The 132,004-nt window shown below is 33.7% G+C and overlaps 19 protein-coding genes and 2 long non-coding RNA genes across 28 annotated transcripts; 5 read left to right on the forward strand and 16 right to left on the reverse strand.

Moving 5' to 3' along the window:
- Positions 1-729: 729 nt before the first annotated feature.
- On the reverse strand, positions 730-2,883 carry LOC108217833 (cytochrome P450 81Q32). Its single transcript, XM_017390724.2, has 2 exons — positions 1,900-2,883; positions 730-1,502 (listed from the first exon to the last, which is right to left on the reverse strand). Exons 1-2 carry the CDS (start codon positions 2,785-2,787, stop codon positions 891-893), a joined length of 1,500 nt encoding a protein of 499 aa, XP_017246213.1. The 5' UTR covers positions 2,788-2,883; the 3' UTR covers positions 730-890.
- Positions 2,884-4,875: 1,992 nt separating this feature from the next.
- On the reverse strand, positions 4,876-6,567 carry LOC108217923 (homeobox-leucine zipper protein ATHB-6). The gene is made up of 3 exons (XM_017390833.2): positions 6,375-6,567; positions 5,900-6,279; positions 4,876-5,575 (listed from the first exon to the last, which is right to left on the reverse strand). Exons 1-3 carry the CDS (start codon positions 6,406-6,408, stop codon positions 5,159-5,161), a joined length of 831 nt encoding a protein of 276 aa, XP_017246322.1. The 5' UTR covers positions 6,409-6,567; the 3' UTR covers positions 4,876-5,158.
- A 3,439-nt stretch (positions 6,568-10,006) lies between these two features.
- LOC108215784 (uncharacterized) lies at positions 10,007-20,900 on the reverse strand. The gene is made up of 16 exons (XM_017388355.2): positions 20,773-20,900; positions 20,605-20,680; positions 19,429-19,522; positions 18,850-19,028; positions 18,560-18,610; positions 15,787-15,843; positions 14,628-14,748; positions 14,249-14,315; positions 14,127-14,168; positions 13,457-13,562; positions 13,244-13,354; positions 12,625-12,696; positions 12,442-12,543; positions 12,309-12,355; positions 12,135-12,162; positions 10,007-10,642 (listed from the first exon to the last, which is right to left on the reverse strand). The coding sequence occupies exons 2-16, from the start codon at positions 20,620-20,622 to the stop codon at positions 10,505-10,507; spliced, it is 1,233 nt and encodes a 410-aa protein (XP_017243844.1). The 5' UTR covers positions 20,623-20,680; positions 20,773-20,900; the 3' UTR covers positions 10,007-10,504.
- A 5,719-nt stretch (positions 20,901-26,619) lies between these two features.
- On the forward strand, positions 26,620-27,000 carry LOC108216182 (classical arabinogalactan protein 5). Its single transcript, XM_017388874.2, has one exon. The coding sequence runs from the start codon at positions 26,620-26,622 to the stop codon at positions 26,998-27,000; it is 381 nt and encodes a 126-aa protein (XP_017244363.1).
- A 2,887-nt stretch (positions 27,001-29,887) lies between these two features.
- LOC108215912 (28 kDa ribonucleoprotein, chloroplastic) lies at positions 29,888-32,349 on the reverse strand. The gene is made up of 4 exons (XM_017388539.2): positions 31,851-32,349; positions 30,745-30,843; positions 30,356-30,646; positions 29,888-30,206 (listed from the first exon to the last, which is right to left on the reverse strand). Exons 1-4 carry the CDS (start codon positions 32,208-32,210, stop codon positions 30,060-30,062), a joined length of 897 nt encoding a protein of 298 aa, XP_017244028.1. The 5' UTR covers positions 32,211-32,349; the 3' UTR covers positions 29,888-30,059.
- A 392-nt stretch (positions 32,350-32,741) lies between these two features.
- Positions 32,742-33,913, reverse strand: LOC108218073 (uncharacterized). The gene is made up of 3 exons (XM_017390996.2): positions 33,597-33,913; positions 33,098-33,297; positions 32,742-32,907 (listed from the first exon to the last, which is right to left on the reverse strand). The coding sequence occupies exons 1-3, from the start codon at positions 33,709-33,711 to the stop codon at positions 32,827-32,829; spliced, it is 396 nt and encodes a 131-aa protein (XP_017246485.1). The 5' UTR covers positions 33,712-33,913; the 3' UTR covers positions 32,742-32,826.
- A 1,172-nt stretch (positions 33,914-35,085) lies between these two features.
- On the reverse strand, positions 35,086-37,145 carry LOC108217899 (uncharacterized). 2 transcript variants are annotated; one of them, XM_017390803.2, is made up of 4 exons: positions 36,854-37,145; positions 36,601-36,776; positions 35,734-35,933; positions 35,086-35,274 (listed from the first exon to the last, which is right to left on the reverse strand). In XM_017390803.2, the coding sequence occupies exons 1-4, from the start codon at positions 37,039-37,041 to the stop codon at positions 35,185-35,187; spliced, it is 654 nt and encodes a 217-aa protein (XP_017246292.1). In that variant the 5' UTR covers positions 37,042-37,145; the 3' UTR covers positions 35,086-35,184. The 2 variants fall into 2 exon arrangements, with proteins under 2 accessions (XP_017246292.1, XP_017246293.1); XM_017390804.2 differs by having other exon boundaries at positions 36,613-36,776; positions 36,854-37,144.
- An 806-nt stretch (positions 37,146-37,951) lies between these two features.
- On the reverse strand, positions 37,952-39,855 carry LOC108216827 (uncharacterized). Its single transcript, XM_017389671.2, has 4 exons — positions 39,543-39,855; positions 39,256-39,422; positions 38,650-38,849; positions 37,952-38,256 (listed from the first exon to the last, which is right to left on the reverse strand). Exons 1-4 carry the CDS (start codon positions 39,728-39,730, stop codon positions 38,167-38,169), a joined length of 645 nt encoding a protein of 214 aa, XP_017245160.1. The 5' UTR covers positions 39,731-39,855; the 3' UTR covers positions 37,952-38,166.
- A 4,518-nt stretch (positions 39,856-44,373) lies between these two features.
- LOC108217760 (RING-H2 finger protein ATL54) lies at positions 44,374-45,749 on the forward strand. Its single transcript, XM_017390646.2, has one exon. It carries the CDS (start codon positions 44,516-44,518, stop codon positions 45,515-45,517), a length of 1,002 nt encoding a protein of 333 aa, XP_017246135.1. The 5' UTR covers positions 44,374-44,515; the 3' UTR covers positions 45,518-45,749.
- Positions 45,750-51,226: 5,477 nt separating this feature from the next.
- LOC108216411 (transcription factor bHLH94) lies at positions 51,227-57,735 on the reverse strand. The gene is given in 7 exon segments (XM_017389165.2): positions 51,227-51,361; positions 51,477-51,622; positions 51,625-51,956; positions 52,291-52,349; positions 55,590-55,667; positions 55,767-56,201; positions 57,023-57,735. Coding segments are annotated over 7 exon segments (1,593 nt in total). The 5' UTR covers positions 57,476-57,735; the 3' UTR covers positions 51,227-51,271.
- An 8,069-nt stretch (positions 57,736-65,804) lies between these two features.
- On the reverse strand, positions 65,805-66,935 carry LOC108217790 (zinc-finger homeodomain protein 1-like). The gene has a single exon (XM_017390681.2). It carries the CDS (start codon positions 66,828-66,830, stop codon positions 66,096-66,098), a length of 735 nt encoding a protein of 244 aa, XP_017246170.1. The 5' UTR covers positions 66,831-66,935; the 3' UTR covers positions 65,805-66,095.
- Positions 66,936-72,435: 5,500 nt separating this feature from the next.
- On the reverse strand, positions 72,436-78,736 carry LOC108218328 (uncharacterized). Of its 3 annotated transcripts, none has more exons than XR_001806354.2 (4): positions 78,632-78,736; positions 77,063-77,280; positions 73,367-73,543; positions 72,436-72,907 (listed from the first exon to the last, which is right to left on the reverse strand). It is a non-coding gene; the product is annotated as an uncharacterized LOC108218328 (long non-coding RNA). The 3 variants fall into 3 exon arrangements; XR_010291048.1 differs by having other exon boundaries at positions 72,436-73,021; XR_010291047.1 differs by lacking the exon at positions 72,436-72,907 and having other exon boundaries at positions 73,028-73,543.
- A 2,494-nt stretch (positions 78,737-81,230) lies between these two features.
- Positions 81,231-84,425, forward strand: LOC108218844 (transport inhibitor response 1-like protein). Its single transcript, XM_017391968.2, has 3 exons — positions 81,231-82,136; positions 82,357-82,855; positions 82,959-84,425. The coding sequence occupies exons 1-3, from the start codon at positions 81,568-81,570 to the stop codon at positions 83,724-83,726; spliced, it is 1,836 nt and encodes a 611-aa protein (XP_017247457.1). The 5' UTR covers positions 81,231-81,567; the 3' UTR covers positions 83,727-84,425.
- A 5,122-nt stretch (positions 84,426-89,547) lies between these two features.
- LOC108219493 (pyridoxine/pyridoxamine 5'-phosphate oxidase 1, chloroplastic) lies at positions 89,548-98,453 on the reverse strand. Of its 2 annotated transcripts, XM_017392969.2 has the most exons (14): positions 98,168-98,453; positions 97,410-97,613; positions 97,282-97,320; positions 96,612-96,779; positions 96,416-96,521; positions 95,275-95,429; positions 94,893-95,135; positions 94,506-94,594; positions 93,903-93,953; positions 93,705-93,795; positions 91,780-91,884; positions 91,631-91,701; positions 91,046-91,141; positions 89,548-89,974 (listed from the first exon to the last, which is right to left on the reverse strand). In XM_017392969.2, exons 1-14 carry the CDS (start codon positions 98,333-98,335, stop codon positions 89,908-89,910), a joined length of 1,653 nt encoding a protein of 550 aa, XP_017248458.1. In that variant the 5' UTR covers positions 98,336-98,453; the 3' UTR covers positions 89,548-89,907. The 2 variants fall into 2 exon arrangements, with proteins under 2 accessions (XP_017248458.1, XP_063947999.1); XM_064091929.1 differs by lacking the exons at positions 89,548-89,974; positions 91,046-91,141 and having other exon boundaries at positions 91,631-91,721; positions 98,168-98,419.
- A 2,993-nt stretch (positions 98,454-101,446) lies between these two features.
- Positions 101,447-104,176, reverse strand: LOC108216312 (uncharacterized). The gene is made up of 6 exons (XM_017389044.2): positions 103,838-104,176; positions 103,523-103,618; positions 103,364-103,405; positions 103,137-103,266; positions 101,916-102,017; positions 101,447-101,792 (listed from the first exon to the last, which is right to left on the reverse strand). Exons 1-6 carry the CDS (start codon positions 104,135-104,137, stop codon positions 101,689-101,691), a joined length of 774 nt encoding a protein of 257 aa, XP_017244533.1. The 5' UTR covers positions 104,138-104,176; the 3' UTR covers positions 101,447-101,688.
- A 2,375-nt stretch (positions 104,177-106,551) lies between these two features.
- On the reverse strand, positions 106,552-108,443 carry LOC108217683 (uncharacterized). The gene is made up of 7 exons (XM_017390561.2): positions 108,023-108,443; positions 107,689-107,814; positions 107,536-107,577; positions 107,316-107,445; positions 107,121-107,222; positions 106,901-107,005; positions 106,552-106,820 (listed from the first exon to the last, which is right to left on the reverse strand). The coding sequence occupies exons 1-6, from the start codon at positions 108,248-108,250 to the stop codon at positions 106,902-106,904; spliced, it is 732 nt and encodes a 243-aa protein (XP_017246050.1). The 5' UTR covers positions 108,251-108,443; the 3' UTR covers positions 106,552-106,820; position 106,901.
- Positions 108,444-108,548: 105 nt separating this feature from the next.
- Positions 108,549-110,852, reverse strand: LOC108217684 (uncharacterized). The gene is made up of 7 exons (XM_064091255.1): positions 110,708-110,852; positions 110,397-110,632; positions 109,958-110,056; positions 109,823-109,864; positions 109,599-109,728; positions 108,974-109,075; positions 108,549-108,730 (listed from the first exon to the last, which is right to left on the reverse strand). The coding sequence occupies exons 1-7, from the start codon at positions 110,721-110,723 to the stop codon at positions 108,627-108,629; spliced, it is 729 nt and encodes a 242-aa protein (XP_063947325.1). The 5' UTR covers positions 110,724-110,852; the 3' UTR covers positions 108,549-108,626.
- Positions 110,853-112,823: 1,971 nt separating this feature from the next.
- Positions 112,824-120,131, forward strand: LOC108217541 (phosphoribosylaminoimidazole-succinocarboxamide synthase, chloroplastic). Its single transcript, XM_064091944.1, has 12 exons — positions 112,824-113,208; positions 113,947-114,048; positions 114,126-114,255; positions 115,632-115,724; positions 115,825-115,913; positions 116,542-116,622; positions 118,813-118,902; positions 119,027-119,116; positions 119,312-119,362; positions 119,450-119,496; positions 119,630-119,687; positions 119,755-120,131. Exons 1-12 carry the CDS (start codon positions 112,894-112,896, stop codon positions 119,812-119,814), a joined length of 1,206 nt encoding a protein of 401 aa, XP_063948014.1. The 5' UTR covers positions 112,824-112,893; the 3' UTR covers positions 119,815-120,131.
- Positions 120,132-121,639: 1,508 nt separating this feature from the next.
- On the reverse strand, positions 121,640-124,057 carry LOC108218140 (uncharacterized). 4 transcript variants are annotated; one of them, XR_010291421.1, is made up of 6 exons: positions 123,758-124,057; positions 123,627-123,678; positions 123,469-123,531; positions 123,089-123,190; positions 122,661-122,729; positions 121,640-121,913 (listed from the first exon to the last, which is right to left on the reverse strand). It is a non-coding gene; the product is annotated as an uncharacterized LOC108218140 (long non-coding RNA). The 4 variants fall into 4 exon arrangements; XR_010291420.1 differs by having other exon boundaries at positions 123,089-123,222; XR_010291419.1 differs by having other exon boundaries at positions 123,469-123,678.
- Positions 124,058-126,193: 2,136 nt separating this feature from the next.
- LOC108217542 (leucine-rich repeat extensin-like protein 3) lies at positions 126,194-127,120 on the reverse strand. The gene has a single exon (XM_017390371.1). It carries the CDS (start codon positions 127,118-127,120, stop codon positions 126,194-126,196), a length of 927 nt encoding a protein of 308 aa, XP_017245860.1.
- A 2,428-nt stretch (positions 127,121-129,548) lies between these two features.
- On the forward strand, positions 129,549-131,707 carry LOC108219544 (protein FATTY ACID EXPORT 2, chloroplastic). Its single transcript, XM_017393042.2, has 2 exons — positions 129,549-129,676; positions 130,732-131,707. Exon 2 carries the CDS (start codon positions 130,744-130,746, stop codon positions 131,512-131,514), a length of 771 nt encoding a protein of 256 aa, XP_017248531.1. The 5' UTR covers positions 129,549-129,676; positions 130,732-130,743; the 3' UTR covers positions 131,515-131,707.
- The last annotated feature ends 297 nt before the right edge of the window (positions 131,708-132,004 follow it).

Below are 132,004 nucleotides of genomic sequence, written 5' to 3' on the forward strand. Positions count from 1 at the left end.
CCAGTCCACATAATTCACCCAAACAATGCTAATAACCAAGTGTTCTCCAAATATAAGATTTGGACGGCTGGCAAAAACAATGTCATTTTCTTCCTTTGTTTGTAGCTTCTGTGACCAAACAGAATTTTTTTAAGTTGATATAAATAACGATTGTTGACGGCTAAAACAAGAACAGATCTGTTATCGCATCTCTTTAAATCTTGCATGATAGTACTATCAAAGAGTCTGTTACTTTTCGACTTGTCTAAGACTTGGAGAGTGGTTGGCCCGAGATATAATACTACACACGTTTTAGGCCTCGTGCTTCAAATCATTAAACTCCGCTGAATACTGCAGTTAACATAAATCGAGTAATCATCTTGCTAAACAGATTTTTTTTCCTGGTCTCAACCTGAGCTACCAGACAAGAATCACAATAGAGTGTAATCTATTTTGCATCAATATGACAGTATCAAAGAGTGTGTTTCTCCTAGTCTTGGACTTTGTTCAAGACTTGGAGTGGTTGGCGCGAGACTATAATACTACACACGTTTTAGGCCTCGTGCTTCAGATTTTTAAACTCCACTCAATACTGCAGTTGAACATAGATCAAGTAATCATCTTGCTAAACAGATATTTTTTACGGTATCAATGTAACAGAGACGGTGTATTTTTACTAGCAAAATAACAAACTCGATGAGGTAATATTTTTTCTTGATCACAGTAAGACGAAAGTTTTAGTTACTTAGAGAACTTCAAAACGATGACGAATAGCCTAAGAATTATCAATACCAACAAGCACTGATAAGAAAGTAAAGTCTAGTTCATGGCCTAACGATAAAAGATACACATTCATATCAATATAGAGGATCAAGTTAGACTAAATCTGACTTGATCTGCTGCAAATCTCCTCAGAGTTCAGATAGAAGGCTCACCATGTTTGGTCGAGCTCCACACTTGGCCTTCAAGCTCACAGCTTTGGGACCAAAAAGGCCCTGGCCTTCAGTCATATCAACCATCTCTTCACCAATCCGGTCCCAGTTAAAGCACTGAATCATGGCCCCTAATGCCAATACAACGACCCGCGTAGCCAGCCCTTCTCCAGGACACTTCCTTCTCCCTGACCCGAATGGCATAAACCCAAACCCCACATTCGCCTCCTGGAACCTCTCAGGCCTAAACACCTCAGGGTCTCCCCAGATTTTCGGGTCATTTTGTACAGCCTTCACGTCAACCAGCAGCATAGTTCCACGAGGAACACGAAATCCCCCTACTGTACATTCCTCGGAGGACTCATGGGGTATCAGAAATCGCGCTACTGGATACATTCTCAGAGTCTCATTCATAATGTAACGCAAGTAAGGAAGCTCAGCCAAATGTGCTTCTGTAATTAGACCATCTTTTCCCACAACACTGTCGATTTCATTTTGAGCTTTGTGTAACACTTCTGGATTATTAACCAAAAGTGACATTGCCCATTCCAGTGAATCGACTGAAGTACTAACTCCTGCCTGTAAGAGCGTCTGCATAATTGTACACAGGTAAATAATCATCAGAGAAGACATCGAAAATTCTACAGAACTAACAAAATTCAGAAGAGATTTAGGAAAAAGGAACCAGACTTCATAGTTAATTTGGAACAATGAGTAACAGATACATCAAACCACATCAGAAGAAATACGAAAAAAATTATTCCACTGACAGTCTCAAAAGGGCCATAAGGGTAAGAACACTGGATTTCAGATTGTGCTCGTGCTGGTAAACATGTCAATTGTTCAAGAACTTACAAAAACGACAAATCAACCATTATATAAACCTACATCAATAATCAAAAATTAAGGCATTCTGGTTTGGGGTCACATTGAAGATAATTTAATCGCGTAAGACATCAAAACAACTGTACATAAACTTAGAACATACCTGCATCAGGCTTTTAATCACATCATCTTTGTAGTAATCCGGATTAGCCTCATTCAAATCCAACAAAATCTGAATCAAAGTTCTATTCTCCCCTTGACTCCCCGAATCACGACACTCATCAATCAAATTCTGCATAAACACATCCCTCCTCTTACTCAATTCAACAAACTGCTTCTCCAAATCCCTAAACCAAAACCACTTCAAAACCGTCACAAAATCCCCCATATCCGCGACACTTGCCAGCCTAGCAGTCTCCTTCATGATCTCCTGAAACCGCTTAGCCTCCTCCGTCTTCCCTGACTCCTCCCCATAATACCTCTTCCCCGCGATCATCCTAGTCAGCACATTAAACAAAAGCTCAAAAAAAACAGGCCTCATCTCCACCACCTCAACTCCACCCCTAGACAAACCATAAAACCTCCTCACCATAGACCTCACCTCCTCTACCCTGATCACCGCCAGCTTCTGCAGCCTATGAGGCGACAGAATCTCCTGCGCGCAGAGCTTACGTAAATTCCTCCAGTACTCCCCGTACCCCACCCAAACAATGCTGGTAAAATTGTTCCCCAAGTACTTCCCAAACAGAATATTAGGCCTGTTGGCAAAAACCACATCATTCTTCGTGAAACACTCCTCTGCAGCTGAAGCAGAGGACACGACGAGGACTCGTCGAGAGCCATAGATAAGATAAAAGACGGAACCGTACTTGGTGGAGAGCCTGGAGAGAGCCTTGTGCAGAGGCTTCTTCAGGAGCCAAAGGTGGCCAATTATTGGCAAGGCAGGGAAAGGGCTTGGTGGAAGATTGGTATAGAGCTGATTGTAAAGATACAGAGCAGCTGTTATGAATAACAGGGCAGGAAAACAGAGGAACAAGCTCACACTCTCCATTTTTGCAGATCGATTTTAACGAGAAAAATTGTTTACGATTGTGAAAGTAACGTTTGTAAACGGCAGAGAATTATTCTGATAGCTATTGTATTTTCTTGAAACTTTTATATTCTCTGTGGGAGAATAAAATATTCTCATAATTGTTATACCTCCTCTGTTTCTGTATACTTTGCTCGTTTGATATGTAGGGACTGTTCATAACATGAGACAAATTATTAATTTACGTCTAATTTATAACACTAAATATTAACACTCATGATTGATTTTGTTGGATTCGTAATCATGAGTATTTTAATACGGTAAAAATTTTATATTTAATGCTAGTACGAAATTAAAGATATTAACAATAAAAAATGTGTATTGTCAAACGGGATAAAAGTAAATAGGAAAAGTATTAACAGACTGAGGGAGGAAGTAGTGCTTTCTCAGCTGTTTTGTAAGAGAACAAAATATTTCCAATATCTATGACAGTTTTCTTTGTAACTTATTTCTAATATATGACAGTTTGTTTTTGTAACGTATTTATAATGACCTATAAGTTATGATAGGTTTTGTTCTATTGTGATTATTTAAAAACAAAGTACAAGAAAAAGATTTCATCTATTTTGTATGATTCAATTTTAGACATTGAATAGTGAAATTATATTATTGGTGCACATTATTTGTGCATTTTCTAGACATTATTAGTGCAGTTTTTGTACGTTATTTGTGCGTTTCTTGTCCATTTGTAGTGCAATGCTTGTGCATTCGAATTTTATAAATTTCAACACCTATTTATGCTAAAAGTGATTTTTATATTAATATAAATTGTAGTTATCTTACAAATCAAATCAACTGATTTACATCAAAAAAAATTGAATATAAAACTTATTTTATTACTAAATTACCAAAAAAATAAATTTGTGAGATAAAACAAAACTGAAATTATTTTAATTAACAACAAGAGTAGTGCTAGAAATTGAAAAACCTCTCAAAATTAGACTTGAAATGGTTTCTAATATGAGAAACGGAAACTATAGCATCATACGTTGATTTAAATGAGCTATTTTGTGCTGATTATATGGTAGGATGTTGGATACGTATTGTTATGAATTGGGACGGTTATGAATGAGAAAACAGTGCCACTATCTCAAAAGTTATTTCTAAACTTTTTTCTCAAATATCATTTGACAATTTTTGATTATTTTGCCCACATTAAGAGAAGTGTATTGGATTGAGATTTTAAAACATTTTTTTTTATTCATGAAATCTGAAGGGATTCAATTGGGATTGTTTGAAATCCATTAAAATATTGAGGTATTCAATTGAAATTTTAAATTATGCTACAAAATCTGTTCGTATTCAATTGGGATTTTAAATTATGTTTTAAAATTCGATGGTATTCGATTGGGATTGTTTAAAATCCTTTAAAATCTGATGATATTCATATACTGATAGATTTTTTTGTATTTTATAAAATGATGGATTTTGTGGCATTCTTCAGTGTATTTTAAATTTTTTGAAATCCCACCAAATTCAATGGGATTTTGAAGCATTGTGCTTAAATCATATCAACTTTGCGACATTTTATCGAGAATCCGCACAAAATCAAAATCACATACAATCTATTAAAATCCATAGACTAAAAACAATCCATTAAAATCCTAATCAAATACACAACATAAATGAGTGCAAATTGAGTGCAAATAGTCTAATTAAACATAAACTCATAAAAGGGGCCTTCAAATATTTCTAGCCCATTTATTAATATATACAGTATATAATCTGTGATTAAAAGTAGGACTCATTTCAAAACTTTCATGAACTTTACACCTTTTTATAGAAAATACATCATGTGCTTGTAATTATGTATCAAATTCTATATTTTTATTTTTGAAAAGGAAAATTCTATATTTTTATTTTTATTAATTTTTCTTGTACCAAAATTTGTTATTATGAAGAATGGGCCCAATTTTTTATGTAACACAAGCCCTGAAATGGTTAACACGGGCCTGATGAACGCACTCAATTAAAATCAATACCCATATCCATATGCAATAGGGCAGGGTGGGGTGCCCCTCATAATATTTTGCTACATAAACTTTTTGACTTCGACAGAAGTTTGAGCATCATAAACTGCATAGCTTAATATACAAGTTCATAGCTAAAAAATTTAAGTAGCTTGTGAAGATCAAGATCACATTTGACATATAAGAAACTACTCCGAAATGTTCAAATACACTCGCTGGGATCATATTTAAACAAGTTCACAGAGGGCTTTGTGTTCAAAAATTACCAAAAAGAAATGTTGAATTTGGTTTAGTCCTTCAGAAACATCATTTAGGCTAGGAGTCAAGTGCGTTATGCATTATGCATTAGGCAACAAATTGCATTACCAGCCGAAGGTGAGCACTGGATCGACTGAGTAGATGTTGCAGGATTCGTCTACACTACCAAAAGGAGACGCCTCTTCCATCTCCGTCCATTGCTGCTGGTGTGCGTTCCCCAGTACACTTTTTGAATGCATAAGCTCTTCATAAGGATTCATTTGAGACGGAAAACAGAAGTCCGGGCCTGGATTTGACAAGTCCTCATGAGGTGCTGGTAGCAACTGAAAGCCGCGAATAGGTTCTTGATTAAAAACACTGGAATCACTGTAAGGCGACACTTTAGGCTCTACTAAGTTGTTTGTACTGTTAGATGGTTCAGGCTCATTCCAGCTCCTTCTATGCCCCGTGCTTTCTGATTCATACAACGACGTTTTCTTGTCTACATTTTCATTGTCAAGCTTGGCTTTCAACTCTTTCAACTGCAACAGAATAAACGCAAAGAAGGATAAAAAATCATTATTCAGTAATATTGTTAATTTATCAATGTTTGAGGACATGCATTTATGTTAGAATACAATATGATTCTGGTAAGCTCTCCTCCTAACATCTTCAAGTTTTAGGAGGTTTTAGGAGAATTGGTCACTTAACATAAAATCGGAGCTTAGGCTCGTGAGAAACCTGAGTACTCTCAACCCAAAAATGGGCTTTCGAGTGAGAGGGAATGTTAGAATACAATATGATCCTGGTAAACCTTCCTCCTAACACCTTCAGGTTTTAGGGGAATGGTACACTTAACAAATTACCTCGCTTGTCAGACTGTGTTTGTTCTGCTCAAGCTGACCGTAATTCAGCCTGAGAGATTCATAATTGGCTTTAAGATTGTTGTAATCCGTCTCCAGCTGCTTTATTTTCCAACGAGCACGACGATTCTGGAACCACACTGCAACCTGTCGCGGCTGGAGGCCTAATTCATGAGCCAGTGCCACCTTCTTACAAGGATCGAGCTTGTTATCCACTTCAAAATTCTTCTCCAAGGCCTTCACTTGATTGTGGCTCAATCGCCTTTTCTTGTCCCCATTCTGCTCTACTTCATCGATGCTTATGCTGTCTTTATCCTCCAAACCATCCAGCATTGCCTGAAAATCTCTGCTGTGATGACAATTCTCCTCTTGCTGCTGCTTCTCTGAAACAAATCATACAAAATACATTCTTTTAAGCCCCAAAAAACTACGCCAGAACACGAAATTTCAACTATTTAGTTGCATAAATTGTGTTTACCTTGAGGTGGATACAGTGAACTGAAACGCTTCATGGCCGAAAATTCCGGAAATTTTACAACCTTAAGATGTATAAGACTACACACTTAAATAATTTTATGTTTTTTCTCCTAGGGAGAGAAGAAGTAGGAAGCTTCAAAGCTTATAGCTAAGCTGTTTAGTATTTATATGGGTTCTTGGAATCAATAAGGGGTGCCTAAAACAATACTGGTGCAACAATTAATAGTTGTCAAGGCAGCAAAAAAGGCCAAACAGAAAATATTTAACTTGTGTGCACCAGGCACAGGCGGTAAAGAAAACATTGAATCATGATTGGAGTAAATTGCATGGACCGTGCTTAAAAGCGATTCTCTTCCACCATTTTCAGCGTTTTTTTCCCGTCGGATGACAAAAATCATACAATAGATGATTATAATGCTCATCGATCACTCGTTATTTGTGACATAGAAAACACTCGAAAATAATTGTGTCGATCGACAGGATCCTGAACCCTATTCTTGTAATAAGATTTCATTTCGAGATATCAAATATAAGGATATACGTATTTCATATACATGTTAAATTTTTTATTTGATATCCGTCATATGATTCGAGTACGTGTGTTAGTAGTATATGTTAATCAAAGAAAAAGTGCGAGATGGTTTAATTTAAATTTTTTATGTATATGTCGAGACTTTCATGGTGTCATTTAATGAAAAGTAATCTGGTTTTACAATTTTCATGTCTAATGTATTTTTTTCATCGGATATGTTCAATTATCATTCATGTGTTCTGAACAAGCTGTCTCGTTAGATTACGTATTCGAACTTCGAGAAACGGACTGATAAACAAAAATCTCGAAAGGTGCGTGCATGAGTATTTAAAAACAAAACACAATACGAAACATATTCACTGTCACCGGGAAAGTGAAGGTGCTAGATGTGCAAGCTAAGTCCAGGTTGTATAACCAACTATCAAGGGGCGTAAGCGGTGGGTGATAGAGAAGAAACTATAATAAATCGAAAAAATAAAAGAAAAAAAAGGCTATTTTGGAGTTGTGCCAAAATAACTGAGACCTGCAAAACAAACTATAAGTCACATGGTGTGTTAATTTTATTCTTTTCATATTCAATTTTCCAACTTGGGAAGAGTGGCCCCCTCTGCTCTATTTCACATGGACTGTACGCCACTTTCTTCCTTTCATTTTGATTGCTTTATTTCTTTTTCCCTTTTCTTGTGAATTTACTTCCTTAAAAGATTAAAAATTATCGCTCGACGGATGTCGAATTTATTCGATTTATCTTAATAAATATTACTAATAAATAATAAATAAATAATATATTCATATAAGCCGTCTAGATTATTTTTTTTGGGTTATAGGTATAATCGTATCAATATATTATTTTTTGAAAAATCAAAAAAAAAAAAAAAATCTCATTTTCACAGTTGTAAACAAAAATTTACATGTAAACAAAGGTGGCAAGTGAGCTAGTGTTGCAGAAAAGGCCACGTTGCGGTTGTGTGAATGAGATCTTGCGGGCCCTATATTAGGTAAAAAGGACCAAACTTAAAACAAGGCCCATTACCCAATCTTCTCATGTTTGATTTGTACTACTACAATTGATATCATTCTTTATAGTCTGGATTCGGATTCATTTATTACAATACGTACCCAATTGGGCCGGTGGCCGTGTTTCCGTATTATCGACATTACTGCATTTCATAATTAAAACCAAACTGAAGATAAATTATCTATCCGAGGTCAATTCGAGAAGTTATTTGAACTGATACTCCCTCTTTTTCTGAATAAAGTTTAAATACTGTCACATTTGACTTTTTTACACGTATATTGAGGTGTAAAAAAATAGTATCTACGCTCAATAAAAATATTTAATTCTTATATCAAATAAAAGTTTAGATTCTAAACTTTTGTTTGATATAAATTTTATAAACAATAATCATGTTTAGATGTGATTTTTTTTGCACCTTAAAATACGTGTAAAAAAGTCAAAAGCAGTTAAAATGGGACGGAGGGAGTAACAACTTTTATTTAGAGGAAAAAAATTTAAAAATATATTATAAAATTATATTTTAAATGAGCTTGGAAAAACATGTCATAAATTAACGTAAAAAAAAAGAGTGACAGAGGGAGTATTAATTAGTACTCCATATGGTATAAATTTATTTATTTAAAAGAAATTGAATATTACACCCTCGGAATTCGAATTGATTTCTAAAAGCATTGGTCGCATATAGGCCTGTCAATGGAGCGAAAATCCGATCCGACCCGATCCGATCCGAGGTCATTTTAGCGGATATGGATTTGATAAAAAAATATCCGATCCGAAATTCGATCCGATTAAAAAAATCCGATTATAAATGGACCGGATATGGATTTAGGGTGATCCGATCCGTTTATAACCCGATCCGGTTAATATATATATATATATATTATATATTATATATATAAAGAAAGTGATTCTGAGTGACACTGTTCTTGTTTAATTGGATCAGTCTGGAGTTTGGACAAAATGATAAGGTACATGTTGCCTCTAGCTAGTTAGTTGTCTTGGATACTTGGTTTTGTTTTAGGACTCTGCTTGTCTGCTGTTATGATGCTGATATTTAGGTGTTTAAATACATAAAAGCACAAGCTTATTTTTATTTGAATTAACAGGTGTAACAAGGATATGGTACTGGTGTGGTTTCTCTTTGTGCTAAACATTGTGCTCTGCATCTAGTCCTGGAGTGGAAGCTTGCTAATCCTTTTAAATTTTATTTATGAACAATTTAATTTGTAATTTGTTTTGAGACTTGGGATGTAATGTTTGACTTTGTAATTTAAATTTTAACATTGTTAGTTACTTGTTTTATTTGCATTTTAGATAATGTTAAAGTCATTTAAAAAATATATATTAGTAAGTAAATGGATTGGATATCCGATCCGAGATCCGTGATCCGAACGGATATGGATATGGATCGGCCTAAAAAAAATCCGGTCCCGATCCGATCCGAATCCGAATCCGATAAAATAAATGGATATGGATATGGATTGAGGTCGATCCGATCCAAACCCGATCCATTGACAGGCCTAGTCGCATATGTAAGATAACTGTTTTTTATTTTTTTTTCCTGAATAAAAATAATAATTTTATTTTAATTCACAAAAAAATAAAAAATATAATAATTATAATCAATACACTTAAAAATATAAAATATGTGTTAAAAAGTCAAAGTTATTTATTTAATACAGAGGTGTATTTATTTTTTTTAATCACAGGATCTTGTATTAAAGCCTGAATAATATTTTTTTGGTACCCATACTATTAATCAAACATATATACAACAAGATAACATTTATTTACTTGCATATAATATAACAAGGTCAGCGAAGCAATCATTGCCAAATTGCCTTTTTGAACTTGATACATGAACACGTATTGATTGGGGGATGAAAAAAATATCACCTATTCACAAGGAGCAAATGGATTGCAACTTAAAAGCAAAAAATACTCGTGTTTCACGACTGCAAATTTAGTGCAAAAACACGAGGAACTATATTAATTACATTTTTCTGCAATGTGCGACCGAATAATCTCTACTTCAGCAAAAATAGTCTAAATAAAAAAAACATTTAAATATCGGAACAAAAGATTCACAAGAACAAACTGGAGCATTGGCATAAAATTGCTGTTGAATGACTGTTATATCTGAAATTGTGTCTTAGTGTACATTGTGAAAACTGCAGCCCCCAGCTGGAGTAACTGAGTGCAATACTAAAGTTTAACTACTTCCTTCAGACCCGTATCACTATCCTAGTTGAACGCAGGAATTATCCGGTCTATTCAATTCACAAGAATGCTCAGTTAACGCGTCTCAATCCTAGCTTACAGGGGTAAGCAGACCTAACAAACATACTATGTGTCTAATTGTCCTTGTAAGTTTGTCTTCCTTCTGTCTTTTGTAAACCAATTTCTTTCTCAGCACCCAAAGGCTATTTTACAATGCAAAACTTTTGTTAATGATATATTCGTCTATTCCTAATTCCCGTACAATTTAAACCTATTGCCTACTGATCAGCATATGGGCTACAAAATATATGCTGACAGCCAAGCTTTTTCAACACTGAAACATGTCTATAAATGTATAGTATCACGCTACCCATTTTGATTCGTATATTGTTTGATGCTCATCGTGTGACATTGGAAAAGGGGCACAACAAGAAGAAATATCAATTCCAGCAACTTCCATAGCATTGCAGACCCACTCTGGAACATCACCTTCCGGAAACTACATGGTAATACACATTATAATAGGTTTAACAAACTGACCCTCAAATAATGATATATATTGCCCATTATAGGATATTTTTATATAGAGATGTTGGAAAAGATGGCAAATATAGTATACGTATTAGATTTAATTATGAATTCTGAAATTTATCTCAAAGAATTTAATAATATTTTATTGTGGATGGAACTGTAAAGTCAGAATGATTATGGCTTTGATTTTTGAAAAGTAATTTGGAGTTGGAATCAGCGATTCTAAGCTCTGATAAAATTTGTCGATCAAGTGTAGACTCAACACTAAATTCTGGATTCAGCAACCCAGTAACAGAGCAAAAACTATCATTGCAGAATTCCCTTCTAAAATCTCATTCAGATTTGAATATGTGAATTATTATTATTCATGACACAATAGAGATTGTATTATTATTTGTGGCAGATCAGATTACACAAAGATAGGCATTGGAGGCAATTAGACAATAGAGGTGAGATTGTGTAAAGTAATTCAAGCAATTTTTTTAAAAAAATAAATTCTTCTATTAGCTTCTATTTTGTTAGTTTAATAAAAAAGATGGAGTAACTTTCAGTGGCACCTTATGTATGATTAATGCATGATATTCCCCGAAATTCCTAATGTATCAGGTTATATGCTCTTATCAGATTTTGCTAAAAATAAATAACACTACATAAGTGATTATATGTACTGTTTGAATCTAATATCTACAACGAAAGTCTAGACTTATATGGTTGTGCTTAAATTAACAATAAAGTGATGTTTTACATGAAAAGCTTGAAGTTAAGATGTCATGATTATGAGCCTATTATCTGGGCTCAAAGCCATTTTTTATTTTAAGCTGAAAAATGTATGTTTGTGTAATAAGTCAGAAGTCGGCTTAAAGTTAGAAATAAGCCGGAAACTGACTTAAATGTAGAAGTTAGTTTAAGGTACTTTTTTCAATGAATCAATTTTTTGATAAAAATTATCCTTAAGACATGAGTTACCCGTAAATCACTTTTATTTTTATTATTATATTTTTAGTAACTCAAAAGTCATTTATAAGTTAAAATTACCCAAACAGACATTTTAAACTCCAAGCTTATCACATAAGTCACATTAAGTCATAAGTCATAAGCTCAGGCAAACGGGCTCATATGTCTATTAACTGCATGCTTCCACAAAAATAGGCTCGACTAATCATGACAAGTCGTTCGTACTCACAAGAACTTATTGGAAATTATGGGTGTATCTTTTTTTTTTCTCTTGAGTATTAATTTATAATTTCAACAGGATAAGAATTTATCCCTCCCTTAATAATGGTAGTGGAGATACCTGACTAGGCACACCACAACCTTGTTATTAATTTATTACGAGCTAGACAGGTAATCATATGTAACTTATTTTATTGAAACAAATTAAGCCTTAGTCGGCAACTTACGTGACACAAAGTCGAATTTAAAATATGTGTAGAGAAGATAAATATTTGAAACACGCGTACCATTTTCTGCAGAAACTGGCATACAAACCTGCAAAGAAATAAATTATGATTCAGATAAACTTAAAACAAGTCAATTCAGTTTAATAACTTACATAATGAAGGCAAATTATCATTTGAAATATAAACTATACAAGAGGAGAAAAGTTGAAGCCGAATAAAGGAATTGCAACATACTGTGGGAACTGTCCTCGGACAATAGAAGAGTGTAGATCCCTGCTAAGCTGCGAGTTTGATATAATTAAATTTTAAATTAGATGGAAGAATAGAGCACCAAGGGTATTTTTATAAAACTTTCATAAGTTTCCACCTTTAACATGTAATATAAATTATGATACGACAGAAGCTGAGAGCCCATAGCATCTTTCGTGACAAGGCAATGAATATATGCCCTTGTGTAGTTTTTGCAGACCTGAAGAAAGATATATAGATATGCATCAGTGGTATGGCAGAAAATTAACAGTAGTCACCATATATCCTCTATAACACATACCATGCACTCGCATGTAGGATCAACAGGGCGGATATCGTCAGCCATGGCCTTGTGTTTAAGCTTCAGTACTCCCTGCAATGATTTAAAATGAGCATATATCATGTGGACAAGCATGCTGACTATACATAAAATCGTTATGTTTTATTTGGCTGTGCTGATGAAATTTGAAGGATTGGAATGAGATTTAAACTATTTTTTGACTAAATGTTCAAAGTTTTCATCATTTCCTCCATTCCATACCGCCTAAACTATATCTCAAACCCAACATTTTCAAAAGGAATGATCCATTGTCCCACATACCCAATTTTTTCCCCTATTATAGAAAATTTGCGCTCATTTTTTTCCAAGACTTCCCTCTTGCCTCCATTATTTCCTTTAAATATTGTTAATTGCATTCCCTTTCATCTCATCCTCTCCAACCAAACACAACATTAAATATTAGAAGATTGTGCCAGTTATGCCTAGAACAAGAAAGAACTAAACGTATCACGTCCGGAAATCCACCAAAGTAGTACAGGATGTACAGCTGACTGTGTCCACTACATGAGCATGTTAAATTAGCAAAAAAGTATATCTTCAGAATGTGTGTGTGTGTGTGTGTGTATACAGAAGCTCCTACCTCAGGTACCAAAGCTGTGCCGAATCGTGCAGTACGGGTGGGATACACACAATCATACATGTCAGCACCTAAAGCGCTGCAAACCACAATATCCAGTGGATAGCCAACACCCTGCCAGATATGCCGGAGCAGTATGTCATTATATAGGATTTTTAAAAGGCAGACTTCAGAAATTTAGAGGTCAATTTCAAAATCATAAGGTCACATCTGTACCATAACATATCTTGGCTTATCCTCGGGCAGGGAAGCAGTACACTGAGCTACAACTCGCCAAAATGAATCTTTGTCTTCACCGCCTGCAAGGCCACCAATAGCATAACTGTCACAAAAGTAGATTATGTTATAAGTTAATCCCTAATCAGCAAACCAACGAGTCGCTGAAATCTGATTGCTTAACATAATTAATTAGGGTAGGGTAGTCATGGGTTCAGTACGCGCAGAGACCCCTAGAAATAAAGATAAAGAAAAATAGATGATAGCAAGTCTTTGATAAAAGAAAAAATTATCAAACTTAAAAGGAAAAGTAAAGTGCATCTAAAATCTAATCAGTATCCATGAAAGGCAAAAACAACTAAAGAATATTAGGAAGTAAAGAAACAGCCAAATTCGTCTACAACAAACCCAATTATAATAGGATTTTAAAAATAGCTACCTTAGAATAATTAAAGGAAACGTCTAGCTGACATTACTAATTTGTTAGAGTTTAAGCTTACACCAGCATCCATACATCTAACAATAACATGTTCAAGATATAAACAATAAAACATATCAGATCTTTACTTCTTTGTTTTTCCAAAAAATGCTAGACCACTTATTCTTGAATCTTTCTACATACATAACAATGCTGCAATATATAAATTCAGTGGGAGGAGTATAAACACACCCAGGCAAATTGCGTTCCACCAAACCTTTGACACATAAATCCCTGAAAAGAAGGTAGCATAACATAATGGAGTTGATCATAAAAATGAGTGATATATAGAGAAAAATTGTACAGTCACTTGCCTCAGCCTTGGATCTAGTCCCCCTTGCACAATGCCAAATAAATTTTGTTCATCTGGTCTCTTGTGAGCTGCAATTTCAGATGCAGTACAAAGTCAAAATTTTAAAAATTACTAGTAAATGATCAAATTTAAGATGTATAAAATTGTTGTATCCTTGCTTTCACTGTATTTTAAAGTTCAGATACAGGTTAAAACATCACCAATGATAGGCAAATGTAACCTAGAAGAGTAGACTCCTAATGGCACAATATTCCTGAATATACAGAAAAAAGAAATCCAAAACTAAAACAACGCTCACCAAGGTTCTGTTTGTTCTCTATTTGGGGTATCTATGTCAGGTACAGATATATTTCCCTATTAAATATGTAGTGTGTATATACCTTTTATGCACCTGTCTATCCACCGCAGAGTACGGTACATAGCTTCTTCTATCCGTGGACCTTTCGTGGTGGTTTTTACTACATCATCAAGTGCCATAATTATATCTGCCCCGATTCTGTTCTGTGAAGGTTGATAGTGGAAGACAACAAATTGCAAAAGATATTAGAGACCACATAAATAATATAACAAGTCCATATTAACAAATGGATATATATTTCAAGAATACAAATATCAGCCCTAAACACTTTTTATTACTATAGACGAAAAGAAAAACCCTGTGGTAACAAGTGGTCGCATGATAGTAAATATTTATATTGGACATCAAGGTTATGCTCATAAGCTCCTAGTGATTCACTCTTTAACCCCAAGATGGGCTTTCAACAAATAAGTAACCTAAACCAATGGGTGAGATATACCTTAAGAGTGAAAGAACTATTGAGCTAATATTTTTTATGTCTAAATATATTCATTTTGATCTTTTAGTCTCTAATCCATATTCTTCATACTTCTTATACTGTAGTACAAGTTATATATGTCGATACACACACACACACACACACACACGTGTGTGTGTGTGTCTTGTAATATATTTATATTTCATTTCATAAACAATTTTAGTTGAAGAGGCACCACTAGTATAAGATTAACTTTCTAATCCGAAGTGTAAATCAAAAGCAACACTCATTTAATTCAAATATATAAAATTAGTCACTTATTTCAAAATTGACTCAAATTGGTTACAACTTTGAAAATTTGTATTAACTTAGTCTTAGTCATTAAAAAGTTAAAATTCCATATCAATTTAGTCACTGGGATATGGTTTACTTGATTAAAAATTTAAAGTTGGTGACTAAATTGAGTCATTTCTGAAATAAGTGACTAATTTGATATTTTGAACCAAATGGGTGATTGACTTTGATATTTATCCAGATCCGAAAATAAATTATTATTAACCAAAAAAGGCCTCTAGTATATAATTTTTACGTGAAAAAACCTTTTAACTCAAATTTGACTATTTGAGTGTTTTTGAAATAACTGTCAATACCAAAAGATCCTTTAGTTGCCTAATTATATAAAGATATTATCGATGTCATTATTAAGAAGATGTTTGTAAATGACAACAAAAGGCTGATCAATGATAAGGATGAATGAGCCTACTTGAATTTGTATAGATTCCTCTGGTGTTAGGAGCATTGGCTTGCCATCAACTGGTGACTGCAAAGAGAGAGAAAAGACGACTCTAAAAAACTTGAAAGGAGTCATGATCTCCATGCTTAAAGCATATGGATTGATAGCTCAGAATGAAGACAGGTTATATTTTAACATGAAAGTAAAGACTATAAATATACATTATAAGCAATATAAAAGAGCATTAATAAACGAACGGTTTTTCTATGGTGTGCCCATGGGCGCACAATAAACACCAACTCCTAGTTTGGTGCATTTTTATTGGTCATCTTATCATAAATATGGATGCCCCCCCCCCCTCCCCCGCGGCATTTACACCAATTCCACCAATTAAAATCCACCAAACTCATCAAATAGTGTTTATTGTGTGCCCTTGGGCACATACTAGAAAGACCCATAAACGAATGCAAACAACTGAATCCTGCATAAAAGATGAGTTCTCGGTGTTTCTATTACCCATTGAATACCATGCATACATGTCATCAAAAAATGAATATATGAACACGTGCACATACATACATAAGTATATGTAGGCCAAGATTCTAAAAGGAATCCTGGAGAACCACTTACTGAATATAAAAATCTATACTATAATATAATAAGGCAACATAGGTTTAATTTGTAGTCGTACAAAATTTTGGTTTGGTCATCTCCTTTATAACTACAAGTCGGTCATATGTAGACTTCTCTTGCTCTTATAATATTAAAGAGTTTTATGCCGTTCAAATTACAAACACTTGTGATGTAATACAAGATAAAAAACTCCACCATTATTCTTTTAAATATAATTTATATATTATTTATATACTATATATTATAATAAACCGATAGTGGTATAATTCGTAATCGTCCAAAAAATGTAATCAGTTGGTAAATATAATCAGGTTAAAATCTAATTCATTAATACTTAAATACTAATAAGATGATGTTAAAATTTAAATTATAATTAATAAATTACGAATTTTATAACCGCTCGTGCTTCGCACGGGTTAAAGGCTAGTAAGTATAAAAGATAACCTAATAATCTCGCATTCTTTAACTATTTCTTAAAACTGAATCGCCCATTCTTCGTAAATATAGATAATTTTAATGGATAACTAAGAATTGGTTTTAGAATCTCATTTAGAAATATTTAATCTTTTAGATAAATCTTATCTTAAAATTAATTAATCATTGAACCATTGCTAAAAAGTCAAACACTACAGACTAAAATATGAATATGTAGTAATTTTATAAAAAAATCAAATGGAATCTCTCTCTGAATCTAGATTACATGAGTGAAGTGCTTCTCTCCTATCCTTGACTCCTTTATATAGATATACTCATTTTGTCATAGTAGTCTTTTTTTAAAGATTTTTTCTCCCCGTGATACTTGTCCATATCTCCTTCCATTATAATGTTAATGATTATCCCTTAATTTTATTTTACATGCTTATTCCCAAGGACAAGTGTCAACTTTTTCCCACATATAAATTTCTTGTTAGTCAAATTTGTATTGGAATTAGTTATATACTCGTTGAATCAAGATAATTAACGTGGGTAGAGATGAAAATTATGTTTAATGTTAGAACCCCAAATATGCTTAATTCTTTTAAAAGTGACTACTAATTTGGGATCTAATATATTAATATATATATATATATGAACATTTGTTGGCAATAAGTAATTATATCAAAATATATGGGAAAGACATGGCTTGACATTAAGGTAGGAGAGTTTATATCTTGAATTCATAAAACCAGTTATCCAATCTACATAGACATCTATATTTAATCAGAAGTAGACATATCTAATATTTTTCAAAAGGGAAATGGGAGATTGATCCGGCAAAATCTCTCTTCAAAATTATCAAAAAGTCTTACTCCCTCTGTTTTGAAATATAAGTCGCTTGACTTTTTTGCACGCGTTTTTAAGTCCTTTGACCACATTCTAAAATTCATTATTTTTGAAAATTTTCTTTTTTGAATAAAAATATATGATTGATATTATTATTCAGAAAAACAAAATTTCAAAAACAATGATTTTAAACATGTGGTCAAAAGACTTAAAAATACGTGCAAAAAAGTCAAACGACCTATATTTCAAAACGGAGGGAGTATATACCAACCCAAATTCGATGAAAGGACGAGGACAATGGGGTTATGTTAGACGTTAACCAAAGGACAAAAGTATTGTTGACTTTGTTGGATTGATATCATCAGAAAACATTTCCTTGTATTGATGATTGTGCTTTAAATCAGCACTAATTCTAGTCGAGCTCTGTCGACTCGATGCAAATTTGATATCGAGATCGAGTTCAAACAAACATTTGGGCTTGATAAGCAATTCGAGTTTTCAACGAACTGTACTCATTTGGTGATATTATTGAAGTTACATGTAGATCAATAAAATATTTCTATGTAATATATGGATTGGACTTGATGACTATGGTTTGGCCTCTCTACGATGTTCATATAATTATCTTAAATATTTCGAGTGACCAAAATCAACTTAGTTAATACAAGAGTCAAGTTCGAACATAACTTCTATACTCGATAAATTTTTAGCTCGAGCCAATAAAAGTAACTCAAAGTTGATAACAAAAAGTTGACTTGATTAACTTCAGTCTAAAATTTTACATCCCCCCCCACCCCCACCCCTCAACCCCACATAAATAATGCTTCAATGTAGAGCACTATGTAACATTGAACACAAACAACTATACTTTATCTAAAGTCACTAAAAACCTAAAGTAAGAGAGAACCTGAAATGTTACACCCTCTTCAGTTATGTCAGCCAAATGCAACAATGAGACCTGAAAACGTCATATTAAACTCATGTTAGTTGCATTCAACATTCAGAGTATCCAAATTAATCACAATCAGATGTAACAAAATGGAATTCATACTACTAAATCAATAGTTCAAAACTGTGGGTGGCAGTGTTTCAACTACTTTGTAGCTTCTAAGTTAGCTAGCAGATACATAACAATAACCTAAGATCCAAACTGTCACTACTGTTCATCTTGGTATATATATGCAATAGGGGGATAACCATTTGAAAGCCACCAGAGTCTGTAAGCAATGCCCTTGGCCAATTCATAAATTTATGAAGTCCCCCCATTTCATCAATCAGCTCCGAAGTTGGACGCAGAGCCAAATGGTATGTATTACCCAATATTATTTGGCAGCCAATTTCCTCAAGTTCGTTGGTCGTCAGCCCTTTAATAGTTCCTGTAACTCCAAAATTGATTGTTAATTGCATGAGGAAATTAAAAATCTGCAAGCATCTGAACATAAATTTAAACTAGAGAAACGCATCAAACTAGATACAATAATTTTCTTGGACCAAGAGAGTAAATTCAACCTGTATCAAGATGAACCTGTACAAACTAGGAAAGTCGCATGGGAAATGTGCTGTTTTTGATACTTGATGCATTGCAGATAAATAGCAATGCGATTAAACAACTAGGAAATTTGATTTTTCTTACCCATGTTATGCAGAGTATAATTTTTAATTTGCAATGATAATATTTCAATGTAAATCTTTTGAGGACTAAATGCCTAGGAGTAGAATTTTATCTGCCAATTATTAATAAATTAAAGGTAAAACATTTTAATCCAGAATTCTTACCCTGGGTGCCAACAGGCATGAATAGAGGGGTATGGCAAACAAAGTGAGGAAGTATAAGCTGGGCTGCTCTGGCACGGTTAAATCTCCCCAGAATCTAAGCAAGGACGAAGAATAATAAACATATGACCCCGTGTCATTAATTTACAGATCAAGGCATGAATATGTTGAAAGATAAAATTAATTTAAAGACAAAAAAAGATCAAGTAACAAGTTTCATTACTAACATATAAGTACACCCAAAGTGACCAAACTATCAACCTTCAATAAAACAGTAATTACACAATGATGCATTAATGTATAGTCCTATCAAATACATGCAAGCCCAAGAGAACATTCCCTCGACTCCTAACTGGACCCGACTTGAGAACCATGTCCTATTGGGGTAAGGTATGGATTCCAAATCCTTCAATTGACTGTTATATCTATTCTTCGGTGAAAAGATGTAACCGAAGCACTGATAGGTGACTGGAGAAATATACTATTGTTAATAGTCTAGCTGTAGATATTAAAAATTAAGCTAATACTAGAATGCCATCAAACGTGTTTTCTTAACATTGAGAAACTATTATTAGGGACAACTATGGTACTGACGGGGGGAGTTGCATACTCTCAAAAGTCAATACTACTTCAATTCACACCGGAAATACCTCGTGAAGCTTACACTTTAAAGGACAAATCTAATACAGATCGTATCATACAATAAGCATATTCCTACAAGAGTAACATTGTTCAAAATTATTATTAATATGTCATGAATATCATCAATTTGTAAAGAATATAAAAAAAATCCAATTATTTTCCCTCCTGGTGTAGAATCTATCTCGTCAAAATCCAGCATAGAGCATAGGACAATTGTATGCATATATCCTATCTCATTAGTCCTTCGTTTTGTCAAATTAAATTTTTCATATGTTTTCCTGGTTGCCTCCTTATACATCTAATTCTAACACTACAATGTTAACAATGACATCTTCATAAACCACACAATTTCACCGACTTGATATCACTTCGCTATCTTCTCTCTATATCAATATGTAGCGAAGTATCTACGATTAAAATAAACATAATTCATAATGCTCTAACAACATAAAACAAGCACACGGCAACACAGCATTGAACCAAAACCAAATAATCCAGTCTCAAATCAATCAAACATGCGCACAATCGATATCGAACCTCGAATCGAAGAGCCATCGAATAATTCTACTGCCTCTGCTGTTCTGCAGCCGTGTAATTATATACAAATTCAAAACTACAAATAAAAAATTATACAGACAATGGATTAGAATTCAAGAGAGCTAAAAGAATATAAAATAAAAATGTGTATATGAGATAGATGCGTACCAGACAGCGTGGGATAAAACCCTAAAGTTTGACTAGGAGATAAAAGCGCGGCGGCAGAAGTTGAGTTTGGCTTCCTTTTATATGTGCGCGGCCGTTCTAACAGAACACGCATATCTGTTTGTCCGAATTTTAACCCCGCGTTTTTTGTTTTACTAAAAATAAAGATGAATTGTCTTGTTACTTTCATAATGTGTACGTTCCGTTTTTTTTTACTGATATCAAATTCAAATCTGTCTCAAATGGGTTTTATATTTTTCGTATTAGTTTTATATAATTAACAAGATGTAATTAATGTATATTTTTAAGAATATATTTTATGTACTGTTTTATAAAATATATATATTGAATTTTTTATACTTACATATAATTATGCATGAATTTGTAAATTTATATTCTAGATATGTATATTTTTCACGTAAAAATATAATAATTTATTTAAAAATATATTAATACCGTATATTTTCATGTATGGCACTGAATTTATCGTGTATTTCATTTTCGTGTATCATTTTGAATCAAATATTAAATTTCCGTATCGGTACATGTTAGATCTAATTAGGATTAAAGTGCTTGACTTTATTACAAGGAAGATAGATTATTTTTTTGAGATAATAGATGATTGTTATAAATGATATTACTCAAACATGTAATCTCACGAGTTCAAATAAATGTCCAGACTTTCATTTCACCCAACACCACACAAATGTTTATTTTATAATTCTAAAGATATAAATAATTATGTTATATTTTATTTTAATTTTAATCATAGTTCTTTAAATTAATTAATATAGCATAAAATTATAATTATGCAAAATTGTTACACTGTGTAAGGTGTTTTAGTGAAATGAGGATATTGATTTTCAAATATTCAAAGATGGTATATTATTATTTCATTAAATTATTATTAAAACATAATAATTTAAATTAATGTCTAGTGTGTGAAAATGAATTGTAAATTGAAAAGATCCCTTTGATCGTTATGTGTAATTTTTAACTAGGTCGAGCTGAGATTTTTCTATGATAAAATCTTTTATAATATGATATACTTTTAGCAAGTTAGTATATTATTAGTAGTGTGAACTCAAATATCTTTTATATATATCCCTAATATTATATTTTGTTTTTATTTGAAATTCATTAAGCATAAATTCAAATAAGTGAGAGTGAATATTATATTATAAAATCTAAGCTAAACTATGTAGAGGCTCATGTTAAAATGCAAGTTGAGCTATGTAGTGGCTCCTACAAGAGAACATAGAAGAGGCACGGACACCTTTAAGAGTTAATAAGAATCTACTAGAGCAGCAGTATATATCCTCATACTCTTTGTTTTTGTTTGAAAACCATTATTGAATATGCTCTTGTCAACTATTTTAACCAAAAGTTATTAAACTTAAATTTTAATGCAAATGGAGGGAGTACATAGTCTTTCCAATCCAAGAAAATTACTTACTTTCAAATTTTAATCCTGTATCCACTGTGCAACGTTTAACATTAAAAGCATATCTAAGAGACTCTCTATTTAGAGCATCTTCAAGAGTCTTCTAATTGGCTCCTAAATATGATATAAAAAAATTAGATTTTTATTGATTTAGTACAAAGTTAAGAGCATGAACTCCAATAATACTCTTTATATTTCTTCTCTATATCATATTTTATTCATGTTGGGCTCCACTAAAACAAATATCCAAATTCAAAAGTGGTGATAAATTGGAGGGAAAGAGTTTTTTATTGATAAAAATAAGTTAAGAAACAAGTTGTGGCTTCTAAAACAGAAGAGAAAGAATGGGTTCTTAACTTTTTGAAGAGCCTTAAGAGTTTTTTGGAACTCTGATTTATGCATGGCTCTTTATTTTTTCACTTAAGAGCTTGAATAGAGAGCCTCTTGAAGATGCTTTTATTAGGGTCTTAACTTGAGATTAGATAAGGATGAGGAAAAAAATTGCTCAAAGAGACTCTTAAATCACTAACAGCCTCTTCTCTCTCCTCAAAGTTAAGAACCACCACATAACTTTTAATTTAATTTTGCACAATAAAAAATTCTTTCACTCCGATTCAGCTCTACTTTTGTCTTTTTCCTCTATTTTTATTTCATAATGGAGGTCAATATGAATAAAATATGAAATAGAGAAGAAATATAGAAAGTATTTGTTTCAAAAAAAAAAAAATAGAAAGTATTGTTGGAGTTTACTCTGTTAAATTTGTATAAAATTGCTAAGAGTCACATTATTTATATTATATTTATGAGCCAACTAAGAGGTTTTTTAGAAATGTTCTAACCAATTACATTTTGGTCGGTTTCTAAGTTTTTAAGAGTTATTATTATTTGAACCTATACGTATTTCGATGAACTCAAAATTTGAAGGGAGGAAAGGCCAAAATTCTGAGCATCATAACAGAAACATGATCGAAGTTTCTTAGGTTCGTTGTCTACAAAAACCGTCAACCCATGTTCAAATTCAATTTGTGATGTTTTATTTACGGGTGTTTATTGCATTCTCGGGAGTACCAATAATCAGTTCCATGGAAGTACTCTTTCTTAATAATTTGGACAAGAAGCACATGTCTGTCCTATGATAGCACATGTCCCTCTGCTTTCTGATCAAAGGATGACTGGTCGGTGGGACTTTATAACGGTTGCCTTATCCTCATCACCCGAGTCATGTCTCATACAGTAGGTTTCTCGTCATGCTCCGTGGTCCATCCTGTTCATGTTATCTGTATTAGCATATGGACATATGTACTTAGGGCTGTACATTCAATCCGCTCAATCGCATCAACCGCAACAACCACCCGCAACCGATCCGTGTATTATGGATAACCTCACAATGTGGACGGTCGCGGATGGATTTTTTAATAACCATTAATTTGCGGTTTGGTTGCGGATTCATTTTTTTTAAAACCGCAAAAAACCAACCGCAACCGCCAACCGCACATTATATAAATTTAAATATATTTATTATATATGTTTATATATTTACATATAGATATTCACATAAATAAAAAAAGTTACTAAATTAATGAAATTTGGACTCTTTGAGCAAGGCCCAATATAAATTAGTCAATGTGTCCATGACTGTAATTTATTTCATGTTCAAATGGAAACTTATATCAGAGTGTATGATAGAACTTCTTTGTCTAACTATTTTAGCGGTTGAACCGCAACTCAAACCGCAACCAACCGCAATTACGTGGGTGGATTTGGTTGTTTTTTTTTAACCAACGGTTTGGTCGCGGTTTGAGATTTTAGAAAACCGCAAGTTGCGGTTTGGTTCGGTTATTACCCTCCAACCGAACCAATCCGAATCGCGTACAGGCCTATCTGTACTTCATTTTAACTAGTCTTCCTTTCCATACTCCACTCCGTTTCTCCCAAGAGTCGAGACACATCGACGGGCCGATTTACTAACCTTAAAAAAAGTTACTTAGGGTCCGTTTGGGGGTGTGGTTAGAAATTGCTGTGTGGTCAGAAAAAGTGCTGGTAAAAAAAGTGCTGTTGTAGAAATCAGATAACTGTTTGGTAATTTTTTTGATATTTGCTTATTTTGAGTTATAATATAAAAATAATAATTTTTTTGGTGAGGTTTGATATTGAAATTTGTAACAGCTTTCTGCAAAAGCTGAAAACAGCTTTTTCCAAAAGTATGGAAGGACCTGCTTTTCCTAAAAGCAGCTTTTCAGCTAAAAGCTGCTGTTCAGAAAAGCTGTTTTTAGATTTACCAAACAGTTTTTCACCTGCTTTTCAGCAAAAAGCCGCTGTTGCTGTCTGCAACAGCAACCCCAAACAGTACCGAGAAGTGGATTATAAATAATGAGTGGATATGATTTATATATTATTAAAGTGTTTGGATAATGTTAGGTTTTGATAATTTAAATTTATAAAATATTTTTATTTTTAGCAGTATATTTAATAAAATGATATTTATCAATATATATAATCTTTCACATATTTGACACGTAAAAAGAACATATTAAATATGGTAATCAAATAAATAAGAAGTCAGAAACTGGAATGAGAAACTACAACTTCAATTTCTTTTTTTATCTTTTCTTCGTTAAAAACTTATATAGAAGTCAAGGCACTTAGAGCATCTCCATCAGCTTCTCTATTTCATGTCCTAAGTCCAATTATAAGGAATGTGACATAAATTAGTGCTCCAGCAGTGTCTTAGAGGTGCCTTAAATCACTAGGATCCTCCTTTCATGCCTTATTAATAAGGCACCACTAGTCATGCCTTATTTGATTTCTTTAATAAAAAAATCATTTCTCTCTCTTGTTGTAACTTATTTTCTCTCTCTTCCTTCCATCTTTTATCAATCTCTTTCCAAATTTATTATTATAATAATAATAAGGAATGAATTATAAGGATCATTGTTGTTGGAGTTGAAATATAAAATCTTGTCCTAAATCACTAGGATTCAATATTTTATAATATTTATAAGGAAGATACTAAGACACTGCTGGAGATGCTCTTATTTGCCAAAACACTTAAAAAGCCAAGCCCTGATAAATAAACAATATAATTCATGAAAATATATGAAATACAACTTGTTCCTTCAATAGTTAATATTAGAAAATTGTATGTGCACTTTGAGACCCAAATATCTCGACCATGCATAGAGATAATTCGAGTATGAGATAATTTGGCCTTCGTATCAACAAAACGCGTGAATCTTTAAATTAAAAGCTTGCAACTGTTTAAAATTTTAATATATAATTTGAGGGCGGGTACTAAAAAGGTATTAATGTGGGTATATATAGAGTTCATTATATTTACAAGAATCAAATTAATAATAAGTTGTCAACTTAAATTTTTAACGAACTTTATCATTATTCATTTAATTTAAAACAACTCGTTGAGCAAAATTTGTTCATCGATTTTTTCCTAAGCATTTACTTAAAAATATATAGAAATAATATTATATATAACAACTTGAATAATACCATATGGTTTATAAAAATATAACTGATTATCATGATTAATCTCACTAAAACATTTTCGATGAAATTCTGACCATCACGCTGCTTCATTGCAATATTTAGAAAAAGAGATGCCGCGTATTTTTAGAAATAATGTTACGTAATTGTCGTTTTGTGAATTAAATCGCAACAAATTCAGTTAAATTTTACTCCCTCCGTCCCAATGAATAATATACATTGGGATTGGACACGGAGACCAAAAAAAATGTAAAAAATGAGTAAAGTTAGATGAAAAGTGGGTAAAGTGGTGAGACCTATTTATTTTTAATAATAGATTTGAGATAGTGGAGAAAAGTAGTGGATGTAATAGTGTTTTTATTATTATAGAATGAAGATAGTGGAAGAATGTAGTGGGTGTAATAGTGTTTTATATTGTAAAAAATTGCTATTTTGGGAATGTATAGAAATGATGGGACATCCGAAAAAGGAAATTGTATAGAATTGACCGGGACGGAGGGAGTATTATATTTCACATATCTGTAAGTGGATCAGCAATAGGAAAGAGGATTAATTATAGAATAATCCAGCTTAGAACGTGCCACTCATAACGGTAACCCCAGCTTCATCACCTTAATTTAAATAATCAACGGTCGATAAAATTCAACTCCCAACGGCAAGTAAAACCAGATGGACGGTCCAGATCAATCCTCCCCTGTTTATGAGTTGTCATTAATGATTAAAGACAGAGTGCAATTCCATCTCTCTTCTAAACCGCCTTACATTCTCCCTATATATACACTCTCTCCTCTCCTCTCTCAAATCTCACTCTCGATCTCTCTCGCAAACACATCTCTCTCGCAACACTATCTCTCTCTAGAACTTCTAAGTCATTTTGTTGTAGAGAGAGAAACTTAGCAAACTCAGCAATGGCTTCGAGATTTGTGTTTATTGCTGTTATGTTCGTTATCGCCGGATCTGCGATCGCTCAGGCTCCCGGAGCATCGCCGACGGCAACTCCAGTGAAACCGCCGGTCGCCGCACCTGCTCCAGTCGCAACTCCACCGACCGCAACTCCTCCGACTTCTTCGCCCACCGCCTCGCCGCCGACTGATACTCCTATATCATCTCCACCGGCGCCTCCTACTTCTGCTCCAGGTGCATCTCCCACCGGCGCTCCTACTCCGTCCTCGATCTCCGCTCCCGGCGCTTCTCCGGCAGGCACTCCTGACAACGCTGCCGGTTTGAACAGAGTTACCGTCGCCGGATCTAGCGTCGCATTGTTCGCCGCCGTCGCCTTGTTGATGTAGAGATCGGAGATTGAGTTTAAATTTTTTTTATTAAAGTGCTACACTTGTGTTATTGTGATTTATTATGTAGGATTTAATTTTCCATTTTTTTTGCTTTGATATTTGTTTGGATGTTAATCAGTACATGGTTTGATTGACTGTTTATTCATATATCCTCTTTACCATTATTATTAATAAAATTATTTCTTTCTTTATCATAGCTTCTGTTTTTCCCTAATTTAATTTGAATTTTTGACAAATCGCATTTGAAGCTGAAATTTAGCATATACTCGAAAAATCGAAATCAAAACCGAATCTGAATCCGACTTAAAAATTAATCTTTTTGTTAGGCTCATACGTCTTACCAACGAGTATCTGTTCTAATACTTATCGGGATGAGTCACGAGACAATTTATCAGGATGAGCCAGCGTCGAATATCAGGACAACATATTTGAATATCGGGATGAGTCACGGGACAATTTATAGGGATGAGCCAGCGTCGAATATCGGGACAACATATTTGAATAAAATATGGATGTAAATTTGTAATGGAGCAGTGGTTGTGAGTTGTGAGCTGGTTGGAAGCTTTTTGTGAAAGTGCATGTGCAGTGCAACTATGGAAGTGGGCTACAAAATGCATGTGATATTGATTAGAAATATTGCTTGTTTTAGTTTGATGGGGTGCCTTTGATTATACCTCTAACCATGTTGTTGATATTATATGAAAACAGCAATAATGTGAATCCACCAGAAAACAATTCTTCTACTTTCCAGGCTGTTCCAGGTCTGTGTGTCATGTTCTTATAGAGGCAAAACTTTTGATCATCATGAGAGACTTGACACAATAATTGGTGGCCAGTGAGAAGGTTGCAATTATTTGTACGAGTACCTGATTTGTTTTAATCGAACATATTCGGTATATCTCGGTTATGAATCTGAGTTTGGGAGAATAGGATATAGAAGTTCTGATTTTATTTTATTAAGTAGAGAAGTTGTTTTCGTAAAACTGAATTTAAAAACGGATAAGATATACTTTACTGAACTTGTAACCAGCTGAAGACCTTTAAGAGGGGTGTATTGGATTAGGATTTTAAAGCATTTTTTTTTGCATTCATGAAATCCGAGGGTATTCGATTGGGATTGTTTGAAATCCATTAAAATCTTGAGGTATTCAATTGGGATTTTAAATTATGCCACAAAATCCGGTGGTATTCAATTGGGATTTTAAATTATGCTTTAAAATCCGATGGTATTCAATTGAGATTGTTTAAAATCCATTAAAATCTGATGGTATTCAAATGCTGATGGATTTTTTTGCATTTCATAAAATGATGGATTTTGTGGCATTCTTCAGTGTATTTTAAGTTTTTTGAAATCCCACCAAAATCAATGGGATTCTGAAGCATTGTGCTTAAATCCTATAAACTCTGCGACATTTTATCAAGAATCCACATAAAATCAAAATCACACGCAATCCATTAAAATCCACAGACTAAAAACAATCCATTAAAATCCCAATCGAATACACCCCTAGGACTCTGCTGCCTGGTTTTGTTGAAGGTTGATTCTGAGTACGAGGAGCAATGAATTAAGACGGTGGTGTGGGAAGTGCACGATTCACTATCTTACAATCTGTGGTTGAAACCTGGTCCCAACGCTATTGGACCCATAATTCTGTTCAGTGTAAAATGATGTCTAGTTGCTAATATATGATGTCTAGACTCTAGTTGTAAGTTGAGAAGGTACGTAAGAGAAGTGATGGAGATACCACTCTTACCATGTCCGAAGTTATCAAAACAGGCCTTTGATACCTTAATCTAGCCTTACATAGCCGTTAATATCCAGGAGTCACGCGGCTTGTTTGGGTAAGTTTATTTTAATGCTGTTTAGTATGATAATTTGAAAGTTTAAAATGTTTGCTTGGTAATTTTAATTTATTAATAACTTTATAATAATAAACATAATTTAGAGATAATTAATGATTTAGGGGTATTTGTTTATAAAAAAAAGTTCAAACATATTAAATCATTCTAAAAATTATCTTAAATTAACTTCTGATTTTAACTGGTCTGTGACTTCAAGTCGGGTTTTGAATTATCACGCAAACATAGGTATGATCGGTGATAATTCACAGTAACATGGTGTTACTTCATTTGCAAGGCTATTTTATCAACTTGATTTACTCATAGTATAAAGTAGCAACTAGCAACATAATAATCATGCATCAAGATGTACTTAAGTTTTTCAGATTAAGTTGTACAGAATCAAATAAAGATCAAGAACCGTTTACTGAATCAAGAGAAGTGTCTTGGAACCTCTTCTCTCTTTCCTGTAAGGGGGGCAGTTCTGTCTTTTTATGTTGACTTAACCAGAGAGACCTTTGTGAAGATGATAACACTGTCTTGTCCTATAAAATGTGTAATCAAATATGCGAGATACTCAGGAGGACAATAGACTCGAGACAAAAGTGAAACGTAGATTCTGAAACTGGTTTACGGTCATCAACTTGCACAAAACCATATAATGCAATGTAGACAAGGACTGTTCTGCTCTCGGGTGATTGAGCTTTCAAGTTAATGTCACATTTCCAACTTATTAGATAAGAGAACGAGCTAATTACGAAACTTTAGGATTCAGCACAAGCAAATAATTCATATATGACATCTCAATGTATAAGAAAAGACTGTATACCCTCTTGAGCCATACTATGTCTGTAACATTGTGAACCCCCCTCCCAAAATTTTGACAAACATGGGGGTCTGTTAATGTTCATTATTTCAAATTTAGGGTGCAGATACTTATTCATAACCTTGTCAAAAAGGATAAGTTTTATATCAATTATGTTCCCTAACACGAAATATACTCTCATCCAAGGAAAGCTATATAGCTAAAATGTCAAGAACAACGTAAAGTAAAAGATGAAGTAGGCATATAAAGTTTCAACAAATATGTGTAAAGATTATATTAGTTTCCAACTTTCCAATAATAGACAAAATCTGGACATTCTTGGACATGATAAGTAAAAGTATTCAGCTCCATTTAGCAAAAAAGAAGTACTCAGCTTCCTATTCATACCGCTTTAGACTTCAGCAGATGTCTCTGTTTGCTCCTCATCCGAATTTAACTTGCTGCTCGAAGTACTTTCTTCTTGTTGCATACTCTCTTTTGTTCCTTGTCTCAGAAATTTTTTACTTGGCGCTATTCTAATCGGCCGTCCCATAAACAACTGCAAGATGTAAAACTTTAAGACCTTTTTGTACAGCAAATCTAATGACAAACAAGTAATCACCAGACAAGTCTTCCACATTAACTGGAGAACAATTAGTGGTATTTCCCAAATTATACATTATAGCAAATCATCACAAACAGTATTACCTTTCCTTGAAAAGTAGAGAGTGCTGCATCAGCCTCCTCTTTAGTATTGAAGGAAATAAATCCATAGCCCGCTGACCCTCTCGGATTTTCACGGAAAATAACTTCCGCAGAAACAACATTAGCATTCTGAGAATTGAAAAACTCCATAAGATCTTTGCCTCTAGCTTGGTATGGCAAATTAGCCACAAACAAGTTGTGTATTGGCACTTGCTTTGGTAGCACTCGAGGAGGTGGAACCTTCTTCTTTCGTGGCTTTGCCCATGCAAGCCTCAAAGATCTACCCTCATATTCCTGTCCCATACAATAATATAACAAATGTAAGCTACCTTCAGTTTCTACACACAAAAATATAAAATAAACTACCAGCTCAAAAGTTCCGAAATTCTTACAAAGGCTTCAAGATTAGTTATAGCTGCTACAGCTTCCTCATGTGACCCCATGGTAACAAAAGCTAAACCCCGGTTCCTTGTTTTGTTGTACATGGACAGCTTATCGAAAAACAAACAGTTACCCATTTCAAAAAACAAACAAGTATAATAAAAACGCAAAAATATTAATGAGAATCAACATAACTGAAAAGTAAAAAGTATAACCAAGTTCTTTGTAGATTATGCAAACAAAGGTTAGCATGAAAAAGACCCAATACAGTAAAAAGTATGAAGGCAAAAGCCGCAAAACTATTAATATAGATGAAATTACTAGAATTAAAATAACAGGCTATAAGAGCAACTTCAATGCTAAGTTCATAGCCATAGTCATTGCTGTATTATGACAAAAAGCAACTTTTGTTGCTAAAATAAAACTTCCACATAGTGCTTGATTCTTAAATAGGACCATCTAGCTAAAACATTCGTTTATTTATTTATTTTAATTTTTGGATTGGTGATGCGGAAAGGATAAAGCAAAGCTATAACCAGCTTACAAGAGCAGTTTCAATGCTAATTCCATAGCTAGTCATCGCAATATTATAACATTGTCAAACCAAGAAACGACTTTTGGCGCAAAATATTTCCACCCGGTGCTTAATTCTTAAATAGAATTCTAGCTAAAACTTACACTTTTTTCTTGAATTAATGATGACTGATGAGGAAAGAATAACCAAAGCTATAACTAGTAATACATCATAAATAACGAGCTAAATTTACGACATGATCGATCCAAAGTATAGCTATGATCCTACAACTTATTGCATTTGCATAAATGCTTAAATGTATAACTGGTTCTATTTCTATCCATTCATTCAATTAATTATTGCTACACATTGGAGCCACATTTATCATTTCTTGAATTTACTTACTGTAAGTAAAACACGAATATAGCTATGCAACGGACTTGCTCAAACCGAAACCATATGAAAATTGAGACAAGAATCGCCACCATACACACAAAAAAAATAATCAAACCTTTCTAAATTCTACATAATGAAACAATAAAAAAAACCAAATTATCAAAAAGGAAATAAACAAAAACCCAAGAACCACAATCAAGAACCAACCTCAACACCAACAACAGTCCCATACTTTTCGAAAAGGGGTCGAATATCATCAGCAGTACAATCCCACGGCACATTTTGCGCACACACTCTAGTTCTTGATTCTTCATCTTCTTCCTCCTCCTCCTCCTCAGCTTCAATTGCAACAGGGGTTTCCACAGCAGCTTGAGCTAGAAATAAAGGCGGAGCTTTCTGGGTTTTAAAGAGAGGCGCATTGGGTGTAATATAAGACAGGGAATTGAGTGAAAGAGATGAAGGTAAAGAAATGAAATTTGTGGTGTAAAACAAGATTTTGTGAGGGGGGAATTGAGAGATTGGTGAAAGTGAAGATGATTGTAGCATCTTTGATGAAAGTAAAGCCATTTTTTATGGTGAAAAGAAGGGATTTTTGGTTGAATTTGTTAGTTCATAGCAGAAGCTTTGCAGAGTGGGAGGGGATTTGAGGATTGGAGAGTTCGGAATTTGGATAAGGGGTTTAGGAATGTGAGTTTTTTATTTTCTTATTATATGGAGAAGTATTTAATTTTTTATCGTTAGGGGTTTGATGGAGGACAATACCGTCAGGAAAATACTTTTTTCTAATGAAAGTTTTTTTTTTTTAAACTATCATTAAAAAAAATATATTTTCCATGATAAATCTTTAATGATAGTTAACTTGTTTTATATATTAAATAAATATTTAATAATTTTGTTTTGCATGAATATATAATATATTATATAGATTTATGTTTAGAACTTGTTAATTTAGTGAGCAAAAATATGAAACTTTGACCATTATCTAATAAAGTATTTAAATTTAAGTACAACTTTCCTTGTAATTTCAGTTTTAACTCAAACGGTATCTTGTGAGTCAGTTCACAATAATTTGTGAAGTAATTTAAATTAAATAAAAAATAAAAAAACAAAATCAAACTCCAGATGACTATCAACAAAATTTTTACAAATACGCATATATTTACAAATGAGTTCAGAAATTTTGCTATATGTCTTTATCCTTTCTAGCAGACGCATTGCGTTGTTCTTCAATATAAGCCTGCAACTTATCTTCTTCTTCCTGAAACTGCAATATTAAAACATACAAACCAAATTATTTCAAGTCAAACGGCTAGATGATTTTTTTTTCCGATGACTATTTTTACTAAATTTAAAATAAGTCGTCACTGGTAACGTGCTTAATTAGCGATATTATTAGTCTATAAACTTGGTTTTGATAAGAAATAATTAAAGTAGTACAGTGGTTGGGTTCTGACCTTGTCAATGACATTGTCAAGCTGTTTGGCATCCTTGGCTATTACTTCAGCTACATGTTCAAACAAACCAAGTGCAGCCTTGAGTTTTCCATCCGGCAAGTCATCCATTATGTCTTCTGCAATCTTCTCCACCCTCTCTGCCGCTTCTTCCACCGCCTCCACGATATCTTCCACCCTCTGTACGGCCCCCTCAATCTTTTCTGTACATCATCCAATGACGAATTCATGATTATTTCATAGCAACCAACTAAATAAGGAATATATATGATTTCACTGAGTCAACAATGTTTTTTTGGTCAGATGGTATAGTTCTTGCTAGAGGTCGAAGGTACAAACCTTGTTAAAGACGAGATAGGTATGTGAGTGTGTTTAATTATAGCAAATTATGAGTGTCTTACAGAAATTAGTGATCAATTAAACAGACCATCATCATTAGAAATTAAGGGCATGTGAAATGACTTATTTAGATTGCAAGATGAACAAGAACTTATTTTCTTACTTGTCCATTTTGAGAAAGTCCCCCACTTGTTAGTCATCAAGGGTATAACAACTGTGACCACCACCCCCAGCAGCCAGCCTTTCCAAGAACCTAGAAGGCCTCCGGTGATCGACATTTCTCGATCGTATATTAATACACAGCTGTGGATTTCTGCAGTATTAATTCAGAAGTAGAAGCTCTGAACTTTAATCAAATGCCACAAATAAATAAATGTGCATGAAAGCATGAGGGCAATTTATATATGCACATTTAAGATATATAGTAGTTGGGAGAGCAGTTGCCAAATTGCGCGTAGTAAAAAATTGCAGAAGTTTCCTGGTCAATCATCGTCCTGAGAAGTTTTATATAGAGAAATGGCTTTGAGCTTTGGCTGCTATGAATTAAAAAACGTGCATGGAACTGCATTATATATAATACTAGTTGGCACAAGATCGATGTGGAAGGGAGTAAAATATTGCAGCTCTTGTACATTATTGCACGATAAATGAACATGCAGTTGGTTGTTATGTTACTGCAAGCTGTGATCACTCTGTTCTGGAACCTGGGATTGCTGAATTGTAGTTAAAGAGTTTGTGTTCGAATTTTTGGTTTGTTTATGGTGGATAATTGGAGTTTATAGATCCAATTTGGCGCATCTCTTCTCAAAGCTCGTTCTTCTTGTTCAAGTCAGCAATATCAGTTTATCATTCCTATTCTCATGTTCATGAGCTGGCTGCACTAGTCTTTACTTTTTTTCTTTCTAACAATTAAATTAACTTAATTATCTATTTCTGTTCTTATATAATTTTCAAGATGAATTATAGTCCAAACTAGAACGAGAGCACAATATATGTGAGTGTCGGATACAGGTGTCCAAATCTAAGAAAAGGAAAACTCCCTCCATCTCAATTTATTGAACCACCTTTTTTTATTTGTTTCAGATTCTCTTTCAAATGCGGTGGAACCAATTAAACATATTCCCTAATGTAATGCAATTATGCATGGGTCCTGGTTGTCAGGGACTGGTTATTTAACACACACTTCCAGGACCGTCAGATCTATATTTCAAGGGTCCAGATTAAAATTTCATTTTTTTAAGTATCCGCTATAATTTTCCTCGGAAAGGGAAAATCTCTATGCGCGGAAAATTATAGCGGATACTTAAAAAAAAAGGTTTTCAATCCCAACCTTTGAAATACAGATCTAATGACAATAAAGCTGTGTGTTTGATAAGACCTCTACGATAATCAGTTTTCATGGAACAAAATCGATTATGCATATAGCTAATAGTTGGGATGCTTTTGCTTTGTTGAGTGTTGATTGTTTCTTAACCTTGTGACTGAAATTAACCTCGGCCCAAGTTGATTGGCCCTAATTGTTTCAATATCTGGATGGGCCAGGCCCCATGAAATGATCGACTGTGTAGTAATATATACCATAGTCGTTGAGTTTTAATTAAAATTTCGATTGTATCATAAAAAATCCAAAACGACTTAATAATTCGGTTAGATGTAAATAATGAAATAAATAACTTTAATCAGATTAATACAATGAATTACAAATTTAATTTAAATAAATTACAATTACAGCTCAATATATTATAATTTAATTAATCTTCTTTGTCTTTGTCTTTCTCGGCGGTCCTGTTGCTCTGTTTTTCTTCAATATAAGCATGCACCTTGTCTTCTACTTCCTGAAACTGAAATTACAAAAGTTGGTCATATCAAAATAATCAATTAAAAATTAAATTAAATTTAAATGTTAGAATTAATATAAATAATATATGTACGCACGAAACACGTGTTCGCGAAATGCGATATAGTTTGTACGTATATCGTCAAAGATTAGATAGACGTTAAACTTTCCACCAAAACCACCAACTTTGATAACGTATTACATAACGTGCATATTGTAATTATACAATTGCGTTGAATTTAGATTCCTCAAGCAACTTGAATTTTCAAAATGATGAAAAAAAACAAATATTTTAATCGCGAGACCGAGTCGGATCGTGGAAAATTAAACAATTGTGTAGAAAATACTCGTTAATTTGATTGGTTAGTTCCTCACATGCTTGATTAATAAAGTAATTACAAGTAGATTAGAAAATAATTAATTAGTTAAGGTAGGTTGTTAATTAGTGTTAGGTGATCCTGACCTTATCAATGACATTGTCAATTTGCTTGGCGTCTTTGGCAACTTCTTCTGCTACATGCTCGATTCGACCCAGTGCAGTCTTGAATTTGCCTTCTGGCAAGTCCTCGATGATGTCTTCGGCGAATTTCTCCACCTTCTCCGCCGCGTCTTCCACCGCTTCCACGATGTCTTCCACCGTTTGTACTGCCGATTCTACTTGTTCTGTAAAAGTCTCATTTTAGAAAACTAAATAGAACATTATGTACTCACATCAGTGTGGTAAAAAGTGGAAATCAGACTTAATCGGTGAAGTCAGGGAACATGGATTAATCGCTGATTAATTGAATTGATCGGAGATTGATCGGATTAATCGGTGATTAATCGGAGATTTAATCAGTTCGACGAGCTACGAAACAAGGATTAATCGGTGATTAATCACTGACTTTTAGAACAGAAACTCACGTGCAAATGTTCAGAATTTCGAAATTATCATGTCTAAAATAATACTTCCTTTATCCCATATTTTTTATATGATTTTTTTAATATTGTTTGATACATATTTTAAGATTTTTTATAAATATAATTTATAATTTATTTATTTACTTCGTTTTTGAATAATAATTTAGATATTAAATTTTTTTCAGAAAAAAGTTAAAATAAAATATAAAACCATATTCTATAAAAGTTTTAAGGTCAAACCCTCCCTTCCTCCCCTACGTAAACAACCGGGGCAGCTGAGGGAATAGAACGTTTCGGCCCCTGCAAATGCATGTTGCATACACACAGGAAATAACTAGGGTTGCAAAAGATGAAGGAGAAGGAAATGCTGATGATTTTATTAGAAATTTTCACAAAATATTGCTCATTTAGAATAGGAAATGATTTAAACCTTCATTCTTACGTGTCCATTTCAACAAAGCTCCCCACTTGTTAGTCAACAATGGTATAAGAACTGTGACCACCATCCCCAGCAGCCAATTTTTCCAAGAGCCTGGGAGACCGCCGGGAAGACCGCCTGAAGAAACCGGAACTTCAGGTGGTATACTCGAGTAGACCGCGAAATTCCTAAATTTAATAACATGTTAATTCTTTTGTTACTGAAATTTAATTTAATCGTTTACCACTCTCCAAATCGTACGTACCTTTTGATCTTGCTCTCATGTTGCCATGTCGAAAACCGCAAACTCCTGTTTGCGGAGTATAAAGATTTATTCCCGTGTCCTCGTACTCGTGTCTCGAAAATAGGATTAAAGACGAGAGCCCGGTATCTCGGCAACGGCGTTATACTAGTGCAGGAAATCCCGCACACAATTGATCGTGCGATCGACATATCGAATTCTTCTAATACCTTGCGCAAAATGCAGAAAATGTTGCGTAGAGAGAGTTGTTTGGGACTTTGGTTGCTATTGAATACGAATAAAGAGAAGTGGATAAATGTAACGTATTTATAAGTATTTATAAAAAAACTAGTGTGCTACATGGTGGAGCAGTTGTTAATATGTACGGATTACGAAATAATCGAAGTTTCGTCGTCAATCATCGTTCTCCAAATTGACGGGTTATGTCCCGTTATATTCTTACACGCCTTTGGATTAGAAGATTCTTAGGTTGGATAACTTCGAAATAGTTTTCAAAAATAATCATCCAAGATTAAATAAGAAAAGAATATAAAAAATGATTGAAATCTTGGGCCTCATGGTTGAACAACATTTCTTGGACATCAAGAGTCTACCAGCCCATTTGAAAAATTACTTCACCGTCGTCCACAGACTCTGCACCAGCTCTTTTAACGTGTTGAAACTTGAAAGGTGTATTTTTATTTTATTTGGAACCATTATTTTATTTTTATAAGGGGTATGTTTAGGATTACTATTAAAATGTGACACTGAAAAAGTATCTATATAAAAATATATTATTTCAGAAATCAGATAACTGTTTAGTGATTTTTTTATATTTACATATATTGAATATATTTTTGATGGGTTTTGATAGTCATACGACAGCTTTTCGTAAAAATTGAAAATCAATTTTTTATAAAAAAATTAGGGATCTCTTTTTTCTAAAAATATTTTTTTAATTAAATTTATGTAATTGGCTTTGTATTCTCTTTGATGTAATGTAATTTTCCTCCACAAGGTCAATAAATTTTATTGTTTTCAAATAATAAAAAGAAATTATACCGTGAAGTATAATTTTCTACCATATCGCGTAGAAAGGACTTCCAAACGGAAATACTAAAATTAATATGAAAAATTGATTTGTTAACGAAAAAAATATAGCGAATTACAACAGGGAAATTATTCCTTAATCTCTTCGAAGTCGCTTTGCCGGTACACTTTCGCCTCATAAAAGACAGCAATTAGTCCCAAATTAAACACGACCAATTAATTTAATCGACTCACAAATGAATCATAATTTGATTTTAAATTCACCGCTCAATATTTATCTATTTGACTCAAGATTTCTTTTCTTGCTCTTTTTTAGCTGCCGATTTGTTCTGTTCTTCCTCAATATAAGCTTCCAACTTATCTTCCGCTTCCTGAACCTGCAACATTTAAAACAAAATTCGAATAATTATAACGCTTCATAATTCTCTCGACAGCAAATAAAACAAATAAATTTCATAAGAAATTAATAAGAAGCTCACCTACAATTTTAGTTGGGACAAATTTATTTACACATGTGTATGCCAAAAAAAAAATTAAATTTCCACCAAACCCATTATTTTCGAACGTGCTTGAATATGCTCATAATTGTGGAAACAGCTCATTAGATCTAATAAAAATTTAAAATATAACCACGCGGGCAGCGGGCCGGGTCAAGCAATTACAGTGGATAAAACAATGTTTAGGTGATCACATGCAGTGTTTAATAATGGGTTAATCATTGATTAGATTAGTTAAAAATGATTAAGATGGAGTAGCAGTTAGGTTTTGACCTTATCGATCATATCGTCAAGGCGATCCGCGTCCTGGGCTACTCTTTCTGCTACATTTTCAATCTTTTCAAGCGTTTCCTTGAGTTTCCCCTCCGGCAAGTCATCCGCTATGTTTTCGGTAAATTTGTCCACCTTCTCTGCGATCTCTTCCACCGCTTCCACCATGTCCTCCACCGTCTGCACCGCGGATTCGATTTTTTCTGCAGATCATTTCATTTAACATGATCAACGGTTAATTGTAATTGTTTAATAATATGAGTTTCCCTGATAGCACACTAACAACTATTTTTTTATCAGGTTGGGAATTTTTATTGGCAAAAATTATTGTGCAAGCAAAAGGTCATGGTTATCAATACAAATTCACCGCCAACTAAAAAGTGGTTATCAATTTATATTTCAGAAAATCTGTAATATAATCCGCGTATATTCCATAAAATTAATCCGTAATAATATATGATCTCAAAGTCTTTTTCTTTGCATTAGATCGACGTTGATCAAACACAATTTTCGGATATGATGTTATAAACATACATGCAGTTTGTGTATTAGGGATTCGAAATGCACTTTTATTTAGCTTAGTAAATAGAGTTGAATCTTCGTTCTTACTTGTCCATGTTAATATTGCTCCCCACTTGTTAGTCATCAAGGGTATGATAACAGTAACCACAATTCCCAGCAGCCAACTCTTCCAAGAGCCTGGAATTCCTCCGGGAAGACCACCGGAAGACGCAGAAGATTCCGGTGGAACACCATTTGAGCAGACGACAAAATTCCTACATTCACATACATCATTTAAGTAAAAAAAAAACACTACCAGATCGATATGTTAAAGCCCTGCTCGAGGGTTTAGCTTATCAGGATCGTATTGTATATTCTCGAAAAATTGCACGTACCTTTTAAGTTTTACATCATGTTGCCATACTGAGTACCGGATGTTCCGATTTGTTATGCACGAAGATTTATCGCCGTTTCTTCGTATCCATGTCTCCGAGATCGGATTAAATAAGAAAGTCTGGAAACCAGGCTCGGGGGAATATTTCTTGATCGAAAACTTGTGGACGATAGATTGTGCCGCAGACATATCTTGGCAGCAAGTTTCAGTGTGGTGATAAGCTGTGCAGTACACGGAGAAATATTAATATTTTCGAACTAAAAATGCTACGAGAACTAAGAAATGTTGATGAGAGCAATGTATGTGCATATAAAACTAGTTAGGCAAAGGAGTTGTTGAAAATTGAAATCTGGGTAGCTAGCAAGAAACATACAAGTTTCCTTGTCAATCACTTTCGTGGACAGTAATGTGTTGATATTCAATTATTTTTTCCCACGCTGTAGCGGTTTGAGTAGAGGATTCTTATGCTCAGATAATTTTTCGTTTTAAAATTGAGTATATAATAATCACATGTCCATATCCTTAATATTTTAAATTACAAAATAAAATATTGAAGTGGAAGATTAGATCACTGGTTTAGAGTAGGAATAGAAAAGTCATCAGACCAGTTGGTGTAGTTCTCACTTCTCAGACTACTCATGTGTTTGGGTTTTCAGAAATATGAATTTATTTTTGAAGAAAAAATATATCAAATCTTACTTTTTTTATGAAATAAGTCCTCCTATATATGTTTGGCAACCCCTCCTTAACATTTATATCCAAAAAGTTATATAAAAAAAATAAGGATTTATTTTTAAAAAATTAAAGTAGTTGCCAAACATATATACCCTATATATCCTTGATGAAAAAACTAGAAATGAATGACATTATTTAATAAATAATTTTCAAATCAAAACATAATAATAATAGCGAATTAAAAATTAGAAGAATAAATATTATATCTCGATTCCAAAAATCTGCGATCCACTGCAAATTGCTGACTAGTGACATATGATGATCAAGTAGAAAGCCCCTGATTTGTGCATTAATACTCCAACCCTAACTTCCATATCCAACCATCCTTTGCGTCCATCATCAATATGGGTCCGTTGTTGAGCTGGGCGATCAGGGCCATTACAGTTTGAGTCAACCCTGAACAATTTATCCGAATTTAACTCAATTCTTTCTTCTCCATCTTCTCTTCTTTCCTCGCCAAACACTAGTTCTTGCTTTTTTAAACCTACTCCCTCCGTCCCAGTCAATTGTATACAGTTTCTTTTTTTGGATGTCCCATCATTTGTATACATTCCCAAAATAGCAATTTTTTATAATACTATAAAACACTATTACACCCACTACCTTCTTCCACTATCTTCATTTTATAATAATAAAAACACTATTTCACCCACTACTTTCCTCCACTATCTCAAATCTATTACTAAAAATAAGTGGGACCCACCACTTCACCCACTTTTCATCTAACTTTACTCATTTCTTACACTTTTTCTTGGTCTCCGTGTCCAATCCCAATGTATATTATTCATTGGGACGGAGGGAGTAGTATTTTAATCCATTCAAATAAAAATTAGCGGATTCTCGACATGAAAATCACTGTTTTTATTTTTAATTTTTTTTATGAATTAAAATATTATATTATATCAATACTTTTATCCGCAACCAGAAATACTTGGAGATAACAATTTTATTTTTAGATATGTTTTAAAGCATTTTAAAACATATGTTAAAAAGTCAAAAGAAAGAATTGATACACATTTGTCGATTACTCCAACCCTCCTAAATACTCCCTCCGTCCCTTTTTACATGTCCATTTTGACTTTTGACCAGTCAAATTGACTATATTTTGACTGAATTTTACATGTATTAGATAATTGAGAAAAATAATAAAAATTATATCATTAGAAAGTATATTTAATCTACTTTAATATGCAATTTTCATATTTTAAAAATAATAAGTAGATAATTTGTAATGTTCAGTCAAAAATTGGTCAATTTGACTCCTCAAAAAGCAAAATGGACATGTAAAACAGGACGGAGGGAGTACAGTTTAAAGGTGTTTTGATGGCTTATTTTTGTAATTTTGTAATTTCGTTTTTAGAAATCAAAATTGCATACCCAAATTTTATTTTTTTAAAAATTAGAAAAATAATCTACATAACTTTACGATAAATATGTCAACGTGTTCAAAAACAACAAGCTGTCCAACTATCCATCTCAACCATGAAGGCGCCCTCCATCTTCTCCTTATGACTGACCGATATTCGAACAAATGCATCCTTTTCATTAATGAGGCAGGTATTCTCACATTTATTTCCATAAAAAGTCATGTATGAAAAACTTATTTTGTCGGTCGAAATATAGTGCATCAACTTCATAGATTTCCGGTAAATAAATATGCAACGCTAAACTAGATATGCAGCATTTAAGTAGCATGAACATTCAAGAAGTTCGAGAGTGCAACGCTAAACTTTTTCCAACAATAGATCAAGAATCTAGAATATAAATACAAGGCCCAAACGGTTCTAATTCCTCACCCACGGCCCGCTATAATCACGGGGAAATGTTACCAGAGCAAATTTTTAATATTCAGAGCAAATAAGTATGAAATGAAATTATCTTTCACATTGTTTTTTTTCTTTGTTGTTACCGTGTATGCACGGGTCAGTTTTATCTTTGTTCTGGATATAGTGTCGAGCACTAGATGCTTGTTTGACCTTTATTTATGTCTTATACAGTGCAGAATATTGAATTTAATTATCACATGACTAAATAATATGGTAAGGATTGGTTGGTTGGGGGAAGACAAATTAGATTAATGTATGAGTTTAATGTATTATATTTGATAAATGTTTGAATGAGTATTCAAATTATTTTAATAAATTTAAAAAATGATTTATTAATTTAAATTAATTAAAATTTTTGTAAAATTATTATTATTATTATATGTTTTTACATCATTAATTATTTTTATAATAAAAATTAATATATAATTATTTAAATAGAAATGAAAAAAAATAAAATTGATTTTCACACGTCTCTGTTATGCACAGCTCCCTCGATCTTAAAATCCCATAGACCAAGAGATATGAGTTTAAAATTTCACCTTCTACATGAAGCCCTACACGGGGGAGGGTGTATTTGCATATGTTGATCTTTATTTATGTCTTATATATAGTGCAGCATATTGAATTTAATTATCAGAGGTGTAGAAAGTATGGACAAAGATTTCGGAGCGGAGATGTTTTAGATATTTTTTTTACGAATTTTGGGACCAAACAATATGTAGGACAAAATTAAAATATAATAGAAATTAAAAAGTTAAAAACTATTAATTATCCACACTCAACGAATTTAGCAAATATAAACATATCCGGGTCAAAATTATTATTAATATTATTAATATTTTTAAGAGTTAAGTTCTATGGAGTACAAAAAAAATTGGAGTATTGGAGTACAAAGTTTGATAAAATGTAATCTAATCATCTAAATTTCAATTTTTTTTGTCCAATAATATTTCTAAATATTTGACAACCTGCACATTATGTTCTGCAACATAAACATCGTGATCAAATGGTAGAATAATTACTTTTATAAATCATTGGACTCTATGTTCTGCAATATAACTAATAAGCAGAACAATAATCTTAATACTTGTTAAAGTTGAAAGATGTTAATGATTAATTGACAATTATGTGCAAGACAACTTATAAATGATAGATTATATCAAAATTTGGATAATCAAGAATATTATATAGGATCAAACTAAAAAATTATGATTTGTACTCCAATACTCCAATGTTTTTATGTACTCCATAGAACTTAAATCAATATTATGTTAAAATGATAATCTTTTTATCATAATTTTCAATCTGTATCGATGAAAATTAATAACTATCAAAGAAAATAAAAAATCACTTTTTCAACTTGAAATTATCCGGTCAAATCCAAACAATCGAAATTTAAGAGGAAAAACTTATTCCCTCCGTCCCTTTTCAGTTTTACACTTTTAATTTTCAGCCGTCAAATTGAATATATTTTAATAAAAATATTCTTTTATTATTTTAGAAAATTAAAAATTATATATACCTTAGTATCTAATTTATTTAATAATTTTCAATAACAGAATATAATACGTACTCCCTCTGTCCCTCCCATTTCTTATCGAATGGGTTGGGCACGGAGGTTAAGAAATATGAATAAAATAGTTGAAAAGAGAAAGAAAAGTGGGTGAAGTGGTGGGACCCACTGATTTTTAATGTACAAAAGAGAGATAGTGGAGTAAAAGTAGTGTGAAAAAGAAAGAAAAGTTGAGAAGTGGTGGTACCTATTGACCATATTTGGTAAGTTTTGAAATGTAAAGAATTGTATGGGACACCCAAAAAGGAAAGTGTAAAGAAATGGAAGGGACGGAGAGAGTATAATTCAATCAAAATTTGATAAATATAATCCTATCCAACACAAAAATAGTCGAAAATAACTAAAAACAACTGAATCATGAATCTGATCGAATTTAGCTATCTCTGACCCTGCTCAGCTTTTTCTGCAGGGCGATGCAGCTCAGTTTTAAACCTTCATCAGCACAATTCTGTGTTGGTCTTCAACGTTTTAGTGACTCGGCATCAGTGTTCTCTCATCACTCTCATTAGGTGCAATTCCTTTTCACCAGTCCTTAGTTATAGTTGACAGATTGCGAAAGCAGAACTGCTTTCTACTTTGTCTACACGAACCATCAACAAAACAACTACACGTACGTCAATTTCCCCACCAACATCTGATAATCAAGTTTCACGTTTATTATTATAAACCAAACACCACAACAAAATTAAACAACAAACATTTTTTGCACAAATTTAATCTCGCAAACCAATCATGCAACCTCCAAGTCTACATTGGCATGTTTCTAGATCTTTAAGGTGTCGCAATTCCACCTCTTGAAATCAAAAAATTGCGAAAAATTAGAACTCTTTAGCCCCCCTAATGGCTCTAAAACACCGAAAACTATTCCCATCTTCGTCACCAAATAATACATTCGATGGTTGTGCTGATATATGTGATCCAACCATTCCCTACCCTGATTTTGATGTTCTTGAACCACTGTTGTCGCCGCCTCCCCCACAGGAGTTTTATTTCACTAGCCACAAGGCCAGCCAGCACGTATCGCCTTACGTGATTATCATAATTACCTTACTTGCTAGCTTGTTTTTGCTGATAGGGTACTACGTGATCTTCGTAAAATATTGTAGGGGATGTAGAAGGTTCAGAAGTACAACGAGACGATCATTGGATGGTAGTGCAGATGGAGGAGTGGAGTTTGTTGATGAGGTTCATGGCCCGATTCTTGATCATCCGATATGGTACATCACTACGGTTGGTCTGCAGGCTTCGGTTATTGATTCGATTAGTATTTTTAAGTACAAAAAATGTGATAATTTGATCGAAGGGACGGATTGTTCTGTTTGCTTGACTGAGTTTCGAGATGATGAGATGTTAAGATTGTTGCCGAAGTGTAACCATGCGTTTCATATACCTTGTATTGATACATGGTTAAGGTCGCACACAACTTGTCCGCTGTGTCGTGCTGGGATTGTGCCTAATAATGATGCCAATTTTTGCGCGGCTTTAGCTCAAAACGATCAGAACTCTAGTATTTCTGGCAGAATTGAAGAATTGAATTCGGAAAATGTAGCAGCTGGTAGTGAAGCAACGCGTTTTAATCAGGTCCGAAATGAGATTATTAGAAACAGGGAAGTTGTTGATGAAGTCGGCTCTGCAAATTCGAGCAATAATGTAAAAAGACTGAAGAGGTCGTTTTCAGTGGATTTAAATTCAATCGGAGATACTCTGGTGATGAGTTCTGATGAGAGATCATCATCTGCTGCAGAAACTCTTGCTGTGAAAATGAAGAGGTCAGTTTCTTGTAGTGGGAAATTTTTCTTGTCAAGGCATTTTCGGAGCCAGAGCGCTGTTCTTCCGTTGTAAATGTTCAAGAAAAATTAACTCCAGTACATTTCAGTATCGGTTCTTAGATTCTCTATTAGAAAGAGTGTAATTGACATAAACTAAAAACTGATTCTGAAATTTTTTTCAGACTGATGTCTCCGTGAGTGCAGAGGAATGTCTAAATTTTTCACATCAATTTCGGACTAATGTGAAAGATCATGTAAACCATCATTTCTGGTTAAATAATTGATGTCTAAAATTTTGATTTTAATTTATAGTGTTTCATTACGGGGCCTTGGGCAATTTTAAAAGAAGTGACTTATTGCTTAAACTAGAGAAGTGGAGAAGAATTGAGAAGTAAATAAGTTAATAAAGTGTTTGGAAAAGAAGCAGAAACTGTTTCTAAATTTCTTAGAAGTTACTTGTTTACACAAACAGGTCAAGAAAAGCAGAAGGTAGAAGCAGGTCCCTATATATTAAAATTAATTAATGTCTACGATCTTAATCTTGATATCACATGACTTTCCTGAGATAATTTTTTTAGAATAACTTTCATAAAATAGTTAATGGCTCGGCACGCATCTCTCGTAAAATATAATCTGAACCTTTTTCTTCTGAATAAAAATTACTATCTAAACTTTCATATAAAAAAAATTCAAAAAAAAAATTATGGAACTAAAAGCGTCTTAAATGTGTGTCGAGTAATATAAAAAAAATCCAAAGAAATGAGAGGGAAAAGGGAGTAACATGAAATAAATAATGAAAATTATATGATTAAAATATATATATATTTAAACTATTTTAATATTCAACTTTTAAATTTAGAAAATAACGAATAGATAATTTGTAATGTTCTGTTAAATATTTATCAATTTAACTTTTTGAATTGATAAATTTCAGAGGTGAAAAGAGTTGAATACGTATATGTAAGATATAGCCGTTGTACAAATTCATGATGTTAATCAAAATTTCCTATATTCTCGTTATAACGATTTCCACCGGCATTAATAAAGATTCCTACGGACATTGATAGAGTATTTCTCAAAACATTAACACCAGCTGTGCTTTATTTGTCCGCATAGAAATTATTGTGGCCTTCAATAAAAATAAAAAATGACAAAATATTAATTTCAATTCCTGGTCTCACCTCAAAATAATCCAAAATCATCCTCGGCTATAAATGATAATTAGGCCTACACTTTATAATAAAAGATTACTAGGTCCTAGTTCCATCGGTTAATGGTTTGTCCTCGGCTCCTTTTTTAACTTGATCTCTAAGAGTATCTCCAATGAGAGGTGTCAAGAGGGATGCCAATGGTATGTGGTATGACATGGACCGACACTCTCGTTGGCATCCTCATTGGAGATGTTGGAATGCTATTGGGGTGCCAAGTGAGTTGGCTTTGAGGTGCCAAAAGTTGGCAACTCATAAAGTAGGGTGTCAACTTCATTTGTGGTCCCAATAATACATAAAATATAGATTTGTAGTCCCAATAATACATAAAATATTATTTTTCCATTAATAAAGTTGGCATCTTGGAGTGCTAATCATTATGGTGTATTTTGAAAGAAAAATGCTAAAAATGATTTGAAAGAGTGTGAATATAAAAAATAATATTTTGAGTTATGTGTCAAAATTGACACCCCTTGAAGAGTGCCACATCATCTTTGAAACTTTCCGAGCTCTTCAGGAACATTGCCATCAGAACCCGACTTTTTGTAATCCTCTCGGCCACAAGGATTTTCTGTCCAGCACTCATGTTCAACTTTGAAATAACTTCACCAACTTTCTCTTCCCCAGAGCTTTGCAATTCATTCTCCGCCGACATAAACGCTCGGAACTCTTGAATGGCTATTTCAAGATTCTTGCTCGAATCTTGAATAGCCATTTAATGAGATTTTTTTATCTCCTCATTTTGCGACTTTCTTTCCTTTTCTAATTCTTTATTTCGACAATAAAGAATTAAGCCACCCGTTCCGAGAACTGGCCCGACCACCTAATCAACTTTTCATAAAATTCCCAGCTCATGGCCACGTAGTCGGCGACCACATAGCTGGTATTTTTAACTTTATGCAACAAAGGAAGTAGGGTGGGAGTAGAAGTGGGTGGTTGTTTTGGTACGGTGTGAAACATGGCATGAATTTTTGAACCTTTTCGAGCTCTGCATAAACATTACCATCAAATCCCGGCTTTTGGTTATCCTCTCGGCCACAAGAATTTTCTCTCCAGCACTCAAGTTCAGCTTTAAAATAGTTTCACCAACTTTCTATTCACGCTCAAAACTTTGCATTTCGTTCTCCGCCGATATAAATGCTCTGAACTCATGAATGACCATCTCAAGATTCTTGCTCGAATCTTGAATAGCCATCACATTTGCTCTTTTGATCTTTTCGTTTTGTGACTTTCGTTGCTTTTATAACTCTTTATTTCTTAAATAAAGAATTACGCATGCCGTTACCAGAACGAGTCCGACTATTTTCATCAATTTTTCATAGTATAGTAGAATATTATATTTGAGAAAAAACATAACACTACTAGTATTATAGATAATATTGTGAAACGGTAAAAAAAATGTTGGGCAACGGTAGGTAAATAAATGTGGTGATTAACAATCATTGATTCCAATTAAATCACATCAATGTTCATTCAACGAACTTAAAATATTAATTAATGTTAAAATATTAAAATATTAAAAAAAAAATCATTCAGTAATGGTAAAAGATCAATAAAAGTATGATGTATCAGTGCACAGACAGGCTTTTTCTTAGTTAACTTCTCCAAATACAAAATATCGAATGAATCAAGCTACTTGCTCTAGGTTTCAGCCGAAATAGTAAAAATATCAAACACTTCAAAAATTTCATTCACTAATACATTCTAATATACTAACCAACTAAAAAATCTAAAAATTAAGACAACCATTGATATCTCAACAAAAAAAAACATGAGAATTTGGAAAACAAACACAAAACTAATTAATTAACTCAGTAAAAACCCCAAGTCGACAAGTATATGAAAACCTACAATTACCAAAACTCAACACTGTTATCAGATGAATCAAGCTACTAGCTCCAAGTTTCAGCCAGAATATTAAAAATATCAAACATCCAACAATAAGCAAAAGCAAACATTCTCTGATTACTCCTTGGGTAGGTCATTGCTACAGACACCAACGTCCCTTTGCAATCTTCTTGACAAAAACTGGACCCCACCAATCTCACACCACACGCTTTCAAACTAACATAATAAGTAATAACACACATATTAGACATTAATCAGCTTTCAAAAAAATATATTACATTTTCTAAAACAAATTGATAAAAAAAAACTATACACACCTTTACCATCAATGATAGCTTTCACTACATCATCTTTGAAACTTTCCGAGCTCTTCAGGAACATTGTCATCAGAACCCGACTTTTTGTAATCCTCTCGGCCACAAGGATTTTCTGTCCAGCACTCACATTCAACTTTGAAATAACTTCACCAACTTTTTCTTCCCCAAAGCTTTGCAATTCATTCTCCGCCGACATAAACGCTCATAACTCTTGAATAGCTATTTCAAGATTCTTGCTCGAATCTTGAATAACCATTTCATGGGATTTTTTTATCTCCTCATTTTGCGACTTTCTTTCCTTTTCTAATTCTTTATTTCGGCAATAAAAAATTCCTAGCTCATGGCCATGTAGTCGGCGACCATAGAGCTGGTATTTTTAACTTTATGCAACAAAGGAGGTAGGGCGGGAGTGGAAGTATGTGGTTGTTTTGGTGCGGTGTGAAACAAGGCATGAATTTTTGAACCTTTTCGAGCTATGCATAAACATTACCATCAAAACCCAGCTTTTGGTTATCCTCTCGGCCACAAGAATTTTCTCTCCAACACTCAAATTCAGCTTTAAAATAGTTTCACCAACTTTCTATTCACGCTCAAAACTTTGCATTTCGTTCTCCGCCGATATAAATGCTTTGAACTCATGAATGGCTATCTCAAGATTCTTGCTCGAATCTTGAATAGCCATCTCATTCGCTCTCTTGATCTTTTCGTTTTGTAACTTTCGTTGCTCTTCTAACTCTTTATTTCTTGAATAAAGAATTATGCATGCCGTTAACACAACGGGTCCGACATTTTCATCAATTTTTCATAGTATAGTAGAATATTAGATTTGAGAAAAAACATAACAATACTAGTATTATAAATAATATTGTGCAACGGTAAAAAAATGTTAGGCAACGGTAAAAAAATATTGTGATTAACAATCATTGATTCCAATTAAATCACATCAGTGTTCATTCAACGAATTTAAAATCCAACATTACACCAATTAGGAAAGAGGTTTGTGACTTAAAAATAGTGGAGATCAATCACAAACTTAGCAATAAAGTTTAATTGGGGAATGCCTTATAAATAAATTAAAAAAAATGAGAGTTGAAGAAACCATGCAGAACCAAACTTAGTTAGCAATAGAGTTTAATTGGAGAATGCTTTATGAATAAATTAAAAAATAAGAGTTCAAGAACTGACCACGCCGGTTCCGATTTCTAAATTTCTTAATATCTAGTTCAAGATTCGTGGGTGAATCTTGAACTGCCATTCCCATTTCTAAATTTCTTAATAGCTAGTTCAAGATTCGGTAGAAGACCCCGACAGTTACGAACCAAAATAAAAAAGAGTGGAGAGGCTAGAGAGAAAAATAGGGTTTTGATTTAGATTAATTTTATTTGGTATTAAAATATCAGTTTAAATCATCGTGATTTATTGATTACACTATTTATACTTCATCGAACACAAGTCTCTAAATTGAACATGTGATTGATAAACTCCACAAATTTAATCGAAACTTAGGATTAGTTACATATTTATTTATTTATTGAAGAAATTACATATGTATTGTATCACAATATTCTCATGTATAGTAAGTAATCACGGCAAGAGAATTGCACTTTCAGGCCCTGTCCACTCTCATTGATATATTACGAACAGGAAATGCCGTGACAAAATTTTATATATAATTATTTGATTTTTAATAAAATATACGGTACCTAGATATTCTCGATGCTATATATCATTGAAAATATACCGAAAGTTTGAAATTTCATTTTTTTTTTCAAACTAAATTAGGTAAAAAAAATTGTTATTAAAAAAATCGGACTAAAATTTCATTTTTTCTTTCAGACTAATTAGCCGCCGTTAATACCATAAAAAATGCTGATCGTATCTACTCATTGAAAACACAAAATAATAATTAATTGAACATTAATTAAACGTGATGCATGTGCCCGTTCGTCTCAATCCTTATTTTTAGTCGAAAAATTGTCATTTTCTAGAAAAAAATTCATGTGAACAGCCTATTATCGCTCTTTCACTAACCACGTATCTTGATTCCAGACCATTTTACGCAGATTGATAAATTTGCACATATCCATTACAATACTAAATCAGACAAGGCAGAACTTGTTTCTGTTAGGCCGACTCGTCCGACCATTAACAAAATTATATATATGACGTGACTTTATTTATGCATACTCATGAAATGAGGCTTGGCAGTCGTAATATAGTTTTAAATATATGCGGTTTGTCCGGTTACACTTATCTAAACTTGTTTCATGTAAAATTGGCACTGAAAAACGTCGGAATTGTTATACTTCATTTCAGAATAATATATCTTTATCCATCGTACTTATGATATGCCTACCGAAAATTTCTGCAATATTACAGCATATATACATTTCGCCATCTACTAGTACCGGAAAACTGAACTAAATGAAAAAGAAATAGAAGCTTGAGTTATTATTAAACTTCGGCTTCTTCGATTTTTGCCAGCAGCTGGTTTACAGCATCAGCGATCTCATTTACTGTATTCATCTGGCAACCCTCTTCAATCTGTGCAAAATTATACTTTAATCTTGTTAATATATCAAACAAAACAGCAAAAAAAAACAAAAAACAAAAAAAACTTCGCTGTAAATTGACACAATTCGATAGAATTATTATTTACCTTGAGGCTTAAGGTGTAGAGAACCATTTGCTCAACCGTTGTGACATTAACATGCAGAATCGTGAGCCACATACTCTGGAGACCTGCAACAATTTTCACGAGCTGTTTCGGACGTTTCTTCGTTAGCATCTTGAGGTTGGCATGCTTTCCATCACCGTGACTTCTATCTCCCCGTAAGCCACCACCGCGGAGCCTCCCTCTGGCTCTGCCCCTGCTGGATCATTGTCAGACGAAGCCCTCGACTCATTTGATCTGCATGTCGGGTACTGCGGGAATGCAAAGAAATCCGCGAACAATCGAGGAGAACCTGCAGTGCAACAACTCTTCGAATCATCTGCCACAGCTGTTTTATGCTGTGCTTCAAGGGTTTGAAGCTGGTGCTCTAGTTGCTTCACATAGTTTATAGCTCCTCCAATTATTGATGCCTGGTCATTCTGCAGCACGTAGAATTTTGAGTGAATTATTTGGCAAAAATGCAGACTATTCATTCAGTACCTGATGTGACCAAACGTCTAAACTAAAAGGACGTTCGCTATCATGTCTGTTAGTAAATATTTGATGAATCGAAAGAAAGGTAGCTCAACAGGGGACAACTCTCATTAGTATAATACGAACAGGATCTGCCACTGATGATGGAGATATTTAATTGGAGAAAGAGAGAAATCTGAGAAGAGACTTACCAGCATTGCTGCCATGTTTAGAGAAAGGATTCTGGGAAGAGAGAAGGAGATGATGTTTAAAAGAGATGAAATATGATTACACTGAGAGATAGACTAGTATGTAGAAAACTGTTACACGAAAATATCCGTACTACGATCTTCCCCTTGTTTCTATAGCAAGAAATGTAGTAGTGGGAATGGACCACTCATGAGTCTGCAGAGTGACAGTAGAGAAACAATAGTTCAAAAATGGATATGTAAAGTCGTTGGTACAAAAATATTTTGCTTACTATTTTTATGTCCCCATTTTTAGCGTTTGAATTTTGTGTGATCAAAACTTCGACTTTGATTGATATTCTGATTAATTCTGAATCATATATTTGTAAGAACCGGTTTGTCCAGTCTTATTTATCTAAATAAGTTTTTAAGTTTGTCAAAAAAAAAATAAGTTTTTAAGAAAAATAATAAGTTATTTAAGAAAAAGTAGGTGTATATATACTTTTAAGAAATGAAGTGATTCTTTGTACTATTTTTAAGCCAGAAACCGGCTTTTAAGCCGTTGCCAAACACGCCCTTTATACTATTTTATATATATTTTTTAATCTCCGCGCGCAATCCAAATGTTAATAATTCGTTGAGACGGAGGAGGGAGTATGACACTATTATTAAAAATAATAATTAATTACTTGAGTTTTATTATAAAAAAATTGTGGTAATTTTTGTGTAGAATTCTTTTAAACTATTAATTAAATCTTTGTATCAAATCTTTTAATTGTTGCAGAATTTAATCAAATGTGCATCTATAAGTAAGTAAGGTGGATGAAAAACAATATAAATAAGAGTTTTATTGTTCAAATAATTTAACAGTACTATAATTTTTAATTTTAAAAAATATTTAATACTAAAATACAAATCCTGATCTATGATTAATAGAAGTACTTATTACGTGAGAAAGCAACATGAAAATAAAATAAAATCAAACTAACTTATAAGATAAGAAAAGTACGAGAAATAATAATCACAATAACAAATTACTGATTAAAAGCAACAAATTAGTGATTGAAAACATATCAGATTCTTAGGACGCAGTGAAGCATTCAAGCATCCCATAAGCCATAACTCATAAGGGTATGACCCGCCCCTCAAAGGATAATGGAGGTTATTATAGTTACTTGCAGGTTGTTTATATCGAAGGTTTTCAGGAGTGAAAAATATAATTCTAAATATGAGATTAATATATTTAAAAATGTGTCAGAAAACTAAATATCATTTGCTTCTTTGTTTTGAAATGTAGGTCGTTTGATATTTTTCCCCGCATTTTGAAGTTCTTTGATAGTATAGTTTAAAAAAAAAAATTAAAAAAATTTAATAAAAATATATGATTAATATTAGGGGTTTTCACATAAATATCTAAGTCTAAAATTATTTTTGCAAAAATACAACATCTTTTTTAAATATTTTGCTAAAATATCAAAATTTTGAAAATATCTGCAAAAATACTGTATGCAACCCGTTGCAACCACATGCTACCATACTTGCAACCCCGGTGGGTCCAATTAATTGAAATTGCATCTGATTGCAGACCGTATTTTTGCAAATATTTTCTAAAAAGTCAGTACTTACACAACTTTTTCAAAAGATAGTAAAATCGCAAAAAAACTTAGAACAAGTGGTATTTTTGATAAATTTCCTTAACATTATAATTTTAAAAAAAAAGTTTTAAAATTTTTAACTATATGAACAAAAGGCTTAAAAATGTGTGGAAAAAAATCGAACGACTTAAATTTCAATACGAAAGGAGTATATAAAAACAGAAAGAAAAATTACATATTATTTTTGAAACATAACCGACTAATATAGTTAACATCACCGAAAAATTATATTTTACTGATTTAACAAATTTTACGCTTAGAATTGACCAACCAATTTTAACCAAAACAACCACCGATATCATAAAGAGGGGTCATAAACTATCAAATAACCCAATCGAAGATACTCTAATATTCTAGTATCTCATGCCCAGATAGATGTTGTTCCGACTTAAATAGTGCAAGGGCTCATCATAATTTAAGCCGAATAATTATTGATCTACGTAATCATTCATCAGGCTCTCAAAATTTAATCCAAAGTCGAAACATATTTCAACGTGAATCGTGAAAACAAATTTTAGTATGATAAGTTATAATGAAATTAAGAATAACCATTTGCTTGAATGTAATCTCTTCTAGCCTCTGATCGCCACAAAATTTCTTGTACAACACAGTATTAAGCTTTGCACTTTTACATTCTTACTAGTTTTATACGTCGGTTTTTCTATGGTGTGCCTATGGGCACATGCTAAGCACGAAAAATTTTGTGCTTGGCTCCTATCTCATGATAATGGTGGACCTCCTGCAAATACACCAACCACACCAATCAAAATCTCTCAAATACAAAAATTTACGCGCTTAGCATGTGCCCATGAACACACACTAGCCAAACCGTTTATACATTGCAAATTTGCCAGCACTAGCAGAAACAGACCATGTTATTGTTACCAGCAGAACGTGTCTGTTTGGCTTAGTCGAAAAATTGTCACTTTCTGGGAAAATCTTATTGTGAACAGGCCATTATCGCACTTTCACAATGCACATATCTTGATTCCAGACGACTCTACAAGGATCGATAAATTATACACACATCGATAAATTATACACACATCCATTACAATACTAAATTAGACAAGGCAGAACTTGTTTCTATTAGGCCGACCCAGCCACCCATTAACAAAAATAGACGGATGATGTGACTTTATTTATGCATATTCATGAAATGTAATTTCGGCTTGATTAGTCGTAATTTATTATAAAATATATTCGATTTGTCCGGTTATATCAAGAATCGTCCGTCTAAAATATTAAGATATTATAAAAATATCACAAATCAATCATATATTATATTTCAACACTCCACTACATTTAAAATCTCATTTTTGAGATTCTTGGGTCGAAGAGTGGATTACGGGCGTCCATCTTTGAAGCAGTTAAGAATTTTGATACGTATGTTGAATCGATCCATCTAAAACCTTAACAATTCTGATACAATGTTGAAAATCAGTTTATTTAAAACTTTAACTTATTAGAAGAAGGCCCCAAATGAATTATATTTCAAAGGACTTGTGTCAATTTCAGCAGACTAAAGTTTTATTTCAATAGACTTCATCGAACTTGTTTCATTTAAAATTTGCACCGAAAAACGTCGGAATTATTATACGTCAAATTTTTAGGATAATATACCTTCATTCATAGTACTTCTGGTATTCCTATCGAAAATTTCTGCATTATTACAGCATATATAAAATTATACATTTCGCCAGCTACTAGTACGCGAAAACTGAACTAAATGAAAAAAAATAGAAGCTTGATGTAATGGACTTCAGGAAAAAGAAGATCCCGCCAAATTATTAAATTTCGGCTTCTTCGATTTTTGCCAGCAGCTGGTTTACAGCATCAGCAATCTCAGTTACCGTATTCATCTGGCAACCCTCTTCAATCTGTCAAAAAATTATACTTTAATCTTGTTAATATATCAAACAAACAAAAAAAAAAAACTTCGCTTTAAATTGATAAAATTCGATAGAATTATTATTTACCTTGAGGCTTAGGGTGTAGAGAACCATTTGCTCAACGGTTGTGACATTAACATGCAGAATCGTGAGCCACATACTCTGGAGACCTGCAACAATTTTCACGAGCTGTTTCGGACGTTTCTTCGTTAGCATCTTGAGGTTCGCATGGCTTTCCATCACCGTGACTTCTATCTCCCCGTAAGCCACCACCGCGGGGCCTCCCTCTGGCTCTGCCACTGCCGGATCATTGTCAGACGAAGCCCTCGGCTCATCTGAACTGCATGTTGGGTACTGCGGGAATGCAAAGAAATCCGCGAACAATCGAGGAGAACCTGCAGTGCAACAACTCTTCGAATCATCTGCCACAGTTGTTTTATGCTGTGCTTCAAGGGTTTGAAGCTGGTGCTCTAGTTGCTTCACATAGTTTATGGCTCCTCCAATTATTGATGCCTGGTCATTCTGCAGCACGTAGAATTCGGAGTGAATTATTTGGCAAAAATGCAGACTATTCATTCAGTACTTGATGTGACCGAATGTCTAAACTAAAAGGACGTTCGCTATCAATGTCGGTTAGTAAATATTTGATGAATCAAAAGAAAGGTAGCTCAACAGGGGACAACTCTCATTAGTATAATACGAACAGGCAATGCCGTGACAAAATTTTGTAAATATTCATTCGATTTTTAGCAGAATATATAGTACCTAGCTAATATTCTCGAGGCTAGCTATTCTATATACTATGAAAAAGAATATTTGTGCTAAAACATTTAAGCAAAACAATACACCATAAATCTGACCATTAAACGGGGACGATTATAGCTTGTTGTGACAAGATTAGAACAAATTCTACATTTGAGAAATAGAATCATCACCGTTAAATAGGGACTCAGGTTATCATGACGAGATATAGGCAAATTCTACATTTAAGAATTACGAAGATTTTAACTGAAATATATCGAAACCGGATCTTATTTGTAGACTAAAGATTATATATTCCCTTGCTCCACCATAAAGGTTAAGCACATAACCATATGAAAAGTGCATAATTTCAAAGTTTTGTACTACTAAGTAAGCTAGGAGAAAAGTAGAGTGAATTTCCCATTAACTTCTTTATAGCCTTAATTAGACGAAAGCAAAGAACAGCTAGCTCAACAAGCAAACATATCCGGATCTTATCTCCTTCCGCTTATCGGAGGTCGAGGGTTTCAATATCGTTCAGATGCGTGAGCGTGTTTAATTATAAAAAAACACGTAAATAAAGTAGGAAAAAGATTGTTTACCCTTTGGACGAAAGACGTAGGCATCAAAGACCTGATAACCGCAAGGTACTCATTCATCTGCTTGCGGCGATTTCGCTCCACCGCGATATGCGTCATTCTCTGGCTCTCCATGTCCTCCTTGTTCTTACAAATCTTCGCTCTCCGCCTTCTCTTCCGGTCAGTAGTACTAGTCACGGGCGGTTCGGCTCGGCCCGAGCTATTAGCCCCGTCGGGCGACAAATTATTGCGACTCCGCAACTGATCATTGTTGAAATCGTCAATCAATAGTGCCGAGGAAACACAAGATCGCTGTAAATTAATCTCGTACTGGAGATTAGTTGCCACATTTTTGTTCGAGATGAGCGAAAAATCATTGTTTTGTTCGAGTTGCGGTAGAATATAGTCACAGCCCCAGAAGTCCCTGGCAGTGTAACAAAATGAATCTTGCGGGTAGAGCACATTTTCTAGTGCCATTGAAAAGCTGAGTGTTTTTTACTTGAAAAAGTGTAAAGAGCTTTCTGGAGAATAAACAAGAATTACATTACATATTATAATGAAAAGGGGAGAGAGATAGATGGAAGATGAAAGGCAGGAGAATTGTTTAAGCCCGAGCAACCAAAAGATTGTTTTTATACTAATGACTCCATCCTCGAGCTATTTATCGGAGATCGAGAGTTCGAATATTTCGTATTATTGAGAGATATTCACGAATTCTTACTCTTATTATAATAGAGAGGCCGACCTCGAGAGAAGCCCTCAAACAAAAATCGCAAGCGGAGCTACAGAAAACGTACACGTGACAAACCGAGTGAGACCAGTCATCATGCTCTTTATGCAAATGCATTGCATTTCAGTACTTCACATCACTTCTTAGTTTTTTACCTTTTACAATCAAGTGTAATTTCATTTTTCACTTTTCAGTTCTTCAACTTGGACTCGATAAATAAGTATATGAAGGTACGGTAATACGAGGTATAATGTCGCATTTAGCTATTTATTTAAATTTGTCATTTGATTACACGAGACAACACAATATTTAATGTTAAATTTATGCTCGTTATAATTTCACAATTGCATATCCATAAATCGCAACTCGTTTTAGATTGCACCTCTTGCGGGGGGATGTAACTGGACCGTGAAAACAAAGATTTTAGTGTATGTAAGAAGCTGAATCTTAGCTGTTGTTATCAATCTCAGAAAACATTTACAAGTTTGCATGTGTGAAGAGGATGTTAAAGAACTTGAAATGGAGCCTTTTGATTTTAACATGATAGCCTTTTGATTCACCAAGAAGGTAAAAAGCTGGGGGTAGGGCCGGAAAGAAAGGTACTTCTCTCAGTTCCCTGGCTTGTTTATTTCGAGAAAAGACTTGATACGTATATAAATTTAACAATTAGTTTCAAAAAAATTTCTTTCAAGACAAAAATTTAAAATAAGTTATAGAATTTAAGTCATATACAATTTAAAATTTTTGCTAAATAATATAAAAAAATTATAAAAAAAAAGTGAAATCGGTGTTCAATAAAATTAGGTGGTGTTTGTTTCCAAGAATCAAATTTGGCTTCTGACCTCTGTTTTTCTTGAGCCGTTTGAGTAAAGAAGTAGAAGCACTTTTAAGAAGCTGGGAATGCTAGCTTCTCTCTCACAGTTCTGCTTCTTTTCCAAACAATTTATTAACTTATTAACTTCAGTTCTACTTCACTTACTATAAGCAAGAAGTCACTTCTTTTGAGCTAATCTTGGCCCCTTAGTGTCAGAGACATTGAGTCGAGGGCACTCTACACTAATTCACGAAAGTTAGTCACAATTATTGACAAAAAGACAATGAAACGCTAGTAGTGTACAGTGATGTGAGTCAGATTTGAATCTCGTGAGTGAGTCAGTCCTAGCTGCCTTCCAAAATGAAAAAAATATACTAGTCGGATCCCATCCCCTGGCACAGAAGAAGAGGTGAGTGAAAGATGCCCCCAAAAGTTGATTGCAGAGCCCCCTCAGGTTTTTGTGTCTTGCGGTCACGTCTGCTCAAAACCTCTGTCTCTGCGATCTGTGCCTCAATGTAAACGCAATCGAACCGTGGTAAATGAAGAAATGCAAGTTCAATGTTACGACTGTATTTGTGTTGTGGTACAACAAATAGATGTAATTGGAACCTTCTTCTAACATTTTAAGATTTTAGATGGACGAGAGAGAATGTTGAAGTATAGCATAAGATTCAACTAGGTCTTACCTCAGCAGGTGTGGTTTAGACAAACAAAATATTGTTCTAAAGAAATATAATACTAGTAAAAACTATGGTAATAAATTCAACTTCAATACCAATCAAACACAAGATCGTTCAGATTCTCGCCGACTTAAATTGAAAAAAAAAATTGCGAAGAGAATGTAAACAATATTAAAAAAAAGGAGTGTGAGGCGTTAATGGAAAAGGAATTGATGTCTTTTAGAGTATTTTTTGAGCGAAACAACCGTCAATTCACATTCTCTAATCAGATGAATGTTTATTTTATTTAGAACAACACGACCCGAAAAGAAGGCTATTGACATAAAATATCTTGTCGTCACTTATCATTCCCACCTTATTTAACAGTAAATGAATATTCTGGTTACAAATAATAATTTCCGATATCATATCAATTTGTTGTAATTAAAAAGCTATTTATTATCTATAAGTAAAATGTTGTTTTTAATTTATTAGTTGGATGAAATTCTTAATAATTCATAACATTTTTATATCTAAAATTTAATAATATAATAATAAATAGTATAAAATATTTTTTTAATTGATTATATATATATATATATATATATATATATATTGAAATATAAATTTCAAAAATTAAACCAGTCAATAAATGAGTCGAAGGTTTTAAATCTTAAATTCAAATACACGTTTATTATATAAAATGTACAAATAAGCTGATTCTAAAATATAATTTAAAAATCGAGAAAAAAAGAGTTTAATCAAACAAATCATATATCATTGTCTCAAATTACTTGTTAAGAAGTTTTTTTTTAAAAAAAGTAACGCACCTTCAATTTTGCTATAGTTTTAATTTAATATGTTCCAAAAGTAGTTACATCTTTCTTTCTTTTTTTTGATAAACCAGAATTTATATATATGTTTCAGAAATTAATTTAATCTTAATTAAAGGAATCAATTAACATTAATTTGTTTAATATATTGGAAGGAACTATGACAATCTAAATGCAGTTGATATGAACGATACAAAACAACGGATAATATTAGACATCTATATACTATATATGATTATATATGATGTCATAATCTAACATTTATGTAATTCTTATTAGTTTAAGCGTCATCAAAAAATATTTTATATTAATTAATCAAGATATTAAATAAAAATATGCATATTTTAATTATCATTAATCATATATTGATTTAGTTGATTTAATTCTAAACAGTATAGGAGTAGCCTGCATCACACTTGTTTAAGCTGGTACATTCAAAAAGTAAATATAAATAATTATATGCGAATTAGTGGTATTATTGGATTAATCGTATTATTATTGCAAGACTCGTTTATATTTGTATAAAGGAGTCTTGGTCTAAAACTCAAGTTTAGAGAATCCGGATAATTTTCAACCTTATTCTTAAATATTTTTTATTTTGTATATTACAAATAGATATATATGTAAAATATTACTACTCCTTCCGTCCCAACAGGATGTTTACGTTCACTGTTTGCACGCATTTTGAGACTCTCATAAAGTATAGTTTAATAACTTATTTTTAATTTATTTTTCTTCTGTATAAAAGTTTAAACGTCTAACTTTTTTTCAAGATTTTTTTAAAATAAAAAATATTATGGAACTATACTTTATAGTAGCCTAAAAATACGTGTCGAAAAGTAGCATAAAGAAATAAATAAAATTACCCGGACTGTATATAGGTGTCATTCTATTTCCATGGATTCATAAATTCTTTCATTATTAAAATAAAATGAAACGTGAATGGCTTTACTTTGCGTCGAGGTAAATCAACCTTCTTATTCCATGCAGCTGTAAACACTTCATTTATAATATAAAATTAACTGGAGCATTGAACATTAATCTATTCGGTCATCATCTAAACGTACCTAGGTTCGTATCGTACTTATATATTTTAATTAATTAATTAACCATGTGAGGAAACCTAGATAGATTGATAGTCAGGCACCTATTGTGTCCTTTGCAGTTTATATTCAGGCAACTAATCCAGATTTTAGTGTACTTAATTATAGATTAGCATGTGTTAAACCGGAAAACGCGCTTTAAATCACCTAATGTAACCTACACATGTGGGTGGCCAGCGGCTATGATACCGATGGAATATTATTAATTTAAATTATTATAATTTATAACAAGAGGTCAAATCAAATTATTAATCCAATCTACCCTGGAGGCTTTGTAGCATAACTGGATTCTTCTATTTGTTCAAGACGCCTTCAAAATATGTGAATTGGAATTTTTTGAGACAGCTTCTTGGTACGAGAATAAAGTATATTTTTGTGATTAATTTTTATATAATTAGTACTCCCTCCGTCCCAATGAATTATATACATTGGGATCGGACACGGAGACCAAGAAAAAAATGTAGGAAATGAGTAAAGTTAGATGGAAAGTGGGTAAAGTGGTGGGTACCACATATTTTTTAATAATCGATTTGAGATAGTGGAGTAAAGTAGTGGGTGTAATAGTGTTTTTATTATTATATAATGGAGATAGTGGGAGAATATAGTGGGTGTAGTAGTGTTTTATATTATACAAAATTGTTATTTTGAGAATGTATAGAAATGATAGGACATCCAAAAAAAGAAACTGTATAGAATTGATTGGGATGCAGGGAGGATTTTTTTTTTTTGACAACGGAGGGAGTATTTAATATCATTCTAATCAACCCTGCTCGGAACGCTCAACTGCTTTTTCATCAAAGAATTCTTCCAATAAGCCCGAGCCCGGTCTTTTCATGAAAGCATTTTTGAGAATATATTTTCTTTTTGAAGTGATATAAAATAGAAAACAATTTCTACAAGTTAATAATTTCTCTCTTTCTCATCGTACTAGTCACTTTGATTTCTTATACATATTTTACGACAATGAAATTACTTTTATAGTTCATTTTTGAATTTTTCTATTTGTTAAAATTTACGGTGTTATATAGAAAGTCAAAATAATTTGGGACGTATATAACAAACTAAAAGGGAAAACGAGAGTCCAACTAGTTAAGCCCAAATAAAAACTGGAACACGGTCAGCTAAATTACCCCCAATAACCTGTATATCTGTCCACTAAGCTCTAGCCCAAAAGACCGGAACCAGGCCGCCACTAGCAAATTCAAACTGGACCTTTCCTAAACTTGCATTAGCAAATCAGTTGGATCCTAAAGTATACTCCCTCCGCACCAGTCATTTCTGTACAGTTTCCTCCTTGGATGTTCCATCATTTCTATACATTCCTAAAATAGCAACTTTTAATAATTTAAAATACTATTACACCAACTACTTTCTTTTACTATATCTTTATTTTATAATAATATAAACACTATTACATCCACTATTTTCCTCCACTATCACAAATCTTTAATTAAATATAAGTGGGCCCCGCTATTTTACCCACTTTTCATCTAATTTTACTCATTTTATACATTTTTTCTTGGTCTCCGTGTCCACACCAAATGTATAGAACCTATTGGGACGGAGGGAGTATATATTTAAACATCAACGAAAAAAGTAGTATTACATATTTAGGGGGCGTTTGGATTAAGGTTGGGAATGGGAATCGGGAATGGGAATGAATGATATGGGAATGGGGTTAACGGGAATGGGAATGGTATGGTAACCCAAAGGGTGGGAAGGGTATGATTTAACCACCTAAAAGGATTGGAGTTCCCATTCCATAGCAACAAATAACTAATCCAAACACTTTTTATGGGATTAAGGTTCTGATTCCCTTTAACCGGACTCATTAACCATGAACCAAACACCCCGATAGTATATAAGTAATTTTTTTGACAAATATATATAAATTTAAATTTATTTCACCGAATACATAACCCTTAATTGCTTCTATTTGTTTTTCCATGTTTACAACAACGTTATATGTGCAACCCAAAACAACCATATTTGATATGGTTTGGCGCAAACACTTTGAGTACAGGTCAGTCAGGGGTGGCAATTTCGGGTAACGGGTCGTGTTCGTGTTAGCAATCGGGTCGATTTCGGGTCAAGCTAAAATCACTTAAAATTGAATAAAACTGAAAATTGAAGTTACTAGAAATGAAATTCTGATTTCGGGTCATTTCGGGTCCATTTCGGGTCGATCGGGTGATTTTCGGGTCACTTTCGGGTTTCTGTCTCAGTAAATCGGGTTTCGGGTTGGGTCGGGTTCGTGTCGGGTTTCGGGTCGTGTCTGAGATTGCCACCCCTAGGTCAGTGTGGGAATTTGCAAGCTTTTTTTTTCCTCCATGCTGACCTTTTATGTCAGTAAACAGGATTTCAGTATTCGTCACTAAACTGAGATCTCCTTTGAGCAAGTATATGTAGCGGCAAACTCAACTTAACCAAAATCTGGTATACTTGAGCAGGGATTTTAGTGCTTGGTGTGAAGTTTTCGAAAGAAAATTAGGCTTTAGATAAGGCTTCCTGGAGTAGTACGGATGAGCTCAACGAGTTATATGATACCGTGGTACTTGAGCTTGAGATCAAACATGTCATTTAAGAACCATAAGATCGAGGAGTGTTAAACAGCAATACAAAATGTGAGAGCAAGTGATCAGAGATCTTTATCAGGATTCTCTTCACTTAAATTATGCACTTCACTTAAATTAAGCTAATCGAATATTAAACGAACTCTGATTATATAATAAGCATTAATCGAATACCAGAACTGAAGACTTCCCATGTGCAGTATATGCATGCATCAGCTCCAAACTCAGAAGTGTTCTTCTCAGTCAATTCTTCATTTATATGCACACATGACTTAATTCTTATCCACATACAATGGACCAACTTTCGCAACAGCCCTTTCTGTCTTTCTGTCTCTCTTGTGTTTCTGTTACTATACAAATAGATTTATATTAAGCTAACGTGGCAATAATTATATATGGTTTACTCATCTAGTTGCCTGTATTATCTGCGCACAAGCACTCAGACAAAAAGGAAAACTGATTGAGGTACTGGGTGTATATAAACCCTTATTCTCATCATTTATGAATCTATGGAGTGACCGATATTAGAATATAATATGATCCTGATAAGCCCTCCTCCCAACACCTTAAGGTTTTGGGAGAATTGGTCATTTAACATGGTATTAGAGCTCAGACTCACGGAGACACCTTGAGATTCTGGGAGAATTGTTCACTTACAACGGAATCATACAAGTGCTAGCATGCACTTCATTTCCGACTGAACATCAAGAATCAATAAATATACAGCCGAAGCACTTTTCAACTTGTTACATTGACAAAATTCTGGTTCCGCCACTGAATAGAGAAAAGAAAAGGCACACACAGATCGGGTGACGGAGATGTGGGGAGCAAGAAGAGCAAGGTGGAAGACACTCAAGGAACATTAAAGAGCTGTGATGTTGGAGAGCCCACATGTTTCAACCAAACTATATGTGTTTTCTGATCTACTCATCCTCGCATATAAATAGACAGATGAGAAAACCGAGATTACCAAACATCGTCAAAACATCAATATTCCCTCCCAGCTTGCGGATGTGTGCTTATAAATATACACATAACATATTTGCAACACATTAGCAAGTATACCAGCCTTTCCCCAACATCCACAGTGAGCCACCCCACTGTCTCCCCCCTCCCTTCCATTCACTTCTGTTCTTCAATTATTTTGTATCTGTCACTAGTACATTTTCACATGACACTGTAATCTATAATCCCGCACTTCTTTCTGGCATGTACGGTGTGCATCTAACACCAAACCAAGTAGACCTCGGTGTATATAACCAGTGTTGTAAAAATCGGGAATGACATATTAAAGTCCAATTTAGCCCGGACTGGAACTCAGGAGTCAGGACATTCTTGGCACATAAATGTGTAATGAATGAAAAATGCACATGTATACACAGATAAATTAGTACTCATAGCACATATATTCAGAATCATGAATGCGTTGCATGCAAAGGGAAGCAGCAGCAAAAAATGATGAATAGAAATAAATGTAACCGAAAATTAAAAAAGGAGACATAAATATGTGCCATTTGTCTATTGCACATAGTGTACTATGTACATCACTGCAAAGTCTGCAATGCATGTATTACTATATCATAAAAGAAAATAATTTATAGAGCCAAATTATCAATGTAAAAGTCAAAGTGAATATATAATTTATGAGGGTGAAATCAGTAAATTTTCCGATTAATTGTAAACAATTAAATAACTAGGTAAAACATAGGTCTTGCTGGGAGATCGAAACCATGACCTCGGACAACAAGGGATAAGCACGGAAGCAAAGATTATGAAAGAAGAAGATGAAGATGAGGAGATAAGGATGAAAAGAGATAAGAAAGGCAGGTTGGTAGCAGCTGCAGCTTCTTAATTGCATGCGAAACACCGCCTAATGCTAACATTTCCCAACCATAACTGATGCTCCAGTTCTGGAGTGTTCTTTGACATTTACACTACACTACATTTCTGCTTTTAATCATGCATTTGTAAGTATATGTGGGCATAGTTGTATACATACACTGAATACAAGTACCGGAGAATTCCTGGTGTCCATTTTTTATATTATGCAAATGTCAGGGATCGAATCCTCCACAATGTTAAGAAAGTGAACTATTGGGAACTTAAATGACTAATCATAATCAATCATCTGCATAATCTTACACTAAATCGCATGTGTTTCAGCACCATGATACAACATTAAACCAAATCAAGTACATTTTAAGTTTGAAGAACAACCCTAAGGGTAATTAAATAATAATCCCTAAAATTTCGAAGAAACTAAAGTTCCACACTCCGTCGTGGTTCATCGAGATTTATTACATACGTAATTATTTATAACGGACGGCATCGTAGATTATAAAGACGGAGTGGAGAAAAGTAGCGGGGTAATAAATCGATAATAATTTAGGGCAACTTTTTACCGAGAGTGTGCTTGTTATTATGCATCCAGACCTTGAGAACATGGCGTTTAAGGCCAGTCTCGGCGCAGAAATTCTGCACCAGCGCCTCGTCGTGCTTCTGTATTCGCCACCCCAATCTCTCCGCCAGCTCCAGCATCCGCTCTTTCTGTTCCGCGGTGAATTTTGTCCTGAACCGCTTTCTCGAAGACGAGCCGCCTCCGCCTCCGCCACCGCCTCCACCGCCGCCGCCGCCGCTGCTGCTCGGATTCGACATGTCCTCGTCCATCTCCAGCTCTCTCGAGTTGGAGGGGAGCGCCAGGGGGCGCTGCTGACTCATCGGCGTCACGTGTAAGTACCCCGCCGGCCGGTAAGGGTTCAGCTGGTGGTGCGGCGGGATGGTTAATGTGGCTAATGCGGTGTCTCCGTCGCTCTCTTTACGGTGGAAGTTTCGGTGGCAGTGACAGGCGGCGCATTTCAGCGCGTCTAGGGTTCCTTCCTCTCCGGCGGCCATGAACTCGCCGCATCCGTCGACGGCGCTGCCGCCTATGCCGACGGCGTGGTTCTTGAGACACTCCTTGTATCTGAAGCCGCCGGGTTTTCGAGCTCCTGTCGAAGCGCCCACCATGGAAACGCCCTCTCCAGCGCCGCCAATTCTTGGGCGCATCATGGAGTCGTAATTTGCAGGAGGTAGTTGCATCCCCAGCTCCTCATCTTGATCTTCATGCTCCTCGAAATCCATGGGTTTTGAATTTTTTTTGAGTTGTCTGTTCTTGGTCTTGAACAATCCTGTAATATCCAGCTGCTATCTAGTGAGCAGATCCAACACCTCGGTCGGCTTTTATATATGTACAAGAAGGTCATGCTCCCTCCGTCCTCGTATTTTTAACGAGGGACACATATTTTAATATTTTTATAAAAAGTTAAATTTAAATTTATTTTTTAAATAAAAAATAATACTTAAATTTTATTTATATGATTGAACTTAAATCATGAAATAATATCTTATAATACTCTTGAAATATGTGTTAAGTACGTCCCCCGGAATGGCATACATGGGGACGTGGACGCGGCACGGACTTTAATGCTCCTGTAAAGTATAGTTGTGTAATTTTTTTTTAATTTTTTTTTCTGAATTAAAGTTTGGATGTTCTATTTTTATTCAGAAAAAGAAAATCTGAAAAATAAGTTATAGAACTATATTCTATAAGAGCATTGAAATGTGTGTCGAACAGTAAAAAGAAACGTACTCCCTCCGTCCCTTTTTACATGTCCACTTTGAAAAAAAAAATTTGTCCCAAATTACTTGTCCACTTCTCTTTTCAAAGCAACTTTTTGTGTGTTTTTTCAAAATGTAACAACTTCCAATGTTTGACTAGCATATATATATACACAATTCTATCTAGTTCATTACATTTATTAGGGATATGTATGAAAACAAGATATCCAACTAACATCTTCTTAAGATGCGTTATTTTTTCAAAAGGGACAAGTGAAAGGGGACGGAAGGAGTATACAATTAAATGAGACAGAGAGAGTAATATTTATAAAATTTTCAAAATACATGTCAAATAATAAAAGAAATTTGTCGTGAAGATCATAAAAAAAAATAGAGGGACGGAGGGAATGTCTCTCATGCTCGGTTATTATAGATTACCTCAATAATACAAATCGGCAAAATATAGTTTTGTTTTTCGAGGGAAGTTTACAAACATAGTGTTATTGTTCTCTATTCTAAAATAATTCTATCAAAAACAAATCAAATTCAATACAAACACATGTCGTCACATAGACGATTTAAAGTTTATTAAAAGGGTAAATACGTTCAGGAAATTGGAAAAAACCCACACTAAACTGAGTAGCATATAAAATTTCACTACATACTTGTGAAAATCGAACTCAAATAATTTTCATAAATATATGTGACCGCAAATTAATATAATGCTTGAGCAAAAGAAGTTAAGAAAAGGGTATGACAGAGGAGGGGGCTAATGGGGTAGATCAGAAAATAAGGGAGGGGACTGTGGACGTGAATTACCCTACTGTACTGCTAAATCTCATAACTTAACAACTCTCTCTTACCCTACCCATACGGCCCATGCCTCTTGTCAAGCCTTTCTTTTCTATTCTATTTACCGGCTCTTTCCGGTCATATCTGTTCCCTCCAATTAGACCATGATCATATTTTTGACTTTCTTTTCGGCCCTTTTCTTATTTCCTTTCAAGTGAAAATGTCATTTTGGTCCTAGGGGTTTGGACTTCTTGCGATATGCACCTCAAACTTGTGATTTTTGTAACTAGGATAATAATTAACTCAAGTTGAACCTCCTTCTATCCTCATTCTAATCCCGTTATAATACAGTTGGTGTATTTTTATTTAGGTTAAAAAAATTTAATTCCATACAATTATATTTTTTATCAACCCCAAAATTAATATTTTTAAAAGGTTTAACTGTAAATTTGACGTAATTAGAGTAAAAGCTTTTAATTTTTTGTGTGCGTATATTCAGACAAATGTGAAGATGAAAGAAGAAATGTAAATAAAACTTTTATATTTTACTCCAAAATATGTTGAAAGAAAGCTAATATCCATATTATTGTTATTATTATTATTATTAAGAACTCAGATATAAGAAATTAAAGACTCGCAGATATTTGTATTCATTAAAATTCAAATTCTTGTTTAAGTCTTTCTTGAAAAACGATTAGGGTTTGATAATTACAAAGATTGCAACGTATAATTTACTATGTAAATATGTCAAAGGATATTCACAGATTTACAAGAAGTCAATTCAATCCGAAACTTTCTGTTACAAAATCAAAATCGTTTTCCAATATATATGTTCGTTCTCGAGCCAACATATTCTTGCTTACCTTGAGAGTCGACGCCAAAAAACAAGACTAAATTATCACTACTCGTCAAAATAAATAATAAATAAATGCTCAATAAAGTCGAAATAAATCTGAAAAAAGGGTTTATTGAAAGTGAAATACACAACCCAAGCGAAGATACTGGCTATATCCGGGAACCTATGTTCCCTCTAGTTGGAGCATCGTAGTACAAATAGTAGTACTATTCTCGAAGCATTAAATAAAGAAGAGAATCAATAATTTTAAATTGGAATATTTGCTCGAGAGGGTAAAAGTAGCAAGACACTGAATTACTACTACTTTTCAGTAAGCATGAGAATGGAAATTTTGCTCGCCTTGCGTGTTTTGTCGATGTAATGACGCATGTACCTTTCTTATGAATCATAAGTATGATTTATTTACGTCGGTAAACAATTTAAGAAACAAGGGATTTTTAGTTGAATTCATAAATTGGTGGATGTGAAACACTGTGTTCGGAAACAAATTTAATTTGCTAAACAGTATCAGTGGCCATCTTAATGCTCTATAATTATCTGAGCTCGTGTTACATGACTTTAAGGTGAAATCTAAGTCCCCTCTTATAAGCCCGCCTGTAACCAGTGCGAAGCACGAGCCGTTGTATAGTTCGTAATTTATTATTCATAATTTAAATTTTAAAATTATTTTATTAGTATTTTTCTAATGATTTGAATTTAATTAGTATTTTTAACCTGTGCGAAGCACGGGCGGTTGTATAGTTCGTAATTTATTATTGATAATTTAAATTTAAAATTTAGTTTTTGCAATTTATTATCTATTTATGAATTTTTTTTATGTTATTAATATGTGATAATTTATTATTCACTTAATTTTAAATCAGATTTTTCATATTTCATATGTCTTCATGTGCATGAAAACATATATTTGTCGTGTAACACATTAAAGTTGTTACGTAAAAAGAGTTATGTGAAGAATCTTGTTAAAAAGAGATATACAAAATTATATATTTATAATTTTATTTTTAACATCATTATAATTTCTTTTATGAAATATTATATGATAATGTATTATCATGAGTATTTTTTATATTTGAAATTGTTTAACAATGTAGAGTAATACACATCCACGTATTGTAGACTTGTAGTTATAGAGGAAAAGTATCAAACCAAAAAATATAACTAAAAAGTTGATTACAAATTATACCATGTTGGCTTAGTATAATATAGATTACCGGTTGGACTTATTAAATAATTAATTATTAATTATTTAAAATTTGTAAAACTCATAAGACATTGTATCATGATGGGATTGATTAGTAAAAAAATAAATACTATTTTAATATTTTAAGCAAATAATATAATACTCTTTTATTTTGTTGCCTTTCTAATTCGTTAAAATTCCAACATAGATTGACGCAAACAGTTACGGTATAATATTAAAATAAATGCATATAAATATTTAATTTTTATTTCCTACCAGCAATATAATAGTTTTAGTTTTTAAGATATTATTTTTGAAGATATACATGAATGTAAAATCATAAAATTTTTATATATATTTTATTTAAAAGTTAATTATAATAGTGTCATTTTAAGATACAGTGATATTCGAGGCAGTGAGTGCTGGATTGATGAAATACCCTGTTATAATTGGTTGTTGACCATCTTTGGATGGCTCGTAACTCTTACTGTAGTAATCAATACCTTATATAAATGATGTATATTTTTTTTTAATTTTTGTCAGGGGTGTGAAAAAGCTTAAAACTTATACCAAAATGACACCTTAATTAATGATATAATTACGCCGTCATCAAAAAATTAACATACATTTATTGTCCTAAACATTTTAAAAGCAACTCACAAATTTAAACAAATTGATACTATTTTTTTTTTGAATAAACAAATTGATACTATTAAAATTGTGTTTAGTGTTTACCATAAACTTCAATTTCCAGAATAATGAGAAAAATGTCTAGTTTTTTTAAGCAATGGAGACGAGCAAGTCATCAAAAATTTTAACAAAATACTTCCTATATTGTCAAAAGGAAATGCTATATTCAGAGCTATTTTTTATATCCAAAGCAAATATAAAATAAAAAGACAAAATTGACCCATGCAAATACAATAATAGCAAAAAAAAACAATGTAAGGGTAATTTCATTTTTTCCTGCCTCTTCTGGATATAAAAAATCTGCTCTGGATATAACATTTTCCTTATCAAATCCTGAATAATTGATGGACAAAAAGTCTCTGAGATAATACACACACGATATCGAGTACACTACAGTGAACTTCTACGTCCATATTTTATGCTGCAGATGTATTTCTTACGCGAACAAGTGTGCTCCCCACCCCCTACAACTCTGTACCTCCTCTATTCAGCTCTCTTGATCAGAAAATTGTCATCCGGAAATGCAACATTTACCTTGGCTTGATCAGAAAATATTATAATTGTATTCAGGTAAAAGGATTTTATTAAATTATATTTCATAAAAATTTTAAAATTCGTGCCGAACTCTCGGTTCTCAATGAAAAGAATCTAGGAATGCAATTGGCATTGGGTAAGAGAAGACAACAAACGGGAACCTTGAACTGCTCAACACTCGTCAGTAATCTAATCACTCAAGAGTGAGAGCCTAGCAAATCCAGACCTGCTCCTGATTTCACCCATACTTAAGTTAAACAGTGAATGCCATAGCATGTAATTTAGCAGACTGAACGTTCTGTAATTAAAGAAAAGATTCTTCTCCAAAATTTCTGTCATCACTGTGACACTCACTCAGTCCTTCACTGTGTATGTAATGATGTTGACAAGACGAGAGAGAAAGGGGGAGAGAGAGAGAGAGAGATGAGCAAAAGTCTGACCCTCTCTCCCTCATTTTCATTTTCGTGCCAAGTTTTTTCGCAGCCTTTTCTTCTTTTTTGTTTCTTAATCACCATTCCTCTAATCAAACAAACCAATCAATCGCTACTAAAAGTATCATTCCTCCTCCTCTATCTATTCTTAGCCTCTCTTTTACCTGCAATTGTCTAGCAATATTATTACACTTCTTCGCTTGGGTCCCTCTCCTTTCTTGGCCCTACTGTTCTCTTGTCAGGCCTGTCAGAGCACCCCTTGATAATCATTTTTTTTTATTTAATAAAGCCATCACAGATTAATTTCAACGGAATTTAAACGAGATAATCTGATTCCATTCAGGCTCATACAGTAGCAAGATTACATGCAATATATTCCCTTCATCCTATTTATTTTTATACAATTGTTCAGCACACATTTTAATACTTCAGTAAAATATAATTCTGTAATTTATTTATAAAATTTTCTTTTTTTACAGAATTGTTTTAAAAAAATAAAATTAAACTTTACATAAACATTAAAATGTGTACCGCGTCCCCATCCCACAATATATACAATTGAGTAGGACGGATGGAATAGAAAAGATAATAGTACGAAGACGGGTTTACAGAACTCGATAAAATTAGTGACATTTTTCGGAATAATATGAAATAGACTTGCAATAAAACATATATAAAATGAAGATAGACTACGAAACTTGATATAAAGAAGCAACATGCTGCAGAATTTATTAAATTTGGAACGGAATGAAAAGAAAAGAAATGAGAAATTTCACTTTGAAATTCCAAAGAAATTGAAAAAAAAAAAAAAATGGTGTTTATGATGAGGGCTGGACAAGTTTGTCATGGGAAACCCTACCGAAGCTCCCCGACCAAGATTGGCAGAAGAGGACATAGAGATTTGGACGGCCCACACAAATATTGGTTTTAAAAGTTGACATGAACGTTATTAACAGGCAAGCTGGCCTGACACAGGTTTCAGAATCGACAATCAGTCTGGGCCCAACTCTCACTTGGAGCTCATCTTTTCACCTACTAACGAACCCACTATGCCCTGCCTCACCTCAATCTTATGCAACCCAGGTCTCCTTCACTTGCCAATGTTATTCACATTCTTCATGAAAAAAAATCATTTGAGCTATTAAAGATACACAAGTAAGCAGTTCAAAATTCGGTGAATTAAGAGCAAGTCCAATGCCCTGCCCATTATCCATTTTTTGCATGTCACCTAGTTAGTAGTTTTTTAATAAACCGGGTAGATTGCTCCAATGCAATGAACAAGTTATAAACTTGGCGGGAGTTGGCCAGACCAAGTGTCCTCCCCATTCGACCTACTCTAATAGGCTCGGGACGGACAAATTATTATTAATTCATCGATAATTGATTAGAACACACAACAATTTAACCAACGAGTGGTGTGAACCTAAACAGATTTATGAAGCAGAATAACAGCACAAAGATATGACATGACATGATATTCTATTCACAACAAACTTGTTTACGGGGCTTAATACAGCCCACCTTTTTAAGTGGTAAAGCTAGCATGCCAAAAAGACTGGCTTCTGCATATTACCTGGGATAGGCTGCAAAGCAACTTGCTAGCTTTGGAGGCACTGTCATGAATTCGAAATCCAGAAATTCCAAGATAAAATTCGTGATTCTCCATTGAGATCGCCTGGATGTATTTTTCGTGGTCACATTGCTTGCCAAAAACTTTTGCTGCTTTCAGCCGCTATACATTGATCCCCACCTAATTACCAAATTTCAACGCAAATCATTAGCATCAATAGCACAACTGAACTTGGTCATCCTATAAAGTGAATTCACACAGACAAGCTTTAATCAAATTAACGATCTAAGATTAATTTGAAACTTAAGGTCCTAAAAGCAAAAGCGTCTCTAATCACTGACCATTACTATCATGCACTTGTATTTGGTCTTTAATCTGTTATCCTCAGGATTAAGAAACCTAAAGGTCCTAAACAAACAACTGAACTTAGAGTCCATCAATTGCTCTCGTCGTTTCTTCTCTTACATGAGAAGAAGAAAGAGGAAAACATTATTGCTCGATAATCATTTCCAATTTTCCATATTTTCAAGAGAAGTGAATAATGAAAAGTTAACCAAAGTAAGTACATATGGATGTGTGGTTGTGTTAGAGGAGGGGATTTTCAAATAATAATCAACTAGAATTTAAATAACAAACATCACTGAATCAGTGAATCTTGGTACATTTTTGCTGTGAGAATTATATAACATTTAATATAAGAAGAAAACCTAATAGAAAACAAACTCCTAACAAGTTGTATCGCTATGATATATAAGAATAATCGACAAAAAATAAGATATAAGAATAATTACAAGATCTGCATTAGTAGAATAATACAAGAGGAACATCCAATCTATTGATTCTCTTGTCACCTTTTCAAGACAAGGAAAATGCTTGGTGCACATAATTGTGTACAAAATTTTGTACATAATGACATGTGTTGGGTTTTAATTGGAATGGTCCCCCTGTATTTACATCCACCACCCAATTAAAACCCACCACATTCATTGCCACATCATTATGTACAAAAATTCTGTACACAATTTTGTGCACCTAGCACTGGATAAATAGATTATAATATAGTGTTGCAATTTTGGTTATTCCACATTAATAATGGTATAATCGGTAAGACAACAATTTCTATCCATCAAAACATGATCAGAGTAAATAGCTTGTTATCATATATTTGAAGAATCGACCCAGGTTTCGCCTCTCAGCTTACTACCCTGTTTTACCTGAAGCTTAACCTCCAGCTTATAGAATTGCTTCAAGATTAATTTTTCTTGGTTCTAACACATGTTACGGCAAAAAAATTCATCTTATTTTTTGCCTATATCACTCTATAATGATATACAACTCATCTGAATTCAGGAATGAGATACATGCGCGCAATAAAATTAAGAACATATTGGTTTAGTGTATCGATACAGGCAAATAAAGTTATATATTCTCTTCCTCGTAATCACTTGTTCTTGAATATTTCATTGTCCAGACTATCAGATATTTTCTTCTTTTTTCTTCCCCACTCTCTGATTCATATGCAAGGACCACTATTGTCCTAACCGGGAGTCGTTAAAAAAATCTTGCCCAAGTGACTAGTACTATCACTTGAAAGAAAAATGAGAAGGCTACAGAATTCCGGTCATTAAGGTCCCTGATTTGTAGACCCCCTTCCCCTGGAAGAAGGCAACACTCCGTCTAAGCAAACCTAAATTAAAACCCTGGATGAAATACCTCCTGAGATACTTTTCTATTAGAGATTTATTATATCATGGATTCAGGAAGAAGGATATATAACCCTTAAACATAAAACAAGTTGAATTTTGAGAGTGTACTCTCCCTGTCAAAAACAGATACCGTCCCTGTCAAAAACAGACTTGGTTGTTCAAGATTTTAGATCCTGGAGCAAAGTTTATGCACAGAGGGAAGGCAATTCTTTCTACCAAATTCACTAGAAAGTCAAGGGAGGTCTAGAAAATAACTGGGCACTCCCTATGGAAAACCAGAATTACAGTGTGTAGTGGGAGGAACATTAGCAAAGAAATAAGTGTTCTTATGTGCATTAGGGGAGATCCCAGTGATTTTAAAGAACCAGAATCTTGGTTTTCTTTTGAAAAGCGAATATAAGGTGGTATTTAAAGCATTTTTAGCCTTCCAGTGGACATGAGACACAGGAGAAGAGGTCGAATGCTTCAACTGTGGAAATGACTTCCATAACCATTAACCAGAGCAGAAAGGTAAGCAGACGGGGTTCTTCTACCTTGACCCTCACTGGTCCTCACAGAAGCCTTTATGGATCCACTGGTTAACCCTTACTGGCCCTTATAGAAGCCTTTATGGATCCATTGGTCTTTATTGAGTACATGCAGGAGACTACTCAACCTTGAATCTATTTAATTAAAAAAGAATTAAAAACGACCTTTGATATTGAAAGAAAAAACAGTAGTTGAAGGCTCTATGGATGTCAAGCCTTATAAGTTATAGCACATCCAGGCTTTGTACAGTCGAGGTGGTAACTTCTACAAAGAGACTGGGGATATTGTTACCGACTAAACTTTGAGGAACAAAGGTCAACTCACAATTAAGACCATTCATAACCTTTTTTACTCCAACAATTCCTTTTTTTTAACATAACACTAATATGATACTGGCATGGAATGAGAACAAAGAAAAAAACACACCTGTTTGAAAATTATGAAAATGGCTGTTAAAATTGATAATTCTTGGCAGGCTAATTTATAAGGCTGTTAAAATTGAAAGGCATAAAGTTTGGCTTGTTGCCAAAGGGTTCCGTCAACAACTATCCACTTTTTGCTATATATCGATGACATTGTACTTACCGGGTACAATAATAAACTTCTTGAAAGACATTCATACACTCGGTCGAGATTTTGAAATCAAAGATCAGGGCCCTCGAATTATCATCATGGCTTACAAGTAAGTTCTCAAAATGGTGAACTACAGTCTACACATTCCTTAGCTTAAGTTTGCTTATGATCTTCTAGTCAAGCACGACATGCTACTTTGTAAATGAGTAAGAACTTGTTAACCCTGATCCTACTACCTTCATGGAAATTGATGGTTCCCTCCAATAGGTAATAACTAATACGGTCTCTTGGTGAACACCAAAAGCAACCTACAAGTTTCCTTTCAAGCATTGAATCTAAATACATAGCCCTTTCACATGCAAGTGCGCAGAAACCACCTGGGTTATCTTTCTTATTACCCGAACTTGGAACTCAGCTGCAGTTTCCTATCCTTCATCATTGTGGCAACTCAAGTGCAACTTAAATGTCCTCTAACTTGGTTTTTCATGTCCGTACCAAACAAATTGAACTAGATTACCATTCAAGAAAGATGCTATTATCATGTCTTGAGTGGAACGAATCAGTAGGATGCTATTTATTTACTAACTATGATTTATACCTAAAACTGTTATCACGGTTCCTTTATAATAACCATAACAATATACCAGAAAGATGATAAAAGCAACAAGAATACATAACATGTTAAGAATATAAAAGAATTAAAAAAAAAATTAAGATCATATCGATACTAGAAAGATTTTTATGATGCATCTTATTTTTCGTAGCAACCTACCCAGCTTATCCTCCAACCACCACATCTAACATTTTTCCACAAAAAAACTGTGCGGCAAGAAATTCTTCTCTGAGTTAGGTGTTAATAGTACCATAGAGAATAGTCAGCTGAAGGATGTACCTGCTTAATCTCATTATCTGATCTGTAAACAGATTCATGTCCAGAACCAACTCTTCCTGACGACACATAATTAAACATGGAAATTCGCCTATCATCAAAACACTGTGAATGCAGAGAAGGTGAAAGGAGAACTTCTACACTACAGCGCAGGCAAAATAAGGAATTCTGCGGTGAGGCTCTATCAAGACAACCACAGTCCTCGCAAATTCAGGATTAATCTGCAAAATATTTAGTAAAAAATCAAGCATTCTGTGAGAAATAAAAAATAAAAATATTCAAGCCTTTGCTTCCAGAGTCCAGACTAAGGTTGTGTTCACTTGGAGTGAATGGAATGGAGGGAGAATGGAATGAATTTTGTACTCTAAAATGGTGTTGATCAAAGAAAATGTATATAATTTTCATTCCTTCAATCATTCCAACCTTATAATTTTAACTATAACTCTAACCCACATGTTTTGGAAGGAATGCTCATTCCATTTCAACATCATGTTTCTTCACAATCTTACTCACAAAAAATTTAACTACATTCATATTTTATCACCATCATCTCATACTTTCTTTTTTCTCCTTAAAACTTCTATTTAATTTTTCATTCCATTCTCCCCTCATCCCATTCCATGAAGTGAACACAGCCTAAAAGTTTCAATGAAGCTTACCACCAAAACACGTTCAGAATATAAATTAATCACATGAGGCCTCCATTATTGTGGTTACTAAACCGTTAAATAATCATGACGGGTTTTTGTTGTTGTAAACAAAACAATTTCAGACAGAGACAGTTATGAGTAAAGCTTAGACTTCAAAATTTTCATTCACAATTCCTGTATATATAGACTCTTTCTGTGGTAACATTCACTATGGCAATTAATCACAAAATCTATCATGTGTTAAACAATTAAATTCTATTCTACGGATTCTAAGGATTTCGACACAATATGTCAACAACATACATTGACATTATTAAATAACAAAATCAGTGTTTCCTAAAAACTGAATTTTCAGATTTCGTGTTGGACCACTATTTTACCAAAACTTTAAGGCCAAAATCAGGCCCGGATCAGAAGGCGTTTTCGGATCAACATTTTTTCTGCATCTCTATATTTTTAGAGTTGGGGCGGAGTACATTAACCAGAAGCAACCATTGCCATAGACATCACCAATTCAGCCTCTATATCTACCATAAAGTCGAAAAGTATATTGACCTCTAATTAGCTAAATTCGTTGAATCATATCTTTTCCTCATTTTATCGGGTCAAAACCGGGTTAATATTAGTAAAAGCGATGGATTAGGGTTTCATGATGCTCATTAGCCCTAACACCTAATTAATGTAAACAATCTGCGATCAATTGTTGAAATTAAGGTACTTCTCGAGCCTTTAATATTGATTTTCATTTTAAACTTTGAGTTTCCAGTTGATATAACTAAGACACTGCGTTAATATAAATACTCCAATTAACAATTTTTATTCAAAAATAAAACATATAATCAGTAGTGATATGTGGATGATTTTGAATGCTATAGAACAGAAGAGCGAACAAGTTGCAGATTGAATTGTGGAAAAAGTTTACCTGGATTTTAAAATCACCGGAGAGAAAAGGTTTCTACCGCGGAGAACATAACGATTTTTATACAAGGGAAGGACTTCGTTTTTTTTTTGTTTTTTGCTTTTAAATATATGATATAATAAAATTTTATATAAACATGATTTGATGTACCGATGATACTTTCCAGAGAAATTTGTAGATGGAAATTGATATATAGATTTATAACTTTGAAATATAATTATTAATTATGTTTTGAATTTCAAATTTTTAAAAATTTTAATAAACCAACTAAAAGATGTTAATCTGTAAAGAATATATAAATTTAGAAGAAATATTCTAAAATCCGAACATGTACGTGAACTATGCACAGAAGAAAAATGTAATAATTTAGAAAAAAATTGCGATAGAAAACTGCTCTTAGAGCATGTTTGCCTTGTTTTAAAATACGAGTCTTAAGTTATTTTCGATTTTAAGTTAAAAAATATATGTTCGTGTAATAAATTATAAGTCGGTTTAAAGTTAGAAACTGACTTAAGATCAAGAGTTATTTGAAACAATGACTCAATTATTTAAAAATTATTTTAGATAAAGCAATACTGATAGGTCTTGATTCATTCATAGATCATTTTTATTTTTATTATTATATTTTATCAAATTATAAAAATTTCACGCATATTTAAGATTTTGATGTCAAGATAGATGTAGAAATCGATATGAATAAAAAATATTTTGAGATTATGCTCATTTAATACATATGTGTGTGAGAGAGTACTTTTAATTTAAAAATGACATAATCAGTTTTCGATAGAGGTTACAAACCCGAGTCAAAAATTTGACCTAAATTAAATCTCTCCAAAATTAATAGGTTAGAGAACTCGACCCGGACGTGAAGTCAGTTCCGGGCATTTAATTCAACTCGACATGAAACAATAATAATCCATTGGTGAATATGTTTTTTAATATTGAATAAATTGGAATTATTTTAACATAGTAAACTAAATTTCTACTGAAATAAAAAAAATGATATTATTTGTATAATGATATTTGAAAAAAAAATATTAATTCATCATACAAGTTCTCCAACTCCCTCGTCTAACAGTGTCATGAACAAGAGGACCATTTTCATCCACGAACGAATCCCAGAATTTTTGTTAATTATCTCTTTTGGATCGAAACTCTTCGATTATGGTATAAAAATTTGATATATGCATTTACATCTTGTAGAAGATATATAATCTTTTAGATTAGACGTTTCTTATTGAAATTGACGAGTTGACTTGTTGTCTTTGTCTCGGGCTCTTCACTACATCCGTGCTAATTCAGAACTTGGAGATGAGATTAAGAACCAGTGTTCAGATAATTAGTTGTACTAGCTGTGGTCGTTGTTGATTGATAATTGTATACATGGTTATTTCAATTTATTTGTATTTGTTTCAATATATTTTTTCTAAGTTGGATTTATGACTGCATGTATAATTTCTAGCAATTTTAGATACTATTATAAACGCAACCTCCATATTTTGTATAGAAGGTCCCTAGTATCATTATTTCGGTACATGATACTCTATGAATGCTCTAGTTATTAAAAATAATAATATTTAATGAACCGACAATCGAAGTAATTTTTCGATATAAACACAAGCCGAACGTGTATTTTGATGTGATACTCATGGTCATTTTTCAAATATAAATACAAATCGAACGTGTATTTTGATGTGACACTCATGGATTTTTTTTCATGATCTTGACGTGAGATCCTTATCTCTCCGGAAAATGACACTCAAGGCCAACACACAAAATTTTCAAATTGATGTTTATGGTTTTTTTTAAAAGCAACGGTATTTCTGTACAAAATTTTTCTAAATCTAGATATTTATGAAAGATCTCTGTAATATAAGTCAATCTATTTCCAATCCAAATCATATTTTACGAACCAAATACAAACCTAATTCCCAAATTGGATTTTGTCACCACGGCGGCGCACAAAGGAATTGGGGATCTTATTATCTTCTCGCTAAACAACCATTTTATTCCCCACAATCTACAAAACTCACCGAATTTGCTATAATTATCAAGGAAGATAATTGAAAGATGAGTAATATCCAAAAATAATTATGTGCAACATAAATTCGGCCACGATGGAGGCCTATCCTTCTCCTGTATTTACGTTTTAATGCCATCATCACCTTTTCTCAAAAAGCAACTCGTAATTTAGCAAGGCTCGTAGCCACTGCGAGGAGGCATACCGAATCTTTCTCCACAGATAATACATATTACTCCTACCAGTGATATATTTAAATATTACTATCTCCGTCTCAAATTATATGTCTATTTTAATTTTCGAGAAGTGAAATTGACTAATCTTTGATCATATATTGAAAATTATTTATTTATTATTTTAGAAAATAAATTAGACTTTAAAATAGATTAAATGTACTTTTCAATGATATAATTTTTTTATTTTCTTCTATCATTTAATATATAAAAATTTGAGTCAAAATATAATCAATTTGACTGGTCAAAAATCAAAAGAGACATAGTATTTTGGGACGGAGAGTATTAAATTAATGCAAATAAATAAAATAATAAATTAAATTAGAAAGAGATTGATCTGTTCAGTGATAGACACAGACAGCTGAGTATGTAATGTGTACAGTTTTTTACAATTATACTTACAACATCTCTCTCTTCTCTCTCTATCTCTCTCCTCTTTTATCACTTTGCTACACAACACAGTTAGCACAGTTCAGTTGAGATACATACATGGAAATGTATCTATATGTTTCTCTCTCCAAAACTTTCTCTCTCTGAGATGTATAATAATTTTTGATTCCTCCTATGCCTGTGATCTAAAAACCAATCAGATTCTTCATCTTCTCTCTCTACATATACATACACACATCTGTATCTATCTCTGTGTATGAGATTATATAAATTAGACCTAGATTTAGATTGCTTACATGAGTGAAGCTCAAGCACAAATGTCAGAAGACGACGCGGATCTCGCCGCCGCGGCCGGCGGCGCCAGCATCCGCACCGCCGTCGTCACCACCGGCGGCGACTATTCATCTCCCTATCCAGATCAAGTGCTCGAGAACGTTCTGGAGAACGTGCTTATATTTCTGACGTCACGGCGAGACCGTAACGCCGTGTCGCTAGTCTGCAAGTCATGGTACCGTGCGGAAGCGCTGACTAGATCGGAGATTTACATCGGGAACTGTTATTCAGTCTCGCCGAGACGCGCGGCAGAGAGATTTAGGAGAGTTAGGTCTGTGGTGTTGAAGGGGAAGCCGCGGTTTGCTGATTTTAGTTTGATGCCTCCGGATTGGGGGGCGCACTTTGCTCCGTGGGTGATTGAAATGGCGGAGGCGTATCGAGGTCTCGAAAAGCTTTACTTGAAGAGGATGAATGTTACGGATGATGATCTCGCGGTAATGGCTCGGTCGTTTGGGAATTTTAGGGAGCTGGTGCTTGTTTGTTGCGAGGGGTTTGGGACTGCTGGCCTTGCGGTTGTTGCTAGCAAGTGCAGGTCAGTTTACGAGCTCCATCGATGTTTAATTATTGAAATGTTGTTAGATCTGCTTATTATGATTGTGGAATTGATAATTTGTTATTGTGTTGTTTGATTGGTATTTAGATCTGTAGATATGTGAATTGAATTGGTTATATGTGAGGTTTTGGTAATATGTGAGTGTTTTGAGTTGAGTTATTATAATGTTGTTGTTATTGATGGAGTTGTTTTACTTTAGGCAACTTCGAGTTTTTGATCTGATTGAGGCGGAGGTATCGGATGATGATGAGGTGGATTGGCTTTCTTGTTTTCCGGAGAGTGGAACTTGTCTTGAGTCTCTGATTTTTGATTGTGTTGAATTTCCTATTAATTTTGATGCATTGGAGAATCTAGTGGCGAGGTCGCGGTCTTTGAAAAAACTTAGAGTGAACAGGTTTGTTAACCTAGAGCAGCTTCACCGCCTGATGATTCTTGCCCCGCAATTGACTGATTTGGGGACAGGCTCGTTTAGTCCCCAAGACCATCCTATTGACCAGGAGCCAGATCTTGTATCTGCATTTACTGCTTGCAGATCATTAGTTAGCCTTTCTGGGTTTAGGGAAACTGTACCAGATTATCTACCTGCAGTGTATCCAGTCTGTGCTAACATCACTTCTCTCAACTTCAGCTATGCAAACATCACTGCAGATGAACTCAAACCAGTCATAAGAAATTGCCATAAACTCCAGATTTTTTGGGTACCCACTGAAGCATTTACAATTGAGCTCTTCAATCATTATTCTTGTGTTTGAATATGTTTACCTATTATGTTAAATCTAATAGAAAATTTTGGTTTCACAGGTACTAGATTCTGTGCGTGATGAAGGATTACAGGCAGTGGCTGCTACTTGTAAGGATCTTCGAGAGCTCAGGGTATTCCCTATAGATGCGACGGAAGATAATGTTGGTCCTGTTTCTGATGTGGGCCTTCAGGCTATTTCTGAGGGGTGCAAGAAATTGGAGTCTATTTTGTATTTCTGTCAGCAGATGACTAATGCCGCTGTGATATCCATGTCGAATAACTGCCCAGATCTTGTAGTCTTTCGACTTTGTATTATAGGGCGATACCGTCCGGACCACAGTACTGGAGAACCAATGGATGAGGGTTTTGGAGCAATTGTAAAGAATTGTAAAAAGCTTACGAGGTTAGCTGTATCTGGTTTACTTACTGACAAGGCTTTCAGTTATATTGGACAATATGGGAAATTGGTGCGGACATTGTCATTTGCTTTTGCTGGAGATAGTGACTTGGGACTGAAATATGTGCTTGAGGGTTGCTCTAAGTTGGAGAAGCTTGAGATCAGGGATTGCCCTTTTGGAGATTCAGCTTTGCGGTCTGGTTTGCATCACTACCACAATATGAGGTTCCTATGGATGTCAACTTGTAGGGTAACTCGCCAGGGTTGCAGAGAGATAGCACAACAAATTCCCCGGGTGATTGTGGAAGTGTTTAGATGGAATCAGATTCTAGAAGAAGGGGAAAAGTCTGATCTGGTGGACACATTGTACTTGTATAGGTCACTTGAAGGTCCAAGGGCTGATGCACCAAAATTCGTGAATATCCTTTGATTGTGCAGGATTTGTAATGTTCTGGCTGTTCGTGATTGGATCTTCTCTGCAAGGAGATATATTAATCCAGAATTCTCTACTTCTTATCTTACATGCCTTAAATGCCTTTAGGCGGTGGTGGACCTTGTGTCCAGACATGGGTTATCGAATGACAATAAACAGCAAAGCCCAAAAATCGTTTGGATGGCACGGGTCCTGCGAACAACGGGCAGCATGAGATGTTGTCTCGATTTCATTATGAGGAATCCATTGTTGTTTTATTAGTACAATTCAAATTTCTTAGCTACTTTTTGTTTTCAATATTCATTTAATAAAAGAAGGCTCCAGAGATACCCAGGGGAAGGATTGTTGAGTTGCTTTGCTGCTCTAGGCGAGGCGGGTTACTTGTACATGTATGTTGTCAATGGGCGAAAGTTGAGTAGTTGTAATTTCAAAATAGTGGAGATGATCACACCTGAGGTTTTGGTCTATACCGGTCTATCCTATCCTTCAAAGCATACTGCATACAAGGTTAGAAAGTTAAAGTGATGGCTAATTAAGTCCGCTTATTGGTTCAAACACTAGTTTTCAGATTCTAAATTGTAGCAGGTGTAGTGTGATGCCACCTTGTTGGTTTAAATATTAGTTTTCAGATTTTAAGTTGTAGCAGGTGAGAACTTTGATGATGCATTCTCTTCTATTCAGCCTTCCTTTTTCTAATGTTTGCTTCTTTGTGCTGTTGGAAGTACCCTCCTGGCATGTTATTTTTGTTATATGTTAGAAATGTGATAGTAGTAATAGACAATAGTCCCAAAATATGCATATATGGACAATGTATATTAATGTGAGTGTATGTATGTGTCTGCCCTCCCTTTTGCATTAAATGTTTGGAATAATCAGTTTGATAGTGAGGACCATTAATAATGTATGATAATGTATGGAAAGCATAGTACAAGTACAAAATGCAGGGCCCTCCCTTTTTCCACTATGTGGGTTCCATTCGTTAGGTGATGAGATTTTCCGAAACTTTTTAGGCAGTGTGGATAACGTCCCCCCCCTGCTTAAGTCAAGGGAGGAGCCTGTAATTATGAAAACAATGGTGCATATAATTGTGTTGATCTGGGTAGATTATGCAGTATTGTTGATGTTTGTATATGGTGAGCATTTCAATATGTAGTTGCATCAAGTGGTTTACTGATACTGGTATGAAATGTCGTATTCCCGTGTTAAAGGCTCAGCGGACCGTATGATTTGTCGTAATCTTGTGTTTGCCTTGTGGAAAGGGCAGCTCAAACTGCTGTAAAGCACTTATCTTGTATGGAATGGGGAGGTAATAATACAGATAGGAGAGAAATGTTAAGAGTGATAAAATAAAAGGTTATAGATGAAAGTGGGATCTGAATATACAGATTGAATTGGTGATGGGAAGCAAGCTTGCTTTTCCTTTCCTGTCTAACCCTTTGTTGGTGAGTCATGAGTGGGGCAACCCCTAATCCTTTATATTCCTCTTGCCAACCTTGTCAAATTATTATGGCTTTTACATAATTTCTATTCTAGGCTTCTAGTCTTCATCATCGCAACACTTAATTAGCAAGGACTAATATAAATTTAGTAGTTAATTAAAGAATTTGAACCATCCATCAGCCTTCCCCTAAATATCAGTTATGTTATAATCTGACTCTTGTCAAACAACGCTGCTATCTATCTGAGCAGACTATTCTACTTGCTCATCGTGCTCGGACCATTTTGCCAATCATCCTTGCCGGATTTTTCACTATTGGTGGTGATTTTTGAAGGGAATGGGGGTAGCAAAGGAGCCCTGAGGGAATCTTATATTAAAAGTTACAATACTGTGTAGTTTTGCTGTTGGGAAAGAGATTGCTCTGATAAGAATATAAGTTTGTGTACTTGTTATAAGAATAAAAGTTTGTGTACTTGTTCTCAGTATGTGGTCTGTTTAAGGCAAATCAGTGGATGAAGTAAGCAAAGAGTTTAACCACTAAAAATATGCTTAATTGCTAGTGATGCTCCACTTTCCTGATCTTTCCCACTTGTTTACTTTCTACTTCTGTGTCGTCTTTGCTCATTTTCTTTTCACTACACTTTCAAGGCTTATGCTTTGTGTCACTTTATATACTAGTTTTTCCTTAACTGTTTCTTTCTTAGAATAAAGCCTTACTTCTTTCCTTCTCATTTTTATAATTTTATTACAGTATAATTTATCTGTCGCTAAATTAGGATATGTTGCCTAATTAATTTATTGAGTTAATCGTAAAATGCATCGTTGAACTTTGGTCTAAACGCACTTCAGTCAACATACTTTCAATAATTGAAGTTTGCAAACCTTACTATTTAGTGCGATGCGATTCACACTCTTTCCGTCCAATACCGTTAAGTCTCCATGATTAACCTTACTTACGTCAGGGTATAATGGAGAAACTCATTTTCAAGGTCTTCTTTCCATGCCCTGTATCTGCTTGTATTTGTCCTAATTTCTTAATTTAATTTCTCTTCTCCTTCAGAAAGGATGTCGGAACATTATGTATAACATAAAGAAATCTAAATGGGCTAATAAATCTAATTTCAGCCCTAATTTATATGCATGCTACACAAAAAGGGAATATTGATATGCAAATATATAAGGCTAAAAGAAGTAAGATTTATACTTTCACAATCGGGGATTTCTTTCCCATTTGGTAGAAGAGAAACGTTTACTTCATCGGCCCCTTCATTTTTGCCATCCTTCGCTATATGCCTTAATCGACCTCTCATGATGGTTAGTTAGCAGCTGATTAGGGTACAACAGCAACCAATTTAGGGTTAGACTCAATCGATTTAGGGTTCAGTAAGAAGGGAGAGCGAACAGTAGAGAATGGTTGTTAGTTTGAGCGCGCTTCAGTGGAGGAATTTTAGATATTCGCGGATTTTATTAGATTGAGATTAACTTGGTAATCTTTGTGATTAACTGATAATTATTGGGCTTAGTGTTTTATTTTCTTTTTAATTGCCATTATTACTCTCTAATTTTTAACGGTTCCGTTATCTTTTGATGGAAAGGATGTGAATCGCAGCGCACTAAATAGTAAGTGGTTGCAAACTGCAACTATTGAAAATATATTGACTGAAGTGCGTTTGGGTCAAAATTCGGGGTCTAATTTATTTGAAACATCTGTTATCATGAGTTCGATTTTCTTTCGTCCCGAAATTGTTCAAAACAAAAAAGATCTAACTAAAATTTATAATTTGTATTTATTGAAACTGATATTAATCATTAGAATGAAATTGAGCACATGGTATCTGAATACATATTCATGCTTATCATAAATTTGTTGCATGGTCATTTTCATGATCAGTACTGAGAGTAATTTAGTCATCCTCCATTGACGGTTTTCCTTGGCCACTTTAAAAGAGTGATGGCTAAGTAAATGATCTTCATTTGTTTATATTCACACCCTATTGAAATAATTGTCAAATAGTTACGTCCACTTTGGTTGATGTTACAATTTTATCCATCCAAACACAGCCTTCTATGACCAAGCTTATTTCATATGGCCCATATGCTATCGTAGATGTGTTCATTTGATTGGATGTAAAAATTGGAGATAAAGTGGAATATGTATTAGTAGTATAATATTTGTATGTTTATAATTTAGGGATATAGAGCATAATTGCAAAAAAGAATCTTCTAATCATTGTCCCTCATGACTTTGAAAGTGGATACAAGATATTTTTTTCCAAACAAAAATGGTTGAAATTTCTTTTTAGAGAAGCAACGATGGATAGTTCTGCAAGATGTAACTGCATATATGCCTGTGTTCTTGTCAGAGAATTCTTAGAATGTCAAAAAATAAAATTAATCAAAGGGCGCTAATAATTGCTTTTAGTTGTTAGGAGCATATTTTGTAACTTTTAATCACGATTTTCATATTTATATTCTCATTCGTTTCAAAATTTATTAGTGTCGTGACGGACTTGGTGATAAAGAGAGGTTGTGAAAGTGGAACTTGAGAACAGTGAGGATGAAAGTGGTGGGGGTGCTGACTCCTGACGTGCTGTCATCTTCTGCCAAACTAGAAAGAAAGTGGAGTGATGACATTGACTACCCTCTAATCCCTCCGACCCTCTCATTTTTGACACGTATATTAAGATATACATAAAATAAAATTTTATAATTAATTTTTAAATTTTTTTATATAAATATATAAATATTAAATTTTTATTCAAAAAAATTTATCAGTTTATGAAATTACGTTTTATAAAAATTTTAAAATACGTATCAAACCCAGTGTTGTAAAAAGCGGGAATCGAACTTAATCGGTGAAGTCACGGAACAAGGATTAATCGGAGATTAATTGAATTGTTCGGGGATTAATCGGAATGATTGGTGATTAATCAGAGATTTAATCAGTTCGGCGAGTTACGGAACATGGATTAATCGGTGATTAATCGTGATTAATTACCGACTTTTAAAATAGAGATCAAACCCGAGATAAAGAACCCGGAGGAATTATATTATGCGCACAGGGAGAGAAAAAGAGAGCTAGCTTTGGAAGTGGTCAAACACATCTTTGAGAGGAATTAAGTATTCATCCTCTCATGTATCTTTCAGAGTGGAGCCTGCCACAGCCAAACGGATAGAAACTAAAGAAAAATACATCTTAATCGAATCTTGCGACACTTTCAAACGGGTACAATACCTGATCAGCAAATCAAAGTGTTGAGCCACATAACACTTGCGCTTCCCTGTTTGACCGGCTTTTCATCAACACGCCCAGGACGTATTGCTTTCAGGTGAAGATTTATTGCACTACTGGTCAGATGGTACCATCGTTACACTTAAACAAGTTTGAATTTCAATCTGATCCGTTTATTCGTAAATTTGACTCTTGAATATCAATCTGATCCGTTTAGGGTTATATATCAGCCACCCATTACATCAAAATATCTCATTTTAACCGCTCATCTCATCAAGGACTCGTTTAAGCCACTATAAACAAAATATATATCATTTTACCCATGTTACTATTAAAACTTTTTTACTTAATCATTTATTAAAAATTAACCATTTGTTTTTTTACTACAAAACCACTTCGAGTACCTTTATAATTGTCTCTAGTATTTATCAAAATAATTTGGGAATTAATAAAGCAACATATCTATCTATTTTAAAAAAATATTTAGTTATAAATATATATTTATGCGATCACCCTAACTATGTTGCTTTAGAAATTTCAAAATTATTTTGATAAATATTAGAGACAATTATGAAGGTACTCGAAGTGGTTTTGTAACAAAAAAATAAACGATTGATTTTTGATAAATGATTAAGTAAAGAAGTATGAATAGCGATATGGGTAAAATGATATATATTTTGTTTACAGTAGCTTAAACGAGTCCACGATGAGATGAGCGGTTAAAGTGAGATATTTTGACGTAATGGGTGACATGTTTGATATATAACCCGGATCCGTTTATTTGAGAATTTGAATCTTTGACTAATGACTACACCTGACCTATAGTCAAGCGTTAAAAGTATACAGGATCGAATCTTGTGGAAAAAAAAATAATTGACAGATACATATCTTTTAACTCGATGTACTCTTACTCCGAGTATACAAGAATTCCAATTGGCAAGAAAATATTAGACAAATAGATAATATCGCCTCTTGATCCGGTTATCGGTGAAAGTTTGAACTTGAATATGCGTGAATATATTTAAGTTAAAAAAAAAAATTGGCCTATTTTAGCTTTGTATTACCAGTGAAAAACCTATTGACTGGTGAGAATTCTCAAGCATACAGATGAAAATAATGTAAACTTTTAAAAATTAATTCACAAACAATTATGGTTATATAATTCCTTATTTAACATCCTTGTTCCTGCAACCATTCATCTCCAACAGCAAAAGAACAGAAGACAAACAAAGAAGCAATGTTAATTCTGAATCAGAATTTGAAACAAAATGGCTATCTTTTAAGGTACTATAAATCATAAATGAAGTACATCAGTTAAGGTCCTATGAATACTGTAACATGCCCATCATTGCTTCAATTTTTTATTTTCGTACCTTCACTCTGAATCATTCATCGCTAAAAAGTACATGTATGTCACCATATATATAAGATATGACCATACTATCACCTGAAGAGAAACTGGACAGTTGTGTAGCTAATTTTTACAATGAAGAAGTTGCAAATGCTAGTCAGGGAGCCAGCCGCTCAATCTTCCACGCCATCCTCCCCTCAATCTCTATAGGAGAATAACGTAACCTGTGGATTGTAATGACACCAAACTAGTTAAAAACATATAATTTGGATGGCGTTAGTCATGATTCTTTAATGAATTGAAATTTATCAGCTAATTCCTAGAAAATTTAGCATCTGAACTCTCTCGAGAATCTTGCAAACGGTAATAGTTGACAAAGCAGATTCAATATCATATTTGTATAATATCTATGCATGTTTCAAAGTGCTAAGATATTTGTACTCCAGTTTGGACGGTACGAGTGTAGGCAACCAAGACATGGTTCAACAAGTACAAGATACTATGAAAGCCGATGCCAAATGTCTAGCAAATAAATTTTCATATCTTACTGGAATTCACAAGAAAAAACTTGGACATGTAATTATAATATAAGGACATGATCTCTTTGCAAGACGGTTATTACACAAATTTGTCAGGGGTAATTATAGGTTTGTGCCCTTCTTTTCTCCAGTGTTTTTTCAACTCTTTCTTGTACTGATATCAATGCCAGTTTGACCAAAAATCATTGTTTCACATCCAACTCGATGTCATATATCTATATAGTCAACTCTAGCCAAATTTTAGTAGACGGAGGATCAAAAGTTGATGTAGAATGTCCTTGCTATGCAGTGTTGTATTTCTGATTCAAGCCAAGCTGATTTTAGTTCTATCTTATTATGTTGAGTAGAGCTTAAAATTTATGGAGTCCAAAAATTGTGTCAGTATTAAACAAGTCGGATTCGAGACTCAAAACTATTTGTTGAACTCAATAGAGAACCCTACTCATATATAAAGCCCAACCCAAGATATATATAATCAAGTTAAGATCACGCCAACCGAGTGGAGCTCGTCAACAACTCAAATCAACTTAAATTCCTCACCGATCCAAAATGCTTGTTTGGCTCAAGCTCGAAATTGATTTTAAGTCAACTTGAGCCCATATTACTGAGTCAAGTTTGAGCCGAGTCAATTCGAATTACAGCCTCCCTCATTTCTCCAAATATTATTAATTTAATAAAATGGTTATTTAAGACAAAACAGAAGGGGTATATGACAAGTATGAGGCGTATAAAGTAGAAGGCTGGTATAAGAAATACCTATCATGCAAGCGAGATTGTTGTCCTTGCCAGAATTCAAAAGCCTTGGGTTTTAGCCGGTATCCCCCCCAATGTTTTGGTTTGGGAATCGTACTTCTGCGCAAACAAAATATATTGTTAAAGAGACAGACCGGAATTCAGAATAAATCTACCAACCATTATGGAAATGGTCTTCACTGAAATATACAACTCAGAACCAGAACTAAGTGGCAATAATTTTCAGTAATAGCTTGATATTGTTTACATTATTGTAAAAAAAACTAAAAGCTTATGGACAAATAACGCTTGAACTCCCAAAGACAGTGGCACCGCACATAATCTCAATGCCAATTTGATGACTCATATTCGTTGTAGTTCACAATAGCAGAGAAAGTATATAGCAAATACCCATAATACATGTTAAAAATAACTTGTTTACAACTGCTCTACTTATAATCATGGATGATGCAACCATGATGTAGTCAATTACTTGGTCTAATTAACTTAATACAACCAGACAAACAAATAAAGGTAAACATATCGATGTTTTTGTTGAGCAAAATTTGGTTAGCAAGACAGACAAGATCAGAGATTTCGATTGCTGACCCATCAGAGAATTTTTCTTCTAATTCTTTGTGATATTGCTGGAGAACATCCCGTCCAGGAATCACTGAGCTCTGAAATAGATTTAACAAGACTAAATGTGACTGTCTTTAGTGGACATCTCATATTTATATGAACTGGGATATAAATACCTGCTTGCTAACTATAGCTCCAATTTGACTTCCTCGAGGACGACTATGAAAGTACTGTTCAGATTCTTCCTCAGAAACCTTCTGCACTGAACCTTCCACTCTTACCTGGAAAGAGATCCATTTCAAAAATGGAATTGCCAGGTTGATTCTATTTACAGAATATGACATACAAGATTGAATTTTTCTATAGAAAAAAATAAGTAAGGAAAATTCAACGATGTTCTATTCTAGCTTACATCTTGGTGTTCCTATATATATGCGTGCGTGCGTGCGTGTGTATAGGGTCTTACTCATATACAAGACCGTGGTAGGGTCTTACTCATATACAAGACCGTGGTGGATCCAAGTTTTGGCTCTTAGGGCTGTCTGGAGCCTATCCAATGCCTGTCCAGAGCCTAGGCAAGGCTCTAGTGGGCCTGGGATGGATTGAGTGGAGGCGAGGGAGAGCCCTGGGTGGGTGATGTCCTGTGTGTGTATGTGTGTGTGTGTGGGGTGGGGGGGGATGACATACAGAGGGTGGGTGATGTTGTTTAGGAGTGGTTTCTCTTGGTTTGTATGCAATGCACGAGTGTTCTTTATTTTATATATATATATATATATATATATATATAATAATTTTAGTATAGTTAATGTCAATAACATATTAGAATTCATAAATTAAATTAAAATACAATAGAATAATATGCTTTATTTGTATTTTTAGAACTATATAATAATCATATAATTTTAATATGTTATTTACGGAATTTGAACCTTATTTATTAGTATTAAAATATAAATATTTTAATCTGTTGACTGGATTCAAACCTTAAACCTTTAGCAGTACTTTAGTCGGTGAAATATAAAAAATTCAATCTAATGAATTAAATTTAAGTGATCTAACGGTTATAATACATTGTAACCGACTACAATTCAACGACCAAACTTTTGCATGTTTAGCTTTAATAATATAATATCGATATATGGAAATGATTAGGTTCTTGGTGCAACTTCAAATGCTTTGAAGAATTAAAACTGCATTTACATTTTCAAAAAACTGCTATACTAGCGTGTCCACATAAACAGAGACGGAACCAGAAAAATAATTTGGAGGGGCGAAAAATGTTTATGCAAAAAATACATTCCGACAATCTAGATTTTATTGACAAGTTCATGAATTTGTATGCACAAAATCCATATTTACATGAGATTTCTATATATATCTAAAGGGACCATCAAGAATTGTTAATTTGCGAGGGACCAAATGAACTCTCAAAGCAAGTTCTATACTCAAAATAGAATAAATACAAGCTTTTTAGGAGATTTTTTGGGGGACAAATGACCATATAATTAAATTTTATACTCAAAATAGAATTAATTTAAGCTTTTAGTGGAAGTTTTGGGGGGACCATGGCCACCCCATGCCCCCCCCCCCCCCCCCTCCCCCCTCATTCCGTCCCTGCACATAAAGCTCATCTTAGTTTTAGTATCCGGCCTACTCAGCATAAAACTATCAGGTAGTTATTAAACAAATCCAATCTGGAAGTATTTGTTTGTTACGAGTCGTAACAAACAAATACTACTCCCTCTGTCCCTCTCATTTCTTTACAGTTTTTTTAACTGCTTGGCACGTATTTTAAGATGCATTTAAAGTATAGGTTCACAATTTTTTTAAAAAATTTTCTTGTTATGTATAAAAATTTAAACATTAAACTTTTATTCAAAAGAAAAAAAATGTTTAAAATAATTTTCAAATTATATTTTATGAGAGCCTTAAAATGCGTGCCGAGCCCCCGTCCTAAACAATTGATGGGGACGGAGGGAGTATATTGGAGGTACAAAATAATATATTCCTCATAAGAAAGTATACACAAGTCTAAAGCATAGGGAGCCATTTCTTTTAATTTTTATGTGTCCAGCTGAAAACTAGAGAGTAGAGATATTACCTGACGATTTAAACCATCCCAGTAAAAAAGAAGTGCTGCATGAGGATTTTCAGATAATTCACGAGCCTTTTGGCTTCCATAATTAGTGTACCTGCATATAAACAGTAGTCATTTACTAAACAAAGATATTAATTATATAGATAAGCTACATAAAGCATTTAGCATATTTCATCACACAAGCTACATAAGAGGACTAACCAGACAAAGCCATCTTTATCAAAACCTTTCAGCAATACCATTCGGGAAGAACTGCATCAAAAAGATCAGAATAAGTTGAAGTGGCTTTTATTGAAACAAAAAGCAACCACGATTTTTTTGTACCCCCAATACATCTTGCATGCATATAGTCTCATAAAATGAAAAAGATTCTGTATGCCCAATTTGAATCGATCTCAACGGATCTTGCCATTTCTTTCTTCTTTTGTAATTTTTTCTTCTTTTTTTTTAATATAAAAATCATCATCCCGCCGCTCCTACCAATGCTTGCTTATGAGCACAAAGGGTCATAAAGAACTAGCCCTTTGAATAAGTGAATAAGCGAGGCTTTCCCGATAGAAAGATTTGACTTGCACAAGCACAGCAGATGATCTAAAAAAGTTGACAGGTTACTACTCTGCTCAAAATGTCTGAGCTTTTAATTAAACTTCACCGACTGTAATCACCATTGTGAAAACATTATCTGCTTGCCAATTGCAATCAGGAAATCACTACTTCTCTATTCTTTCCTCATATGATCTTGGGATGTGATCCTCGAGTAATAAACACCAAATGCCACGAAATTCAAGGAAAAAATATACTTACGGTCTGCCATCTTTCCCAGCAGTGGACAAGGCCATGGCATTTGGTTCCTTTAAGCTTGCAGCCACTGCATCTTCAAACCATTTCTTGAACTGTAAAATTAAGAGATTGATGTTATAATACTAAAACAAAGAGATGCTTTCAAATAAATTGCAGTTGCTCAAGAAAAAATTATAAACAGATCATACATTCTTCATTCTTGAACTGTAGAATTATAGATTTATTTTTTTAAACTATAGCAACCAAGATGCTTTCAAACAAATAGCAGTTGTTTTCGAAAAGATAACAACAGCTCATATTAATCAAAATTGTTGCAAACTTTACATCATAAAAGGGGCACCATTTGGTGTCAGAGATGGTAAAGATAAATTACAGCTTATATAATTCTACCTGATCGAAAGGGTCAGCCTCCACCTGGTCTTCACGAAACTCAGGAGATATATAGTTCTCTCTTAAAGCTGATATGTCTATATTGAGCGCTTTCCCAATCCGAACACACATAGAAGTGCCAGGATATGGGGGCAGCTGTAGCTTGAATTTGTTGATAATCAAAGGAGGGACAAACCTCCCGCCAAGAAAGTGGTGCATTCCCTCAAATTTTTTTGCACAGAGCTTTGGAGCAGTTAAGGAAACCTAGGTAAAGGATATGGTACACTTAAAAAGGACAAGTGTAATATTTTTACCCAAATGAGAATAAACTGAAATAGTCGAACAATGTTTAACTGTTGACTATTGTATACAAATACTACAAAAATTTCCATCATAGACTTACCAACATGTCAGGTTTTATGCCTTCACCTGAAATATCTCCATCTTCGACATGCCAACCAGATGGAATATCTATAGAAATAACTGGTGAACCTTGACTAATAATTCGTTGATGAACCAGTCTCTGGATCAGCTCATCAAATGGTGGACGTGGAGTACCTAAAACATTAAATAAAACTAAAACGAAGCAAAATAATATTCATAAAAGTTGCACCCATAAGGGGTATCTTGTGGTGAAAGATAATATATTTGTATGAAGCTCTAATAGGAATATTTTTTTTTTGGGTGTATGATAGTAATATATTTCCATTACAGTAAAGCAACTCAGGCACAACAGGTCATTCAAGTTTGTCAGGCACAACAGGTCATTCAAGTTTGTCAGTGAATGAGATGATTAATGGCCATGTTTGGCAATTAGCTGTTGGCGGTAGCAGATTGAATTAGCTATTTTGACTAACGGATTGATTTAGTTGTTTTGACTGGCAGATTAAATGAAACTGTTTGTATTTTAATTAGACACATGAAAATCCTCTAGTTGAAAAATTCTCCAAGTAGCTTTCAAAATTAGGCAGTCCATAACACGAGGTTTGAAATTCCGCATTAATGTGGGGTAGTTCCTCGCAAAAAAAATAAATTAGCAGATTGAGTCCAATATTAGAAGATTCATCTACCAAATCTCTAATTTGATTCAATCATGTAATGTTTTTTTTAATCAAACCTCTGACTTCCATGTAGGGCCAATAATTTTAACCAAGAAAATCTAACCACGTTAAGGTTGCAATGACTAGAAGTTGGCATAAATACAGATAACTATGCAAAAAGAGAATGAGAATCTCAGACTAAACTAAACAGAGTAACTACAAGACAACAACATCTAGTCTCGGCCTCGTTAAAAAGGCCTACCCTGAACAGAGTGTGGAAACAGTAAACTGGGGCTCACTTTACATACAACAGTTTTCCTTCTTTTTATTCTTCCTGATTTTATGTTTCTCTTATTTTTATGTCATTTTTCCTGGCTTTTGGAAAAAAATATTGAATTGCGTCATCAATATTGTTATTAGATATGTGAAACTGAAAATTATTTTCACGAAACAGTTCTAGGATAACAAATAAATAGTTTTTCGTAATAAAGAAAGAAGAATAACCGTGAAATGAGAATCCAAACATTGCATCCACTAGAATGTCAAAGTTCTCTGATAATTCCGTAGGCAGATCTTCCACTGGGATGAAAGAAACGCCTAGTGATTCCAGCTACAACATAATTGTGATAAATGAGCATTTAATAAATTCTAAACCATTGAGCTCTTAAGATTTGTCATTTGAGATTTTGAATTTCTATACCTGAGTGACCAAACCAGTATAAAGAGTCTTTGCAGTACGCTTTGGATAACAAACAACAGGTTTATATCCGAAGTGATGTAGATGACGAGCGGCTACAAGACCATCGCCACCATTGTTTCCGGGACCGCAAATGACAAGTACATTGTTATGCTGGCTTGCTGTATAGACCTTTCAACAAAAATTGGTTTACAGTATACTTTATTAATGCTGTATAGAAAAAGTATATTGCACTGTTTAGGCTCATATAACTTAAAAGATTCCAGTGCATGGAGAATGGTGCACTTAAAAATAAAATAGTTGAAATACTATATCTCTTATATTCTCATGGATATTTCCAAACACCAAAACCAATTTAAATATCTGGAAGGGATCACATAACAGCAGCTAGGGTAACATAATTTAATTTAATACAGCAATAGGTAATTAAGAGACACATAACCTCTTGTACTTTAGCACTGGATATACTGTACCCTAACTAAAAGGTGAGAGGCAACAACGGGAACTTGTTATGCAGGAAAGGACTCAGTATGAAGGGTTTGGATTGAAAAGTGAAACTGATAAAAAAAAAAAAACTTTCCCGAATTTCTCATAACCATAATTTATATCACCTAATGTTTTCTTGTTATCATAAATAACAGGAAATATGAAGTGAACGTCATACACCACTTACCTCTGCTATTGCTGAGGCAACACTCAGACCAGCCAATTCCTACAAATACATACACTAAATTAATCAATGCACAAACAGTTGATAATTGTATTAGCAAGCTCAAAAAAAATTAGAAAATTCACTCAAACCATTAGTTGATCGACACTAAAGCCTAGAGGACCCATAAGAATCTCATCAACTTCAGCTGCTTCTTTCTGAGAGAGATAAGAAATAGCATCTGAATTCTCTATACTTTGCAGCGACGACACCATTCTATTCGCCATAGCTCTGCCTTCACCAGAACTCTTACAGAAACCACGAGCTTCAAACCTCGAGGTTTGACCTAAAAAACCCTACAATCAGAGATTTGTTAGTGACAATTAAACCTTCATTAATATAATACATGTGCGCGGAGAGAGTGCAGTGAATCACAACAAATAAAGTATGTGACAATTAAACCAAATCTCTCTCTCACACACACACGCGAGTATAGGTTAAAAACCAATTTAAGCATGAAAACTGTTACATATACAATTACAAATCACCTGGTACAAATCAGCTCTGACAGAACCAGAAATCACCAGTCACAATAATACAAACCATCAGTCATAAATTCATAATAATACGAATCAATTACACCATTGGAACACCGGTTAAAGAGAGTTGCGATGAGTTATCATTGATCACTTTTCATTCTAATTTTGGTGTTCGTTTAAGCGTGCACAAACACATAATTTACAACTAAATATCTAATTGATACTAGTCGCTAGTAGCAATTAAACATCTCCCGACAATATACCGTATATTGACAAAGGACAGAGATAGAGAGAGAGAGAGAGGGGAGAGAAGGAGAGAGAGCGAGAGGGAGAGGGAGAGGGAGAGAGAGAGAGAGAGAGAGAGATTTTACCGAGAGAGAAGCAGGAGGAGATTTGAGAAGAGAGGAGTTGAGAGGCGAGGAAGAATTGGAGTTGGAGGCGAGGAGAGAGACAGGAGGAAGCAGCAGTAATTGAGTGAGAATACTACAGGTGCTGCTAATACATGTCATAGTTTTGCATTTCCGCAATAACAAGTGCATTTTATCATCACCATCGCTCTTCTATTTCTTCACCACCAACCCCTATGTATCCGTGGTGCGGGCATTGTTCTAACATTAACTTTTTCTGGTGTGGAACGTGAACACGATTTTATTGTAACCTAAACTATAACGGTAAGATATAAATGCATTTTTATCTGTATTTTAAAATTTAATTTTGTACAATTTTCTCTCTAGTTACTATTATTATTGCTGATGTCCAAATTATATTTTTAAAAATTATATTATTTGATCTCTTTAATATGTAAGCATTTATACAGATATTATCTTTACTACTCCCTCCGTCCCATTTTAACTGCTTTTGACTTTTTTACACGTATTTTAAGGTGTTAAAAAATCACATCTAAACATAATTATTGTTTATAAAATTTATATCAAATAAAAGTTTAGAATCTAAACTTTTATTTGATATAAGAATTAAATCTTTTTATTAAGCGTAGATACTATTTTTTTACACCTCAATATACGTGTCAAAAAGTCAAACATCAGTTAAAATGGGACAAAGGGAATACTATATATTATATATAAAAAATTTGGCGATTAAGTTCATAATTAATATATAATTTATTGTGAATAATATTTTGTGATATAAATTTTTCTATATACTAACAATTATTAATAAGCTAATTAGTATTCTCAATAAAAAAAATAAAACTAATATATTAATTAATTGAGATTTTCATATGTTGTTTAATTAAATATATATATAATTTGTCTGGGAAGATTATAATATTTTTTTCTTATATTTAAAGTTGGATATTTTTATGTAATGATAGTTGTTAAAGAGAAAATTCCATTTTAGTTTCACAATTTGGCTCGATATATACTCCAAAATTCATGTTGCTATATAAAATTTATATATATATATATATATATATATATATATATATATATATATATATATATATATATATATATATATATATATATATATATATATAACTTTTCTACTTGTAAATTAATCGACTTGATTCCATTTCTAAATGATTTTATAACTTTTAACATATTTAATTTCTCATAAATTTCGTTTCCAACTTTAAAATCCCTGACCCTTTATTGTTTAATCATGAATAACAATCGTGATACAATTAATTTTCAAATTGCAGAGCCGAAAACCTCAATAATCAGATGAGAGTTGGGAACCATATAACGGAAGTTCTGCACAGGCTTTCAAATCAAGATTAACTGCATAGCTTTCATGTGAGCTTCATCTACAAACTTTTCTTGCTCTTCCTGATTCCTAACTTCCTTCTGCATGTTTCCATAAAAGCTCGGCAGTAACTTTATACCCTATTCATTTGAAATAATCATTTGGTTGTGAATTATACTTCAATAAATAAAAAATAAAAAATGTCCGAGAATGAAATCAATTGCAGCATCCGTTTTGAAGTTTACCTAGTCTTGGTACTGTCTGCCCCTTGGGATGATGGATCACTACAGGATTTGCAAATAATTTCAAGAGTGCAGTTCCAAGTGATTTCTGGAAATCTCTCTTGCCTAAACAAAACAAAAGAGAGACTTTTGATTCAAGCATCAGTAAAGAACCGGAGGGCAAACTAGAATGTTATGTGCAATATTTGCATCTAATAATAGCTAGCTACAGATAGGCAGGCAAACAACATTAGTTATCATGCCTGATCAACAACAATGACGATTAATGGACAAGATGAGCTCTTGAGTTGATCTCTCTTTCTAAAAGTTGACTGGAATCTAAACTACTAGAAAACAACGCAAAACAAAAACTTAGATATATTGCTTCTACAAAATACGTGGCAGTTCAATAGAAAATTGTGAATCACATAATGCTATTCGGAGTAGCAAAAATATGCATTCCTGATACAAATTATGATTTTATAAGAGAAAAACTTTAAACAACCTGAACACGTTGTGGAAAGAAATATTAGATTATTAAACTACTTGGTCATGGTAAGTTTGCTCCCAGGTCTCAAACTCTCTCAGCTCACTAATACAATCTTAGCAGTCCACATGGAAATGAACATTCCATATATTAATGTTTTAAATATAAATCTTAAGAGGAAACACTGTTATGAAATCTCTCATTTCTGCTTAGACCATTAATCATCTAGTTAGGTGCTAGAAAGTTAGTTGGCTCTAATGCTTTTTGCAACAATGCAAAAAGAGAAAAGTAAAAAAAGAAAGAAAGCAGAGCTCTTAAACTCTTGTGATGACCTGATCTGCCATATACACACACACTTATAGCTATATAAATATTTCCATCAGCACCTGATTTCTATAACTGGTAACGACCTGGCTGGTGCTTTCATATTCACCCGAAACTATACACTTTCAAGATTCCACTGACTGCAAATTATAAGGGCAAACAGAATCAATTTATCATTTCATTTGCAAGGATTAGACACTTAGCTTTCAAAATTACTTTTTCGTGCTACTTCTTGACATGTGTCATGCAGAACCCTCTGAAAGGTGTAAGATTTTAAAAATGGTGGTTAAATTTTCTAGCATGATCACGTATAGCATGCTGTACATGTTCCTTCAACAGCCATCTAATTAAGCAGAAACATTTTTGCCTCATCATCTAAACTACACCAGTGCATAAAGACAGACAAACTAAACCAAAACCAAAGATTTACCTGAATAGTGCAGAGACGGGCAGCGAATTAAGTTCAAGTATGATCAGAAACTTTATTTTTGGTACTCTTGATGGAGCCATGCCCTGCACACAATAAACATCATAACTAGTTCCCATCATTAATTGTCTTATAATTACAAATTTACAATTAAAGAAAAAGAATAAATGGAAAAATGTATACCATTCCTTGGCTTGCAATCAGGCCAATGCAGCTTATAACATAGTCCATTAAGGAGATCCCTTGATAATTGATGGGATGTGATGTGAAACACCCTTACATGAGAAATTATATGATAATATATGTATGCATCTGGTTAGCTGATGTTGATTTCTCAGAAGATCTGTGCCACTGCGTTTTGATGGTTGAGTTTGGTCTCTAGTTAACTATTGCATCCCTGGTAAGAAAACAAATTATACGCAAAAAGAATATAGACTTATTTAATATAATATTTAACTTATCTAGTTGAATTATACAAGAAACATATACACAATATAGATACCAGATATAAAATCTGTATCTATGTTTTATTAAATATTAAGAAAGAACATCTATAAGAATACAGGCCCCTAACCCTGAATGCATTTTTTGTCATTCTTGTAATATATAAAAGCCTGTCAGATATCCAAAGAAGATGGTGTAAAAAGCAGCTAACTAGCTACTTATATATAAGATAGTACACAAGCTTCTGAATTAAGCTCAACTACATGTCTACATCTTTCCATATCATAAGGAGCTTCCTCTGAAGCTATTTTGTTGTATTCCCTGGTTGGTAACTTCGTTCTGTATCTTTTCAAGAAAACTCAGCATCAACTCTAATCCCTTTTCATCTGAAATAAGACATTACAATTTGATTATAAATTAAAATAATGATATACTCCTAAAAGTATTTTTTTTTTTTGAGAAAGACTTAAATCTCTTGAGTTCAGACAGAAAATATTTTCAAAACTTACCTAGTCTTGGTATGGTGTGCGCTTCACGATGATGAATTACTACAGGATCTACAAATGATTCTAAGAGTAAAGCCCCGCTTGATTTAAGAAAATCCAACTCGCCTGAAAAACAACGAGACTTTTTTAGTCAAGCATCAATGAAGTTAAAAACAAAAGTGAGACTGTTGCACCCAAAAAGAGCTAATTCGTAACAATATACAGCCATATTTTCGAAGAGAATGTTAGACACGCTTTGATGATTATGCCTGATCAAGTTACATGACGATTTACACATATATGGGCAATATTAGGTCAAACAATGGAGGCCTAGGAAGATTTCTGGAGTAAATTTATGTCTATAGATGTACTGGATTTTGAATTACTAGTAAACACTAATAAATTTAGGCTTAAAAAATATTTATTTTTCGTATAACTAGTGTCACTTCAAACACTGGTCTATATACATAATTTGTATATAGACTTTAATGGAAGCTAGACTAGAACGTGGATTTAAAAAATGTTATTCTAAGTCACAGGTGTATACGTATCAGGATTACTGCTAGAACTTGACTCTTTTAAGGTCAATACTTCAACAACCAGCACTTAATTTGAAAAGAGATAATCAAATATAGAACTACTCTGCCATGGCAGGTTTAATCTCAGGATACTGTTAATATACCCTTATCCAGAACATATTAAAATACAAATATGTATTTAATGTTCTCAAATTAAAATTTTGCAGATAAAACACTATTTTAAATTCTACGCTTGCCCTGACAAAAAAAATAAAAAATAAAAAAATTCTACGCTTGCCCCCACTTACTGCTCTGCTTGAGCGCCACAAGGACCGACTCAATTTGAAATGCTCGTTGCTTAAACATCAAATTAGAAGAATGAAGTGCTAGACGATTATATGACTGCTAATAATCCACAACACTGATGGGGAGTGGAGCTGCTAGTCCCATGTTGTTCTCGAAATTTGCTTTATACACGGCTTATAGGCTAAGCTTGTGACAGGTGGTGCCATAGCTGGTGTCTTTCACATTCACCCAAAAGAATACACTTACTTAAATTATTCTACATCGACAGATCAACCTTTTACAAAAATTATGTATCCTCAATTAGGTTGCATTAAATTTACAATATCCATATTTAGAATGCATCAATTTAATAAAATTTTCCATTAGATAAATTATGTTCGTGGATATAGACCAAAATATCATATCGCAACCAAAGATATACCTAAAAAATGCAGAGAGGGGCAAGTTATCTTGTTTGAGAATGCTTTCTCAGCCCAAGCTTCATTCCTCAATTTTGCGCCACTAATAATAATAACGAACTTCAATTTTGGTACTTTTGTAAGAGCCAATCCCTACAAACAATTTCAGACACCATGATTAATTTCCACCATAAATTCGTGTTGAACATAGATAAACAAAAAATGGACATCATTAAAAAACATCGCATACCTTGGCTTGTAATCCAGCTAGTGCAGCCGATAATATGGATCCCTTAATAGTTGATAAAAGTCAAGCATCACTCATATATTCCAGTCACAAACAAACTTTAACGTACACAAATTTGAGAAAGAAAATCAAGTTCCGTAAAAACAAGAAGTTAAGAAGTACCTGCGAAAAACCAAGAAGACCATCAACAGGCCCGTGCTTAATCATACACTCTTCAATATACTCAATAGACTTATCAAAATTAGTATAAACATATTCCTGCAAATTTAAACATATATAAAAAGGGTTAGCCTCATTTCATTAAGAAACCTGAATTGTCAAATAAATACTCTCTCTCTCCCCCCTCCCTCTCTTCTCTCCCTCCCCCATCTCCTCTCTCTCTCTCTCCCCCCCCCCCCTCTCTTTCCCCTCTCTCTCCTCTCTCTCCCTACTCTCCCCCCCACAGAGTCACACAAACACTAGAATGAAGAGCTTGACCTTGTTAGAGTTGAACCACTCATAATAAGGAGGATCAAAGAACCCTTCAACTTGAGATTTACCAATAGATGGAAAAGGGGCATCTGGGAAAACCATATCAAGCCTATCAAGAACGGATTGAGGCCATTTTTGAAGCTGGGTTTTGAGTATATGACCACTGGTTCTGAACCCATGTAGGCACAACAACTTGGGTTTTCTTGTCTCTTCGATCACAGCTTGACAACTCATTGTATTGCAGTATTTCTTGAAGGCTGTGAATTTACACGCTCTTGTGGGGAGAAATTTTAGGGAATTTATCATTTTCAGAAATAAAGATCGTTGTCCAGACTCCAGAGACACGTTTTCGTGTTTTTATGAAAATTTTAATTGTTTATATGTGATTCTGATTCTGATTTTATGAATTTTTTTTTAAAGTTAAACATAATATTTCAAGATTTTATTGATTTTGATGGAACTTTAAATATTTTTAAAATACATCAAATAATTTTACAAAATCTATCATCCAAAAAAATCCATCAACATTTAAATGTAATCAAAATTTAATATATTTTGAATAATCTCAATAGAATGCTATCTGATTTTAGAGTATAACATAAAATCACAATTGAATATCACCGTTTCCGTAGTATAATTTAGAATTTTAATGCAATATTCGAAAATTTTGATACATTTTTCAAAATCTGAGTTAAATATCCTCAAATTTTATTAATATTTTTTTTGAACACATCCATGTTAGTCAAATGAATTCATATAAAATGGAGGGAGCATAAGAGTAATAGTTGTATCGAGTATAAAAATATTAAATAAACTATTTGAACATTGAGTAATGGGAATTTATGGTCTGGGGTTCCTGATTTGATTCTTGGTATATTTAAAAGTAATAATATTATTGTGACAAAAAAGGTAATAACATTATAATTAAAAATATAACTAAGGCCCAAAACCTAATGTATATTTAATTAAATTACGTATATTGTTTCAAGTTATATAATTTTGCTTATTGATAATTTACGATTCTTCTACCAGGCAGGCTCCAGCTTGTTAAAACATGAAAGAATTTGGAGTTTTTTTTTTTTTGACTTGAATTTCGAGCATTTTCGATCTATGGGACATTGGACACAAAGCAAGGTTAGTGATAATTTATATTTATACTATTGCGTTAGAGCAAGTCCAACAGTGTCCTAGCAAGTGCCCTATAAATATAATAAAAAATAGTGTCCTAGCAATTTAGGACATTTTTTTGATACATGAACTCCAACAACATGCCTTATATGTGTGCCCTTATTATTAAACTAATAATTTATTTGAATTAGAATTGGAGGGAAGTGAAAAAGTAAGAGGAGAGAGATGCATTGAAATGGTAGGAAGTTAATATTTTAATGAGAAAATTAGTTTAGGACATGCTTAGAAGTGCCCCAAAAATGAGGCACTTGTTGGATGTCCTAGTGGTTTAAGGCACCACTAGGACATTGTTGGAGCACACATTTCATCCAATTGCCTTATATTTTAATTTGGGACATCAATTTAGGACATTGTTGGACTTGCTCTTACTAAATACAATACGGGTCCTGTTCCCTGACCATTGGTTGTCAGGGAACATTTACCTAACACACTGTGTCCCAGCCGTTGGATGGATGATCCAACGGCTGGGACAAAAGGAAAACTTTTTAAGTATCCGCGGTAAATAACCGCGGACACTAGGTCTTTCCGCGTGTTTCTCCCGCGGACACACATGGCTATCCGCTGTTATTAACCGCGGACAACCCAGACATATGTATACCGTCAAACCTTAGGTCTCTCCTTCTCAAAAAAAAATGAAATTATACTCTTTTTTTTAAATTTATGGATTTAGATGATTATTATGATTAAACTAATTTTGTTTTGAATAAATAACAATTAACTTTATTTTATATTATATGTTTTGAATTCTTTGTTTATATATTTTTAATAGTTAGTAGATTATTATTAAAATTATCATTATTATCTATACATTCTAATCTTAGTATTTTATTATAAATTTAATTGTTATTTTTTAAGTTTTTTTTATTGATTGACTAATTTTTTTTGAATAGTTAATATATAATTTTTATTCTTGTCACATATTATATATTATAAGTATTATTTATTTTTTGTGTTATATAAAATATATTTACATTTAATTTATTTAACAAAAATATAAAATGCTACTTAGACAATGTATGTTTTTAGACGTTTATGCTAAATATTTTTGTATTTTCTCGATCCTTCTTGCTTTCTAGCTGCATGGTAATAATGATAATTTTAATAATAATCTACTAACTATTAAAAATATATAAACAAAGAATTCTAAACATATAATATAAAATAAAGTTAATTGTTATTTATTCAAAACAAAATTAGTTTAATCATAATAATCATCTAAATCCATAAATTTAAAAAAGAGAGTATAATTTCATATTTTTTTTAGAAATAGACAGCTAGGGTTTTGATAGTCTGTGTTGTCCGCGGTTAATAACAGCGGATAGCCATGTGTGTCTGTGGGAGAAACACGCGGAAAGACCTAGTGTCCGCGGTTATTTACTGCGGATACTTAAAAAGTTTTCCTTTTGTCCCAGCCGTTGGATCGTCCATCCAACGGCCGGGACGGGTAAATGTTCCCTGACAACCAATGGTCAGGGAACAGGCCCCAATACAAAAAGGTGTCTCTTTGCTACAGAATAAACTGTTGCAGAACCTGGAGAAAAAAAAACACCTTCAAATTAAAGCAACAGAATTGCTAGTAGCAAAACTGCAACAGCTAGCACACAATTTACATCTGGTGGTGCCAAGAGGACAGTCATTACAATTTACATGACGGAGTTGTGGTGACTGTCTCCCCCTCGACAGAGTCATCAGTAGCAAATTTCATGCCATTAGTACAGTGGCCAGGTTCAGCAGAAATGAAATAATGTGTGCCTGGTGTCTCCAGCGCGATAATGGTAGCGTCTGATCTTTGCATCCAACTCTAGATAAAACGAAACAATATATACTAGAATTTAAGATATTCACCGAAGATGGTTCAAAAGGCGTTCTAATTGAGCTTACATCACAAAGAGCTTCTTCTAGAACATTTTTGTTGCTTTTCTTGGTTGGCGACTTCATTTTGCATCTTTAGGAGAAAGCTCAGCATCAACTTTAGACCCTTTTCATCTGGAATAAGAAACAACCATTTGGTTATAACAATAATCTTTTACTTGACAGGCAATTTTTTAAAAGAGACTTAAACCTATTCAGAGATCAGATGCCATTATTTGAAAAAAATTACCCAGGCTTGGCACAGTGTGCCCCTCGCGATGATGAATCACTACAGGATCAACAAACGACTCTAGGAGTTCAGTCCCCTGTGATTTTAGATAATCCAACTCGCCTGTAAAATTAAACTAAACTAAATTTATAAAATTATCCGTAAGATAAACTGTAGTGTATACAGACCACAGAATGGAACTGAAACCAAATGTACCCAAAAAATGCAGAGACGGGCAACGAATAATGTCTGAGAATGCCTTGTCAACCCAAGCTTCGTTCCTCAGTTTAGCGCCACTGATTATGATTAAGAACTTCAATTTTGGTACTTTAGTAAGAGCCAATCCCTGCAAACATTTCCAAACACCGTAGCAGCTAATTTTTACCATCAATAAGCTTCGGAAAAAGGACATTTAATACAAAAACATATAGCATACCTTGGCCTGTAATCCCACCAATGCAGCTGATAAAACTGAGCCCTTAGTACAAGGCAAGCATTACACATATGTTTCAATCACAAACAAATATGGACATACGCAAGTTTGAACAAGAAAATTAGGTCTGTAAAATGAAAAAATTGTGTCATGTACCTGCGAAAAACCAAGAAGACCATCGATAGGTCTGTGCTTAATCATACTATCCTCAATATACTTAATAGTCTCATCAAATTTAGTATACACAAATTCCTGCATATGTTTCTTGTTTGAATCAACTTCCTGCAAATTTAAACATATATAAAAAGGTTACTTTCATTCTTGAAAGAAAATCAAAACAAACTCCCCCCCCCCCCCCCCCCCCCCCGCCCCCCCTCCCTCCATCCCTCTCGCTCGCCCCCCCCCCCCCCCCCCCCCCCCATCTCTCTCTCGCTCCCTCCCCCTATCCCTCATCTCTCTCTTACGCAAACACCAGAATAATGAGCTTGACCTTTTTAGAGCTGAGCCACTCATAATAAGGAGGATCAAACAATCCATCAACATGAGATTTACCAACAGCTGGATAAGGGGCATCTGGAAAAAACAAATCGAGTTTATCAAGAACAAACTGAGGCCATTTCTGAAGCTGAGTTTCGAGTATACGACCACTTGTTCTGAACCCATGCAGACACAACAACCTGGGTTTTCTGGTTCCTTCAATCAAACCTTCACTACTCATTCTACAGACTTGTCGGCATAAATTTCGATGAATTTTTCGTCTCTACAAGCTTCTGCTAAAACAGAGTACACTCACGTCAAAAATGCTATACAGGGCAGACTCTCCTTTATTTTGCCTGTTAAAATGCTACATGTCCCAGGTGTTCGGTGTTTGCAACTCAAGAATTTTTGCTGCATTACATTTCTAATTTGAGATAATTTTTATCTCACTCACCGCTTTCATTCAAAAACGACAATTTATAAAATTATAATTTATAACTCATTATTTTTAAAAGCATCATTTTCTCTCAACTTTCTAATTCTGAAAAAATATATATTCATTTAACTGAAAAAAAACTTTAATATCAAACTTAACTACGTATTTACAATTTTCAATTTCATAACGAGCTTCTTCTAAAACTTCTTTGTTGTTCATCCTGGTTGTCAACTTCCTTCTGTATCTTTTCCAGGAAGCTCAGCACCAACTCCGAACCCTTTTCATCTGAAACAAGAATAAACCATTTCATTATACTAATAAATTTGAACTCTTGACAAAAAAAATAGTATTAAGAAAGACGGAGTCGTTTGGATCATGGAATTCCAACCAGGAAACGGGAATGAGATTTCAATAAAAAAAAATGTACTAAAATCTCATTCTCTGCAACTGGGTTGAAATTCCGTGATTCAAACTGCACTTTAGAGTTCAGCCTTGACAGTTCAGACAACACATTATTTGAAAACTTACCTAGTCTTGGTATAGTGTGCCCCTCACCATGATGAATCACTACAGGATCCACGAATGATTCCAGGAGTACGGTCCCGTATGGTTTCAGGAAATCCGTCTCGCCTGGCCAAAACAGAGACTTCTTAAATCAATTATCAGTAAATTTAAAAAGTTAAGTGCGATTTTTGCACCAAAGAACAGCTAGTTTCAAATAATAACAATCATATATTCTGAGAGAATATTTAGCAAAAAAAAAAAATAATAAAAAAAAATAATAAAAAAAATAAAATAAAATAATATATTCTGAGAGAATTTTAGACACTCTTCTATCATTATGAATGATTAACACTTACGGAAAACATGAACAATTTTGGCTCGAATAGTGGAGGCTTGAGAAGATAGTATCACCCAAAAAGAACATTTTTCAGTTAAAAGTTGAAAATGGCTTAAAATCCGGACTTTAAGCCCAAGCAAACAGGCTCATTGACTTTTTCGAGGTTCTGTGTGTGTGTGACCAGAAACTGTGGCCTCTTGATGTACAGGCATCAACAATGGTGGCTAAAAAATCTAGCACTTCCCCCATTGAACATTAAATTTGGTGACATGCTAATATTCATGGTTGATTGGTTGCAACAAGAAGATGTACCTAAGAAATGCAGAGACGGGCAACAGATTGCGTTTGAGAATGCCTTCTCAGCCCAAGATTCATTCAGTAATCTAGCACCACTAATTATGATCAAGAACTTCAGAGTTGGCACTTTAGTTAGAGCCAAACCCTACAAACAATTTCGAAAACCATAACTAATCTTCACACTTATTTAGTGTCAAATTAATTAACAAAAACATGGACGAGGCAAACATATCGCACACCTTGGCCTGCAGTCCAGCCAATGCAGCTGCCAACATGGATCCCTTAATGAACATCAAACAAGTATATACAGATGTTCATGTACATCGAACCGAAAAGAAAATCAAGTTTCGTGATCGTATAAACGTTAAATGTACCTGCGAAAATCCAAGAAGACCATCAATAGGTCCATGCTTAGTTATACACTCTTCAACATACTCCATAGGCTTATCAAAATCAATGTACTCTGTAAATTCCTGCAAATTTAAACACACACAAAAAAAATTAGACCACTTCCATAATTTCTCGACAAAAATGGACTCAGAATCATACACACTAGAACCTCGGTATTATAATACTCCATATACAAATAACCTCCTTATAATAATATAAATTTATCAGATTTTCTAGTGTGTAGCTATGGACACACTAAGTCACTAACAACCACTTTTTAGTTAGATGACGGATTTTTATGGACTCATTGCTTGTATATACAAAAATCTCTACCGATCAAAATCTTCCACTTAACTAAAAAGTAGTTGGCAGTAATCCCGACAGAGGTTTTACTGTATACTATTTCGAATACAATAGTCTGACCTGGTTCGAAGATTGGAACCACTCGTAATAAGGAGGATCAAAGAACCCCTCAACCTGCGATCTTCCAGTAGACCTAAAAGGCGCATCTGGGAAAACCAGATCAAGTTGATCAAGAACAAACTGAGGCCATTTTTGAAGCTGAGTTTCGAGTATGAGACCACTTGTTCTGTATCCATGAAGACACAACAACTTAAGTTTTCTCTTCTCTTGGATCACAACTTGACTACTCATCGTATCTGTATTTTTGAATGTTTGATCAGCATCATGTTATGACTTATTTATATATCTTTCTGTAGGCGTTGTGATCTCACCTAGAATGTAGTACATATTCAATCATTTCATACGATATACCCTACTAGATTGAATGCTTCACGTTCGAGTTCGAGCCATCGAAAGTCAACTCTGTAATATTTTGAAGCAAATTTCAACACAAGTTTAATAAAACGTGCTCAAGAGGGTACTGATCAAATGTGTACCGTAGGCGGAAATTATCACATATTTTTTGTGTTACAGAAAAAGCGAAAATATAATATTGCAGATACTCGCGTGTCTGTGTCACATAGCTACAGACTTTTTGAATTTTTCCACGATACACGTCTATTTATATAATTTTTTGTGATGTCTATCTAGATTTATCTATCTGTGCGTGCTAAGTGGATTTGATATGCTAGTGCATCGTATTAAAATTGAATTGAGAATGATTTATTTTGACAAATTCTAAATGATACCAACGTTTCCCATAGATAATTTGAGTATTTTAATATGACAAGAATGATTTGTTTTGACAAGTGATACAAAATAGTTTGTATTGAAAATGATAATCGATGTTTTAAACATTCTTGGTTTATACATTTTTCCAAAAACTCTCGGTCTTTTTTCTCTCTCTCGCAGCCTCCTCCTTCTGACGGGGCTTCCGCCAGTTTTTCCGATGAAAAATCCAAAATCATTGTGTTTAATTACATGTTATGTGGTTTTTCTGATTGTTTAATTGATTTTCTTAATAAATCTCCTTCTTTGGGCCAAGTTTTCTTAGATTTATATCACCGAAACTTTCGATTCTCATTTTTGTTTGCTTCTGGAGGGCATTTTGAATTTGTGAATGGCTCGATTATCTCATGGTGTAGTTTTGTGGTGCAGATCTAATCTTTTTAGTTTTCAGTTGGAATTCTCCTCATTTGTTATTATTATAGTTTGATTTCTACCTGGTGATGGTGAGAGTGTGTGATTTTCTCTCCGAGTTTGTTCGAATTTATCGATAAAAGCCTTTCTTTGCGGTTGATAGCGTAAACAGTGGGTAAGAATCTATAAATATATAATCGTCAATTTTAACATCGCTTATTTATCTCATCTTGGTATGAAGACAAACGTGTTAATTTATTTTATATTTATTCGACTCGATTATCCATGCAGATGTCGTATGACTGTTATTTATTGAATTATATCCTTCCCTTCAAAAAATACATTCTTGATTTGTCGAAAAATCTTCAATAAATGTTGGATTAATTCTTAATTTATCGATTTTATTTTGTTTTGATTAAAAATTTTCAATAAATCCAAAATCGATAGATTATTAATTAGTATCCGTTTCCATTTTCACAATTATAAAACGAAAATTGATCATCAATTTTAGAAGTGTGTTACATAAGCGAGCATTATACAAATACTTGTCTTAGATTACATTCTTAACGAACCGATTATATTTGCAGAATAATTTAAAATTAAATACCATTTTCTCTTTATTTGTGAGGTTGCTGTATACCCGCTGTGTCCTTATTTTTTTCCCGAGAGCATATTCCCTGTATCCTAAACAGTTATATAAGCTTGGGACACTCGCCTTGATATGTATTTATTTTTTTTACAAAATTTAATTTTGTTATTATTTTAAAATTAAAATTTTAATGATAATCTGATAATTTAAAATCTATTTGTAAATAAACCATCTTTAAAATAATTTACAAAATAATATTTTATGAAAATCTTAAAATACATATCACTGTAGAATTATATAAAAATGAGCGAGACTGATAAAATATACAACAAATATTATTATAATAAACAAAATTTTATTATTTTGAGTATGTAAAATTATATAAATTTTCGATCTATAACCCACCATATTTTGGTCCAAAAATGCTAATAAACTGATATATATTAATTATTTGTTTGTGTTTATAAATGCTTTTAACCGATGCAGGATGATATTGGCTCGACTATACTTTGATCATCTCGATCCCATTCTCGCTGCACGAACAATTATTTTTCAATCTGAATTTTTACATTTCTAAATAAATCTCGGTATATGGAAAAATGCTAATGATTTGTTTTTATACATACAATAAATAATAAATACGTTCCTGACAAAAAATAAATAAATACGTTAATCTTCTGTATGGCATATATAACGGCTCGTTAATCTTCTGTATGGCATATATAACGGCTAACGCCTTAACCCTCGCGTAAGAAGTCAGCCAACACACCAAGACAGAACACAAACTCAATGGCAACTCCAACCACGCCTTTCTCCACAACCTTAAACCCCTCGAAAACCTTAAACCCTAACACTCTCTCATCCTTCCCCCAATCAAATCTCTCAACCTTAAAACCAACAGCCCTCAAATCGAAAAATCTCACAAGAATCTCCGCATCAACAATGTCCAACCAGAATCAGAAAGTGTGTCTCGAATCTTCGAGCAACAAACAGAGGAGAGAACAAGTGATGGAAGCTATTAAGTCTGTTGGTCTGGATAATTGCTTGTCGGAAACTAATCTCCACTTGTCTGTTCCTTCTCTTAAGTCGAAAACTCGAGGCAAGGTATATGTTTGTTTCAATGAATTTGTGTGCAATGTGTTTGATTGAATTTGAATTGTGTTGTGATGAGATGATGATGTGTATGTTTATGCTGCTTGTGTTGCGATTGTTCGATGAAGTTTGATTGTAGCTGCAGTTCTGATTGTAACCTGTATGTGAATTTTGGCTTAACATTGCGTTTATTTGATAAGACTAGATGACAGTGCTCAATTTCTTGTATAAATTTACATTATATAATAAGGATTATACTTTTAGGAGTGGCTGGGAATTGTGAATAATAGGGGATTGTTAATCCCATTAACGAACATAACTTTGGTGTTAGGTATCTAATTAAGCCGAATTTTACTAGAAGAAGAACTAATCTTGGTTCTTATACATTTTATACACACACAAACGAGTTTGTAATGGATTTAATATGTTATAATCATCTGGCAAAAAAAAAATGTTATAATCAGATTTATTTTCCCACATTAAACATGAGAGTAGCTCCATTAATAGGCAGGAGGATTGTTAAGATAAATTCTGTTTGACGTGTTAAATATAAAGTGTAACTTTGGGAAGGGATAAAATGACAAAAATAATACAAATTAGGACTTCCAGAGATATTTGAAAGTAGACAGTGGTGCTAGTAGAATATTAGAAGCCAAGTTAGAATGACAAGCTGCATTTCTTTCTGGATGTAATTAAGCTCGACGCCTAAGATGAAGAAAAAGAAGAAGCTGACCCTGATTGATCTTGTAGGTTCGAGATATTTATGATGCGGGGGATTATCTTGTTTTGGTCACAACAGATCGCCAAAGTGCCTTTGATAGAGTTCTTGCTTCAATTCCCTTCAAAGGCCAGGTAATGCAATTATTGATATACCTAATTTATTTGTATGGTGTTTGAAATCATTTGTGAATAAACACCTGATAAATCAGGTACTCAATGAAGCAAGTTTATGGTGGTTCGGCCAAACTGAACACATAACTCCGAATGCAATAGTATCATCCCCAGATAAGAATGTCTCAATTGCAAAAAAATGTTCAGTTTTTCCTGTTGAGTTTGTTGGTGAGTACTTTATATTAATATCTTATTTTTTGTGTGTTACTTAACATAGATGAATCTGTGCTTGCAAGCTGCTGTGTACCTTCAGTTTGTAGCTCTGATATCCGTTTTGAGTGATTTTTCAATTTTTTGATGATCATCATTTAGCAACTCTTAGATGTGAAAAAAAATAATCAGTTTATGGCTTCTAGGTTTCATGTAATTATGTAAATATATAGTGGCACAATATTGTCAATAATTATTGCAATGTAGTTTGCTCCTGAGCGTTTAAGTGCAATTGTTTTGCTTTGTTTATAAACATTATGAGTAACATTTTATAATTCTGCGTTTTTTAAAAGCACAGGATTGTATGTGTTAGCTGATGAACACATTTCAGTGAAGTTACACTGTTTTTATCTTGTAGCTAATGCTAATGCCGTCTATTCCGAGTATCCAACCATAAGTAATGGCTTGCAAAACGTTTGGCCCCGGCTGATATCAGTTAGCTGAACTGCTGAAGGGGAGCATGAGAATACAGTTGCTCAAGATTCAGTTACACAATTATAATTACAGGGTTTTTTATAGTCTACTACAGAGTTGTTTATAACATATTGGGCTTTAGCGAGTTTCTCTGTAGTGTATCTATCCTTGCCGAAGGTAGTCTTGTTGTACCAATTTTACAATAGCCATGTGCCCATGTCAGTGATGATAGGCAGCTCCTCATCTCCTTCATAACTTTCGAAAGCCTTATCCATCCATTATAGAACCACTAGCTTATGACCTTCAGCCTCTTGTATTTCATCCCTTTGAAAACTTCTCGAGTGCTGCATTTATAAACTAACAGCAATAGAAAAGCTTCCCACACCATTGAGAGTATACAGTAAAGTTGAAGTAGTGGTCTCATTGAACTGGAAAAGGTTGCCTCTACTCTCCTGCTTATGAATTTAGGTACCTTCTCCATTGCTTCTTCGTCTGCTGAAAGAGAACCCCTATTACTAGCAAAATATAATTGTTATAAACACAAGATTCCATGTTGCCGAAATAAAATTAGATAAGCATATTTCTACATGTTTGTGAGATTAGCTGGCAAAGCTTCTGTATAATGGAAAGCTATGATGAATTCGATTGAGCAACTTGCTGCTGTAGTGAATCCATAATGACATGAGATACTCATTAGTTATCTATTTACGCTGATAAGTTTATATCATTGATCTTGTTACTATACCTGAAGCAGTCACATAAGTATTTGTCATATGCATTTGATTATCAATGTGTTAACATCTATTTTTTTTTTTTTTGGGTGTAATTTCACTAAAGTGTGAGTTCTTCTTGTATGGTTCATTAAGTTGTCAACAGTTATTAGTTCTTACATTAGTCAATAAATTGCTGATAATGTGTAGTAAGAGGTTATGTGACTGGAAGTACTGATACATCCTTATGGACGGTATACAAAAACGGCGTGAGGAATTACTGTGGAAATATACTACCAGATGGTACGCTTCATACTCAGTGTCTAGTTTTGCTTATTAACTTATAATAGGATCCAGAACTATTGTTTTAAAGTTTAATGGTATACATTAATATGTATAACAGACTTGGTAAAAAGCCAAAGATTACCAGCAAACATACTTACTCCGACAACTAAGGCTGCAGATCATGATGTGCCCGTAACTCCAGATGAGGTCTTATTTTGTAACACTTTGCGATATTTTATTTCTATATCTTTTTAGTTTCTACTAGTTAATGTTAATTATATATTCTTCACTCTTTATGTCTCTGCTAATAATAAGAAATACATATTGCACTTGGTATTAGAATTTTAGGTAAGAAAACAAACGAAAAAAAGCAAATTTTTGTTCAAGAAATTATATAATTTTTTTATGCGTGTTGTATGCATGTGTTCGTACCTGATATGCAAAAATCAATATACTAAATGGTGATGGGGTGGACCATTAAGAGCTTTAGTTTATATGAAGCAGGTAATTTAGTGCTCAAAGAGGTATCCACTTAATTGCTAAAGTGCTAGAAGGACCAGTCCCTTAGGACCACTTGTGCTCTACATATTTGGAATTTTAAGTGCATTTAGAGTTCCAAATGCGAGTTTTTTTATGGTGATATCTTTGGTCTTCTTTAGATCTTAATATGTTGTGTTTGACGTACTTATGTAAAAGAATACACCACCAACTAGTCAAAAGGCTAATATGAATGCAAATTCTGTTATGATTTGGGATATGCAGATCAGCACATGTTTATTAATTTAACTTTTTTCTTTTTTACTTTGCTGCAAAGAACTGATGAGCTTTATTTTAGATAGTGAAAAGGGGGCTGATGACTCAAGATGAATACGATGAAGCAAGTACAAAAGCACTAAGCTTATTTGAATATGGACAGGTTAGTAGTCTTCTTTTTGTTTTTTTTTGCTATGTTTGTCTGTGCAACTACCGTCTGATTCCTAATAACAAAGGCGTGGAACTTAATATGATAATTTGATAGTCAATTTTTTCAAATATGGCAGACCCTGTTTTCAATGTGTGTTGCACAGTCACTGTTTAGGAGCGTTTGAACTTAGAATTATAGGCTTTACTAATAGAAGCAACTTGGTCATAAGTAATTTGGTTGAGTGGCTTTAGCTCATTTATATTTGAATCTGAAAGTTTAAAATTTTATACAACATGTATAACACAGATTAAAAATACAAGTGGGGTCAAATTACCTATGCTCTTAAATTTTACTTCATGCCTGTTTAGAAGACTATCCAAAAACGGCAACCGGCCGACGGCTAAACAAAAGTAGAGCCATGTCTTCTTTTTTCCTCTTTACAGGTGTTGGCACTTGAATTATTTAGAAATATCGAGATCAGATGTTATAAGAAAATATATTTATTTTACTTAATAATACATATATCAGGCAGTCAAACAATTATATGAAGATTCTTACTCGTTTTATATAAAATCATTATTTTTTCTTTTGATATAGATGAAGGGAATGTACTGAATAATTAATAAATGCTCTAGATTAGATTTGTTTTGTAGAGTAAATATATATAATACCCTGTTATTTTTGAAGTAAAATATACAGGCGCACACCCCTTACCAAAAAGAAAAGCTCTTGTAAGATGCTTTAAGAGTTAAATAAATATACAATCCTTAGAGCATCTCCAACAGTATTGGCTAAAAATGGTTGGCTATATTGAATTTGTAAGACGTTCTGTAAAATTTGCTAACATGTAAGACATTTTGCTCCGATGGCAGTAGCTATATTTAACAAATGGTATGTTATTATTGTATCAAGTTGTTATAAATAGAAGATATTGTTTTAATATGACAATAAATGATGTGGAATCTTGCTACAGGTCTATGGAGGTTGGCCAAATATAGCCATGAGGAGGTTGCCTAAAATTATAGACAACAACAATGTCCCATTGGAGTTGAACTTTTTTTACATGATCTCTTTAATTTTTATTTATAGTATGTATTAATTACTTTTAGCTAAGGGTTTAACAGAGAATCCCCAACTGCATAGAATCCTTAGCTAAAAATAATTAATACATACTATAAATAAAAAATTATAGAGATTGTGTAAAAAAAATCAACTCCAACATGCATACCCCTTGTCTAAAATTTTAGCCAAGCTCCTGGTGTTGGCCATATTTGTAGAACCTCCAGGGACCTGTAAGAAGATTCCACATCATTTGTTACCATGTTCAAGTGATATATTCTATTTATAACAACTTAAAATATTAATAACATACTATCTTTGAAATATAGCTAATCAATATAGCCAGTAAATTGAAGCACAATGTCTTATAGGTTCAATGAATTTCACATAATCAGTGTTTTCAATTATTTTAGCCAACCATTTTAATTAACCCCAATGAAGATGCTCTTAAAACATTGTAAATGTGAGCTGAAAAGCCTATAATTGGCCTGGGGGATAGAAGAGAGGAGTTAGTTTCTGTCCAGGGATTCTCACTAATTCAAGAAACTTTGGAAACAGATTTCCTTATCCAATACACACCGATGTATATAAGCGTACACATAATTAAGAGCCTATGATATAATAGGAAGTGCAAAACAAAAAACAAGAGATTTAAGTCAAGCTAAAACAGCAACCAATGCATTGCTCATGCAGCCAACAAATAGAGACCATACTATAACGTGTTAAAGGCCTCATTGTGCATTGCACTACTAAGGAAGCAAGCAAGACTATTCTTCTGCTGTATGTGGTTTCCAAATGCTGGGCCAGATGTGCTGATCAGATGCATGAGGTTGCATGTACATAGATGGATTGTCCAGCTGAAAAATATGTATATTGAATATGTTATGGGCACTCCTTAACACGTCCATTGTTCTGTTAAACATGCAATTGTGCCAGAGTTTTTGTAATTTTTGGACATACTTTCATTTTGTTGGTAGCCTAGCTAAACTTTTTCAGTTTGAGATTTTACTATTTGTAACACTTTCTCGATTTTCCCTCCCCCTCAACTGTTCAAATCCGCTGAAAAATTAGCATGTGTTTGTGGAGTCAAAAGCACAATAGTCATACTTCCGTCACCTTCATTATCATTGTTACCTGCTGCAGCGTGTAGCATCAGAACATGGTCTCATTCTGGTAGACACGAAATATGAGTTTGGAAAGAGTAGGGATGGTACAGTTATGCTGATTGATGAGGTTTGGCCACTCTCTTGTTTTAGCTGTCCTGGTTTATATCCCTCTCCCTATGCTCATTATACAGAGCATATAGATATAGATACACAAGTTTAATGCTAAGTATATATTTCATGTTCTATATCAGGTTCATACTCCTGACTCAAGCAGATATTGGATTGCTCATTCTTATGAGGAACGCTTCAAAAATGGCCTTGAACCTGAAAATGTTGACAAGGTCTCTTTCCTGTTTCTGTTGATTTGGTTTTACACTAGAAATGTTATTAACTGTATGCAATGCAATGCTTTTCGTTTCTGTCTAATGTCTGTGTCAAATCTTGCATTACCTTTTTAATATATTATCTGTGTGGACCTTGTGGCTGTTCTGCTCCTTTTATAACATGTTAAAATACTGAATACTGAATTGTATCAGGAATTTCTGAGGTTGTGGTTCAAGGATAATTGCAATCCCTATGAGGACGAGGTAAGTTTGACATTGAACTTTTATACCTTGTGCATAACAGTATTAGGTTAATAAGTTTTTTGTTGTTGTTGTTGAAATTATATCCAGGTTCTTCCTGCTGCACCAGAAGAACTTGTTACTGAATTGGCTTGGCGGTATGTGTCTTTAGTTTCTTTATACCTTCAGCACATTAATGCACTCTGTAGATCGGGGCATGTTAATTCAGTTATATATATAGAGAAAGGAAAAATATCTCTCGCTCATTACATATATTATTCCTTATTGCAGATACATTTTCTTGTTTGAGACGATAACAAAATCGAAATTCCAGATACCCATGATTAAGGTAAATCATATTCCAGGCCTCACTTTATTTTTTACATCCAGGGTCCAACATTAGTTTGCTTGTGCAGGAACCAATACATGACAGGATCTCTCGAAATGTTTCACAAGCTCTGTCTTCTCTACAATAGTAGCATCGAACGAAAACTGCTGAATGCATTCAGCACATGTTGTGATAATATTAGTATACAAATGATGAGATACTGCACAGCTGATTGAAGCTGTGCGAAATAATTTACTAGTTCGAGCGGTGAAACTAATTTTTTCAAGTGGCCGAAAGAAATTTTGTTAGGATTTGTTACTTTTTAGCCCTGGTGGGCTAGAAAAGATTAACATTGTGTACTTGGTCATGTTCGCTTGTGTCTGAGATTGGATATTGGAAATGTTCTGCTAAACTTATTTTTCAGGAATAAGGACTTATCTATGAAGAAAAGTATATGAAATTCTACTTTTCTCTAAAGTAAATTATTTTTTGTAACATAATGAATATGAAACACTTTTTAATATTTATATCCAAAAAAATTGTAAAACTATATTACTAAAAAAAAATGAAATGATCCTTCAGGATGGTGAATTATTGGGTGATAGTTGCCGAGATTTTCGGATGATCTTATATTCAATCTCTCTATAATGAATGAACTACGTTATTGGATCTTAGAATCTACAATAATACGATAAATTTAGATCTGTATTCTGTAGTAAAAAATATGAGATCGGATCGGAAAATATATGCAGGTTTAACAGGATCCATTGTCAACCATGAACTGATAAGTGATATCTCATATGTAAATTAGCGAGTTTTAATCAGTGAATTTTTTACTTGAAACAAAAATAATCGTTCTTTCTTAATTCATAAACAAAAATCGTGTCCCTATAATTATATACACACTCGAATCACAAGATGTTGAAAACTACTACCTCCATTGCTATGACAAAAATTAAGAATATTATCATGAGAAACAGGAATATCCTTATACTGCAATTAATTAGTTCTTCATCGTTTGGTTGCAATTTTTTAAACAATCGTTGAATTTGTTTACACGTTAAATTTTGTTGTTATACTTGGACTATTAGGTCTTTAAAAAAACATAAAAACAAAACTTGCATACAAGGAATTGCCTGGATGTTGACTTATGTTAAAAACATCAGTTGACTTCCCTAAATTGAAGTGAAGTGCCAACTAATCCAACCTTTTTGGTCGCAGTTTTTGTAATTATCTTTGAAATTAGTATATATCAACTTGCAATTAAGCAGCAGCTTAGGCACTTAAGTGTCATAAAATTAAAAAAATACTATATTAATAATTGATAATTGATAATATATTTTCAACGAAAAATTGCTGAACAATAAATTTTTTAAAATGAGTCCGTATTTTGCTGAACGGCCTTGTTCCACTTTTGAATGTACATAAGAATTTAGAATTAATTTATTTGATAATATTTTCTTTTGATAATATGATCAATATATATATATAAAGGAGGATGCGGACGTCTCTAGAATTGTTCGATTCAGTCTTCTAATTTTTCTTAAATTTCGGAGAGAAAATATAGTTATAATTCAAAAAATCAGGTTCAAGAATTCTAAAAGTAATACAACTCTTTTCTTATCGAATTCCAAAGATGATACAATTCTTTTCTTATTTAATATTTCTTATTGAATTCTCACTATGCCATAGATGGCTTTCAGCAACATTTCAAAAACGTAGCCAGAGGCCCATAAATTGTTGCAGCAGGCTGAAAATGTGCAATGGCAACGGTTTTGGGCTGTTAGTATTTTCGGCGTTGCCTTAGCCAGCAAAGGCAACAGTTTATGCAACATCTTAATTCCGTTGCTAAAAAGGCACCATTTTGAAAAAAAAATGGGGCCGCCCACATGGGCCAAACTTTTATTTATAATATTTGCAACAGCTTTTAACAAATAATAACAATAAATATAAACCACAACACATTTTATAGCTACAGCAATAATTTTTAAATTATCAAATTGAAAGGTACGGTTTGAATACAGAGATTTCCTTACATTCCAATATCAACATCCAAAATATACATCCCTACTACTAAATGCCAACACTTAACAAGGCATAAATAATCCGAGCATCACAAACAATGCTGCAAGTCTTCCATTCTTGATCTCCTCTACCTTGAGAAGTACAGCCATCAAATGTTCTCTAAAATTCTGCCACCACTATTTACCTTCAAGTCTTTTACTGTCCTTGGAGAAATCCCCCTCTCTACCAAAAGAAAAACATGTTATTTAAGTACTAACGATCTTGAAGTTTAAGAATGACAGCGGAACCTAGTATATCAATATAACCAGAGGAGAATTTATACTCTAGATTACTCGGACCAGAAGGAAATTTATCGATAAGGTAATTGCCTAATTAGTCTCCATAACTCGGACAAATTTTCTCATTTTCTATGACTTTTAAGTAAGCAGTATAAAAATCACAACAAGGATTTTTAGAGTGATAAGTTTTGCATAAAAACAAGAACATATAGTGATATAAAAGAAACGAATGAATAAATTTTGAATCATATAGTGACCTACAAAGAAGCAACAACAAAATTTCAGATACGGTTAGTGGAGTCGAAACATTAGTTGTCTGACAAATATGTAGAAACCAGAACTGCTCTAAATTCTGACAGCCAGTTTGTTTCTTACAAGAACAGAACAAAGGAAGCTGTATACTTTGATATGAAAGTTTAAAAAATCATAAAATCAATGTTTGAAGCTTTGTGTGATAGAAAGAGAGAAAGTGTGGGCAGGAGATTCGCTGACAGCTAATTCCAACAATTACTAAGATTCTAATGTTTAAAATAGAGAATATGTGTGTGTGACCTGGGTTATCTCTTAATTAATTATTAAGTCATGCTAGTTAAATATCTAAAGAGTATACCTGCCCCTGGGTCTAAAGAATCAATAAATTATCAAGATTCTAAGTGAAGAGATGTGTTAGAATGATTAAGAGTAATCTTACTTAGCTTGCAGAGTAGTTTAGGGCTGTCCACTTTGTGCAGTAAATTATATAGGTTCAAGTGTGAAATGCCTACAAAAGAAGAAGACAAGGAAACAAGTTCATCAGGTTCCTCTGTTTTAGCTTACATTGATCCATAAAAAATGACCATACATGACATGACCATCAGGTTCTTCTATATTCATCAGGTTCCTCTGTTTTAGCTTACATTGATCCAAAAAATGGCCATACATGACATGACTACAAGTCTGTCTTTAGAGTTCGTCTTTAGAGTTCACGACAGGAAGATTTTAAGTCTGTAAATATAAGTCTATATCAAGTACCGACCTTCTGAATATGCAATCACACATACATAGATAACATCAAATAGATCCCTTCCATAATCCAGTCACCCAAAGAATTATTAATGTAGTAAGGAGCATGGTAAGTACCTCCCATAGAAGAGCAATCTGATCTTTGGTGGACGAAGCCAATTATTTTCCGTTATAAAAAAATTGCAAAAACCAAAATTCATCCTAGCGTTCTTGTAATGTCTGATCCAATAAATAAACTCCTCAATCTGGAACTTAATCAACACAAAAACAATATACTAAAAGATAGACGGTTGAAAAAGAGTCAAAGTGTCTTAACATACCTCAGAGATAGCACATTCATTTTAAGAATACATAGTAACTTCCCAAATTAAAGTTAACACAATTTATTATTTCAATTAGAAGCATGTAAACATTCAAAAGAAAAGCATGTACATTGCAACTAGAAATATAACACTATTTTAGGAATCCATATAGCACTATTCAAAACTAGAATATACCATTTGAAAGAACCCGAATGGATGCACCAAAGCTCTCCTATAGTGACTTAATATCGTTGTACACTGTTTTACAATCAGGTTAGTAGCGTGTGGAGAAACACCAGTAACTGTACTGAACAAGATGCAATCGAACAAGCTCCATGAAAACTCCAATTTACCTTAATGACAGCTCTACACTAGAAGCCCCAAATTTGGAACCCTAATCACCACCTGAAATATCAAAATAAAAGGTATTTTAAGAGGACAAAGCCCTAATTAATCGCAGAAGTGTAAATGTGTAAAAATTTACCAATTAATCGAAGAAAATGAGTTGAAGCAACAATTTAAAGCTCTAATCACCTGCAAAATCATAAAATAAACAATAACAGCCTTTTAATTGAAGCAACAAAAATGCGTATTCAAATACCAATTCTTCGATTTGTTCTTCGTGAAGAGCTAGAGAGAGAGCCGAGAGAGAGAGCTCGAGAGAGAGTCGAGAGAGAGCGTCCGTCTGTGTGTGTGTTTTTAGCGTCTGTCTGTATGTGTTTTTGTGTTAGAGGGAAACTAAAAGTAATTGGGTTTTTGTTTGGGGGGAGAAGCCCGCTCAACATTTCGCCTTAGTGCTATGTGTTTGTAAGTTTTCTATTTTAATTATTATATTTATCTTATATTATAATATTAAATAAAAGATACGTCAATAAATTTAAAATTTTTATTTCTTTTTTAAAATTTCTAAAATAAAATGTTAATATGAGACAATACTTATTTTGGTCAGCGGTATTTCGATAGTTTGACCATTAAATAGATATACCAAATACATTTTAATTTTTTTAATTTATCCGGGTTTTAATCTAGACTTTCGTTAAAGTAATTTTTTTCTAGATTTTTAGAATTTTACTTATTATAACATTTAAAATATTAATTTAATTAATTTAAAATTCCTATTATAAAATAAAATAAAATAATAAATATAATTTTTTGGCAACATTTCTTAATATATATGGTAACACTTTAGAATATTGTTGTAATAGAGAAGAACAAACATACCTATTGCAACAATTAGCAACGGCAACAACAGGCTAAAACGTTGGGAAAAGTCATCTATGGCGTAGTGTCTAAAGATGAGACAATTATTTTCTTATTTAGTAATCCTAATAGAAATAGGATTATATTTATTCAAACTAACAAAATCATAGATAAAATACAATTTATATTTAAGATTTGTAAGGTAATACGTACAATTGTTATTATCGATTTAGTCTTATAATTTTCTTAAATTTCGAATAGAAAATAAAGGATTGTAAAGATAATAATCATTAAAAAAACTGATAGCAACAAAAATTAGAACCATAAAAGAATAATAATTTTTAACTAATAAATAGGCATCAAAAAATAAAAATAATTAACAAATAAAATAATATATAAAAAATAGGAATCATATATTAATTTTATGATAATGTAAATGGGTCTTGATTAGTATTGTGTTTGACGGGCACGGGAGGCGGCCCAAACTAATTTTTATCTAAATAATAATAAATTTTCTATTAGTATTATGTTTGACAGGAAAGTCGCTAAATTTTTTTTTATAAAAGAATAATAATTTTTAACTAATAAATAGGAATCAAAAAATAAAAATAATTAACAAATAAAATAATATATAAAAAATAGGTATCATATATTGATTTTATGATAATGTAAATGGTTCTTGATTAGTATTTCGTTTGACGGGTACGGGAGGCGGCCCAAACTAATTTTTATCCAAATAATAATAAATTTTCTATTAGTATTATGTTTGACGGTAAAGTCGCTAAAATAATTTTTTATCTATGTTATAATATTTTTTTTTGTTACACAATTCAAAATAATCTTTAATTTTGTCATAATTAGAATAATTTTTATTAGTATTGTGTTTGACAGTAAAACGACTCAAACTAATATCTAAATTATAATGTTTTGTTATAAGTATTGTGTTAGACAAGAGAACGGCTCAAACTAATTTTGATCTAAATTATAATATTTAATTTATCATAAAAATAATAATTATGGATTAATATTGTCTTTGACGGGAGGGGGGTTCGAACTAATTTTATTATTAGTATTGTGTTTGACAGAATGATCACTTAAACAAATTTTTATATCAATTATAATATTTTTTATTTGTGATATGTTTAATGGGAAGATGCCTCAAAATAATTTTTATCCTATTATAATTCTGATTCATATCAAAATTTATCACGGCGCCGCGAAGCGCGGCTTTTTTCACTAGTTTTCGATTATAAGATACTCAGACCCGTATATATTATGATAATTTCTAAACCAAACATTAAGAAAATGACAAAGAAAGACGTATCTGAAACTTTACAACCATAAAGTAGCCGTAGTGGGTAAAATAAGAAAACGATGGTAACATGGCTCGAGAAAAGCGGTGGAAAAAATATGAAATTATTAACGTGCAAATCAATCTTTACAGAACGGATCTTACGTACACCATAACAAAAAAATTAAAAACAAGAAAACAAAGACGATAGTAGGTTGTTTTTTTGGCCTTGTTCGCAGAACAAAGTTGACCTTTCTTGGCAAGCAAGTCAACATTGCTCTCACTTTGAATCTAGTTAGGCCACTCTTCACACAAATTGTAAACTTATTAATGTAACAAATTAAACATGATCACACGAATTGAATTGAAGGGGAATTTGAGGCTGCTTAAACCCTAGCTAATTAAGCGTACGTTACGTACATTGATTGATTAGTCTCCGTAGCTTGCATGGCCGGCGCCGGTGGCTGCGCCACCGGTGGCGAGGTGGTGAGAGGATTCTCCGACTGTGTGGTGGCCGTATCCGGCGGCGGCGGCGGCGGGGATCATGACGGGCTTCTTCTTTTTCTTGGCTAAGCAGAAGAGGCCGAGCGCGAGGAATGCGAGGAAGAATACGCCGCCTAGGGTGGCGCAGACGACAATGACGGTGGTGTGGTTGCTGCCGCCGCCGGAGGGCGGAGGAGTTGAGATGTCTACGCCGGGTGGGAGTGTTGGTGGAAATGGAGTGGGGCCACCTGGTGTGGGCCCGCCTGGCGTGAGGCCACCTGGTGGATAGACAGGTGGATATGCTGAGGGTGGCATAATTGGCCAATTAGGAGGCGCGCCCGTCTCCGGAGGATACGAGTATCCACCGGGAGGCGATGCGCCCGGTGGCTTACTTGAGCCACCGGGAGGCGATGCGCTCGGTGGCTTATGAGGCGTGTATGGAGTCCCGGGAGGTGATGCACCGGGAGGCGATGCAGTAGGTGGCTTATGAGGCGTGTATGGAGTCCCGGGAGGCGATGCAGTTGGTGGCTTATGAGGCGTGTATGGAGGTGATGCACCGGGAGGCGATGCTGTAGGCGGCGAGGCCTTCGGTGGATGAGGATATTCGACAGGCGGTGGAGGAGGAGGTGGCGGCTGATAGTGATGATGTTTTTTAGGAGGCGGAGGTGGTGGAGAAGAGTAATGATAATGTGGAGTTGGCGATGGTGGAGGAGGGCACGGTGGAGGCGGTGGCGGCGAGCTAAACACAAGCGGCGGTGGTGGCGGAGGCGACGAGTAAAGATACTGAGGCACCACCGGTGGCGGAGGCGGTGGCGAAGAGTATGGATAAGCTATGAGCTTCCTATTATAACTCGATGCGCTACCATAACTCATTTTGTGCTACACTGTGAAGAGCTCTTAGTGTTATGTTTAAAAGTTGGTAATATTTGATTATGGAAGTGAAGTTAATATATAAACCCTAAGGGCGGCTTTGAAAGTCCAATTATCCAACTGGAAAGAGAGCAAGTTGAGATAAGAAATAACAGTGATGATCCCTAATGATCCCTACCTAAGTTTAAATTAAGCTCTAATAATCTAATTGCATAATTAATATGTTTGGTTAAAAGACTTTTGACCTCATTCTTAGCCGAAACCAAATTAATTAAGGCGCAAATGTTAGTTAGACACCGCATGCTGTTGTGTATAAATGAATGCACATAGGCTACCTAAACCTAGAATACACATTTTTGCATGTGTGGTCACGTGTTTAAATCATAATTTTTTACTTAAAAACATAATCGTGATGGCTAATTATGGATCCGTGACGTTGCATTCAAACAAATTCTAACGTAAGTAGCTAGCTAGCTGCATCTTCTTGTAACTTGCTTAACTATGTTTGTATGTTGTGCATGAACATTAATGTGCTCTTTCATAGTCTCATACGTCTGTAGATATGTTACAAATTGCATTATATTTTTATTAAATTACCTTTTCTTCAAAATTCTTGGGACATTAGCGTGGATTAATCAAGGCATTATATATCTTTCGCTCTTGCCAGTCGAACTCTGAGCACTGTATCAGCATAAGTTCCGATATTATATTATTAAATTATATTACATTATTAATTTTTCTAAAATGTCAAATGAAAGTTCAAACAATATTTTATATTAGGTCATAGACGGCAACAAACCAAACCCCATTTCCACAATCAAATAATTAAATTACAAACCCGGCAATTGCCCAGCTCTATTATCGTGTTTATAGGACTCGAAAATGTTAAAGGGAAAAACTATCACAAGTTTGTATTTCAATTTACCATTTTCTCGGATATGTAATAATGGTCTCTCTATCTTTTTCAACATTTTAGTCACTTGAAGTTGAAGGGTATAAAAGCATATACCTTTAGATCTTTCTCTTTTGTATAATAAATTTATTTTGTTTAACATTAAAAATATATGTTTGTGTGATAAATTTAAAACTAACTGAAACCAAGATATATGGCCGAATCCAGAATTTAGTTGGGATGCTTTTTCAGTCACTTAATTTTCTACATTTTTCTAATAAAAATTATTCATAAATCATAAGTTATTGTTAATCATTTTATTTTATTATTTTTAATAATTTATAAATTATTAATAAGTTAAAATTATTCAAATTAACAAATTTAATACCCAGCTAACATTAAATCACATAAAATCATAAATTATATTTTTAAATTTAGCCAAACCAGCTTTAAAGATCGTTCTGCTAACCAAACCACAGTACAAATAATCGATCACCTATATAATTAGCTATAGGCGCATCCGTGCTTAATTTCTCATTAAGCTTTACATTATTGTGAATCTGTCAAAACAATGTATAAGACAAGTAGATAGTAGATAGACAACGGAGCATAAGAAGAGCTCCATGTGGTGCCAACTAATGGGCGACTTATGTCTCCCTTTATCATGAATCATTTTTAAATGTCACAGAGCTACACATACAACGTAGTTGCCTAACAATTGTGCAGTTGAAACTTGAAAATGAACTTTCAAGGAATTGTGGTCTGTTCTTCTTTGTCCGCTCGAGGAGCTCACCTTTGCATATTTAAGCCTCAGTTCGGTGGCCTTGTACTATTGTTTGTTTCTCATCCATTTTGTGAAATGTTCACTTATTATGTTAGGAAAAAACAGTTGAATACTAATAAATAAATCAATTATAAAGTGTATGACAAAAAAAAAAATCAATTATAAAGTGAAGCTATATATTTTAGTGTTAGATTCTTCTGAAATTAATTTTGTACTTCAACTATTACCTTCTAACATTACTCTTTTAACTTTGCATTTAAAAAACGTTTGTCAATCTTATTCCAAAAAGTTTCAACAGTTTTGACGTTCGTAAAACGTGTTCAATGAAAAAAAGGCATGCAACTACGAATTATTCATTCGCTAAGGTCGGTTCATTTTGATTCCCAAAAAGAAGTTATTTTTTTAATTTCCAAATTATAGAAATACTTTTATTCAATATAAATTTTATTACGAGTCATAAATCGTAATACCATAAGGCTAATAAATAACACCTCCGTTTTAAAATATAAATTATCTGACTTTTTACCACACAATTCTAATTTTTTTACCGCGTAATTAAAATTATCATAATTAATTTTTTAAATAAAATATTAATTTTTATTTTTATTTTAAAAAAATTCAAAAATAATAATTTTAACAATGAAAATCGTAACACTGTTTTCTTTTTGGACTACTCCTGCAAGCCCGACTACAATATTGGGCTGGATCTTAACATCACTCCATGGACCATGACTTAAACATAAGCCCACGAGGGTGAAGAATAATATTAAATGACAGTTATACACTCGAGCTTGATAATTAGGGGTTAGGGTTTATCTGTAAGTAAAGAAAGCCCACAATCTCAGCTCGATCCTCATCGCATCAACTACTAATCTTATTCACGGTAATCTCCATTTCTTATACATATGATTCATATGTTCTATCTGTATTTACATGTATTAAACAGTTTTTTTGAGTTGATTTTGTATTTAATGGTTCAAATTATAAGATTACAGTTGTGATATTGAGTAATTAGTAATGTGAATTATGAATTGATGGCGAGGCTTTGTTGTGATTAATTGGTGAATGTATTCGAGAAGTAGAAATGAGTTAGAATCGCGAGATCTGTTTGGTTGACTGAAAAAGTTGCTGTAAGCCTGTTATAAATGTAATCGTAAGTTATGATTTATGAATGTGTGATTTCCGTTTGTGATATGATTTTGTTTGTGTCGAGAGTCGAGACGCTCCTGGATTAGATGTATAAAGACTGTTATAATGTATGCACAAAAACTGGTTGATAAGTGATAACATATATAAAACTTCTTATGTATGTTTACTTCCACTCCCGTCAGTCCCTCTCTATGTTCACTTCTGTTCCAAATCAGGAGGCCCGTGATTTATAATTTTATTAGCCAATATAAATTGGAGTTAAAGTTAGTAGTGGCAAGAATGAATTGGAGTCAAAGCTGCTACTTTTCTATAGATCTTTTATAATAAAGGTAATGTTTCTAACTATAGATTTTGTGTTCCCATTAGCAACTGAACATACTTTGCTGAAAGTTCTCCTAGCTCTGTTATCTTTACTCTTAGGGGATGTTAGAAATCATGGGAGTGAACGACCCAGTCATAATCCACCAAGCTAAGCTACATCAATTTAATGCTATACTATAAATGTGCAACATAGATTATGTCGAAGGTGGATTAAACTTTTAAAGCTTAGCTATCAAACTATCAGCCAGTCATTGCTCATGAGGCAGCAAATAGTCCATCTCTAGTTACACGTTTAAATAAACTCCATGAAGACTTATGCATGTGCATTCGTTTTGTGCTTCTCACAAACTTGTTAAGTAGATGGTCAAAAAACTTTGTTATGTATGTACTATATAACCTTATATCTGCTCTCGACCTTGTTATTTTCTTTGCTCATAGCATGTTCTCTGTTTTGGTGTTGTTCTCAAGGCTTGACCCATCATGGTCACCTTGGGAAATATATCGGCTATATCTCAGTCCTCTGTTTTGCTGCCCCAAGTTCAATTCCAAGCTTCTATCCGAGGACGGCCTTTTCTTCCTCGCAACGTGACTTATGCAGGAGCATATACTGATTGTACATCTGTATGTTTCTTGAAGACCAGGTCATACAAACAGTCTCACACAGTTTCTGCTCTAAATCAACAAGAAAAGCGTGCAACTTGGGCAATTAATGCTAGTGTGATCCCTGAATCTAAAGTTCAAACTTCATCTACTGTTAATTCAGCTAGTGAAGGTGTTGGGATTGAACCAGATACAACTGGAGGTGGAGGTGATATTGGCGGTGCAAGCGGAGGTGGTGATAGCGGAGGTGGAGGCAACAACTGGGGTAATAATAACGAAGGTGACGGAGAGTCTGAACAAAGTGGGGATAGCAACAAGAAGATGGCCATGTCCATGTCCCAGAAGTTGACATTGGGTTATGCTGCGCTGGTTGGATTGGGTGGGCTAATGGGCTATGTGAAGAGTGGCAGCCAAAAGTCAATAATCTCTGGAGGAATATCTGCTGCTATACTGTTATTTGTTTACAGTCAGCTGCCCACAAATCCTGTTTTTGCATCATCGGTTGGTTTTGGAATGTCCGCTGCTCTTTTGGGAGTAATGGGTTCTCGTTTCAAGAATTCTGGTAAAATATTTCCAGCTGGTGTTGTGTCCTTGGTGTCCTTTGTTATGACTGGTGGGTACCTTCATGGTATTATGCGCGGCATGCACTGATGCACTGATTATGCTTGAAATTGTGCAGATGGATGTGTAAACTGTACGTAACTTGATGAGTTGCCATGTTTCTGGATGATGTTTCTTTTAGGTCACTGAATAAATGTAATGCTAGCAGTACTATCGATCTCTACATCTGACAAACTTCCTGCGCAAGTATATGTATGATGAATTGGGTTTCTCTTCTTCCCTTTACCTTGTCCACTGGAGTGCCTAAATTTCACAATAATGTCTAGTTGTGTTTCCTACATGCCGGTGGAACCTATCTGCAAGTTTATGTGTTTGTCTACTTTTGCAAGATCATTTCTTCGTCTGTGTTTGCTATTTTGATGGTGTTGTTATGGTGTCCTGCTATTTTCTCATCGGTGGTGGCAACAATGGTGCCAGACAACCATGATTATGACACATACATCCTAGTTCTACACAATTGTCAAGGTAGTAAATATCATATGGACTAGTTACTCCTAAACATATACATAGACTGTTATTT

Source organism: Daucus carota, chromosome 4 (assembly GCF_001625215.2).
Source record: "Daucus carota subsp. sativus chromosome 4, DH1 v3.0, whole genome shotgun sequence".
Taxonomy (NCBI): domain Eukaryota; kingdom Viridiplantae; phylum Streptophyta; class Magnoliopsida; order Apiales; family Apiaceae; genus Daucus; species Daucus carota.

What these genes read in the sequence shown, in the direction of transcription:
- LOC108217683 (XM_017390561.2), bottom strand. Translation starts at nt 108,250, where the DNA reads ATGAGTAGTGAAGGTTTGATTGAAGGAACCAGAAAACCCAGGTTGTTG. An exon ending in AGTGGCTCAGCTCTAAAAAG is followed by an intron (nt 107,815 to 108,022) that starts GTCAAGCTCATT and finishes TTAAATTTGCAG; the next exon opens with GAAGTTGATTCAAACAAGAA. An exon ending in GTCTTCTTGGTTTTTCGCAG is followed by an intron (nt 107,578 to 107,688) that starts GTACATGACACA and finishes CCTTGTACTAAG; the next exon opens with GGCTCAGTTTTATCAGCTGC.
- LOC108216182 (XM_017388874.2), top strand. Translation starts at nt 26,620, where the DNA reads ATGGCTTCGAGATTTGTGTTTATTGCTGTTATGTTCGTTATCGCCGGA.
- LOC108217684 (XM_064091255.1), bottom strand. An exon ending in GGTTCCAATCTTCGAACCAG is followed by an intron (nt 110,057 to 110,396) that starts GTCAGACTATTG and finishes TTAAATTTGCAG; the next exon opens with GAATTTACAGAGTACATTGA. An exon ending in GCACACTATACCAAGACTAG is followed by an intron (nt 108,731 to 108,973) that starts GTAAGTTTTCAA and finishes TTCTTGTTTCAG; the next exon opens with ATGAAAAGGGTTCGGAGTTG.
- LOC108217833 (XM_017390724.2), bottom strand. Translation starts at nt 2,787, where the DNA reads ATGGAGAGTGTGAGCTTGTTCCTCTGTTTTCCTGCCCTGTTATTCATA. An exon ending in TGATTAAAAGCCTGATGCAG is followed by an intron (nt 1,503 to 1,899) that starts GTATGTTCTAAG and finishes ACAATTATGCAG; the next exon opens with ACGCTCTTACAGGCAGGAGT.
- LOC108217790 (XM_017390681.2), bottom strand. Translation starts at nt 66,830, where the DNA reads ATGGATTTCGAGGAGCATGAAGATCAAGATGAGGAGCTGGGGATGCAA.
- LOC108217541 (XM_064091944.1), top strand. Translation starts at nt 112,894, where the DNA reads ATGGCAACTCCAACCACGCCTTTCTCCACAACCTTAAACCCCTCGAAA. An exon ending in GCTTATTTGAATATGGACAG is followed by an intron (nt 116,623 to 118,812) that starts GTTAGTAGTCTT and finishes TACCTGCTGCAG; the next exon opens with CGTGTAGCATCAGAACATGG. An exon ending in AACCTGAAAATGTTGACAAG is followed by an intron (nt 119,117 to 119,311) that starts GTCTCTTTCCTG and finishes GAATTGTATCAG; the next exon opens with GAATTTCTGAGGTTGTGGTT.
- LOC108217899 (XM_017390803.2), bottom strand. Translation starts at nt 37,041, where the DNA reads ATGTCGATCGCACGATCAATTGTGTGCGGGATTTCCTGCACTAGTATA. An exon ending in CATGAGAGCAAGATCAAAAG is followed by an intron (nt 36,777 to 36,853) that starts GTACGTACGATT and finishes TATTAAATTTAG; the next exon opens with GAATTTCGCGGTCTACTCGA. An exon ending in ATGGACACGTAAGAATGAAG is followed by an intron (nt 35,934 to 36,600) that starts GTTTAAATCATT and finishes AGACTTTTACAG; the next exon opens with AACAAGTAGAATCGGCAGTA.
- LOC108218073 (XM_017390996.2), bottom strand. Translation starts at nt 33,711, where the DNA reads ATGTCGATCACCGGAGGCCTTCTAGGTTCTTGGAAAGGCTGGCTGCTG. An exon ending in GACTTTCTCAAAATGGACAA is followed by an intron (nt 33,298 to 33,596) that starts GTAAGAAAATAA and finishes GATGATGTACAG; the next exon opens with AAAAGATTGAGGGGGCCGTA. An exon ending in TTGACAATGTCATTGACAAG is followed by an intron (nt 32,908 to 33,097) that starts GTCAGAACCCAA and finishes TTAATATTGCAG; the next exon opens with TTTCAGGAAGAAGAAGATAA.
- LOC108217760 (XM_017390646.2), top strand. Translation starts at nt 44,516, where the DNA reads ATGGCTCTAAAACACCGAAAACTATTCCCATCTTCGTCACCAAATAAT.
- LOC108218844 (XM_017391968.2), top strand. Translation starts at nt 81,568, where the DNA reads ATGAGTGAAGCTCAAGCACAAATGTCAGAAGACGACGCGGATCTCGCC. An exon ending in GTTGTTGCTAGCAAGTGCAG is followed by an intron (nt 82,137 to 82,356) that starts GTCAGTTTACGA and finishes GTTTTACTTTAG; the next exon opens with GCAACTTCGAGTTTTTGATC. An exon ending in ATAAACTCCAGATTTTTTGG is followed by an intron (nt 82,856 to 82,958) that starts GTACCCACTGAA and finishes TTGGTTTCACAG; the next exon opens with GTACTAGATTCTGTGCGTGA.
- LOC108215912 (XM_017388539.2), bottom strand. Translation starts at nt 32,210, where the DNA reads ATGGCTTTACTTTCATCAAAGATGCTACAATCATCTTCACTTTCACCA. An exon ending in GGACTGTTGTTGGTGTTGAG is followed by an intron (nt 30,844 to 31,850) that starts GTTGGTTCTTGA and finishes TTTTTCGATAAG; the next exon opens with CTGTCCATGTACAACAAAAC. An exon ending in TCTCTACTTTTCAAGGAAAG is followed by an intron (nt 30,207 to 30,355) that starts GTAATACTGTTT and finishes TACATCTTGCAG; the next exon opens with TTGTTTATGGGACGGCCGAT.
- LOC108217542 (XM_017390371.1), bottom strand. Translation starts at nt 127,120, where the DNA reads ATGAGTTATGGTAGCGCATCGAGTTATAATAGGAAGCTCATAGCTTAT.
- LOC108216312 (XM_017389044.2), bottom strand. Translation starts at nt 104,137, where the DNA reads ATGATAAATTCCCTAAAATTTCTCCCCACAAGAGCGTGTAAATTCACA. An exon ending in GTCTTCTTGGTTTTTCGCAG is followed by an intron (nt 103,406 to 103,522) that starts GTACTTCTTAAC and finishes TCAACTATTAAG; the next exon opens with GGATCCATATTATCGGCTGC. An exon ending in TAGCTGGATTACAAGCCAAG is followed by an intron (nt 103,267 to 103,363) that starts GTATGCGATGTT and finishes AATTGTTTGTAG; the next exon opens with GGATTGGCTCTTACAAAAGT.
- LOC108219544 (XM_017393042.2), top strand. Translation starts at nt 130,744, where the DNA reads ATGGTCACCTTGGGAAATATATCGGCTATATCTCAGTCCTCTGTTTTG.
- LOC108219493 (XM_017392969.2), bottom strand. Translation starts at nt 98,335, where the DNA reads ATGCACTTGTTATTGCGGAAATGCAAAACTATGACATGTATTAGCAGC. An exon ending in CTCCTCCTGCTTCTCTCTCG is followed by an intron (nt 97,614 to 98,167) that starts GTAAAATCTCTC and finishes CTCTGATTGTAG; the next exon opens with GGTTTTTTAGGTCAAACCTC. An exon ending in CAATCTCGCTTGCATGATAG is followed by an intron (nt 89,975 to 91,045) that starts GTATTTCTTATA and finishes TACAATCCACAG; the next exon opens with GTTACGTTATTCTCCTATAG.
- LOC108216827 (XM_017389671.2), bottom strand. Translation starts at nt 39,730, where the DNA reads ATGTCTGCGGCACAATCTATCGTCCACAAGTTTTCGATCAAGAAATAT. An exon ending in CATGATGTAAAACTTAAAAG is followed by an intron (nt 39,423 to 39,542) that starts GTACGTGCAATT and finishes ATGTGAATGTAG; the next exon opens with GAATTTTGTCGTCTGCTCAA. An exon ending in TTGACGATATGATCGATAAG is followed by an intron (nt 38,257 to 38,649) that starts GTCAAAACCTAA and finishes TAAATGTTGCAG; the next exon opens with GTTCAGGAAGCGGAAGATAA.
- LOC108217923 (XM_017390833.2), bottom strand. Translation starts at nt 6,408, where the DNA reads ATGAAGCGTTTCAGTTCACTGTATCCACCTCAAG. An exon ending in TTCACTGTATCCACCTCAAG is followed by an intron (nt 6,280 to 6,374) that starts GTAAACACAATT and finishes GATTTGTTTCAG; the next exon opens with AGAAGCAGCAGCAAGAGGAG. An exon ending in AACACAGTCTGACAAGCGAG is followed by an intron (nt 5,576 to 5,899) that starts GTAATTTGTTAA and finishes ATTCTGTTGCAG; the next exon opens with TTGAAAGAGTTGAAAGCCAA.
- LOC108215784 (XM_017388355.2), bottom strand. An exon ending in ATAAGCCAAGATATGTTATG is followed by an intron (nt 13,355 to 13,456) that starts GTACAGATGTGA and finishes CATATCTGGCAG; the next exon opens with GGTGTTGGCTATCCACTGGA. An exon ending in GCACAGCTTTGGTACCTGAG is followed by an intron (nt 12,697 to 13,243) that starts GTAGGAGCTTCT and finishes AAATCATTGCAG; the next exon opens with GGAGTACTGAAGCTTAAACA.